The sequence below is a fragment of the Mustelus asterias genome, chromosome 9 (genome assembly GCF_964213995.1).
Source record: "Mustelus asterias chromosome 9, sMusAst1.hap1.1, whole genome shotgun sequence".
NCBI classification, from domain to species: Eukaryota; Metazoa; Chordata; class Chondrichthyes; order Carcharhiniformes; family Triakidae; genus Mustelus; species Mustelus asterias.
The window spans coordinates 45,109,061-45,212,942 of record NC_135809.1 but is presented as its reverse complement, the minus strand read 5'-3'; the positions used below and the strand labels follow the sequence as shown (position 1 = coordinate 45,212,942).

Sequence of the window (103,882 nt, the reverse complement as noted above, 5' to 3'; positions counted from 1 at the left end):
ACCAGAGCACCCGGAGGAAACCCACGCGGATACAGGGAGAACCATGCAAACTCCACACAGACAGTCACCCAAGGCTAGAATTGAACTTGGGTCCCTGGCGCTGTGAGGCAGCAGTGCTAACTACTGTGCCGCCCCACCTGAGGGGTGGTCCAAATTTAAAGGAAGTAATGTTGGTAACAGGAAGTAGTTGTGGGACTAGAAACCAGGAGAACAAAGCAATGATTCGGCATCAAATGCAAAATAATTTCGAAAAGACAAAGTTAAGGGCAATCTATCAAATGTGCATAGCATTTGTAACAAGTTAAGATAATCTAAAGGCACAAATAGTGGTAAATGGGTATGATATAATTACCATTTACGGAAACATGGCTGCATGGTGACCAAATCTGGGAACTGAATATTCAAAGATATTCAATATTTAGGAAGGACAGACAAGAAGGGAAAGGAGGTGGAGTTGCACTGATAATAAAGAGTGGGATCAGTGCATAATAAGAGAGGACCTTATATTGGAAGAAAATGTATGGAATCTATTTGGATGGAGCTAAGAAACATCAAAGAGCAATAGACATTGGTTGGAGTTGTTTATTGGCCATTTAATAGTCATGGTAATGTGGGCCATGTTATTACTCAGATGAGAGAAGCATGTAACATGGGCAATATAGTAATCATGGGTGACTTCAATCAGCACCTAGGCTGGTTACACCAATTAAGCACTAATGCTGTGGAAGACAAGTTTCTGAAATGTATTAGGGATGGGTTTCTGAGCAGTATGTTGAAGAACCAACTAGAGGACATGCTATTCTAGATGTAATATTAGGTAATGACAAAAGGCTAATTAATAGTCTTGTTGTAAAAGAGCCTTTAGGCTTGAGTGACCACAATATGATAGAATTTCACATTATGTTTGAAAGTGGGGAAGTTCAATCTGAAGGCAAGGTGTTAAAAATGACTAAAGGAAATTATGAAGGCATGAGGGACAAATTGGCTGTGATAGATTGGGAAAATACATTACAAGGTATGACTGTGCATTGGCAATGGATAGACTTCAAATAATCATTACATAGCTTATAGCATCTATACATTTCTTTAAGGTGCAAAAACCCCAAAAATAAGGCCGACCATGGCTGACAAAAGGAAGTTAAGGATTGTATAAGATTTTTTAAAAAAGGCATATAAAGTTGCCAGAAAAGTAGTAAGCCTCAGGATTGGGAGATTTTAAAAACGCAGCAAAGGAAGGCTAAGAAATTGATAAAGAAAGGAAGAACAGAATATGAATGCAATGTCACACAAAGACATAAAAACAGACTGTAAAAACTTCAATAGGTATGTAAAAATAAATCATTTGTCTAAGGCAAATGTGGGCCCATTACAGGCAGAGTCAGAAGAAATCATAATGGAAAATAGAGAAATGGCAGAGAAGCTAAATGATTACTTTGTGTCCGTTTTCACTAAGGAAGATACAGAAAATCTCCCAGATGTAGAGATGGTTCCTGAAGATTGGAAGGAAGCAAATGTCACCCCATTATTTAAGAAGGGGGAGGGAGATAGAAAACAGGAAACAGACCTTTAGTCTTATATACGTAGTAGGGAAACTGTTAGAATTTACTATAAAGGATGTGATAATGGACACTTGGACAATCATGATCTGATTGGGCATAGTCAGCATGGATTTACAGATAGGAAATCATACTTGACTAACATGTCGGAGTTTTCTGTGGATGTTAGGAACAAAATTGATAAAGGAGAGTCAATGGACATTGTATATTTGGATTTTCAGAAGGCTTTTGATAAAATACTCCATAGGAGGTTGATTAGTAAAATAAAAGCACATGGGATAGGAGGCAAAAACTGTTATGGATTAAGGATTGGCTAACAGGCAGAAAACAAGAGGGTAAGAATAAATGGGTCATTCTTGCACTGGCAGACTGTGACCAGTGGGCTACCACAAGGATCATTGCTTGGGCCCCAGCTGTTCACAATATGGCCAGAATTTTACCAACCCGCCCACCATGGGAATTGGAGTGGGCAAGGGCAGACCATGGAAAGGTCCGATGACCTCGGGTGGGATTTTACGATTTTTGGACGAGCGAGGCTGTAAAATCCCACCCTATGTATCAATGATTTGGATGTGGGGACCAAATGTAATATTTGCGAGTTCACAAATGATACAAAGCTAGGCGGGAATGTGTGTTATGAGGAAGATACATTTGGGGAGGCATGGTGGCACTGCTACCTCACAACTCCAGGGTCCCAGGTTCAATTCCAGCCTCGGGTCACTGTCTGCGTGGCGTTTGCACATTCTCCCCATGGCTGCGTGGGTTTCCTCTGGGTGCTCCAGTTTCCTCCCACAGTCCAAAGATGTGTGGGTTAGGTTGATTGACCCTAGTTTCAGGGGGATTAGCGGGGTGAATGCGTGAGGTTCAGGGAATAGGGCCTGGGTGGGATTGTGGTTGGTACAGACCCGTATGGCCTAATTCTGTTCCGTAGGGATTCTATGAAGATGTAAGATGGTTACAGAAGGATTTGGGCAGACTTAGTGAGTGGGCAAGAACATGGCAGATGGAATATAATGTTGAAAAATGTGAGGTAATGCACTTTGGTAGAAGGAACAGATGTGTAGAGTATTTCCTAAATGGAAATAAATTAGAAAGTGTAGATATAAACAGGGACCTGGGTGTCCTTGTCCTTAAGTTACTGAAGGCTAAAATGCAGGTGAAGCAACCTATTTGAAAGGCTAATGGAATGTTAGCCTTTATCGCAAGAGGAATTAAGTTCTGGGGTCGTGAAGTCTGACTTCAATTTTTTAAAACTTGGTCAGACCACACCTGGAGTACTGTGTGCAGTTTTGGTCCCCTTACCTCAGTAAGGATATTATTGCCATAGAGGGAGTACAGCAAAAGTTCACCAGACTTGTTCCGGGGATGGTGGGACTGTCTTGTGAAGAGAGATTGGGCAAACTGGGCTTATATTCTCTAGAGTTTCCAAGAATGAGAAGTGATCTCATTGAAACCCACAAAATACTTAAAGGAAATAATAGAGTAGGTGCTGGTACGTTGTTTCCCTTGGTTAGAGAGTCATAGAGGTTTACAGCATGGAAACAGGCCCTTTGGCCCAATTTGTCCATGCCGCCCTTTTTTTTAAACCCCTAAGCTAATCCCAATTGCCTGCATTTGGCCCATATCCCTCTATACCCATCTTATCCATGTAACTATCTAAATGCTTTTTAAAAGACAAAATTGTACCCGCCTCTACTACTACCTCTGGCAACTTGATCCAGACACTCACCACCCTCTGCATGAAAAAATTGCCCCTCTGGACACTTTTGTATCTCTCCCTTCTCGCCTTAAACCTATGCCCTTTAGTTTTAGTCTCCCTTACCTTTGGGAAACGATATTGACTATCTACCTTATCTATGCCCCTCATTATTTTATAGTCCTCTATAAGGTCACCCCTCAGCCTCCTACGCTCCAGAGAAAAAAGTCCCAGTCTATCCAGACTCTCCTTATAAATAGAGTCAATAAATGGTTGCGGAGTCTAGAACGAAGGGGCCCAATTTCAAAATAAGAGGGAAGCCCCTTAGGACTGAGATGAGGTGAAATTTCTTTACACAGAAGGGTGCGAATCTTTCAATTTCTCTACCCCAGTGGGCTGTGGAAACTCAGTCATTGAGTATGTTTGAGGTGGAGATTGATAGATTTCTGATTAACAATAACGTAGAGGGTCATGAGGATAGCATGTGCAAAAGGCATTGAAGTGTCTGATCGTATTGAATGGTGGAGCAATCTTGATGAGATGAATGGCCTACTCCAGTTCCTATGTCCCTCATAGTACTATGTGGAACAGAGTTCAATGGCTACACTTGCGAAACCATTAAACTCAAGATGGAGATAGAAAATTGAGAGGTATGTGGAATGGGTGGGGAAATGGGATAAATAGAACTTTCAGAAAGTCAGCACAGATTCAATGGGTGGAATTTTCCCATCCTGCTCACCACAGGAATCATAGCGGGCAGGATATGGACCATGAAAATGTCCGTGTCCCTAGTGTATGGTGTATGCAATGTGCCAGTCCAGTCCAGGTCCATTAATATAATTCTTTTGTTTTGTTTTCCTCACTTTGCTGTTGCCACAAACATTGTGCCTTACAGAATGCACTGGTGTTTCTATGTTGCTCTGTTTGCTCTTTTACGTGCATGCGAGTGCACACACAAAAATAGGACCAAAGGACTTTTCATTCCATCAGAAGTTGCCTGCTTTGAGTCCTGTGAATAAATCAGGGTGGCATAGTGGTTAGCACTGCTGCCTCACAGTGCCAGGGATCCAGGTTCGATTCCCAGCTTCGGTCATTGTCCGTGTGGAGGCTGCACATTCTCCCTGTGTCTGAGTGGGTTTCCTCCCAGAGTCCGAAAGATGTGCTGGTTAGGTGCATTGGCCATGCTAAATTCTCCCTCAGTGTACCCGAACAGGTGCCGGAGTGTGGCAACCAGCGGATTTTCACAGTAACTTCATTGCAGTGTTAATGTAAGCCTACCTGTGACTAATAGATAAACTTACTATGCGTCTGTCGTTTGAGACCACCTGTGATGGGTTTCTCTATTTTTCCTCCAGTAATTTTTCCATCAACATGGTGGGTACACTGCATTCAAAATACTTTTAAACAAAATAAACCTCATTATTATTAAAGTTCTATTTAACTGGATTAATTTATTTCTTGATTATTATTGACCTCAGGCGGGATTTTACGGTTTTGGGGCGAGCGAGGCCAGAAAATCCTGCCCAATGTGTCAAATGGCTGACTTTAGTGCTGTAAAATTTTATGATTCTGTGACTAAATAGCACAAGTATAACCTCCCCTCTATATGCACAGCTTACAAATCATTGATACAGAAATTTGGGAAATCATTAAAAAAAAGTTAAAATGTAATTCTACTAAATAACCTATGGTAATCTGTCTTTTCAAAATAAACTTGACCTATTTTACTACTTTCTTGTTGTCAAAACATGTGTTATTTTTTTCACCTCCCTCCATGGCCTCACCCCACCCTACCTCTTTAATTTTCTCCAGCCCCACAACTCTGGAGATGTCTGTGTGGAGTTTGCACGTTCTCCCCGTGTCTGCGTGAGTTTCCTCCAAGTGCTCCAGTTTCCTATCACACTCCAAAGATGCGCGGGTTAGGTTGAATGGCCATGCAAAATTGCCCCTTAGTGTCAGGGGGACTGGCAGGATAAATGCATGGGGTTACGGGGATAGGGCCTGAGTGGGATTATTGTCAGTGCAGGCTCAATAGGCCGAATGGTCTCCTTTGGCCCTGTAGGGATTCTATGATCTACATTCCTCTAAGTCTGGCCTTGTGCATCACAATTTTAATCTCCTCACCATCAATGGTCGCACTTTCAGTTGCTTAGGCCCTGGAATATCCTCCCTATACCTCCCCACCTCTCTATCTTTTTTTCTTCCTTTTTATGACATCCCTTAAAACCTACCCTTTGATCAAGGTTTTGGTCAACTGATCTAATATCTCCTTGTGTAGCTCAGCACCATACTTTGTTTTATAACATTCCTGTGAAGCACCTTGGGGCATTTTATTATGTTGAAGGCACTATGTAAATACAAGTTGTTGTTTTTCTGCACGTATGCAGAGTTAATTTTGTCTTAGCTCAGTTGGCAGCACTCACTCCTGAGGCAGAAAGTTGCAGGTTCAAGCTCCAGTCCAGAATTTCTGTGTATAATCTAGGCTGACATATTATCAGAGGTGCTGTAATTTACATAAAGAGTTAAACTCAGAGATAGGCTGTTTGCCTGATTTTCTTATCAACATTTATTCCTAAATCAACGTAACCAAACTGAATTAGCTGATTATTCATCTTATTCCTAATTGTCGGAACTTGCTGTTTTCAAATTTATTTTCCCTGCTTGCCTGCATAACACCAATTAGCAACTTCATTGTCTGTGAAGTGCTTTGGTTTCAAGGTCATAAATAAACACTATTTTTTGACCATTATGTGCGAGGCACTTTCTTACCGCATTGTAGATTCTTCAGCGCAAAGTCAAACAAATTTAGTGTCTATAACGGAAGCTGTCGGCTGCAACCTGTTCAGTTTCTTCATTAGGCAGTCAAGCACTGGGGGCATCCAGATTCTATTAATATTGGAAAACGGGATAGGGAGGAAGGGTGGTCTCGGGGTTTGTCAGCCATGTGGAGATTCCCAGTTTCTCGTAACACCAAGCAAGTAAGCATCTGGAGTTTTTGCACCATGGATGTGGAATAATGAGGTTTATCCGCGGAAAATATGCCTAATCTGTTTCTGGCCTAAGGTACCACTCTGGTTCATTCATAACCATTAAACTAAAATTCAGACTAAAATTAGCCTTCAGACAAAAACCAGATTTTAGTGTTGACAAATGCACCCTGCAGACTTCCCTCCCAGGCATGAATTATGTTCAGGAATAAGTAGGCACCTTGTGTTTGGGGAGATAGGTCTGATAAACAGATTGTACACGGAACATCTTAGATATAGCAACACTTGGCAGGTTTGGGGAAGGGTGCTGGAGGCGTGTTGGGTCTGTCAGCTGTAGGAGATTACCTGAGATATAGAAGCATTAGTGAGAAAGCAAGCTGAGAATCACTGCACTGATTCTCCTCCAGCATGTTGTCCTGCCTATAAAAGTAAAGTAAAAATGTTATTTATTAGTCACAAGTAAGGCTTACATCAATACTGCAATGAAGTTACTGTGAAATTCCCCTAGTCACCACAGTCCGGCGCTTGTTCAGGTCAATGCACCTGACCAGCACGTCTTTCAGAATGTGGGAGGAAACCGGAGCACCCGGAGAAAACCCATGCAGACACAGGGAGAATGTGCAAACTCCACACAGACAGTGACCCAATCCGGGAATCGAACTTGGGTCCCTGGCACTGTGAGGCAGCAGTGCTAACCACTGTGCCACCTTGCCTCCAGCCTCCATTCCTCCATGGGCTTCACCCACACCGCCAAACAATTGGGAAGTAACAACATTTCACAAAGTGGTTAAGGTGATCGTAAATGTACTAATTGGACCTGAATTCACTGGAGCCAACAACAGGACACTCCTACAGTTCTACGTAACCTGGGAAAGGAAATGGCAGCTACAAAACAAATGGGACAAATTAAGCCCAAGGAGTCTGACAGGGGTTGAGCCTCTGAATAAATTTTAAAGGATTTTCAATAGAAATTGAGCAACTCCATGTACACTGAAATATATATTCACAAATCTTTTTCTTGCCTCTTTCTTATAACATTCTATGTTTATATATAAATACAAACTGAGAGGAAACAAACTACATACACAAAAGGAATCTGCTGATGCTCACTGGGAAATGGTACAAATAGCAATACTCAGAAGTGGTTGAAAGGCTTTAATAAGGAAATGCTTCCACTGATTGGTGAGTTAGTAACCAGAGGCCATCAATTAGGAACAAAGCTAAAGGCTAGGAGAGGGTTTTTCTTTACCAGTAACAGTTGTTAGGAAATGGTATATTTTACCAGCAACAGTTGTGAAACCAAAAGCAGTATTATCTTTTAAAAGGAACATGTTAAAAAATGTAGAAAGCAGATGAGGACAAGTCAGGCAAATGAGACGAAGTGCACAAGTCTTTCAGAGAGCAGACGCTGTTGTGATTCTTTAACTGCCAATATACTAGGGAGAAAAATATTGAGTTAATCACTCAGCTTTACATAGGCTGAAACTTAAAAGTGAAACCTTTAATTAGAGTATTCAAAGACAAAAGACAATTCAATGTCTAAGGGAGTTGTTCAACATGAAGTGGATAACTTCAGTTCTTCCATCCATCCCTCATCCCCCTCACTATCGCCCCACCATCCATCCCTGCACTATCACCATTCCCCCCACAGCCCATCCCCCCACCATCACTATCCTTCCCATCATTCTCCCCACCCCCCACCATCCTTTCATCATCCTCCCACCATTCACTCCTTCTGCCCCATTTCTCCTTATCTCCCAGACCATCCATCCCACCATCCTCCCCATTCCCCCAATCACCGCACACCATCGCCCACCATCCCCCAACTTCTCTCCCCCTACTTCTCCCCGACCCACTTCCCCCCATACCCATGTCCCCCATACCCACTTCTCTCCCCCCACTTCTCTTCCCTCACTTCCCCCTCCCCCTACTTTTCTTCCCTCCACTTCTCTTCCCTCCCATTCTCCTCCCTCCACTTCTTCTCTCCCCCCCAGTCCTCCCCCCGACTTTCCCCTCCTCCAATTCCCACTGTCCCCATAGTTATCATCAAATGTAATCTTCAGATTTTCTTTTACTCTTGCATGGGATGTGAGCATTGCTAACTTCCCTTGAGAAAACAATATGGAGCTGGTCTCCTGAACCACTGCAGTCTATCCAGTCTAAGTATGCCACAGAATGGGTGTTTTAGTTTTTTTGACCCAGCGACAGTGAAGGAAAGATATAGTTTCAAGTAATTATGGCATATGGTTTAAAGGGGAACTGTAGGTTGTGTTCCCAGGTATCTGTTGCTCTTGTCCTTTTAGGTGGTAGAGATTGTGTATTTGGAAGGTACTGTCGAAGAAGGCTTGGCCAGTTGATGCATTGTACCTTTTATACATACAATGCCATTGTGCGTTGGTGGTGGAGGGTGTGAACATTTATGGTGGTGGGTGAAGTGCCAATCAAGCAGCCTGTTTTGTCCTGAATGGCATCGAACTTCTTGAGTGGTGTTGGAGCTGCACTCATCCAACAAGTGGCAAATATTTTGTCACATTCCTGAGTCATGCTTTGTGGATGCTGGGTATGCTCTGGGGAGTCAAGAGGCAAGTTACTCGCTTTCAGTTCCCTGCATCTCTTGTAGCCACAGTATTTATATGGGTAGTCCAGTTAAATTCCGGGTCAGTGGTAACCTTCCGGAAGTATATGGTTCCTATTGACTAGAAACTTAACTGGACCAGACATATATGAAGAATAAATTTGTATATCCACTTTTAAAATGGAAACTGCCTATGTAAACTCATCATTTTGTAATTGCACATTCTGATCACTGGGTTGTGCTATTACCCTTTGCTCATGAATTACTCAATGTTTTATGAAAGTTTTTCATTGCCTTATTTCCAATTGAAATATTACAAAGTTCACCTTAATAACATTTATTAATTAACTTGAAATTTTTATCTTGAATGCCTTCATTAAAGTTTTTACTTGATATTGTCAACCTTTCTTGAAAGATTGGGCTTGAATTTATTATTCTTGCCCAGAGCTGTGATCATTAAAATCATAGAAAATTTATGACATAGATGGAAGCCCTTTGGTCCATCTTGTCTTTGCCAACCGAAAAATGGTTATTCAACCTAATCAAACTTTCCAGCTCTTTGTATGTGGCTTTGCAAGTTGCAGCCCTTTAAGAGCACAGCCATTTTTTTTTAGAGGTAATGAGGATTTCTGCCACTACCACCCTTTCTGGCAGTGAGTTCTAGAACCCTACAATCCTCTAAGTAAAAAGATATCACTTCAATACAACTTTAATCCTCTACCATTTTAAACATATGACCCCTGGTTATTGACCACTCTGCCAACTGGAACAGGTCCTTCTTCTCTAATCTATATACATTCCTCATAATTTTTTATGCCCAAATAAATCGTCCCTCAGCCCCTCTGTCCGAAGGAAATTCCCAGCCTTTAACCTTTTCTCATAGCTAAAATGTCTTGATAACATTCTCATAAATCTCCTCTGTACCCGGTGACATGGTGGCAGAGTGTGTAGCACTGCTGCCCAGGGATCTGGGTTTGATTCCGACCTTGGGTGACTGACTGTGTGGAGTTTGTACATTCTCCCCGTGTCTGTGTGGGTTTCCTCCGATGCTCCAGTTTCCTCCCACAGTCCAACGATTTGCATGTTAGGTGAATTGGCAATGATCAATGCACAGGGTTACGGGGATAGGGTAGGGCAGTGGGCCCAGGTAGAATGCTCTTTCAGAGGGTCGGTGCAGACTTGATGGGCCGAATGGCCTCCTTCTGCACTGTAGGCATTCTATGGATTATATAACCACTCAAATGAGATCATATCCCTCCTGTAATGTGACGACCAGAACTGTACAAAGTACTCCAGCTGTGGCTTAACTAGTAGTTCTGACAATTCAAGCATAACCTTTTTTTGCCTCAAGCTAATAAAGGAAAGTATTCTGTAAACCATTTTAACAACCTTACCTACCTGTTCTGCAGCTTTGAGGGATTATTACATCAAATGTGTTGTGCCCATCGTCACCCCCAACCCTCCTTACATCCTCACAAAATTCAATCAGATTAGTTAGCTACAACCTTCCCTTGACAAATCTGTGCTGACTATCCTTGATTAATCCTTGCCCCTCTAAATAGTGATTCATACTATCTCTCAAAATGTTTTTGTAATCATTAGCCCACCATTGAGGTTAGGCTGGTTGACCTATTCCTTTTTCCCTGTTTAAACAAAGGGAATATTAGCATTCTTATTTAACCACACCTGTAACCAGAGAGGACTGAAGATGATGATCAGAACCTCTGCTACATCTTCCTTTGCTTCTCTTAGCAAACTGTGATATATTTTCTTTGGGCCTCGTGATTTATCTATTTTCAAAGATGCTAAATTTATTAATTTTTCCTCTTACATGATGCTTATCTCACTCAATATTTCACATACCTCCTCCTCAACTACAATGCCTGCATCATCCTCCTCTTTTGTGCAGCCAGGTGCAAAATATTCATGAGAACATCTATGCCCACGTCTTCTGCCTCAATACATGGGTTATCTTTTGGACTGTATAGGCTCTATTCTTTTCTTTGTTATCTTCCAGCTCTTTGCTCCTTGATTTTGCCTGCTAAGATTTTTTTCATATTTCCCCTTTGTTTTGCTAATTTCCTTTTTAATTTAACCCCTCATGTTGTGATCTGAATTTACTTTGTGCCGTCTGACCATGTGCAGTGTACCTAATTTCCATAGAATCCATACAGTGCAAAAGGAGGCCATTCGGCTCCTCAAATCTGCACCATTCTTCGAAAGAACATCCTAACCAGGCTCCATTCCACTCCCCCCAACCACCGCATCCCCCCCCCCCCCCCCCACCCAATCACCATAACCCTGTGCATTTACAATGGCTAATCCACCTAACCTACACAACTTTGTACTGTGGGAGGAAACCGGAGCACCTTGAGGAAACTCACACAGACACAGGGAGAATGTACAAACTCCACACCGACAGACACCCAAGGCTGGAATCAAACCCAAGTCCCAGGCGCTGTGAGGGAACAGTGCTAACCACTGTACCAGCGTGCTATGTCGTATCTAACTAACTTGATTGAATTTTGTGAGGAGATAAGGGGGTGGGTGTGATGATGAGTACAACACATTTGATGTAGTAATCATACATTTTAGCAATGCTTTTGACAAGGATATTTTAGTCCTGTTCAGCCAGCTGAATGGTGGAATATTTTTCTTTCGTTCGGTTTCTATTTTTCTTTGGTCAATTAGGACAATTCCTCCAGTGTCATCAAACAAAACTAAAGTGCCTCAATTTTAAAGGGACACAATGATAACCCCCAAATCAAATACAACAATGTAAATTTATCAAATTAAATATTATTTTCTATTTCTAGCAGTTTCTGCTTGGTTGTCTTTAAAAGTTATTTCAGAAAATGCAAGAGTATAATTTCAAAAGTTTTTTTCAGGTAAAGTTTGGAAGGCATATTCTTTGCCTAAATAGACTAGATTTTGTGTGAGAAATTGGAGAAATGACTATCTACTGATAACATATCTGTAACAATTATTGTTTGTGTTCGATAAATTTCAGAGTTCAGATGAGAAAGAAAGAGCATGTTTGGTTCCTATACAGATACTCTGCTCAATTTACATAATTCAGATGAGATTCGTCTATCTGCTTCAGTAATTCTGAGGCTAAGGGCAGAGATAACACTCAAACCAGCAATTAATGAATGCATAATGGATATTGAGGTGGATACAGTCTGTTTTGGGTCATTTCCAGTGTTGCTATCCACATGACATTAATTCTATTTAAGATTTAAAATTAGAAAGGAACCTTGACAAAAAAACTGTTTAAATTCCATTTTATTTGAAGAACATTCAGTGCCTCAATGAATTTGTCATTAGCTTTGTCTTTAATAATCCCAAAGAAATGACTGCTGCATTACTCAAAATGGCCATTTGTTGTGTCCACACAGATCAAAAGCAAAATTTTAATACATCTGTTAATTACATCTTAGTTCTCCAATTGCAGCATTTATAATGCAAACGTATTATTTGGATCGATTTGTATTAACCTAACGGGCAAAAATAAATGTGAATCTCACTGAGCTGGGCTGAAGGAAACTCATGAGAATTATATTTTTGTTTACTACAAGTCTCAGGGGTTTTTCTGTGTTTTTTTAATAAAGCTTGTGTGATATTGATAAAAGTGTGAGCTCAGTGCAATATGGGCTTTGCTACATTTTCAATAGTTCATTTATCTAGCAATATTAATAAAAAAGAATTGATCATAGGTGAACAGTCACTCATTATGCTGAACCAAATGTCTCTGAAAAACTCCTATTCAATATGTGACAAATCTACAGCATCAACAATTCAAAGCACCAGTTTGTTTTTGATTTCACCTGCACTGTAAAAGCAAGTTTTAAAGTGGATATTTATCATTTAGTGAGGTCAGCCATTGACTGCAGTGGAGCAGTTATTAGCAGTTGTTTATACTAAATTGGGCGACACGGTGGTACAGAGATTAGCACTGCTGCTTCACAGCGCTGAGGACCAGGGTTTGATTCCGGCCTTGGGTAACTGTCTGTGTGGAGTTCGCACATTCCCTCCATGTCTGCGTGGGTTTCCTCCGGGTGCTCCGGTTTCCTGCCACACTCCAAAGATGTGCAGGTTAGGTGGATTGGCCATGCTAAATTGCCCCTTAGTGTCCAAATATGTTTAAGTTAGGGGGATGGGGTAAGTACGTGGAGTTATGAGGATAGGTCCTCGGTAAGCTGCTCTGTCAGTGCAGGCTCAATGGGCTGAATGGCCTTCTTCGGCACTGTAGGGATTCTGTGATTCTAAATCATATTATCATGCTGCTTTTATTCAAAAATAGCAATAGGTTCTAATTTTTAAAAATCATTATATCTGCAAAGTTGCTAAACAAAGGGCAGAAATGTAGAAGCAGCAAACCCTCAATCTGATATACATGCTGTGTACAAATTAAATACATGTGAAGTTTTTCCTGACATAATATTGTTGATGTGCTATTGCATGGTCTAGGAGCACAATGTGAAACTTGTAATTGCATTATAATTGGGTCCAAGTCACTGCAGATAGTGTTAAATATTTGTTCAGCAATAAGTTTTGAAACATTTTGAGATTGCTAGTCAGTCTTCTTAAAAGAGAAATGGACTTTAAAAGAGGGGAGAATGAAGGAGAGAGAAAAGAAGGGCAGGGAGGTTGAAGTGGAGAGAAGGAGCAGGAAAGAAAATGGAGGAGAAGAGAGGAACTGCATAGGAAGGGAAAGGCCAGAGTGAGGTGGAATATGGAGGGAGAGAAGGTATAAGGACATAAAGAAAGAAGATTGAGGGGAGGGGAGGCAGGGAGACAGGGATGATAGATGGAAGGCAGAGACATACAGTAAACAAAAGGGAGCTGGCTTAGAATGGGAGTTAGAGGAAAGGGGAAAAGAGAAAATATTTACTCATAGAAGTTTTGAAGGAATAGAGACTGGCCCAAGAACATTTTTTTAAAAATGTGGGATAAAGATGTCACTTCCCTGGAAATAACCCAAAACAAAAAAGGTAGGACCAGGCTGGTGGCAATAGAGACACAGATCAGGAACACCACCTGAAATGATCATTTGTAGGGGCAAGGTTAGGCAGACAGCTGTTTTTTTCTGATAGCGGAGGGCTCAAACAATTAAAGAAAGGACAGGTGCTCAGAGAGCCAGCTTCTGGATTAAGGTAGTAGATGATGGGAATGATTGACTTCAGACCAGAAATAGGAAAGAAAAGCTTGACAGGATAAATACAGAAAAACAATCAAACAATCTGAGGGAAATACGACTTGTTGAGAGAAAAATAAATGATCAATTTATGAAGCGAAATGTAAGATTAAAGCTTAAAAAGAGTAAATAACTTATCTGCAAGATTATGCATTCTGGTAGTGATTTAGAGCAGAAAATAAGACACTACTACTCTAAAGTGGTTATCCAGTAAACAGGACGTGAAACTGCTGGGGTGCTCAAACCATGCTTTTTAATGAAGTATAAGCAATTTGCCTTTGACATAATGTTGTCAAACACTTTACATTAAGGCCTTATTGCAACACAATTTACCAGCATAACAGGTGCGACACAAAACATTTCAATCCACTCAATGGGGTTTTAATTTACAATGGATTATAATATTTGGCTTCCCTTCATTTTCAGTTTATCTTTGTTCACTTGCCCTTTTGTCTACCTAAGCCTGGTGCTGAGAAACAAAAGTTCTGAGTGACCCACCCTTGGAGTTTTGGTCTATCCTGTGGATAACTAGTTATGAATGCATGCATGCATAAAGCCAAACCACTAAACAGGCTCAGACATCGCTATCTGAAAACAAAATGAGAAAAGACAATGGAAAGGGAACATAAGAAAAGTCAAATGAAAATATAAATTTTAATCAGCATTGAATTATAGTAGTAAATGAATATGTATAAATCTGAAGTATTTTTGGAAACTTTCTGGCAATTTCTAAATTTATTTGATTTTCTGATTTTAGATGTAATTTTGACCATGGACCTTAAACTGGCCACAACTAACTTTTAAAACACCTGTTCCTATTTCCAAAGTTGACACTGGACAGTGGAAATGGCAAGCTTTTAAAATTTTACACGAATAAGGGAAAAGGTTAGAGAAATAACGACTTCCATTTATTTGATGCTATTCATGAGCATCGGATGTCTCAAAATGTTTACAACCACTTAAGCACATTTGAAGTGCCATCACTGTTGGAATGTCGGAATTGCAACAGCAAATTTGAGCATGGGAAACGTCCCCAAACAGCAATGTGATAATGACCAGATAATGTTTTTGTGATGTTAGTTGAGGGATAACTATTGGACAGAATGCAGGGAATAGCTTCCCCACTCTTCTTCAAGATAGCACATCCACCCAAGCAGTCAGATAGGAACTTGGTTTAAAGTCTCAAGCGAAAGACTGCACTGGTGTGCCAGCCTTGATGTTTGTGCTGAGACCCTGGAGTAGCCCCTGCAACATGCAAGTCTGTGACTCAGAGACAAAGGTGCGATCAAGCCACAGGCATTAGGAAAGAAACTATACAAGTTCAAAATCAACATATAGTGGAGTAAATTAAACTGATAATTAAAAAAAAGAAAATGAAAAGAAAATGGGGACAACATGCAAGCATAAACAGGTTCATATGTGTAACACCCTTTGTGATGAAAATATGTCCCAGTGTTCTTTACAGATGGAATAAATATAAATGGACACTGAGTTGGAAGAGAAGCAGCTGGATGAATTTAAGGGCTAGAACCAAAAATGGTTGAAAAGTCCTGAGTATGGCATCAGTGCAGAGTAACTGGGGTGTCGAGAACTAGGTCATGCCCCCTTTTTAGGGCCATAGTTGCCATAAAGGGAATGTTTAAAGGGACAAAGGAGTAGGTAAGTTTCACTGGTAAGTGGTTTACTGGGGAGGAGGAGACTCGGATTGGAGGGGAGATGAGGGTATCCCAGAATGGAGAGAGGGTCCGGGAATGGAGAGGGAGGGTGTTGCGGACTGGACTCAGAGGAGGGAGGAGTGTCCCAAACCAGAGCTGTGGGTGGGGGGACGGTGGTGTCCTGGAATTGGAGGGGAGGAGGGGGGGTGTCCCAGAGCTGGGGGTGGGGGGAGATGTCCCGGAGCCGGAGAGCTCTGACAGATCTGCTGAGATTTTCCAGAATTTTCTGTTGCTGTTGTTACAGAGAAATAACTCCTATCAGTAGCAATGCGGACCTTCCCATCCATGGAGAGCTTCAAGACACACCCCATTCCCACCCATACCAGTAGCACCTTGAAACATTGCCTGTCTGTGGCTGTGGAAACTTTGACCAAACCATGGGCACACAATAACATCTTTCTCCCAACTCAAGCTTGTGGGCAACATCTTAGAGTTACACTTGTTCTCCAGCAGGGCATTGGACTGGTTAGGAAATTTGACCTTGAAATTGTGACGACAGTTTCTGCTCCTAAGAAAGAAGAAGCTCAAGCCTGAATGTTGCCCAGGTCTTGCTACATATGGATACGGACTGCCTCAGCATCTGAGGAGTCATGAATGGTAATGAAAATCATGCATTTATCAGTGAACATCTCCACTTCTGACCTTACGTTAGAGGGAAGGTCATTGTTGAAGCATGGTCCTGTCCCGCCCGTTACGATTCTTGTGGCAGGCAGGATGTCAAAATTCTGCCCATAGTATTTACAGCATAAAAACAGGCTATGCAGTGCAACTGGTCCTTGCCAGTATTTATGTTAAACACCGACATCCTCCCATCCCACTTTATCAAAGCCCATCAGCAAATCCTTTTATTCCTTTCCTCCCCTGTGTGCTTATTTTAAATACATTGATGTTTATTGTCTCAACTACTCCCTATAGTAGAGAGTTCCACATTCTCACCACTCCCTGGGTAAGTTCCTTTGGATTTATTAGTGACTCATATTTATGAACCCCTAGTTCTGGTCTTGCCTACAAATGGAAACATTTTCTTTACGTTTAACTTAAATCCATTCATGATATTGAAGACTGCTTAATTGCCACCCTTTAGACTTCACTTCTCCAGAGGAAAGATCCCCAGATTGTTCAGTCTTTGCTAATTGTATAAACCTCTCAATTGCACTGTATTATTCTAATAAATCATTTCTGTACCTTCTCCAATGCCTCTATATCGTTTTTAAAATATGGAGACCAGGACTCTTCACAGTAACCCAAGTGTGGTCCTACCAAAATTCACATTTCATTCTGTTTCTTTCCCCGATTGGTTTCTGGCAACATTGCATGTACAAATAGAGAGTTCGCTCGGCCACTTTGGAGAGCAAAATAATATGTCATTCCCTTCTGATTCAATGCTACTTCGTAATGGACAATAGAGATAACAATGATAAGAGATCAAATGGCAAAGCATCTCTATGTATTGATTTCTTACCCATTTAATATATGTTTCAAAAGAATTCAAGAAATCATCACATTTATAAATAAATTTGAAATGAGCAGCAACATTTATAAATAAATTTGAAATGAGCAGCAAAGACCACAGAGCGAATGAGGTGGCACAGTAGTTAGCACTGCTGCCTCATAGCGTCATAGCGTCAGGGACCCGGGTTCAATTCCGGCCTTGAGTAACTGTGTGGAGTTTGCATGTTCTCCCCATGTCAGTGTGGGTTTCCTCTCGTTTCCTCCCACACTCCAAAGTTGTGCAGATTATGTGGATTGGCCATGCTAAATTCACCTTAGTGTCCAAAGATGTGTAGATTAGGTGGATTAGCCAAGGTGAAATGCACAGGTGTACGGGAATAGGACGGGGGTGAGTCTGGGGAAGATGCTCTTCAGAGAGTCAGTGCAGACTCGATGGGCCAAATTGTCTCCTTCTGCACTGTAGGGATTCTATTGGGAGAGCTACAGTTTTATTTTAAAGGGGAACGATGTGTTGGAAGCAATATCAACAAAGAAATTAACAATAAATCTATTAGCCCAAAACACAGCATCTTATAAGCAACTATAAGTACATGAGATTTTGTTAAGAAGCTAGTAAACGAAAAACAAATATTAAGGATGAGGGACATTTGCATTTATGCTGCTGTTTGTGCCCAAGACAGGATTTACACCTGCCGAACTGTCCATCATTGATCCACCTTGAGATGATATTCGCAGGTCAAACACATCAACTGCCTAAAGCCACATGGAAGATATTCCTGAAATGCCTACCTTAGCTTAATTGAAAGCCTTGTTACAGGAGAATCCTGCACAATCCAGGTCCTAGTATAAATTTTGTTTCATTCATATGTGCCACCCCTCATCATGTCCATTCATTAACTGTGCAAGAGGAAGAGCCCCACCTCCAATTGCCTCCCCCAAACTTGTGAGCCAAGTCTGAATCACAGGTTACTCTGGAAGTCCTCTTGTCCAGAATTGTCTGGCCACTCAATCATGTTCCTTTTCTGTTTGGCCACCACAAAAATTAATTTCCCCTTTAAGTTAATACAAAACCTTAGTTACCTGAGACATCACCCAATTTCCTGCCTCCTAATCAGCAAGTTCCTGCTTTGTGTTAGCTGCTCAATTACCATGGATTGTCAGCAGCTTTATTGGTCCTACCCCAGGAAATTTGGCTAGAGTTCCCACTCATTATGCATACTCAAACTTGGGAGTCTCCAAGTCTGTGAAAAACCGATTCAGCCTGATCTGGAAATTTGGCCTCAACAGGTACTTCAGACAGTACGCTAAAGATATTGGCTTTATCAAGCTGGACTGAATTACAAAAGGAGTAAGAGTGCATTCAAATGCAGTGTGAAATGGAAATGCAACCTGTGTTGAACAACTTTCTACTGTCTTCACCTGGAAGAGGCAAAGGTTTGTGATGCTCCATTCTTGAAAATAAAATTCAATTGTCCTTTGAAAAAATGCTAATGAGGGGAAACCAAGAAAATAGGAAACTGCACCCACTGATTTTGACAGTCATTCTTATTGCTTCAACTCCCCACCCTGCGAGATGGATAGGGATAAGACAAAATCAGTCACATTATGTAGAACACTCAATGTTTTATGATTAGCTTTGAAATGTTGTATTTATGGTTGTGAGGTACTGAATTAATTTGATTTTTCCATTGTAGATATTGTTTATAGATGGAACATGGGTGTCATAAAAGACGTATGAGAACATACGCTGGAAAGTTCTATGAAAGCCTTGTGTGGGGAAAATGTGACTTGGCTGGAGAAATTACTTCACTTTGGATATGATATATACAAGTAATATTCAATCTGGGACATTGAGATCAAATGATGGAGAGAGAGGTAATGAGGTGTAACACAGCAAATCAGGGCATTGGTGTGCAAATTGTAAAGAGCCAATAATAGAAATACAAAAACATTAAATAGATATCAAAAATATTCAAGAATTATCCCACACAAAGATACAGAGCCTACAGAAAAAGTATGTGATTCCCAGGTGAATATACATAAAACAAAATTTAAAATGATTACCCATGCACCAAGATAGAATCTATAACAAAAATATATGAATATCATCCCCCAAGAAATGGTGCATAAATACTGCCTCCTACACGATACAATTAGCCCACGTAATGATTTTAGAGAATAGTGTGTCTACAAAAACACAGAGAAATATGTAAACATTGTAAATGTTACCTGAGTAAATAAAATAGTATGAAAAGTGTAATTGACATGACCGGTGCAGGCATGTTGTATCCATAACTTCAAACAAGTTTATATGGAAGCTTCTGGAATTGTCTTTTATTTTTTAAAATGGATGCGCACAAAGTGGCAAAGATGGCTGCCAAGGGTCAGATGACATTTACGACTCCTAAGCAGACTATCATAAACTTCCAGAAAGTTCCTAATTGAATCACCTGGGATGGACATATTAAGATAAATATCACCTGCAGAATGTATACTCTGTGTAGTCTGGGCATTTACACCAAATCCAGACATCATGATTCCATATTGGCACCCTAACAATGAGTGCTGGGCAAAAACCAATTCATCATGCGTAAGAAGAACTCATCCATTATCTCCATTGTTTAGCTTTAAGCCATCCCAAGTAGGCAATAGCAGTTGGTCATGTGACTGTAACTGGCTGGAGATGACAGATTTTTTAAAATCTGAAAACACGGAAAGACCTGGGCCGTCTGCAGAAAATATCAAAAGAGACAGCAGCTGCAGAAGAAATGCTGTGTCATATTTCCCTATAAGAACCTGGAGGCTATTCACCTTAAAAGACCTTTGCAGTCTGATTCTAAAACTTCAAGTCCATTTGTAAAGAAATTGGACCTCCTGGTACAAAAAACACAAACAACTAACTTTGTAACTTGCTGATCATTCAACTCTTCGAGAGAATCATGCAATATTCCTGATATCTGACTTCAGCTATTTAAAGCATCTAACTTGTAATTAAAGAGTGGTAAAAGACTCCTTTCCTTATTGGGCCCACTGCAACAGTTCTTCTGCCACCAGCCGACTACATAAATTATGAACTACTCTTTGGTTTGCAACTTGTAAAAGTATACTATTCTTTTTAAGTGTATCTTGCTTGCAAGTGTGAGCGCAAGTGCTATTGCATTTAGACTTTCAAGGTGAGCACATAAATAAATAATCCTGTTTATTTAAACCCAAGAAAGCTTGCTGCTGTTAAATAAATTGACCACATACTCCAAGTACTAAGAGATACACACACATCTTCCTTTCCAAACACATGGATTATGGACAGTAAGGGAAAGGGTACAAGGGTTTCAGTTCTCTCCCACCTCTGACTGCAACATAATTATTTAATGTTTTGTAAAGAGAGATGTAGTGTCTGAGAGTGATGCACAGGTCAATAAGATGGGATTCATTATCTTTTTCATTGATCTTTCTCTACACCCTAGCCATGACTGTAACACTACATTCTGCACTCTCTCCTTTCCTTCTCTATGTATGGTATGCTTTGTCTGTATAGCGCGCAAGAAACAATACTCTTCACTGTATACCAAAACATGTGACAATAATAAATCAAATCAAATGAATCATGTGACATAAGCCATCTCAGGCAATGGAGGTGGCCCAAAATAATCTCATGAGAATAAACTCTACATCAGGCAAAGATGGGTGGGTGTTGAGAAGTGACTCAAAAGTGCTCTGAGAACCACTTCCAGTACAGGTGAGGGTATGTGGCTGTCAGGAATCAAGATTAGCTTAAAAAGAGCATCGTTTCTTTAGAGTTCTGAGTCCACTCACTATTTTTAACATATTACTAGTCAAGTCTACTGTGTTGTTACACTTTGTTCTTCAAGACCAAGTACAACTTTAAGATAGAGAATAGTTAATGGACAGGCAGAATAAGCTGAGGAGGGAATAAGGAAAGCAAGGAGGAAGAGAGGAAAATAAAGAATGTGGTTAAAGATAGACAAGGGATGAAGAGTGGAAAAGGATGACGTGAAAAGGAGGACATGGAAGGTGCAGGGTATGGGAATGATGGTAAGTGGGTTAGGGAGAGCAGAATAAATGGGGTAGAAAAATAGACCGAGGGAGAGAGGAAGCAGCTAGAAAACTTATTCAATGGGTAACAAGTAGATATGGGTGGATATTAGGGAAGGTCTGGTTTGGTTGGAGATGATGTGGAAATACTGGCATTGGACTGGGGTAAACACAGTAAAGAGTCTAACAACACCAGGTTAAAGTCCAACAGGTTTATTTGGTAGCAAACACCACTAGCTTTCGGAGTGCTGCTCCTTCATCAGATGGAGTGGAAATGCACTCTCAAACAGGGCACAGAGACACAAAATCAAGTTACAGAATACTGATTAGAATGCGAATTTCTACAGCCAACCAGGTCTTAAAGATACAGACAATGTGAGTGGAGGGAGCATTAAGCACAGGTTAAAGAGATGTGTATTGTCTCCAGACAGGACAGCCAGTGAGATTCTGCAAGTCCAGCAGGCAAGCTGTGGGGGTTACTGATAGTGTGACATAAACCCAACATCCCGGTTTAGGCCGTCCTCAAGTGTGCGGAACTTGGCTATCAGTTTCTGCTCAGTGACTCTGCGCTGTCGTGTGTCGTGAAGGCTGCCTAGTGGAGTGAATGCTCCCTCCACTCACATTGTCTGTATCTTTAAGACCTGGTTGGCTGTAGAAATTCGCATTCTAATCAGTATTCTGTAACTTAATTTTGTGTCTCTGTGCTCTGTTTGAGAGCAGATTTCCATTCCATCTGACGAAGGAGCAGCGCTCCGAAAGCTAGTGGTGTTTACTACCAAATAAACCTGTTGGACTTTAACCTGGTGTTATGAGACTTCTTACTTGGTTGGAGATGATGCAGCTCAGTATGGTGATGCAATGGAAAGACTGCTTTGTTAACTATTGTAACCAAATGACCAAAGTGTTGCTCAAGTCAGGGGGGGGGCAGGGGCTGGAAGTAGGGAAAGACCTGATCTGGGTTTTTAAAATTATGTTGTGGCTGGAGGGAGGGAGAAGAGGTTAACGGAAGCTTGGTCATTTTGATGGAACTGATGATCAACAAAGGTTTAAGTTGAACTCAATGGTTAAAATGTCCAGAATGAAGCCTGTCTCCACTCCCCTTCAAATCATCTGTTGCTGTAAGCCTAATTCATGTCTTTGTTACCCGCCGGACTGTGATGGAATCTGTGGTTTCAATTTTTTTTGAAGCAGACCCTCACTGAAGAGGGAAATTGAAAATTGATGACAGTTAACAGCATTAGCAGAAAAGTTGAAGTTAGAGTTCAAAGCAGGGACTAAAAAAGCAGATGTATTTGAGGCAACTGCACAACATTTGGGATTGGAAGAAGAAAAATCTGACTCAGTTTTAAAGTTTATTTATTCGTGTCACTGTGAAAATGTCCCCGTCGCCACACTCTGACGCCTGTTCGGATACACTGAGGGAGAATTTAGCATGGCCAATGCATCTAACCAGCACGTCTTTCGGACTGTGGGAGGAAACCGGAGCAGTCGGAGAAAACCCATGCAGACACAGGGAGAACGTGCAGACTCTGCACAGACAGTGACCCAAGCCGGGAATCAAACCCGGGTCCCTGGTCCTGTGAGGCAGCAGTGCTAACCACTGTGCCACCATGCCGCCTCAGTAGAATACAATTGCAGATGAAACAGCTTAAAATAGAAAAATAAATGAAGCTATTCAAATTGAAACAAAACAAAGAAAAGCAAGAACTCAATCTCAGAAAAGAAAAAGACATTTAAAAACTTGAACTTGAAAGAGAGGAAAAAGAAAGAGAAATGCGAAGTCTTGAAATTGAATTATAGAAAGTGAGGTGAGCAAGGGAAGATAAAGAGACAAAAAGCTTCAAAGAGAAAAATAAGTCGGAGAGTATGAACTAGCTAAAGAAGCCATGATGTAGAGATGCCAGCTTTGAACTAGGGTGGGCATATTAAGAAGCCTCATAACACAAGGTTAAAGTCCAACAGGTTTATTAGGAATCACAAGCTTTTGGAGTGTTGCTCCTTCATCAGGTGAGTGGAGATGTACATTTCATAATATATGCCGTGTTTGTGAAACGTACATCTCCACTCACCTGATGAAGGAGCAATGCTCCGAAAGCTCATGATTCCAAATAAACCTGTTGGACTTTAACCTGGTGTTGTGAGACTTCTTACTTCAGCTAAAGAAGAGCTTAGGTTACATTGTGAAGGGGGAACTAATAGTTTGGAAGAGTCAAGTCCCACTCTGAGATTTGATTTAACAAAAAATCTTCACCTAATGCTCAAATTCACTGAGAACAGAATTAAGAGACACTTTGTCTCATTTGAGAAAGTGGCTGCAATACTGGGGCGGCCAAAGGACAGATGGCCTCTTAATTTGCAAAGCGTCTTGATAAGAAAAGAAATGGATGTTTATTCAAGCCTTTTGGTAGAAAAATCCTCAAATTATGAGGCAGTTAAAACTACAGTCCTTAATGGTTATGAACTTTCCCCCCATGTGTATCAATTAAAATTTCAAACTTTGAAGAAGCCTGAATCAAAAATTTGTAGAACTTTTCAGGGAGCAAGGAATCATTTCACCGCTGGCTTTGATCAATTAAGTTAGAGGAGATGTTTGAAAATGTGAGGGAAGTAATAGAAAAATTTAACAGCATCATCACAACAACTATGAGGTCACACCGGAAATACTGTAAGATTTCTAAATTAAGGGAAGCTGTGGTTCTGGGCAGATTGGTATGATATATCACATGGACATCTAGGGTGCAGCAGTTCTTCATTTGTATGTTTTAATTGCTGTAAATAAAAGGAATATAAAAGTGAATTGTTGGAAGCTGCAAGTTAAATCAGTGATAATAATAGATTCTGACGGCTTCTTTGGACAAGGCTGTACCAGTAAAGACAACAGGTGATAAAACAGTAGCAATAGTAAAATTGTTCCCTCAAAACCTATTAGAGTGGTGCATATGGCTCAGGATAGTCAAGGGGATTCTTCCCTGGAAACCGATTAAATGTATCAGGTTATCGGAGGTTATAGAGGTTTTATCTCTAAGGAAGAATTATCCCCTTACTCCTCCAACAAAACAAGCAAACAAATTAATCTTTGGATACTCCAAAGTATCTCAGTCATTGATGATGGCTGATGATAAGATATGATTCCAGATAATGTGATGAAATAAAAAATATTGGATAAGAGGTTCTCACAGTAGTTATGAATCTGTTTCCTTATATATAGCTAATTTATGAAATGATTTAGAGTTGTTAATGTGGGAATTGGTCCTAGTTTACTGATTGAAGGGATAGATTTTATACTGGGTAATCCCCCAGAGTTTTGACAAATCTGGTTAAAGTGAGGGAAACTGAGATTTTGTGGGAGGAACATCCTTAATTGTTCCTAGGTTCTGTAGTAACTAGCACTCAGAATTGTAAGGTTAGACAGGGTGAAGTAGAACCAATTGGGAGGGAGGATAATTCAGTAGTTCAGCTGGATAGGATCTTTTTCAGGAATTTGGATTAAGTTAATATCCCTGAAATAGCGAGGCTGAATTATTTAGCCAAACCTCCTTGTTTGAAGCACAGCAGGCAAATCCTGGTTTGCAGGGATCGTTTCAGATGGTGGTGTACTCTGAGGGAGAATCAGAAAGTGCCCCGAGATTTGATTACCTAAAAACTTATATATCGAAGAAAAAATGGAGACCTCCTCAGAGACTAATGGATGAGGAGTGAACAGTAGTCTATCAAATTGTTGTCCCTCTTGTTTACCAGAGGGAAATTACCTAAAGTTCCATTGGCAGGTCATTTAGGAATAAGAAAGATTTAGGTTAAAATAATGAAACACTTTCATTGGCCACGATTTCATGGAGATGTGATTGAATTCTGAATGACATATAACACATGTCAACTGGCTGGGAACCCACAGCTCCACTGATCCCAAAATTCACTTTTAATGAACTATTTAGTCAGGTTCTAGTTGAATATGTGGGACCCCTACCTAAATTGGGTAACAATATCTTTTAACTATTATGGATTTGTCAAACTGATTCCCAGAGATAATGCCCTGAAGAAAAGTTACTGCAAAGGTGATAATCGAGGGGTTAATCCAGTGTTTCACCTGGGTTACGCAGGGAGATTCAGTCTGATTAGGGATCAAATTTAAAGTTACAAGTGTTCGAGGAGACAACATGTAGTTTAGGAGTAAAGCAGATTAAATCATTTGCATTCCACCTGCAATCTCAGCAGCCATTGGAAAGATGACATCAAACCTTAAAAACTATGATTAGAGGTTACGGCCTTGAATAGGCAGTGGACTGGGAAGGGCATTACATTTTTATTATTTACTGGAGATGCACGTGAAGGCGGGAATGGGTTAATGAACTTTGTAACACTTAAGCATTGACCCGAACTCTGTGATTTGGTGAGAAATACTGTAGAACTCATGTTTACGTTAGGGTGTTTTCATGTTCATGTATCCAAACCAGATAAGAGAGACACAGCTGTCTCTGCCAATTGTGCTCAGGAATGTGGCTAACTGAGCTAGCAGAATCAGCTAAGCTAGACTCCATTTTATATACACCATTATATTATGTGCCTTTGTTTAACATAGTGGAGCTTATATGCATGCCTTCTATGATCATATACTAATAGATTTATATATATTCATTATATACTATTCATCCTCACCGATATAAAGTGTTATATATGCCCCTGTGCGTCAGTTAACCTGTTTGTGCAAACTTATAATCTAAACAACCCACAGATATGCGTCACAATCGCAGCCTTGGGATAACGCGGACTACACGAAGGATGGAACCACTGAGAAAGCAGTAATCATGGGAAGATGAGGACGCAGCCAGGGGCGGAAAATTATGTATAAATGTTTAATCTTGACCTGTATTCAGTGAGTGGTCTGAGGCCGTGTTAGGCATTGGACCTCTCCCACAATTGTGAAAATAAACACTGCACTATGACCTACGACTAGTCTCAGAGGTATTTTTACCTACAACAATTGGTGCCGAAACCCGGGACTATTTACGGGTCCGGTCGAATGGCGACGACTGGGACAGCAGAATAGATTACCGAACTTTAAATAGAGTGGGTCAAACTGCAGTAGGTGATCATCTGTGATAAGAGGTATGATGTTCAGATGCGAGTGAGATAGAGACTGTCTGAGTGCTTGCCGGAATTTGAAAGAAAAGCCTTCATGTGAGTTAGAAGGAAAAGCCTTCTGAGGAAAAGCCGGCTTAAATAAATATATAGTATAAGCGGTGGTACGGAGGGATCTGATCACCCCTGACAGTTATCACCGGACTCCGATAAGAGCGATCTAGGAGAGGGAGAGCGAGAAAGGAGATTGAAGACCCCAGGGTGGTGAGTATAACCTTATCGATGTTATGGCGGGACAAGGACAGTGGGGCCAGGGGTCCCTGATAAATGAATATATGGCTAAGAGGGACAAACTCATTAAACAGATGAACAAAGGGGGAGGGGGGGGGATTTAGACCACCCACTAGACCAACAACGAAAATGGTTGGAAAAAGAAAAGAAAGACAGAACTAAGAAAATTGGAGTTCTCTTAGTTCACCAATTGGCCACTAGATCAAAAGGTACCTGTTATAATTGCGATAAACCAGGCCACTTCGCCCGAGATTGTAGGGCTCCAAAGGGGGGTAGTGAAGTCTGCGAAATGGCAGATAATGAAGTAATGAGGGGATCTGCAGGTTCTCTCATTAAAGTGTACATGTCAAAGAAAAAAGCATTAATAAAAAGGATGCAAAAGGATGGCTGGGATAGGTCTCAGACCTTAGAGCAGCAGAGAAAGTGGATAGATAAAGAAAAGAGAAACAAGACAAAGAAGATAGGAGTATTGCTAATACATCAGTTAGCTGGACTAATTGAGCAAGATAAAGAAAAATTAGAGAGTTAGAATCCAGAATAAGAGAATTGGAAAAACGAAACCAAGTGTTAGAAGAAAAACAATGGAGAGGGGAAACTGTTCCTCTACCTCCTAATGAGTCAAAACAACAGGGACCAACAGCTCCTCCAGAGGAGTGGGAAGCGCTAGAATACAATTTAGCGCCAGTAACCCGGAGGGGAACTGGTGCGCGGCCAAAAGCAAATTATAAACCCTTCACCCAGTTTAAAACAGAGATTCAGAGGGGAGATTCAGAGGGTATTAGGGAATGTTCCCACTTACTGGAGCAGAATTACCACAACAAAACAGTTAAGAGAGGGAAGAATGCACGTAGAAGAGGGATCAATATATGTGATAATGAGGGAAACCTTAAGACTTGGGTAAGGTTGAAGTGGGAATGTGAGAAGTATGAGAAGGACAAAAAAGATTAGAACAGTAAGCCGAACAAAGGAAAGATAAAAAACCGGAGGTATCTGGCTTGCCAAGGTTGATCCAAGATACCGATACAGGAGGATTGGTGGAATCAACCTTGTGTAGATAATCACCAGAAATCTAAGGTAGCCGTCATTGCCCCAATGAATATAACAGACACCAGCACCAGTGCCGCTGCAAAGAGAGAAGGGACTCAAATCAGGATAACTTGGTTAGTTTGACGCGTGATAGACCAAAGAGGGGAGTAAAGGGTTAAACACCAGCAGGTGTAAGTCTCTCTCTTGACAAAGGAAGAGAGAGAGAGAGAGAGGTGAAAGTTTGCGATCAAGAGCTTCATATGGTAGAACAGGGTATAGCAGATCAAAGTGAATTGTTTGCTCTGAGTGTGAGTTTAATAAATTACTTTCCCCAGTTGAAATTTTACGATAGTGCATCGGACAGAAATTTGGGGAATGTGGGAAAAATAGCATTACATTATATCTGAAGAGTCGTAAGGAGAGTTAACCATTTGGCACACAGTAGATTCGATCTTGTATCTGCCTGTGTTGGTTACAAAGGCAGAGCTGTAGAAATAATTAATTATGCACATTTTGAGCTTAAACCGGAGAGTCTGTAAGAAAGTGTAAATGTCTTAATTCAACAGGGATATTTAAAAGTGATAAAAACAAATGGATTATCTGGATCAGGCTTTTTGTTAAATTTGAAAATATATTCTTAAAAGAATTGACAATGAAAAGATAAATGGAAAGAATTATTCCTGCGTATTTGAAGTGATGATATTCATCTGAGTGAACTTACTCCTCCGCCCCTCTGCTGAAACAAGCAGAGAATTAGCCCATCCTGTCCTTGACAGGATGGATTTTTGTGTTATAAGACTTGCAGTAATTTTAAGACATAAAGTACTATAATACCAAATTGACAAATCAATGTAATTAGAAATGAGGGAAGTAATTCAGTGGAATAAATGAGATAAGAAAATGCTGAGGAAGTGTTAAAACTGTTAAATATTAAAGTGATAACCTTTCTTGAAATTACTTATGTTTTGAGTTTAATTACAGTTTGGAAGACAGAAGAATAAAAGCGACCATCTTAATTAACGTTCTGTATTATTTTTGAATGTTTTACTTTCTTTAATGTTTTGATGTTCTTCCACTAGTTGTGATTTTACAACAGTGGGTTTGATACAGAGTTCGGAAGGTAAATTGAAATTTCCAAAATCAAAGTATAAATTGAGGTTTGAAATAAGCAATTTGAATTTTGAATAAACCTATGTTCAGATTTTGTCAAGAAAGGAGTTAAACCTTGGAAGGACCATGTGCTCTTTCCTTTGAAGTAGAAATTATACGAGAATTAGTTGAGAAGTTAGGAGAAGAAAATAAGTAATTTTGTGGAGAAGTAGGAAAAGCAGGAACAAAAGAATGAGGTGAATATACTGTCTATGAGTCAGTTTAAAATATATCAAGTTAGTTAAATGAATCGTAGTTTTGATTACTCCAAGTTCCAGCAGGAGATTAATCAATTAAAACCTCAGTTGTCAAATGCAGATAAGAATGTTGTCATTAAGTATTTTTAATCTGCATTTGTTGCCAACCATTGAACACCATGAATTATTGGAACTTGTGTTGCCAGTTAGTTCTAAATAACATTTGGACCAATATGAAATTCAAGGCTTGTATGATGTTTCGATAACATGCAATAAATTACATCATCTAATATTGATGATAGGTCTGATTGTGTAGTATTCTGTAACTGGTTAAAATTATATACTGCTGTTGGAATTGCATGCGCCATCTATTGTTCAAGGTTTTCCAAATATAAAAACACTGCAAAACCTAGCCAGCGAGGAATCAAACCAAAACATTTCTAATCAAGTAACTATTGTTATTGTTATATGTATTGTGCTTGTTATTGTTCAAAAATGCAGAGATTTTGATCTGGAGCTCGGTTTAAAAATGGAAACGGCTTAAATTAAGAGGGTTTGGATATCACAATTATGATGTGTAAAGTGGCATGATACAACTGCCGCTCGATTATTATATAGTATAAGCATTATCCGTATAGACCCGAGAATAAAATCAAACCCTGAAAAGCCTTAACCAATTGTATATATATTGTGTATTGATAAAAACATAATTCTGTAGGAGAAAAGGCTATTTATTCCAAACATTTAACCATTCTTCGCCATAATTTGTAATAATTTGCACAATTAACATTAACATGACAGGAAGTGAAACCGGATTACTTGGGAGAGAGAGATAGAAAAACTTTGCAGTCAGACTCAAAAATCTTGCAGCATTCGACTGAACACAACAGATGGCTCATAATAACTTTTTGGTTATCTGTGTTTTGAAAGAACTGGGTACACACTGTGTCTGGCTGCATAAACAATTGGCATCTGTGACCACGAAACACTGCTACTTACCCTCGTGAGAAAATCTGTCTGTAGAAGGATCATTTCTGCTTAAACATCGCACTTTCAAATGTGGTCAAACAAATGATCAAATTAGATATATAAAAGTACATCATATAAAGATCAGAGTTGTGTGGCATGTGATTTTAAGGGGGAAAGCGATGCCTTTTGAAAGAATGTCCGGCTGCAGCCAGTACAAAGTGTTGTTTGATTCGCACTAAGCCAACTGAAGGGTCTGTTTATTTCTTCAGAATAAACTCGACTGATCTGAAGTAAATATGCCTTTCTTTAAGCATTGTTTTCGAAATAACAGTTATTTTAGAGAGAGAAGGAGAGAGGGAGAGCAGCCAAAAACCAACGCTGAGATCGAACTAACTTAACATTGATCTGTTTCTACAGTATAACTAAATTAGATATGATTACAAGCATCAACAACTTGCTTCTGTGGCCATGAGAAAGTTTTTGTTTACCTTACATTGTACTTTCAGAGAATGAAGCTAAGTTTCTAGGCTGGACTCAGAATTCCAAGCTGATGTGGCCAAATTAGCTTAAGTTAACTTAAAGCATAGCACAATTAATTATATTGGGCAAAAATACTTTAAATAAAGTCTTTGCACTGGCTAAAGCCATACAGACATCAGGAAAAATATGGACAAAGTTTCCATGATTGATGGTGCCAAGTATTTACATGTGAGAGGTCATGGTTATGGAAGTTGGATGAGGAACATCCCACTGGATTGCGGTTGGAGCTGGAAGCAACACTAAAGTAGCAGGTGAAGATTTTTTTATTAGTGGGACATGAGCATTGCTGGTAAGGGCTCATTCTGTGGGTATAAAGAACTTTTTAAAATTACCTTTTCCAAGATAATCATGTTCCAACAAATATACTGGTGCAAGACTACCTGGTTCTACATGTTAGAAATTGCTTTGATAGTCCAAGAAAAAGGCTTAACATCAGTGTTTTAAAAAATCATTTACAGGATGTGGGTGTCACTGGTCAGACCAGCATTTATTGCCCATCCCTAGTAACCCTTGAGAAGATGGTGGTGAGCTGCCTTCTTGAACTGCTGCATTGCTTGAGGTTTAGGTGCACCCACAGTGCTGTTGGTGAGGGAGTTCCAGGATTTTGATCCAGCTACAGTGAAGGAATGGCAATATATTTCCAAATCAGAATGGTCAGTGGTATGGAGGGAAACCTCCAGGTGGTGGTGTTCCTAGATATCTGCTGCTCTTGTCCTTCTAGATGGTAGTGGTCATGGGTTTGGAAGGTACTTCCTAATGCATTTTGTAGATGATACACACGGCTGCCACTGTTCGTTGGTGGTGGTGGGATTGAATGTTTGTGGAAAGGGTAGCAATCAAGCAGGCTGCTTTGTCCTGGATGGTGCCGAGCTTCTTCAGTGTTGTTGGAGCTGCACTCATCCAGGCAAGTGGAAGGTATTCCATTGTACTTCTAACTTGTGCCTCGCAGATGGTGAACAAGCTTTGGGGAGTCAGGAGGTGAGTTACTTGCTGCAGGATTCCTAGCCTTAATCCTGCTCTGGTGGCCACAGTATTTATATGGCTAGTCCAGTTCAGTTTCTGGTCAATGGTAACCTCCAGCATGTTGATAATGGAGGAATCACTGTTGGCAATGCCATTGAATGTCAAGGGGTGATGGTTAGTTCCTCTCTTGTTTGAGGTGGTCAATGCCTGGCACTTGCATGGCGCGAATGATACTTGTCACTTGTCAGCCCAAGCCTGGATATTGCTCAGGTCATGTTGCATTTTGACAAGAACTGCTTCAATATTTGAGGAGTCGCAAATGGTACTAACATTGTGCAGTCATCCACTTCTGACCTTACGATGGTATGAAGGTCATTGATGAAGCAGCTGAAAGTGGTTGAGCACAGGATACTACCCTGAGGAATTCCTGCAGTGATGATTAAGCTCAAATGATTGACCGCCAGCCACCACAACTATCTTCCTATGTGCCAGGTATGACTCCAACCAGCGGAGTGTTTTCCCCCTGATTCCCATTGACTCCAGTTTTGCTAGGGTTCCTTGATAGCATACTTGGTCAACTGCTGCCTTGATGTCAAGGGCAGTCACTCTCACCTCACCTCTGGTGTTCAACTCTTTTGTTCATGTTTGAACCAATCTTATAATGAGATCAGCGGCTGAGTGACCCTGGTGGAATCCAAACTGAGTATCTGTGAGCAGGTTATTGATGAGTAAGTTCTGTTTGATAGCACTTCATAGAATAGAATCATAGAATCCCTACAGTGCAAAAGGATGCCATTTGGCCGATCAAGTCTATACCGACTGCAATCCCACCCAGGCCCTATTCTCATAACCCCACACATTTACCCTGCTAATCCCCATGACACTAGGGTCAATTTAGCCTGGCCAATCAACCAAATCCACATATTTTTGGACTGTGAGAGGAAACCGGAGCACCCGGAGGAAACCCACGCAGACACGGGGAGAATGTGCAAACTCCACATGGACAGTGACCGAGGCTGAAATTGAACCCAGGTCCCTGGCCCTGTGAGGCAACTGTGCTAACCACTGTGTAACTACATTTGTTCTTTCGATGATCCCTTCCATCACTTTACTGATTTTTTAAAAATTCATTTGTGAGACGTGGGCCTTGCTGGCTGGCCAGCATTTATTGCCCATCCCTAGTTGCCCTTGGAGGGCAGTTGAGAGTCAACCACATTGCTGTGGCTCTGGAGTCACATGTAGGCCAGACCGGGTAAGGATGGCAGATTTCCTTCCCTAAAGGACATTAGTGAACCAGATGGGCTTTTCAGACAATCGAAAATGGTTTCATGATCATCAGTAGATTCTTAATTCCAGATATTTTTTATTGAACTCAAATTCCACCACCTATCGTGGCGGGATTCGAACCTGGGTCCCCAGAACATTAGCTGAGCTTCTGGGTTAATAGTCTAGTGATTAGACCACGAGGCCATCGCCTTCCCATGATCAAGAGTAGACTGATGGGGTGGTAATTGGCTGAATTAGATTGCCTTGTTTCTTGTGTACAGGACATACCTGGGCAATTTTCCATATTGCTGGGTAGATGCCAGTGTTGTAGCTATACATTTTCTTGGTGGTCGCATGTTAGGTAGAATCAAGTTCTACTTAACCAGTTAGATAACATGACATGATGTTCACTGTGCGACTATAGCACATTACTGTCAGAATTTACATTTGTCCTTAGAAAAGAAAATCACGGGAGATGAATTTCTCTGGGAAAGTTGATTTCTTCACCTTGTTCCATTGACTTGATTCTAAACATGTTACATATCATCAGCCCCACTGCAGTATAAATCAAAATGCTCTCTCCAAATAGATTCAGTCTGATGCAGTGGTCTGCGACCTGCAGCTCCAGAGCCACATCAGTTTACTCTCCTAATCTTATTGAGTTGTGATGTGGAGGTGCCGGTGTTGGACTGGGGTGGGCACAGTAAGAAGTCCAACAGGTTTATTTGGAAGCTTTTGGAGCACTGCTCCTTCTGACTCATCTGATGAAGGAGCAGCCTTTAAAAAATTAAGTCAAATAAAGTAAGAGCTGTATTTTTATTGTGGGGATAAAAGGCTATGTTATGCCCTTATGGTGCCAAATGATTATTTTTGATGAAAAATATCATTGTGCTCGAAATAAACCTGTTTGCGAGCTATAGATACACCATGGTTATAGATAATAACTTTAGTTTGATGAACAGGTTTTCTGGTTGTGACGTTATTGCTTCAAACGTTTGCTAGGTGATGCTATTCTGAATGTGCTATTAGAACATTTTTGCAATTACAATCAATGGCTGAGACAATTGTCTCAATTTTACACATCTTAAGTTAGAGTTTGTTTTACAGATGACTTTACTGACAACCTTATAGTTGTTGCAAAATGTGATAATTCAGAATTGGGTCTATTTAAATTTTGTTTCTTTTTATTGACACAAATGCGCTACATGTAATTTCTTTATTCGAGGTGATATGATGGCATGGTGGTTAGCACTGCTGCCTCACAGCACCAGGGACCCAGGTTCAATTCCGGCCTCAGGTGACTATGTGGAGTTTGCTCCGGGTGCTCTGGTTTCGTCCCACAGTCCAAAGAGGTGTAGGGTAGTTGGATTGGCGATGCTAAATTGCCCCTTAGCATCAGGGGGAGTAGTGAGGTAAATATGTAGGGTAAAGCAAAATACTGCGGATGCTGGAATCGGAAACCAAAACAGGAAATGCTGGAAAATCTCAGCAGACTGACAGCGGCTCAACTCTTAGAGAAGGGTTAGCCAGACTCAAAACATTGGCTCTATTCTCTCTCCACCGGTGCTGTCAGACCTGCTGAGATTTTCCAGCATTTTCTGTTTAAATACCTAGGGTTATGGGGATAGGGCTTGGGTGGGATTGTTTTTGGTGCAGACTCGAATGGCCTCTTCTGCACTGTAGGGTTCCATATGATTCAGGTGCAAATTATCCATTCCACCAGAGGCACTTGACAATTTGCGGGAGTATTTGGTTTAGAGATGTTGAATTTCTGTCTTGTGGCTTTTATTTGAGGTTTTTATTTAAATTGCAGGTGCAGTGGTTTGCACAGTTGAACATTCCCCTTGCTCACTCACCAGCAGTGCTCTCAGGAGGGACGCTGGAGAGACAGCAGCAACAGCACAGATGTCCTGAGCCCTGCTGCGGCTGGCCCAGCGGACCGAGCATGCGCACGGCGCGGCCCGCCTTCCGGCACAAAATGGCGGAACTGGAGCATCGCTGAAGCTGTGAGAGGTGAACTGAGGGAAGGAGCGTGGAGCAATATTCACAGCCTCAACAGGGGCGGGGGTTCATAAAATCAACATTATCACCTTACCGGGGAGGGCTGAGCGCCTGACTTATCGATAAAGACGGAATCAGCGTGCCGCAGGTGAGCAGAGCTTTTCCTATCTTACCCTGTGCTCGCAGCGAGAATTCCCAGATTCAAATGGAAACCGTTGGTGTGCGCCGCTCCGACATAACATTCCTGAGACGGGCGGCGATGTCGGTCGAAGTACACTTATTTAAGGGACGGGAGCAGGTTTGCATTCGATATCTGACTTTTTTACGGATGCAGATGTTGCCCGGGAGGAGTAATATTTAAAATAAAAAGGGCCAACAGCATTTCACTGAGGCCTGGGCTCTGAGGAACTGATCGGCTGCACGCCTCCCTGATCAGATTCATTTTCCCTCCCTCTCTCCTCCCCAGCACTTGGCTTTTTTCTCCCCCTCTCGAGCAATGTAAAACGGAGTAAGCCGCTGAATGGTGTGAAACCATCGCGCTGACAGTATTTCCTAACCGGCTGGGTGCTGGCTTAAAACGCACATTCATCTTGTGGCACGGACGCGTCCAGCAAACATGCTGCTCCTGGGCCCGCCCCCAGTGCGGGCCGGCGGCTCCCGGCCGCTTTCTGATTGGTCAGCCCCCTTGTCAATCATAGCCGGTGGCTGGCACCAGGTTAGGTTGCGCACCTCGCGCTGGTGACACGCGCCAGTTAAGAGGGCTGAGAGGTGTTAGGTTTATTTATTAGTGTCACAAGTAGGCTTACATTAACACTGCAGTGTAGATACTGTGAAAAATCCCCTCGTTGCCACACTCCGGCGCCTGTTCGGGTATACCGAGGGAGAATTTAGCATGGCCAATGCACCGAACCTGCACGTCTTTTGGACTGTGGGAGGAGCACCCGAGGAAACCCACACAGACACGGGAGAAACGTGTACACTCTGCACAGACGGTGACCCAAGCTAATTGAATCTGGGTCCCTGGTGCTGTGAGGCAGCAGTGCTAACCAGTGTCACTGTACTGCCCCTGTCCCCTGGGATGCACTGTCACAGTCAAGAAAGACCATCATTATTAATTATTTTAATTAGGAGAGGCTTTATATGTTTTTAAAACCAGGTTAAAATTCATCTAGCTGGTAAAGGAAATGATTTCCTGTGTCAAGGTATGCTCTAGTAAAGTAACCAGGTTAAAAGTGTGGAGTGGTTGGAGGAGGGGAAATTCATTGCCTCTCCCCCAACTGCCGCACAATGTGTACCATGGTAAGTTTAGATCAAACCATAGGAACTTCCAATGACTCTTTCCTAATGCATCATGGAGTTTATAGATTAGAGTACTGCAAAGCATGAAGTTTGCAGGTTTGCTCTCTGATCTGTGGTGAATTCTCAATCTTGGAGCAGTATCCTGAACACAGTGCGGCAACATTGTAGAGATGATGTGACTTCCATGCTGTGCACTTGTCCTACGTTATTTGTTCTTGTTCCCATTTCCATGTATAATTTAAATGCTTGTGAAGTGGTTTGATTAGTTATTTCTGTGGGGGGAGGGGGGTGTTATTTCCGTTTCTGTTTCATTCTTTAATGAGATTTCAGCATCCCAGTGCTTCTTGGGTGGGAGTCGCAGGATTTTGACCCAGCAACAATGAAGGAACTATGGCATGGATCCAAGTCAGGATGCTGTGTAGCTTGCGGTGGGGGCGGGGGAGAAGAACGGGATGACTTTCAGGTGGGGTTCCCATTCATCCATTGCCCTCACTCTTCTAGGTAGCAGAGGTGCTGTAGAAGGAGGTTGGGTGAGTTCCTGCAGTGCATCTTGTCCATAGTGCACATTGCTGTCACTGAGACAGAACTGGAGCAAGTGTTTAAGTTGGTAGATGGAGTGCTAATCAAGGAAGCTGGTTTTTCATGCATAGTGCAGAGCTTCTTGAGTATTGTTCTTAGAATCCCTACAGCACAGAAAGAGGCTATTCGGCCCATCGAGTCTGCACCGACCACAATCCCACTCAGGCCCTACCCCCCATATCCCTACACATTTACCCACTAATCCCTCTAACCTACGCATCCCAGGACACTAAGGGCAATTTTAGCATAGCCAATCAACCTAACCCGCACATCTTTGGACTGTGGGAGGAAACCGGAGCACCCGGAGGAAACCCACGCAGACACGAGGAGAATGTGCAAACTCCACACAGACAGTGACCCAAGCCGGGAATCGAACCCAGGTCCCTGGAGCTGTGAAGCAGCAGTGCTAACCACTGTGCTGCCGTGCCGCCCGTTGGAGCCATACTTAGGCAGACAACTCGAGAGTGTTCCATCACACTCCTGACTTGTCTTGTAGATAGTGGAAAGGCTTTAGGGAGTCAAGAGGTGTGTTACTATCTGCAGAATTCCCATCCTCTGACCTGTTTTTACCAGTATTTTTATGGCTGGTCCAGTTCAGTTTCTGATCAGTGGTAACCCTCAGGATGTTAGTGGGACATTCAGTGATGGGAATGCCTTTGAATGTCAAGGGGAGATAGTTAGATTCTCTCTTGTTGGAGATGGTCATTGTCTGGCACTTGTGGGGTACAAATGTTATGTGCAATTTATTAGCCAAGCCTGAATGCTGGCCAGGTTTTGCTGCTTATGAACACAAACTGCTTCAGTATCTCACCGAAAATGCTGTACAATCATGAGCAAACAACTGAAGATAGTTGGGCTGAAGAAACTACGCTGTTGATTTCCTGCAGTGAGGTCCTGGAACTGAGGTGATTGGTGCCAAGAACCTTGGCGATCTTTCTGCTAAGTATGAATCTACCCAGTGGCGAGTTTCCCCTTGAATTCCATTGGCTTCAGTTTTGCTGGGGCTCCTTGATGTCCCACACGATCAAATGCTGTATTGTTGTCAAGGGCAGCCATTCTGTCATGTCTTAGCTGTAACAAGGTCTGGAGTTGAGTGATGGTAATTGATTGGATTCCTCCCTTTTCTGGGTAAGACAAGTATGGGCAATTTTCCACATTGTCAGGTAGATGCCAGCGTTGCAGCTGACAATAATGGTGTTTTTCTGAAACTGTTCACATGTGCTTGTGCGCAACATTGGAGGCACAAAACATTTGTGCCACCCATTGCAGGAGAGAAAACAATGGTTAGCACTGCTGCTGCATTACTGCCTCACAGCCGGTCTTAGGGGTTTGCATGTTCTCCCTGTGTGGGTTTCCTCTGGGTGTTCCGGTTTCCTCCCACAGTCCAAAGATGTGTAGGTTAAGTGGATTAACCATGGTAAATATGCAGGATTATAGGGATAGGGCAGAGGTGTGATCCTGGGTAAGATGTTGTTTTGGAGAGTTGATGCAGACTGGATGGGCTGAATGGTCTCTTTTTGCACTGTAAGGATTCTGTAGGATTCTATTCTATGGACTGCTTGTTTCACATATTGTGGGATACAATAGCAACATCATGGTCAACTGCTTTGTTGAGCAGTATAGCTTACTCTTTGTTGCAGTGTGGGCCACTCCAGTTCAACATAGACCATAACTCTGGGTGTTCATGTAGTCATTGAAGATGAAACACGTTGCATGCCTTTGACCTATTTCCACTTTGCTTACAAGATGGGCTTGTCCGAGTCCCAGACTGGTGCTGCATTATCCAGTTTGGGATGTACCAAAACCTTGTATGCAGCAGCATTGATTCTGTTATATTGCAACTGTTTAGATTTCTCCTTACAAATCCAATAACTTTGTTTGCATCATTTACAGCACATGGCTTATGAGCTGTGATATCATTTGATAGGAGACACCTGCTTGATGGATGTAAGGTTTACTCACTTCTATCAAGCTGAATGTGTGGATGTCCTGGTTTGTCTGTATTTTACATGTGCAGTGTGGTATTTTGATCAATTGTATGTAATTTTCCACCAACGGAACCATTCTCTCAGTACAACCAAGTCATTCTGTAGTTCTACTTGGTCTCCCTGCCAACAAATGGGTTTGTACATCAGGCAGTCAGCTGGAAATGGAATCCGTCCCAATACCAGAGATCAGACTATCTCTGATGTAATTTATGTACAGCAGGAACATCAGAGGACCAAGGGCAGTCCCTGACTGAATTTGACTTTTCCTCCATCAGCAACAACATGTTGACGACTCTTTTATTTAACCAAGTTTCTATCCACTGTTTGGGTTTACTTTTTATCCCATAATGTTACTTTTAGGTGGGATTCTGACTTGGAGGCGTTCAGTCATAATCCCACAGATGGTAGGTTCGTACCCTGGCTTCTCAGCCAAGCACATACACCAAATGTCTGAACCTGCGGTTCCTCTCGTACTGAGCAGGATAACTATTGCAACAACATTTTTTATCATCAGTAGGGTAAGACCAATTAGTTGGTCTTAGCTAGGGTAAAAGATTGTGAGTCCTTAGGAATTCCTTACATGGACCAGTTTGGGATTAGCATGGTTTTCATTCCTTGATTCCTGCTGGAACTGTGTTCAGTGAAGGAAAGAATTGCAGTCAATTAGCCGTTTGATAAATTCCTGTGGTTCATGTGCAGAATGCTTCTATTCATGTCATTTTAATTTGGGCTTTTTAATGCATGAACGGTAAAGGCATGTTTTTGTTGCAACTGATTGTAGTTAAGGTTTTGTAAGAGGTATCCAAATGGCTCTCTATTTGGAAAAAATAACAAAAGCTGTGTTGCTTGAGTCAGTTATTCCCCTTCTTAAAATTTGCATTTTCATGGCTTGCTTTTCAAAGTGAAGGAAGGTATATAGGAATGTTAGCCAGGGGTCAGTATGAGCACCATTGCCTTTCTTAATGTATATTAATGATTTAAACCTGAGTGTACTGCGCACAATTTTCAAAGACTTGGAAGTACTGTGAGCAGGGAGAAGGGTAGCGATAGACTTCAAGAGTACATAAACTGGTGGAATGGGTGGACTGGTGGCAGATGAAATTGATTGCAGAGTAATATGAAGTGATACATTTTTGTGGGAAGAATACAAAGAGACAATATAAAATCAAAGTTCTAAAGAGGGTGCAGGAGCAAAGGTATTCTGGCCAATCAAATAAGTAGGGTAGGAGAGAGGGCGAGGGATCAAGTTTAGGAAGATGTGATAAATTAAATAGAGAAGACGAGAGCAAGGTCTGATAAAGTAAATGATTAGCATGTGGCAGAAATGAACAGAGTGTGCAAACATAAGTGTGCACCAGCAGATGAGGCTAGAGATTACAAAAGTAGTAAAAAGTCAACTAGACCCCATCTGAATACATCTAGCATTTGTAACAAAACAGATGAATTGACAGCGCAAATAAAAATAAATATATATGAACTGAAGGCCATTACAGAGACATAATGTAACATTACCAAGACTAGGACTTGAATGTTTAAGGGTATATAGCGTTTAAGGAGAAAAAAACTAGGAAAAGATGGTGTGTAGCCCTGTTAATTAAGGATGACATTTGTACCATAAAGAGAGATGACCGTAGTTCTGGAGATGAGGATGTAGAATCAACTTGGGTAGACATGAGAAATAGTAAAGGTAAGAAGTCACTTGGAGTTGAGAGAGTTGGCTTACGAGGAGAGACTGAGTAGATTGGAACAATACTCATTGGAATTTAGAAGAATGGGGGGGGGGTGGTGGGAATAGAAGTAGGGAGGTTATTTCCACTGGCGGGTGAAACCAGGGGGCATAGCCTCAAAATAAGGGGGAGCAGATTTAGAACTGAGTTGAGGAGGAACTTCTTCACCCAAAGAGTAGTGAATCTGTGGAATTCCCTGCCGTTGAGGCTACCTCGTTGAATGTTTTTAAGGCAAAGATAGATAGACTTTTGAACAGTAAAGGAATGAAGGATTATGATGAATGGGTGGGTAAGTGGAGCTGAGTCCACGAAAAGATCAGCCATGATCTTATTGAATGGTTGAGCAGGCTCAAGGTGCCAAATGGCCTACTCCTGCACCTAGTTCTTATGGTTTATAGGCCCCACAGTGTAAGATGGGGTGTACAGGAATAAATGCTGCAAGCTTGTGAGAAAGGTGCAGTGATAATCATAGGTGATTTCAATCTAGATTGTACAAATTAGGTTAGCAAAGGTAGCCTGGAAGATTAGTTCTCAAGTGTTTTCCAGAGTTTCTTAGAGCAGCAGGTTCCAGAGCCAATAAAAGTGCAGGCTATACTAAATCAGGTAATGTGTAATGAGATCCTATAAATTAATGACCTCATTGAAGGTGTACCTATGTAGCAGTGATCATAATACGTTTGTGGATCTAAGGCTAGTGTTTTAAACTTTAAATAAGGGCAATTATGAGAGCATGAAGACCAAGCTGGTTAAAGTGAACTTGAAAATTTGGTAAGGGATAGGTTAGTAGCGATGCAGTGATAGACATTTTAAGCAGATATTTCAGTATACTCAATAAAGTTAATTGCAGTGAGAGACACTCTGGAGGAAGGATGCACCATCTGTGGCTAACTAAGGAAGTTAAAGATTGACTCTAATTGAAAGAAGCCTATAGTTCCACAAGGTGACTGGTCAGAAGATTGGATAGATTATAAAGAACAGCGAAGAGTGACTAAAAGATTAATAAGAAAGCGGAAATTTGAGTAGGAGAGAAAGCTAGCTAGAAATATAAAACCAGACAGCAATAGTTTCTACTGGTATTTACTACTTTTTTAATGTGAACGTTGGTCCTCTAGAGAGTAGAATGAGGAATTAATAATGGAAAATAAAGAAATGGCAGGTGAACTGAATGGATATTTTGCATCAGTCTTCACTGTAGACAAAGCAAATAACATCCCATTAATGTGTTAATTATGAGGTGAAAGGGAGGCAGCGACTTATATCTTTCCCTGTTAATTGTAACAGAAAATTATTAGAACGAAAAGCTGACAAGTCCTCAGTTCCTAATGGACTTCATCCAAGAGTCTTACAAGAAGTGGCTGCAGAAATAATAGATGCATTGGTTTTAATTTTCCAAACTTCCCTAGATTCTAGAAAGGTCCCATCAGATTGAAAAATAGTGAATTCAACTCCTGTGTTCAAGAAAGGAGGGAATCTATTTTTAACGAGGATAGAGCAGAAAGGACATTTGGAAAATCTCAGTGTAATCAGGCAGAGTCAATGTGGTTTTGTCAATGGGAAATCGTAACTAATTAATTGTTTGTTACTTCCTCAAAAACCTCCAATGTGGAAAAGGGGAACCTGTGGATGTGTTGTACTTAAATTTTCAAAAAGTATTTGACAAGGTGCCACATCAAACGTTACTGAGCAAAATCAGAGCTCCTGGTGTAGAGGGGAACATACTAGCATGGATAGAGGATTGGTTAACTAAATCATATGATTTTCAGATTGGTAAGATGTAATGAGTGCCGAAGGGATCAGTGTTGAGGCCTCAACTAATTACAATTTATATCAATGACTTGATGAAGGAACTGAATATGTGGTTGCTAAATTTGCTGAGGGGGGGGGGAAATAGGTATGAAATTAAGTTGTGAAGTGGACTTGAGTCTGCAAAGTGATATAGGTAGGTTGAAGTGAGTGGGCGAAAATGTGAATTTGTCCACTTTGCCAGAAAGTCTAGAAGAGCAGCACAGTATTTAAATAGAGAGAGATTGTGGAACTTTGAGACACAGAGGGTACAAAAAGCAAGTGGAGTATTGTGTCCAATTTTTCGCACCACACTTTCAGAGGGATGATGGAAGCTTTTGAGAGGGTGCAGAAAAGATTTACAAGAATGGTGCGTAAGGGTAAGGGACTTAACTTATTGGCAAAGCAGGCATTGGTCTCCTTTTAAGAAGAGAAGATTGAGAGGTGATTTGATAGTGTTCAAAATTGAGGGTTCTGGACAGAGTATTTGATTTATTATTGTCACATGTATTAACATAGTGAAAAGTATTGTTTCTTGCGTGCTATATAGACAAAGCGTACCGTTCATAGAGAAGGAAACGAGAGAGTGCAGAATGTAGTGTTACAGTCATAGCTAAGGTGTAGAGAAAGATCAACTTAATGCAAGGTAAGTCCATTCAAAAGTCTGACAGCAGCAGGGAAGAAGCTGTTCTTGAGTCAGTTGGTATGTGACCTCAGACTTTTGTAAGTTTTTTCCGATGGAAGAAGGTGGAAGAGAGAATGTCCAAGGTGCGTGGGGTCCTTAATTATGCTGGCTGTTTTGCCGAGGCAGTGGGAAGTATACACTGAGTCAATGCATGGGAGGCTGGTTTGCGCGATGGATTGGGCCACATTCACGACCTTTTGTAGTTCCTTGCAGTCCTGGGCGCAGCAGGAGCCATACCAAGCTGTGATATAACCAGAAAGAATGTTTTCTATGGTGCATCTGTAAAAGTTGGTGAGAGTCATAGCTGACGTGCCAAATTTCCTTAGTCTTCTGAGAAAGTAGAGGCATTGGTGGGCTTTCTTAACTGTAATGTCGGCGTGGGGGGACCAGGACAGGTTGTTGGTGATCAGGACACCTAAAAACTTGAAGCTCTCGACCCTTTCTACTTCATCCCCGTTGCTGTTGACAGGGGCATGTTCTCCACTACGCTTCCTGAAGCCGATGACAATCTGCTTTGTTTTGTTGACATTGAGGGAGAGATTATTGTTGCTGCACCAGTTCACCAGATTAGATAGACGAGAGCAGATAGAAATTGTTCCTTTTGGTAGTGGCGCTGAGAATCAGAGGGCACAAATTTGAGGTGATTGAAAAAAGGCAACCTGAGGGGGAAAAAATAATGCATTGACTGATCAGGATCTGCAATGCACTGCCTGAGAGGGTGGTGGTGGAAGCAGATTCAATTGGGATTTTCAAAAGGAAACTGAATGAGTATTTGAAAATGATCCAACATTAAAGGTTACAGGGAAAGGATGGGTGAATGAAGCTAGCTATATTGCTCTTGCAGAGAGAAGGCAAAGACTTGATGGGCTGAATGGTCACCTTTTGTACTGCAGCTACTCTGATTCTCGGTTGTAAATTTTGTTCTTTCCTGCACAATAGATGGAAGAAGCAAAGAGAATGCCAAATAGATTAAACAACATTAGGGCCTCCTGTCTTGAATGACTGCCTGACATCGTAAATACATTCATGCAGCATGTTTAGCAAATTGATTTACGTTGAGGGGGTTAGATAGCTAGCATGAATGTAAAAGCTTTGTTTCTGTTTATAGAGGGGTCAATAACCAGGGACGTTAGATTTTGAAGAATTTGGGGATCTGGAGACCAGTGCTTGGAAGGGTTCATTGGATATAAAAAGTACTAGAGGTACATGGCTAAGGACCAAGAGCTGGAAAGTGAGATTAGATTGGATTAGTTCTTCTCAGCTGTCACAGATACAATGAGCTGGATTGGTTATCTTCCATACAGAGTTTTCTGTTTTATTATTTCACTTTGTATTGAGCATAAGTTTAAATATAATGCTTCTCAAACTTTTTTCTCTGGGTGGCATTTGTGATGCAACTTTGGGTAAGTAGTTAAAGTGAAACAAATTTAAGCAGTCGATTCAGATGCATTTTAACTAAAACACATAGAGCAATGGTTTGTAAGGCAGCACCAAATTGGAGGTAGCAGATGGTGTCAGGCTACATGCAAGCAAAGCTAGTAGCTTACCAGCAGTTCCTGATGCTGATTAATTTATTGTTTAAAAGCAAATAGTGGCATTATTTGTGGTTTTTAAACAAAATGTGCAGAGGTCCGTTACCTGAATTTATGCAAATTATTTTACAGAGTTACTCTAGTACAGAAGGAGGCCATTCCGCTCATCGAGTCTGTACTACTGACCACAGTCCCACCCAGGCTATATTCCCGTAACCCCACGCATTTACCCTGCTAATTCCCCTGGTACTAGGATGAATTTACCATGGCCAATCAACCTAATCTGCACATCTTTGGACTGTGGGTGGAAAGTGGAGCTCCCAGAGGAAACCCATGCAGACACGGGGAGAAAGTGCAAACTCCACACAGATAGTGACCAAGTCCGGAATTGAACCTGGTGCCTGGCGCCATGCCACCCCTGAATTATTGCAGAAAAATGTGTCTAGAGAATAATGCTTATCAAATGATTATGAGGCAACAATCTAAGGATGTGAGTGATGTCATAAACTGCAAGAGCAAAGCTTGAGTGATTATAAAGTTACGTGAACTCAAATTTAACCGATACCAACCGTTGGTAACTTATTGCTTATGATCCCCCTCCAAGCTGGTGCAAGGGACCAATTCCCACATAAATGGTAAGCATTTGGGCAACTTCCATAATGTATATTCCTGGGCAGTCTCTGGGCGGAAGATGAGAACTTCACTGATGGAGTTGGAACCCTATTTGAGAGGAGGTAATTACCAAAATGAAGATTATTTAATTGACATTAAATTTAATTCTTATAGTTCTTTATTTCTGATACACACGTATCTGAAGGCCCACCTGGAATATGGGGAATTAGCCAAGGTAAGTGATATTATTTCTCCTTTTGTCCTTTAGATTGGGTCCTCCACATTAGAAACCATAGAAACCCTACAGTGCAGAAGGAGGCCATTCGGCCCATCGAGTCTGCACCGACCGCAATCCCACCCAGGCCCTACCCCCACATATTTACCCGCTTATCCCTCTAACCTACGCATCTCAGGACTCTAAGGGGCAATTTTTAACCTGGCCAATCAACCTAACCCGCACATCTTTGGACTGTGGGAGGAAACCGGAGCACCTGGAGGAAACCCACGCAGACACGAGGAGAATGTGCAAACTCCACACAGACAGTGACCCAAGCCGGGAATTGAACCCAGGTCCCTGGAGCTGTGAAGCAGCAGTGCTAACCACTGTGCTACCGTGCCGGTAACTTGTGTGGGATTTATAACTTCCTGACTTCCTGACTGAAATATGGTGGGCCTTTTTTCTAATATGGAGTTTGTGGTAAGTAATTTCTCATTAGGTCAAACTAACGTGTGGAATACAGATGGCATTTATGCTTCCACAGTCGTCCTTTTGGAGGAATTGGTTGGCACAATGTTTAGATTACTTTGTATTTGGGATCAGAATTAAAATCCAAACAACATTGGGGGGATGAAAATCTCCTATAATGTAAGCATCATATGTCAAATCTCTTTGGGCAGTCTTGTCTTTTGGTAACGTTTCTCCTTTTCACACAAGTGTTCAGGAATTACGCCAGTTATCCTTAAGTACCTTGTTCAGGTGAAACGCCAATAGCTACTTGTTTTTATATAGCATCTTCAAAGTAATTTTTCAAAGTATTTTATTGAACAAAATTTGAAGTTGAGCCAATAATGGACACAAAGGAGCCTCAAAGGAGAGGAAAGAGAGATGGCGAGGTGCAAAGGGAATTCCAGAGCTCGAGACAAGCTGGAAAGATTAATATCAATGATGCTCAGTGCCAGAATTGGAGGAGATCGGATATCTTGGAAGGTTGTGGGACTGTTGGTGAGATCATGGTAGGATTTGAGAACAAAGCATGGGAATTTTGAAATCAAGGCATTGCTTAACTGGTACAAAAGGTCGTGAATGGAGCCCAATCCATCACGCAAACCAGCCTCCCATCCATTGACTCTGTCTACACTTCCCGCTGCCTTGGCAAAGCAGCCAGCATAATTAAGGACCCCAAGCACCCCGGACATTCTCTCTCCCACCACCTTCCGTCAAGAAAAAGATACAAAAGTCTGAGGTCACATACCAACTGACTCGAACAGCTTCTTCCCTGCTGCCGTCAGACTTTTGAATGGACCTACCTTGCATTAGTTGATCTTTCTCTACACCCTAGCTATGACTGTAACACGACATTCTGCACTCTCTTGTTTCCTTCTCTATGAATGGTATGCTTTGTCTGTATAGCGCGCAAGAAACAATATTTTTCACAGTATGCTAATAGATGTGACCAATCAAATAACTGATAAATTTAAGTTATCGAACAAAGTGTGATGGGTGAATGGAGCAAGGTGTGAGTTAAAAGATGGGCAGCACAGTTTTGAATGGACTCTATTTCATTATTCATTTTGGAGTCTGGATTGTTTGCACTAATGGAGTGAAGACTAATTCTGCTTAAATGTTGCCTCCTCTGTCTCACAACTTTGTTTAGTTGATAATGCTATTCACTTCAGAGTCTGCATGTTTTAGGTTGAAGTCCCACTTTGGATTTGAGTTTAGAATCATTGCTTGCATTTGTAAAATAGAACAAGTATTGTCTTATGCAGAAGGCGATTCTCCTAAAAAAAAATCTAGGTGTCAAATTTGTGTGAAAACTGGAGTAAACCACGCTTTTTTTCAGCAGGAGTTTAAAAATGAATTTTCCACACTGTACTGCAGAGAGCACGAGCGTGATTCACTCCAGAAATCAGAGGGCAGGGCCTATTCCCGCTGGAGAGGCCAGCAGCATAGTGCTGAGCAGGGCACTGTGCATGCACAGAGGTGGGCGCATGCGCAGTGGCCCCTGTTTGCTAGATTCCCGATTGCTGGCCAGCCCACGGCCCACCTGGCAGGGACGGGGAACAGCAAGTGAGCCCAGAAATTTCTGTCCCGGGCCTGCTAATTATATTTAAATTGCATTACAATCACTGTTTGAATATATAATGTAGCTCTGCGCCAATTTCTGGCATGGAGCTGGCCACCGGAAATCCGGTGCTGGGAAACGCGTGGAGGTCCGGATGCCCAGCTAGGATCATGCACACCGGCCGACGCGAGAGGCTTCTTGCCCACTGCGCTAAAAAAGCAGCGCAGCGGGATGGGAGAATCGCCCTGCTATCTTTAGGATGCTCAGTCAATTTGTCCAGTTTGTCTGCTTGGAAATGTAAAAAATTTGTCGACACTACTAGAAGAACAGTGTGTTCTGCCAGTGTCCTGGTCAACATTTCTACACCAACCAACACCACTGTAAACTGACTGTCTAATCATTCGTTACTTGTCTTGTATGGGATCTTGCTATTTGCAAATTAGCTGCTGTTTTCTTACATAAGCAACTGTAGTTCAAAAGTAATGTATTTGTTACATAGTATTTTTGTGCACAAGAGGCACTCCTTTCCCTATTCTTCCCTTTTCCTGATGCCCCGATGCACTTGGCCTCTCTTGCTGCTTTTGTCCTGTGGCACATTCCATCAATGCAATCTTTAATGGCTCTGTGCCATTTAACATAGCATGTTAAATTTTAAATCCTTAAGTATAATTCTGTTATGTAGGTGAACATGGCAATCAATTTGCACAGCGAGGCTCCAGAAACAAAACTTAAATCCATAGAATCCCTGCAATGCAAAAGGAGACCATTCGGCAAATCTGATCTGCACAGACTCTCCAAAAGAGCATCTTACCCAGGCCCTGCACTATTCCTGCGCACTTAACGTGGCTAATCCAACTAACCGATACATCTTTGGACACGAGGGACAATTTACCATTTTCAGTCCTCCTAGTTTGCACTGTGGGAGCACACGGAGGAAACCCACGCAGACATGGAGAACGTGCCAACTCCACACCGTCACCCAAGGCTGCAATCGAACCTGGGTCCCTGGAGCTGTTAGCCAGCAGTGTTACTTGATGATCAACATGGTGGCACAGTGGTTAGCACTGCTAACTCACAGCGCCAGGGACCCAAGTTCGATTCCTGATTTGGGTCACTGTCTGTGTGGAGTCTGCACGTTCTTCCCATGCCTGTGTGGGTTTCCTCCGAGTGCTCCAGTTTACTTGCACAGTCTGAAAGAAGTGCTGGTTAGGTGCATTGGCCATGCTAAATTCTCCTTCAGTGTACCTGAACAGGCACCGGATTGTGGCGACTGAGGGTTTTCTCAGTAACTTCATTGCAGTGTTAATGTAAGCCTACCTGTGACACTAATAAACTTTAAAATTTAACTACTGTGCCATCCTAAATGAGAACTTTTCTTGGTTATTTTAGTTGCGGGATGATTATTGACCAGGGAATCACCCCTGTTCTTTGAATAGTATCAGTGTAATTTTAATGCTCCTGTGAGATGGAAGATCGGGTTTCGGCTTGATGTCTCACCTGAAACGCCTTGGGTGGGATGTTCCGGCTACGCTCGCCCCAAAACCGGAAAATCTCGTCCGAGGTTAATGCATGGTCTGCCCCTCCACTCGCTACAATTACCATGGCGGGCGGGACGGGAAAATGCCCCCCTTTTTTCTATCAGTATCGTACTTCCTCAGAACTGTGCTAAAGGGATAGTAGATAATGTGCATGAACTTTGCATCCTTCTGACATCAAATCAAAGTGAATTTCTAACAAAGTTACAGTTGATGGAAATTATATTTCAATTGACCAAACTTTAGACTCTTCTCTTTTTGCTCTTGACATTCATAGAACATAGAACAGTACAGCACAGAACAGGCCCTTCGGCCCACGATGTTGTGCCGAGCTTTATCTGAAACCAAGATCAAGCTATCCCACTCCCTATCATCCTGGTGTGCTCCATGTGCCTATCCAATAACCGCTTAAATGTTCCTAAAGTGTCTGACTCCACTATCACTGCAGGCAGTCCATTCCACACCCCAACCACTCTCTGCGTAAAGAACCTACCTCAGACACCCTGCCTATATCTCCCACCATGAACCCTATAGTTATGCCCCCTTGTAATAGCTCCATCCATCCGAGGAAATAGTCTTTGAACGTTCACTTTATCTATCCCCTTCATCATTTTATAAACCTCTATTAAGTCTCCCCTCAGCCTCCTCCGCTCCAGAGAGAACAGCCCTAGCTCCCTCGACCTTTCCTCATAAGACCTACCCTCCAAACCAGGCAGCATCCTGGTAAATCTCCTCTGCACTCTTTCCAGCGCTTCCACATCCTTCTTATAGTGAGGTGACCAGAACTGCACACAATATTCCAAATGTGGTCTCACCAAGGTCCTGTACAAAGAACAATACAGCACAGGAACAGGCCCTTCGGCCCTCCAAGCCCGCGCTGCTCCCTGGTCCAAACTAGACCATTCTTTTGTATCCCTCCATTCCCACTCCGTTCATATGGCTGTCTAGATAAGTCTTAAACGTTCCCAGTGTGTCCGCCTCCACCACCTTGCCTGGCAGCACATTCCAGGCCCCCACCACCCTCTGTGTAAAATATGTCCTTCTGATATCTGTGTTAAACCTCCCCCCCCCTTTCACTTTGAACCTATGACCCCTCGTGAACGTCACCACCGACCTGGGGAAAAGCTTCCCACCGTTCACCCTATCTATGCCTTTCATAATTTTATACACCTCTATTAAGTCTCCCCTCATCCTCCGTCTTTCCAGGGAGAACAACCCCAGTTTACCCAATCTCTCCTCATAACTAAGCCCCTCCATACCAGGTAACATCCTGGTAAACCTCCTCTGTACTCTCTCCAAAGCCTCCACGTCCTTCTGGTAGTGTGGCGACCAGAACTGGACGCAGTATTCCAGATGCGGCCGAACCAACGTTCTATACATCTGCAACATCAGACCCCAACTTTTATACTCTATGCCCCGTCCTATAAAGGCAAGCATGCCATATGCCTTCTTCACCACCTTCTCCACCTGTGACGTCACTTTCAAGGATCTGTGGACTTGCACACCCAGGTCCCTCTGCGTATCTACACCCTTTATGGTTCTGCCATTTATCATATAGCTCCTCCCTACATTATTTCTACCAAAATGCATCATACAGTTGCAGCATAACCCCACGGCTCTTAAACTCCAACCCCCTGTTAATAAAAGCTAACACACTATAGGCCGCCTTCACAGCTCTATCCACTTGAGTGGCAACCTTTAGAGATCTGTGGATATGGACCCCAAGATCTCTCTGTTCCTCCACAGTCTTCAGAACCCTACCTTTGACCCTGTAATCCACATTTAAATTAGTCCCACCAAAATGAATCACCTCATATTTATCAGGGTTAAACTCCATTTGCCATTTTTCAGCCCAGCTTTGCATCCTATCTATGTCTCTTTGCAGCCTACAACAGCCCTCCACCTCATCCACTACTCCACCAATCTTGGTGTCATCAGCAAATTTACTGATCCACCCTTCAGCCCCCTCCTCTAAGTCATTAATAAAAATCACAAAGAGCAGAGGACCAAGCACCGATCCCTGTGGCACTCCGCTAGCAACCTGCCTCCAATCCGAAAATTTTCCATCCACCACCACCCTCTGTCTTCGATCAGGCAGCCAGTTACCTATCCAATCGGCCAACTTTCCCTCTATCCCACACCTCCTCACTTTCATCATAAGCCGACCATGGGGGACCTTATCAAACGCCTTACTAAAATCCATGTATATGACATCAACTGCCCTACCTTCATCAACACACTTAGTTACCTCCTCAAAAAATTCTATCAAATTTGTGAGGCACGACTTGCCCTTCACGAATCCGTGCTGACTATCCCGGATTAATCCGCATCTTTCTAAATGGTCGTAAATCCCATCTCTAAGGACCTTTTCCATCAATTTATCAACCACCGAAGTAAGACTAACCGGTCTATAATTACCAGGGTCATTTCTATTCCCTTTCTTAAACAGAGGAACAACATTCGCCATTCTCCAGTCCTCTGGCACCATCCCCGTGGACAGCGAGGACCCAAAGATCAAAGCCAAAGGCTCTGCAATCTCATCCCTTGCCTCCCAAAGAATCCTAGGATACATTTCATCAGGCCCAGGGGACTTATCGACCTTCAGTTTATTCAAAACTGCCAGGACATCCTCCCTCCGAACATCTATTAGCCTGTAACACCTCCTCTTCCTCAAAAACATGGCCCCTCTCCTTGGTGAACACTGAAGAAAAGTATTCATTCATCACCTCGCCTATCTCTACTGACTCCATACACAAGTTCCCACTACTGTCCTTGACCGGCCCTAACCTCACCCTGGTCATTCTTTTATTCCTCACATAAGAGTAAAAAGCCTTGGGGTTTTCCTTGATCCGACCCGCCAAGGACTTCTCGTGTCCCCTCCTAGCTCTCCTAAGCCCCTTTTTCAGCTCATTCCTTGCTAACTTGAAACCCTCAATCGAGCCATCTGAACTTTGTTTCCTCATCCCTACATAGGCTTCCCTCTTCCTTTTCACAAGACATTCCACCTCTTTCGTGAACCATGGTTCCCTCACACGGCCATTTCCTCCCTGCCTGACAGGGACATACCTATCAAGGACACCCAGTATTTGTTCCTTTAAAAAGTTCCACTTTTCATTAGTTCCTTTCTCTGACAGTTTCTGTTCCCAACTTATGCCCCCTAATTCTTGCCTAATCGCATCATAATTACCTCTCCCCCAATTGTAAACCTTGCCCTGCCGTACGGCCCTATCCCTCTCCATTGCAATAACAAAAGACACCGAATTGTGGTCACTATCTCCAAAGTGCTCTCCCACAACCAAATCTAACACTTGGCCCGGTTCATTTCCCAGTACCAAATCCAATGTGGCCTCACCTCGGCCTATCCACATATTGTGTCAGGAAACCCTCCTGCACACACTGCACAAAAACTGCCCCATCCGAACTATTTGACCTACAAAGGTTCCAATCAATATTTTGAAAGTTAAAGTCCCTCATGACAACTACCCTGTGACCCCCACACATATCCATAATCTGCTTAGCAATTTCTTCCTCCACATCGCTATTACTATTTGGGGGCCTATAGTAAACTCCTAACAACGTGACCGCTCCTTTCCTATTTCTAACCTCAGCCCATATTACCTCAGTGTGCAGATCCCCCTCGAAGTGCCTTTCCGCAGCCGTTAAACTATCCTTGATTAACAATGCCACTCCTCCACCTCTTTTACCAGCTTCCCTACACTTAGTGAAACATCTATACCCCGGAACGTCCAACAACCATTCCTGTCCTTGTTCTACCCACGTAGAATGCATAACATAATATATTTTTGTTTAATCAATGCATAACATAATATATTTTTGTTTATTTTGATTTTAAACCAATCATTCAGTAATAACAAAATAATAATCTTGCTAATTTTGTTTCAGTAACAACATAATGGCAAAGAGGACTGCAGACAAGGAACTAACTGACCGGAATTGGGATCAGGAAGAAGAATCTGAAGAGGTGTGTACAGAGTTTGAGTCAGAGGTGAATGCTGTCAAATTACCATATTAAAGTGCAAGAGTTTGATAGTGGTGGTAGTTGATATAGACTTGGGAGTAAACAACAGTTATCTGTACTATACCATGTTAAATGGCAAGGGATGGGAAAAGTTTTAGAGTTTGAAATTTATTTATTAGTGTCACAAGTAAGCTTACATTAACACTGCAGTGAAGTTACTGTGAAAATCCCCTAGTCGCCACACTCCACTGCCTGTTCGGGAACACTGAGGGAGAATTTAACATGGCCAATGCACCTAACCAGCACGTCTTTCAGACTGTGGGAGGAAATAGGAGCACCCGGTGGAAACCCACGCAAACACAAGGAGAACATGCAATCTCTGCACAGACTGTGATCCAAGCCAGGAATTGAACCTGGGTCCCTGGCGCTCATGAGGCAGCAGTGCTAATCACTGTGCCAACTTGGAGGTGTGCTGTTGTGGAGGGAGAGGTTGAACGGAACCAGAGTCCACATGCCAAATTTGGTGGTCCTGCGTTGATGACTGGTAAAGAGTGAAGCAACATTCCAAAAATGTTTAAGGCACTTTTGGATCTGCTGATTGTGGATTGAAAGTCTATCCAATTTGATTGGTTTAGGGAAAACATTAGCTGTCAGTGCATTAGAACTTCTTAATTCTGCAGTGAACACGATGCATTTTTCATACTACGCACTCAAATGCCACAACAGATCTGTCCTTTATCGCTTTAGTTTAAATGAATCTTTTATTTCCTCACTGCTTTTGGGAAAAAGCAGTCAAAAACCTATTCAGTGGAGTGCTGCAAGTACCTCATGAAATCTAAAAATGAGCATAGCACAGATTGAATGGTATGGTACTGTTGTGGTGTGTCTAAGTGGCGGGAGATATCACAAAAATGGCAATGCTTGAAGGGCGGCACGGTAGCACAGTGGTTAGCACTGCTGCTTCACAGCTCCAGGGTCCCGGGTTCGATTCCCGGCTCGGGTCACTGTCTGTGTGGAGTTTGCACATTCTCCTCGTGTCTGCGTGGGTTTCCTCCGGGTGCTCCGGTTTCCTCCCACAGTCCAAAGATGTGCGGGTTAGGTTGATTGGCCAGGTTAAAAATTGCCCCTTAGAGTCCTGAGATGCGTGGATTAGCGGGTAAATATGTGGGGGTAGGGCCTGGGTGGGATTGTGGTCGGTGCAGACTCGATGGGCCGAATGGCCTCCTTCTGCACTGTAGGGTTTCTGAGTTCTATGAGAAGGTTACAGCTGTGTGTAATGGGGATTAAATCAGTTGAAATTCTGTGACATTGAGGAGCGTTTACTACTGTTGCCTTTTCTACACTTTTATCATGATTTGTTAGGCTCAAAGATAGTCAGGTTTCCTGTAACACATCTGCATACCATAAGTTGAATAGTTAATACTGCAAGTTGACTATATCTGTAATGTGAAAACAGATGTTCTAATTTTGAAGCTTCAAACAGCCAATGTAGTAGTTCTTCTGTTTCCTATTCTTAGATTGCACATAGACAAGTTAAGAACATTGCAGCTTCCTTATGCAGTGTTTCCAGTCCAACGTAAGCTTGCAATTAGGTCGTTATTTCATCGAGCCTGGTAGTAGAACAGAGGTAGATTGAAATTTATATTTGATATTTATGAAGAATATTATTGAGTCACAGAGAAAGAGTTTAAAGGTCCCAAAACCACTGAGAAGTTACTGAGATGACGTGGGGAAATTGTCTCCTTTGTCCAAACATCCGATGCAATTATTGCGTACTCAGTGCATCGGAACTTCTGAATAGTCCTGTAGTGCATCACAAGGAGGGTACCTCTAGAGTATGAGCATCTGAATTCAGAGGCTCTGAGCCAATGGGCCAGGAGTGGCAGTCAGCGTTTGATTGCCACTCCATGCACATTTACCTGTGCGAGGCCAGACAAGATCTAGGCAGTGCATCTCTGGGTTCAGCATCCAAGTTTAAAAGAATTGGAGCGAAGGAGGACATGTCCCCTTTTTACCTTTTTTATGGACGGAGTGCGGTGATGTGGGAGTCAGATATTAGGGGATGCATCATGGGTTGGTGGGGAGAGAGAAATGTCTAGCAAAGCTATGTTTTGGGCAGACTGGGGGAGTCTGGTTTTGTGGGTTGGAATGGGGTCGGAGGCATTGGGGAGCCAGGAAGTTGTGATGCATTATATTTCCTGAATGTGGAGATGTGTGTTTTATGGTGTAACCACAGCATCCCTGATGAGGGTATTAGAAGATTGAAACTAAGTAATATGAGAATCTGTATGTGCTACCTTTTATAATTGTTGTGAATCAGTGATTAGTTAGTAGATTTGATTTTTTTTTAATCCAGTAAAAGTATAAAAAGTGTGTGATTCTGCAGTTGTGTAACCTCCATATACATCTTTGCATGCTACTAATACCCTTTGGAACTCAGTTCCTGAAAAGGTGGTGGAAGCAGAGGTTTTTGAATATCTTTTTAAGGCAGAAGTGGATAGATTTTTGGTAAGCAAAGGGGTGATGGGTTATGAGGGGTAGGCGGAATGCTGATTTGAGGTGCAATCTGATCAGCCATGATATTAAATGGCAGAGCAGGTTCAAGGGTCTGAATGGCCTACTCCTGATCATTATTAAAGGCAATGCTCGCTTGAAGCCACCCCCATTACCCTTGTTCATCCAACCCCATCAATGTCTCCAAATCCTGTGACAGTTGTAATTATGTGTCATCATTTCATTCCCTCAGCCATATTTCAAAAGGAAATTCCACAAAGTCAACCATGGTAATTGACCAAAAAAAAAACACATTAATGCCAACCAGGCCATTCCCTGCAGAGTATCCAAACTTTAGCTAGGTCCAGCAAAGCTCCAAATGCACATTCAGTTTCATCAGTAGCAAGAAGAAATAATCCAGAAACAAACACCTATAAGTAGTCCATGGTCCCTTTTAGATGTTGGGGGAGGAACTCTGATGCTGATCTCTCTTTGTTTTGTTTATGTTGTGTTCCATTTTCTGTTCTTGTGTGGATGTATCATGGCAAAAAGGTGCTGCGTGGCCCAGTTTAACCCCCCTTGTGGGTGGGATTGTACGGCCTCGCTCATCCTGAACCAATAAAATCCCGCCCGAGGTCAATGGACCTTCCCGTTGTCTACTCCTCGCCCGCTCCAATTCCCATTGCGGGCGAGACGGTAAAATTCCAGCCAGTGTCTTTCACAACCTCAAGTACTTCAGTCAGCGAAGAACTTGAAATGTGATCTGTTACAATGCAGCAAGATCCTACAAACAGCCATGTGATAATGACATCTGTTATGATGATTTGAGAAATAAATAGGACAGGATAAAGGGACAGTGGGAGAAGAAATTGGTTAAAAGAAAGGAAACAGAGCAGTGATTGACTGTATTTGGAATGGAGAAAGTTATACAGTGGGGTTTCCCAGGGTTGCTACTAGGACCACTGATTTACGTGATAATGATTTAAATTTTGCCATGAACATCTAAATCTTAAGTTTGCAGATAACACACAACCTGGAAGCATTATGGACAGTGAAAGATTTCAAGAGGCCATCGACAGGGTGGTAGAAAATGCAATCCTGTAGCAGAGGAAATTTTAATGCAGAGCATTTTGGTAGGAAGGATGAGGAGAGGCAATGTAAACTGAATGGTACAATGCTGAAGGTGGTGCAGGAACAGGGAAACCTGGGTGTACATGTGCACAAATTGTTGAAGGTGGCAGGGCAGGTTGAGGAAGTAGTGCAAAAGCATATGGGATTCTGGGCTTTATAAAGTGAGGAAAAGTGCAGAATCAAGGAAGTTATGATTAACCTTTGTCAAACACTCTCAACTGGAAGTTTTTAATTTCTTGGGATGCCAGCATTTGTTGCCCAACCCCAATTGTCATTGAAAAGGTACAGGTGAACTGCTGTCTTGAGCCACTGCAGTCCATCTCGTGTAGCTACACACACTTTTTAGGAAACGAGTTCCAGGTTTTTGATATAGCAGCAGGGAAGGAACAGCAATATAGTTCCAAGTCAGGATGGTGTGTGGTTTGGAGGGAAACATGCAGGGAGTGGTGTTCCCTTTTACCTCCTGTCCTTGCCGCCCTTGGAGATAGGGGTCACAGGTTTGGACATGCTATCAAAGGAAGTTTGGTGAGTTGTTGTGGTGCAACTGGCGTGCACTGCTAGTACTTTGTGCCAGTGGTGGAGGGTGTGAATGTTTAAGGTGGTGGATGGGGATGCCGATCAAGCGGGCTACTTTGTCCTGGACTCTTCCAATTGGAGAATATTCCATTGGACCAAGTATGAGGGACTTCCGAGTAGAGAAGTTTGAGGGGAGATTTAATAGAGGTACTTAAAATCATGAGTAGATAGAATTAAACTGTTCTCATTGGTAGAAAGATAAAGAACCAAAGGCACTTCTGAAGCTTATTGACTGTTATTGTGGAAATGCAGTGGCCAATTAGAATGTAGCAATGTCCCACAATGGTAAATGAGATGAATTCCCAGCTTTGGCATTGTTGCTTTCAGAAGATATGTTGGCAGAAGCACACAGAGAAATCCCTATTCTTTGCCTATGGGGTCTAATATCCTCCTGAACTACTGGAACGCACAACCTCCATATTCCAGGTGAGAATATAGCTGAACCACACAGATATTTTATTGCATCTTAAAAACTTAATCTTTTAGTCTGGATAACCGGATGTGAGATTATTGGTTGACATCTTTATGACGGATGTCTTTTTTGCTTTCTAGGCAGGAACCTTCTCGGTTGCAAGTGAAGATGTGTTGAAAAATAGAGCTATCAAAAAAGCAAAACGTAGAAACATCCTCACTGAGGTATGTCACATTTTAATGTATTATCAATTCCAGATATTTATTTAATGTCATTGAAATACTCCAAGCTAGACTCAATTTTTCTCTGAATCCTGGTTAGAAGAGAGAATGTTGAAATAACAGTTAATTAAGTTTACTATTAGATTATTTTTCAGGGCAGTCTATTTTATTAGATGACCATCTGAAACATAATTTTAGAAAAGAGGAACTGTTATATCTACAATTAGCTTCAATTTCTACACAACTGTAAGATTTTGTATTAATTTAACTTAAGGTTTATATTTTTATGTTATATTGTAAATTCTGCTCATCTTAAGGAAATATTTGCTCGATTCAATTTGCTCATTTGTCTGTTAGTTTATAGCATTTTTGAGCAAAATAATTTGAATCTTTAATTACCTATTCTGCCCAGAAATGTGTGACCCTTAATTCATTGGTTTTATTTAGGTACTGAACTGCTAGAAGTAAGTTAGGAACTGGAGTGGCTCAGTGAATCTTGTTGGCTACGAAAGGACCCATTCACTGATGCAGGCAAGACAGTGTATCAGTGCCTCCGGACCAGGGAGGGTTAGTGGCAGATACGGCATTCAGCTGTAAGACCAACCCTCAAATCCAAAAAAAATGGTTGATATGACGGTGATCAACCAGCATTTTCATTACCCTACATAACGTGGGAAAAACAAGAACTAACTAAGTTAACAAAACATCATATGATTTTATGAAGGTCACAGAAGAGCCTGTAAGGATAATCTAGTACTTTTCACAGCTGTTTTGCATTGCAATTCAATGGATTGCCAAGAAAATATGCTCAAGACTGTCTTTGGATTGCCCCTAATCTGGGGTGCCTAACTGACTAAACAACAGTCGAAAAGATAGCAGGGCCACAAAGACTCCTTTCTGCCTTATGCTGTAGAAGTGGGTCATGTCCTGCCAATTAGAAGAAATATTGAGAATTTTGGAGCAACCTCGTATTGTGGATTTCTGCCCATTCCAATTTTCCATGACCTTTGTCTCCCTTTTGTATTACCCAGTGTTCATTGTAAGGAAAGTATGACACTTAGTCACAAAACATATTGTGTATTTGAGAGTTCAGCAATAGGAACATGAAATCAAAGAATTTGGGCATCAAATAACAAGAGAATGGTAGTGTTGGAAGGCCAAAAGTTTGTTAATAACAAACATTTTTAAGATCTTAGCTACAGGATGTATTTGCCAGCCATTGAAAATTCAATGAAGTGTTTCTTTTATCAATCACTGGCACCACAGAAAATTAGTTGTGCAAAACAGTAGATGGTGATTATTGAATGGTTTTGTTTTAAAACACATGGACATATCTTCCCCAGGGTTTAATTTTTTTATAGAACTAAGTTATTGAACTTTGAAACAATTCGTCTTTTTTAACATCAACATGACATTGTAGTTGCCTTAGGAAAAATCTTAATATCTCACATCAATACCTGTGCAATTTAATCCATCCTTTGTAATTGTCTTGGGTTTTCACAAGTAACATCAAAATGTCTCATCACTTGCTGTGCAGCTTGGGATGCTTTATGATACTCAGTGTCTCATTTCCAATTTGTTGTGAACCTACCTCTTGTTCACACTTGCCCTTAAAAAATAATGATTTTGCATGCTGGGCTGAAGCTTAATATTCGTATTCTTATGATTTGAGCACTACAGCCTATTCTGAAAAAAACATATTCTATCTTGGGTTACATTTTTATCCACTCTGAATCTATTAGGGACAGAATAACTAATTCTTAAAGTTTTTTAATTTATGGCACATTTATAACCTGTTAGGAAGTAGGAGGTATTTTGTCTAAAAGGTATTGAAATTTGAGTTGATTCAATGCTGAAAGATGCCACCAATATCTATAATGTTTCAAAGTATACTGACTGAGTTGTGATGTAGTATTTTGCTAGAATTGCTGTTGCAAGGAAAACTTCTCTGGCATGCAACAGTCTAACTTTTTGTAGGTCACAGATGTAGCAATTTAACCCAGATTATTTCAGATGCCTCTTATTTTTGAATTTAGTTCTAATTCTTTGCACAACAGTTGCTCTTGTGCATTAACTCTGTCTCTGATATGCTGTGGTAACTGCCGCTGCCTTGTGGTAACTGCCATTTCTGCAGACTTGATGTTCCTGAATTCCACATGTAAAACAATTTTGATTCCCCTAAGGCTTTTTCAGTTTACTTTTGTTGATTCATTATTTCACCATTTTTTTTTGTTGAATGTTCCTCATCTGCAAGTCCAGTTTTACTGTTTGGTGATCAATTTTACTTTGCGTGCTATTTTGCACATCCTTATTTGGTTTAGACTAGTAGGCCTTAAATTTCCCATATACGTAGATTGTACTTTTCTCAAACTGGGTCTGCTGAATAATCTGTAACAGCAAGATGGTCAATAGTGTGCTTACAGTCTTAAGTTTGCTGTGATGTGCAAACCACATTGTTTCTGCAGTGCTCAAGATCAACTTCATTTTGAGCTCTTAAATGTCTTGGCTATACTCTTGTGCTTTTTAAAAAAAACTTTAATTTAAAAACATTTCAAAAACTATCTGTTCCCCCTCAAAACACAAACCTGGCATTTATTCCAAGGGGAGTGCAATTGTTTTGTAGAAATTCCCCATGCCAGTAAAAATGCAGCTGTCTCATTCTCAATCTGCTACTAACTATTGAACATATACAGATACACAGGACCCCAATTAAACACGGTCCTTACCCCTCTGTTCAAGCACCCTCATGCAATCCAAGTTTATTGTGACATGCAAACCACACTGTTTCTACTCCGCACTGCTTAGTTAGTTCCTGTTATGCCAGCATCATTCAGTGGTAGTACTGAAAATCATGAGAAGCTAAAGACTTGACCTCAGGGTGATGCTTCATTGCACTATCGGAGGTACTTTTTTCATTGAGACATTAAAGTGAGGCCCATCTAACTTGCCAGGTGGATGTAAAGGATGCCTGATGATATTTGCAGATCTACAGAGGAAATCAAAATAGTGCCCTCGCAACCATTTATACCTCAATATAAATATATTATCTGGTCATTTATCTCTGTTCTTTGTGAGATCTTGCTGTTTATAATTTAGTTATTTTGTTTGCCTACATCACACTTCAAAAATGGGTCATGAGCTGTAAAATACTTTGGGATGTCCTGAGGCTGAGAGAGGTACTACATATAAACAAGTTCTTTCATTTGTGTATTGATAGCACAGTTTTTCTTAAATCAGTGAGGCAGCTTGAAATGGGAGGACAGCCTCTACAAAATGTAAATAGCAAGTCCAGTGCCACAGTATAGAGAATGTTACATGTATTCAATTTATATGCATCAGAAAATGTAAAAAATACTGTGCAAGTTCATGTATGCCTACCATGATCGATCTTTGAACTTCGATCGCTACCTTCCAGAATGGTAACAACAGTACAACATTGAATGATGTGCAATTTGATTTGTATTTTAGAGGCAGCAAAACACAAATCAAATGCAGTATTAACGCTACTTAATTTGACAAAATCTATGATAATACAAGGAGCACCATCAAAATATGATGTTGGTGATTGAAAGTGAGCAGTGGTTTACTTTAATGACAAGCAACAGCATCCAAGCACAAATCCTCACTTTATGTTTTCCATTATCTCAGTATTAACTGAGTTTCATTTAAGATCAGAGTGCAAATTTAGCAATGTTATGCTGAAGTCTATTTTTCAGTGCACCCTTATTAGGTTGCCTGTTTACAGTTCTTAAAATCATATAATGTCTTCTCCTGGGCTAACTGGTTTCTCGCAGTTCTACCTTTCTCTGACTCACCACACAGAGGTGAAACTATAGTTGTTGTCTTATCTTAATTTGGGATACCATTGTTAAGGTCCCATCTGCTCTGTTATGTTGGTGTGAAGGATCCCATGGCACTACTTTGAAGCAGAGCAGGCGAGTTACCCCTGGTGTCCTGGCTAATATTTATACCTCAATAAATGCCGGCCAGCCAGCAATACCCATATCCCACAAATGAATTTTTTAAAAAAAAATTAAGATCGTAATCTGCCTTAAGCTAAGAACAAGATAGGTATTCCGTAGTCGAGATGTCTAAATGGTACTGATATGTTTGAGGGAATTGGGTACCCTCCAACAACTATGGCTGCACTTCTCCTGCTGATGGAGTGTGCTGGAGGGATGTCTGGCAAGTTTTACATAGTAAGGAGTCTAACAACAGGTTAAAGTCTAACAGGTTTATTTGGTAGCAAACGCCACTAGCTTTCGGAGCGCTGCTCCTTCGTCAGGTGAGTGGGAGATCTGTTCACAAACAGGGCATATAAAGAGACAAACTCAATTTACTGAATAATGATTGGAATGAGAGTCTTTACAGCTAATCAAGTCTTAAAGGTACAGACAATGTGAGTGGAGAGAGCATTAGCACAGGTTAAAGAGATGTGTGTTGTCTCCAGACAGGACAGCCAGTGAGACTTTGCAAGTTGTGGGAGTTACAGATAGTGTGACACGAACCCAAGATCCCGGTTGAGGCCGTCCTCGTGTGCGGAACCTGGCTATCAGTCTCTGCTCAGCGACTCTGTGCTGTCGTGTGTTGTGATCCTCCTCATCCGAGCAGATCCTGTGTATACAGAGGGCTTGTCCGTAGGGGATGGCTTCTTTAACATGTTTAGGGTGGAAGCTGGAGAAGTGGAGCATCGTGAGGTTATCCATGGGCTTGCGGTACAATGAGGTGCTGAGATGACCGTCCATGGACTACTCAGACTCACCATGGACTACTCTCCGGAATCGGTTGCATTCTTGGACACACGCATCTCCATTAAGGATGGTCACCTCAGCACCTCACTGTACCGCAAGCCCACGGATAACCTCACGATGCTCCACTTCTCCAGCTTCCACCCTAAACACGTTAAAGAAGCCATCCCCTACGGACAAGCCCTCCGTATACACAGGATCAGCCCGGATGAGGAGGATCGCAACAGACACCTCCAGACGCTGAAAGATGCCCTCATAAGAACAGGATATGGCACTCGACTCGTCAATCGACAGTTCCAACGCACCACAGCGAAAAACCGCATCAACCTCCTCAGAAGACAAACGCGGGACACGGCGGACAGAGTACCCTTCATCGTCCAGTACTTCGCCGGAGCGGAGAAGCTACGGCATCTCCTCTGGAGCCTTCAACATGTCATTGATGAAGACGAACATCTCGCCAAGGCCATCCCCACACCCCCACCTCTTGCCTTCAAACAACCTCCCGGCTCGGTCACTGTCTGTGTGGAGTTTGCACATTCTCCTCGTGTCTGCGTGGGTTTCCTCCGGGTGCTCCGGTTTCCTCCCACAGTCCAAAGATGTGCGGGTTAGGTTGATTGGCCAGGTTAAAAATTGCCCCTTAGAGTCCTGGGATGCGTAGGTTAGAGGGATTAGCGGGTAAATATGTGGGGGTAGGGCCTGGGTGGGATTGTGGTCGGTGCAGACTCGATGGGCCGAATGGCCTCCTTCTGCACTGTAGGGTTTCTATGAAAGGGTTTCTATGAACCTCAAACAGACCATTGTCCGCAGCAAACTACCCAGCCTTCAGGAGAACAGTGACCACGACACCACACAACCCTGCCACAGCAACCGCTGCAAGAAGTGCCAGATCATCGACACCGATGCCACCATCTCATGTGAGAACACCATCCACCAGGTACACGGTACATACTCTTGCAACTCGGCCAACATTGTCTACCTGATGCGCTGCAGAAAAGGCTGTCCCGAGGCATGGTACATTGGGGAAACCATGCAGATGCAACGACAACGGATGAATGAGCACCGCTCGACAATGACCAGGCAAGACTGTTCTCTTCCTGTTGGGGAGCACTTTAGCGGTCACAGGCATTTGGCCTCTGATATTCGGGTAAGCATTCTCCAAGGCGGCCTTCACAACACACAACAGCGCAGAGTCGCTGAGCAGAGACTGATAGCCAGGTTCCGCACACATGAGGACGGCCTCAACCGGGATCTTGGGTTCATGTCACACTGTCTGTAACTCCCACAACTTGCCTGGACTTGCAAAGTCTCACTGGCTGTCCTGTCTGGAGGCAATACACACCTCTTTAACCTGTGCTAATGCTCTCTCCACTCACATTGTCTGTACCTGTAAGACTTGATTAGCTGTAAAGACTCTCATTCCAATCATTATTCATTATTCTGTAAATTGAGTTTGTGTCTTTATATGCCCTATTTGTGAACAGAACTCCCACTCACCTGACGAAGGAGCAGCGCTCCGAAAGCTAATGGTGTTTGCTACCAAATAAACCTGTTGGACTTTAACCTGGTGTTGTTAGACTCCTTACTGTGTTTACCCCAGTCCAACGCCAGCATCTCCACATCAAGTTTTACATCGGCAGTTTCAACTGTAAGTGAGTCCATAACGTCATTAAAAAAATGACTAGAAGGAACATTCAGATGCAAGAAATTTTTATATCACTAATTCATCTCCTGTGACATTCATTGCCTTTAAGTTGGAAGATGTATTGCCACTTTTGTGTCCTTAAAAATTTAAAGAAGCTGTCAGTGTTATTGTCGCCTGCTCCACTTTCTTACGCCAATCCTGTTGTTCAGAGCTGCATGGGTGACTGTGGTCCCACAATCTTGAAAAGACTAAAGTAATTAAGAACACTGGAAATAATGCAAGATTTACCAAACGTGAATGAGTAGATTACTTAAAAGTGGAAATAATTCATGAAATTTTATAGTGACATTAAGAAATGATCAGTTATATAGTTTAAGATTTAAAATTCAGTCTTTATTGAGCTAATCACAACCCATTAATTTATGCAATGAATATTTATGAATTAAAATTTTTATGTAGCTATATATGTATCTGAAATTGCTCAGTCAGGATTACTGGAGTGTTTATGCCATTGTTAGTGAAACTGAATAATTCAAATGCTTTTTTAAATTAATTTATTATGGGATTTATACTGGTGCTTTGAAGATTGAGCTTCGCAACTGTATTATTCTGTGGGACAATAAATGAACAGCCTTTATTATACCTATTAGTTGATCTCCTATGAGACAGCAAACCCCAAGTTGAAGAAAATGACCATCTGCCTAGTCCTATGTTGGTGATTCTCTCTGGTTTGTCTGCTTGTCTGCCCTTAACACTTTGCATCTGTTCTCTATTTGTTTTTCTTTAAACTTTACTGTTGACTGAGCGGTGGAAGAAAAATCAGGCTCCATTCAGGGTGGTGATTGTGTTAAGAATATGACACACAATTTGCTTTCTAGCCACTTCCTTGCTCTTATCCTTTTCCTTTCTACTATCCATTCCATTTCCTCTTGCCCATTTAACATTGCCTAGTCCTTTCCTTTTGAAAGACCAACTCAACTCTCATATTCTCCTTTGCTCCAGTGTCACTTGCATCAGCGTTAAAAAACACTTCCATTTATACATTGCCTTTGCTATAGTCCAAAGCCCTTAAAAAGAACCAAAATTGGACAATATTTGTCAATGAACTAAATAAAAATCTGATAGGTGAGAGAGAACGGGAAACAACAGACCTGCTAACCTTACATCAGTAGTATGAAAAATATTACAATCTTTTTTAAAGGATGTGATAATGGACACTTGGATAGTCATGATCTGATTAGGCATAGTCAGCATGGATTTATGACTGGCAAATCATGTTTGCCAAACTTGTTGGAGTTTTCTGTGGATGTCACTAACAAAATTTATAAAGGAGAGTTGATGGACTTAAATATGGATTTTCAGCAGGCTTTTGATATTTTGCTAATCAACCTCACAGGAGGTTGATTAGCAAAATAAAAGTACATGGGCACGTGAGATAGGAGGCAATATACTGCATGGATAAAGGATTGTCTAACAGGCAAACAAATAAGAGCAGGAATAAACAGGTCATTCTCATGTTGCTATACATACATATAATATATATATTGCTCACAATATATATCAATGATTTGGACGGGGGCCAAATGTAATATTTCCAAGTTCACAGCTGATACAAAGCTAGGCGGGAATGTGTGTTAAAATACTTTACAAGAGGATTTGGGCAGGCTTAGTGCGTGAGCAAGATCATGGCAGAATATAATGTGGAAAAATGTGAGGTCATCCACTTTGGTAGAAGGAATAGATGTGCAGAGCATTTCCTAAATGGTAATAAATTAGAAAGTGTAGATGTACAAAGGGACCTGGATTGTCCTTGTCTATAAGTCATGGAAGGCCAACATGCAGGTACAGCAACCTTATAGGAAGGCTAATGAAATAATAATAGTTTTTATCCTAAGAGGATTTGAGTTCATAGGAAGTGAAGTCTGGATCATTTATATAGAAGCTTGGTTAGACCACACCCAGAGTGTGCAGTTTTGGTCCCCTCACCTCAAAGGATATTATTGCAACAGAGGAATGATTTCCAACTACTGTGCCGCGACACACCAATGTGCCACAAGATTTATGCAAGTGTGCCGTAACTGCGGGACAGACTCTGAGTATCAACTATTTTCTCTTTCATGGAATTGTTTATCTCATTGAAGTGTTCCTTGTTGCTGGAAAGGTTGGGAACCACTGACGTAGAGGGAATGTAACAAAGGTTCACTAGACTGATTCCAGGGGTGATGGGCCTCTCAAGAGAAGTTAGGCAAACTAGGCTTGTATTCGCTAGATTTACGAAAAATGAGAGGTGATCACATTGAAATCTACAAAATACTTAACAGGGTAGATGTAGGTAAGTTTTTCTTTCCCTTAGTTGGGAAGTCTAGAATCAGGGGGCACAATTTCATAAGGGTGAAGCCATTTGGGACCGAGGTGAGAAGCTTCTTTATGCAAGAGTTGTGAATCTTTGCAATTCCTTATTCCAGAGTGCCGTGGAAGCTCAGTCATTGAATATGTTTAATGTAGAGATAGATAAATTTCTGATTAACAATAATGTAAAGGATCATGGGGATAGTGTGGGTAAAAGGCATTGAAGTCTCTGATCAGCCATGCTCATACTGAATGGTGGGGCCAGGCTCAGTGGGCTGAATGACCGACTCCTGTTCCTATATTCCAAGGAAAAAGAAGTGCTGATATGGAATGTTACATCATCACAGCAAATACAGTGGAAATTGAGAGACTGAATGGAATAGAGTCTGATAAGTGGGATGAGAGGAATTATAGTCCAGGTAGCTGTGGGTGTCTACTTTATAGTTTATATTGGTCTCCAGAAATGGAGGCAGAAAAGTCTTGGAAGGGAAGAGTTGGAAATTGATTTTGGAATGAAAGGGTGAAAATTCAAAATAAAGTTAATGAATCTTTTTCCAATTCCGTGCAAGAGCAGGAAGTATCAGTGCTACTAACATCAATTTACGGGCAAGGGCCAGAGGGCCTGAGTAGGACTGAACAAATTATTTGACAAACCCATAAAAAAGAAGGCATAGTTAAGAACCAAGTGGATTTCAATCTGGGAACATTGTAGCCTGGAAGAGGAGGGTAGCAGTGGATATAAACTGGTTGGGCTTCTGATCAGAAAGATTATAATCAACACTCAAGTTCAGCAATTCCTATTCATAACCTGCCGTCATTTTCTTTTTGAACAGTAGCAGCTGGTGTTGATTGTGTTCTAGTTTACACCTCCGAAACCCATCTTATTTGTCAAATTATCTCATTTTACCTTGCACCATCGTTGCTTTTATCATCTAATCATTCTTGAAATACTAAAATTGGCCAAGTTTTGTCAGTGCTGATGGTTATTCAGTGTCCCTGAAGGTCTGCCTCAGCACACCTTGTATTGGTGCACTTCTGATGCACCGTATGATTGGGTAATCTATTCAACTTGTGAATAGTAACCTTAATAGGAATATCAACAGATTAAGCAGAATGGAGAAATTAACAGAGCGCAAAAGTTACAAAAAGGACAGCTTGCACAAAAGCATGTGGTGAAATTATTATCTGAAATTTATTTTTAAAAATGCCTTGTGAATAAGCCTCTTGACATCCATAACTTTACCTTTCTGTTCATTTAAGTTTGGTGACTTTTTCTAGCTCCGCACCTGCCACATCCCCTCCCCATCAGCATCAAACACATTGATTCAAGGCACCATACAGCTGTATGCTCAACCATGTTTCCTACACAAACTGTTACTGCAGTAATAGTTATTTCAGATCCCAGTTTTGGCAATAGCCATGCCTTTTTGTCTTTTTCTTCATTCAAGGATTTTGTCCTTTTCATTATTCTTACCGCCCCTTTTAAAATGACTTGTAATTTACTGCTTTCAAAATCTAATTTTCTAAAAGTTCATTTATTCACCTTTGCACCAAAAAATGCTCTTATTTTGTTGTTCAAACGTTGTCTTCATTTCCCCTCAGCCTCACCCTTGCATGTTAGCTCCCTTGGCCATCCTAAAATAACCCACCTTACTTTAAAGATGGATTATTGGTACTGGTGATTTTTTCAACTTTGCAACTTAACTCATGTCCCTTGAGCCTCAACATACTTTGTATTCCTCCCTCCCGTAACGGTGGCGGAATCTCCGATCACGATATTCTTTCTTAAACTCTCCCTTAATTACTCTACCATGTCTTTTGAAAGTCTCCTGAAAATTTAATCATTATGTTTTTGGGTTATCTCTAACTTTTCTGCTGCTATTTGACAACTGTTCTCCTACGAGCCCCTCGAGACACTTTACATTGAAGCTCTTAATGAAAATTTTGTTGGTGACTAGGCACCTGTTGTGTATGTCACCCCTGTCCATTTTGACAGGAATAAATCTGGGTTTTTTTAGAACTAATTGGTCGCACAGTGGTTAGCACTGCTGCCTCACCGCCAGGGTTCGATCCCCAGCTTGGGTCACTGTCTGTGTGGAGTTTGCACGTTCTTCTTGTGTCCGCGTGAGCTTCCTCTGGGTGTTCCGGTTTCCTCCCACAGTCCAAAGATGTGTGGGTTAGGTGGATTGGCCATGATAAATTGCCCCTTAGTGTCAGGGGTCTCGCTAGGGTAAATGCATGGGGTTCTGGGGATGGGGCATAGGTGGGATTGTGGTCGATGCAGACTCGATGGGCTGAATAGCCTCCTTCTGCACTGTAGGATTCTATGGCTGCGCACTTCAAAAGTCTAACTGTTCAAAAAAAAAAGCTTTGGTGCATATAACTGAAAAAAATTCAAAACGTTCTGTGGTTCACTGCAGGATTTTGATATTGACTTTAATACCAGCGGGTGGGTGGCTTTTTCAGTGTTTCTGCACATGAAACTCAAAGAAATACTGCTTTTTTTTGTAAAGAAGTTATTGATAAATCTTGTTATAAATGGCATGCTAACCTTTTTTTTTGCTTTTTAAAATGTACCAGTCGGATGGTGGTGGAGTTTTCAAAGGATTCTCTGGTTTGTCGTCTTCAACGGGAAATACTGGCTTTGGAGGATTTGGAAACGGTTCAGGTTTCAAACCTTTGCAGGGGTTATCCAATGGAAGCAGTGCATCATCCTTGTCTTCGACATCTGCCCTTAGTTGTGCTACTGATGTAAATGATACAGTAGGTAAGTAGAGTCAAATACCAACTGCTGAGTCTATTTCTTTTTAAGATGTATTCCAGGTGTATTACTCTCCCGCTTTGCTCAGGTAGAGATCTTTAGGCCCAAGGTAATATTGAACAATATATGATGTATTGCATCATTTGCATTTATAATTTTTTATATTTAATCTAAACCAATGCAAATTGAACAAATTACTTTCTGACTTTCTATGTAATCTATACATCCATGGAATAATATGGGAACTGGCCATTTGGTGCAATCAGTCTTTGTCGGCAGGTACCCTCCATACAAGCAAATGGTTCCTATAGCCATCCTGTTCCTGTATCCTTTTGAAGAGCCTTCCCTTCACCTACTTATCCAATCTAATTTTGAATGTTGACATAGTTTCTGTCTCAATTACTAACCCTGGAAATGAATACTCCATCCTTGCAACTGTGTCAAGGATTCCCTCTTTTAAATCTCTCGCTATGTTAAATTTATCTATTCCTCCTCTATCTAGGGCTTTTTAATTACTGCTTACATCTACTGTCCAATGCTTTCATAATTTAAAACAATTCAATGAAATCAAAGTCATCTGTGAAAAGCATAATTTTAAAGCTTTTTTTCATATTTGTATTTCCCTATTTATATCAGGCTGCATCCTAGTGAATGTGCACCCTTTCTAAAATATCTATTCTTCCTGTAGTGTAGAGCCCAATATGTCACGTAGTTCTCTGAGGTCTTATTCAGATTTTATATAGGCCCATCAGTGCCTCTTGGATTTTATTTCTATACAGTTGAGGGAAAACCTAGAATTCAATTAGTCTATTTTGAAACCGACTCAGCAACCTGAGGTGCTACTTTTTTAATGTGATAACTTCCAAGTCCTTCTGTTCATCCACAGGATCAAGCCTATTTCCATTCTGCATTTAATTGCTGCTGTTTAATTTTACTGAATGCATCACTTCACATATTGACACTTAATTCAATCTTTCACTTTTTAGCTATTTGCCACCTTTCCCACACCTCCACCCCCCTCCCCGCACACATGCCTTTGTCTTTATCTTTAATCTTAAGCTTCCTATTTTGCTATCATACAAATTTTGACATTTCTTTAAGCTGGCATAATTAATATAAGTAGTACACCAAAGTGATCTCAGCAGCAAAAGGTGCCCCCTTTTGGCTTGGCTTCCCTTTTTTAAATGATTAAATTCTTTGTAGGTTGTCACTTGAGGCACTTATTTGTTTGTGTGCAATAAAACTATGCATGTTAATGTATGCTGAAACGTTTCACTGTTAGATGTCATGTGTTTTGAAGAGTGGGGAATCCAAATGCATTTAATAGATCTGACATTTGAGAGGAAATTTCTACTTATCTCTACAAGTAGTGTGTAACTATATTTTGCACATAATGGATGTTATGTGCCTTCAATATTCTTAAATGGGCTCCTGTTGTAAGTGAAAGTCCTGATCTATGAAGACTGCTGGAGAACTCAACAATTTAATAGATCTTATTTCACAATCTATTTCAATATTTAATTCTATTTCATAGGTTCTTTTCTGTCTAATGGTCCTCCATCAAACCCCCTGGCGAAAGGTGAAATAGGTACTAAAACAAATGGTGTTAATCAAATTAACTCTCGGAGTAAAATGGGCTGCAGTGAATACAACAAACAACTAGCAGCACTGAATTGTTCGGTCCGAGACTGGATCACCAAGCATGTCAATGAGAATCCGCTTTGTGATTTGACCCCAATCTTCAGGGACTACGAGAAGCATTTGACAAGCATTGAGCAGAAATATGGTAGCAGCTCTGACAGTGGTTCAGAGAGTGAGACAAGCAGCAAGAGGCCAGAAAAGCAATCTGTTAACACATTTGGTGTTTCCAAAACGTCACAGGGGACAACCCCACCATCTTTATTCTCATCTGTCAAAAGCAACGATATTATTCCGCTCACTTCAGAAATAAAGCCTGTAACTACAGTGGGAAATAGTGGAAACACCAGCTTCCTCTTTGGGAAAACAGTGGAAAAGCCTCCTTTATCCGGCTTTTCTTTCAATAGTGGTACATCAGGCTCATTATTTGGAAAAGATTTGAACCGAGAAAAGACTGGTGCTCCAACATTTTCCTTCACAGCATCCGAAGAATTGAGAGGCAGTGAACATAAAGGTATGGATACTGTAAAACTTTTTTTCATAAATCATGTTTATATTTATAAATTTAATGGTCCAAAAGTTGAGGTATAATAGCACAGTGGAATCTCTGCTATTAGCCTATAGTTCTTCCCCTGGTCTTCCATCAATATGGGAAAATTATGGATTTGGAGTTTGATCTTAAATATATGTTACAGCAATGCAATAAGCGTAGAAATGAAAACAAGTACGAAATTAAACTTAATCTTAATGGGCATTTGAGAATGATGCATGGAGATGGGGCTTTATTGCTGCTGCCCAAAATGGGTTTAGTCCTGACCTAGCTTCACATGGTTTTTGATTGTATTCTGAGCTGCTTGGCAAATTAGTTCAAATAGCAGGCTACCATCTCTGAATCACAATTGTTACAGCACAGAAGGAGGCTATTCGGCCCATTGCGTCTGTATCAGCTCTCTGAAAGAGCAATTAATCCAGTGCCACACCCCTGCTTTCTCCCTACAGCACTAATCGTTCTTCATTTTCAAATGTCAATCTAATTCTCTCCTGAATGCCTCAATTGAACTTATCGCCACTACACCTTCTTGTAGTGTATTCCAGATATTAACCACTCATTACATGGAAAAGTTCATCATTTGCTCAAATTGCCATTGATCTTTTGCCAATTACTTGAAATCTGTGCCCTTTGTTCACAATATTTCCATCAATGAGAACAGTTTTTCCCCCTCCATCTGTCCAGATCCATCATGATCTTGAACACCTCTTATCAAATCTGCTCTTAGTCTTCTCCAAGAAAAACAGTCCCACATTCTCCAGTATATCTAAATAACTGAAAGTCCTCATCCCTGGAATTATTCTCGTGAATCTTTTCTGCACTTTCTCAAATGCCTTCACTTTTTTTTCCTGAAGTGTGGTGCCCAAAACTAGGCACAATAGTCCAGTTGAGAGTGAATAAGTTTTATCCAAGTTTAATGTAACTTCTTTTGTATTCCATGGCCCTAACAATAAAGCCACCTTCAATGACTTATGCACATATACACCCAGGTCACTTTGCTCATGCACTCCGTACAGAATTTACTTTGGTCTGTGTTTTTCCTACCATAGTGAATTACTTCACACTTCTCTTCTTTAAACTTCATCTGCAATTGTCCATCCATTCCACTCGCTGTCCTTTGAAGTTCTCCACTATCCTCCTCCCAGTTCACAGTGCTTTCAAGTTTCGTATCAACTGTAAATTTTGAAATTGTGCGTTGTACACCAAGGTCTAAATTGTTTGTATGTTTCAGGAAAAGCAAGGGTCTTAACAGTGATTCCTGGGGAGCTCCACCACAAATCCTCTTCCATGTTTCTTGCCACTAAGCCAATTTTGGATCCATGTTACTCCTGTACCTTTTATTTGATGAGCTGTAACTTTGCTTGCAAGTCTGTTGTGAGGCCTTTTATCAAATACCTTTTGGCATTAGGCTTATTAACCATCTTTTACCTCTTCAAAAAAACAAACTCATGCAGATTGGTTAAACACGACATACCCATAACACATCCTTGCTGGCTTTCTTTAAATAACTCAATATGCCCAAGGGACCATTCATGTCCCAAATTATAGTTTCTAAAAGCTTCCCCACCATCGAGCTTGCCTGACAAACCTATAATTGCTGGACTAATTTTTACGCACTTGTTTCAAAAAGGTTGTGACATTTGAAGTTTTCCAGTCCTCTAGCTCCACCCGAGTTGAGGGAAGACTAGAAAATTATGGTCAGTGCCTCCATGCTTTCCCCTCTCACTTGCTTTATCCTTGGATGCATCTCATCCAGTCCTGCTCCTTTATCAACTTTATGTACGGACAGCCTATCCTTTCCTGATCAGTTTTAAACCCTTCAAGTGTCTGACCTACCTCTCCTTTAACCATGACCCGCACAACAGCATCTTCCATGTTAAGACAAGTGGAAAGTATTTATTTAATAGCTCAGCTATGTCCCCTGCCTCCATGCATAAATCCCCTTTTTGGTTCAGAATTTGCCCTACATTTTACCACCCTTTTATTATCTATATGCCTAGGATTCCCTTTTATATTAGCTGCCAGTCTCCTCTTATGCGCTCTGTCAGCTCTTAGTTGCTCTTTCACTTCCCTTCTATATTCAGCCTGGTTCTCTGTTATATTAGCCACCTGAAATCTGTCATAAGCATGCTTTTTCTTCTCTCAATCTCTATCTCTTTTGTCATCCAGGGAGCTCTGGATTTGTTTTCCGTACCTTTCCCCCTTGTGAGAATTAGCCTTGACTGTGCCTGAACCATTTCCTCTAAAGCGACCATTTGTTCAGTTACCGTTTTGCCTGATTACCTTTGAATCCAATTTTTCCGGGTCAGATCTATTCTTGCATAATTGAAGTTGGCTTTCCCCTAGTTAACTATTCCTATTCTCGACTGTTCCTTGTCTTTTTTTCATAGCCAACCTAAACCTTATGGTACAATGATGTCCCCGAAATGTTCTACTGACATTTGATCCACTTGGCCCACCTTATTCCCATCATCTGTGGGTATGGTATCAAACTGAGCATCAAAATGTTGATGAATAGTATGAATACTTTGAGATGTTGTATGGAAAGAGAAGCATGCTTGGGAAGAAAGGGTGACTGGACCTATGGTTACCAAAACCCACCAACAACTAAAGTTTTCCTTATCTCATTTCCAGATCTGCTGTAGACTGATTTGTTTGGTTAATTATCAAATCCATTATCACTGTTTCATGCAAATTGCAAGAAAGTAGAATGTAAACTAGATTAGTCATTTTTTTTGTCTGACTGTTGCCATGGAAGACATGTTGAATTTTCTTCTCAGCTGCTAGAAAAGCATTTTTAGGTGCAGCTATTTCCTTGTACTACTTGAGATTTTTTTTGGTATTGAGATAACTTGTTCATGTTTCGAGGTATGAATTTTGGTTTTGTACTGACAAAAATTGCTGAATTCTGAACGTTATAGGCACTAAAATGTTTTTAACCTTGTCCAAGAAAAGTATCTTAGAATCCCTACAGCACAGAAAGAGGCCATTCGGCCCATCGAGTCTGCACCGACCACAATCTCACCTAGGCCCTACCCCCATATCCCTACATATTTACCCATTAATCCCTCTAACCTACGCATCCCAGGACACTAAGGGCAATTTTAGCATGGCCAATCAACCTAACCCGCACATCTTTGGACTGTGGGAGGAAACCGGAGCACCCGGAGAAAACCCACGCAGACACGAGGAGAATGTGCAAACTCCACGCAGACAGTGACCCAAGCCGGGAATCGAACCCAGGTCCCTGGAGCTGTGAAGCAGCAGTGCTAACCACTGTGCTATCATGCCGCCCTAGGATCCACTATTTATCATTGAAGTTAAACCAGGTCCTGATCGATGCTGTTGATAAATTAATTGTGAGCATTGCCACTTGGTGATTATTATGGTTATCATTGTCTGATGTCCCTGTGCAATTTAGATGAAATGTGTGGTGAAGTAGCAGTTTTTTGCTCCCCATCACAATAGTATTTTCTCCTTGGTAGATCCACTGTGTTGTTACTTCCCCTTTCATGAAAGTATTTTATTTCTCTGAACTAATCTTTTTTTAATTATTTGAATTTTTAACAATTTAAATTTTACTGTTAGGGAAGGTTTTACTAATGTATTTATACCAGATGTCACTAGTGAAACAGTTGCTACTGGGTCATTGCAACAACATCTATTTGCAGCTAGATCAGGCATTTGAATCACTTCATTAACATAGTTGTGGTTTATAGCTTCTATCAAACAAAAAGTAACCTGTCACATTTGTCTGGCATGCACCAAATTTTACAGGACAATTTTCTTTGTGCATTCCCTTGCAGTCGTAATTGCTGTTGTGCCCTACACTAGGTTACTACCATGTCTTTAATATTTGTCTTCTAACCCACTTGGAAAGGAAAGGTAATTGTTAGCACTCTTGCTAATCTGGCAGAGGCAGTTGAGCATTGCTGATTTACTAGCACAAGAATGTGGAATTGGACTTGTGATATACTTCAGTCAGTACCCTGATGACGATGGAAAACAATTAACAAAGCTCTCTCCGTTAATCTCTATTCTTTCCTTCGGGAATAACCCCTATGCTGATATCATAGAATCCCACTCATTGCTGGTTCACACCTCAAATTGATGATGCAGTATTTTCTATGTCTTGGTCTTTTTCCTTTTGATCTCCTTAGGGAGTCTACTTTCTTGCATGAAGGCTCAACACTCTTTGGGCCAAACGGCCTATTTCCATGTTGTAACCCCAATGTATAAGTGCTGTTCAAGATTTCTCACAATTTAGCAATAGCACACGAGTTATATTTCTGAATGGGGATCTTCCTATTCATTGGACAGATCTGTGCAGTAGCAACATTAGCTGTTTCATGGCTTCATTTGGGAAAGCCAGTTCATGTTCCAGTTCTATGCAGTTCTTGACACAATGTAAATGGGGCCCATGTGTAGTCCTGCCCATGCACCATCACTTAATTTATTGGTCATGCTGTAGTTGCACACTTGCCCAGAGTTAAAAGGCTGTGGGATCAAGCCCCTTTCACAAACTTGAAATTTACGATGGTGTTTTGTTGCGGGGAAATCACAGCCAAAGAGACCAGTGAATTCATGGGGGGTTCTGCTGAAGCTTAACTTTCTCAGCTGATGTTGATAATGTTGCTTTCATATTCAAGTGGGGTCTCTATTTGGAGAAGAAAAGTTCATGAACTCGTGAATTAGAGTGGAGTTCGCCATGCATACTAACTTTGGACATAGAGTCATAGAGGTTTACAGCATGGAAACAGGCCCTTCGGCCCAACTTGTCCATGCCGCCCTTTTTTGTAAAACCCCTAAGCTAATCCCAATTGCCTCCATTTGGCCCATATCCCTCTATACCCATCATACCCATGTAACTATCTAAATGCTTTTTAAAATACAAAATTGTACCCGCCTCTACTACTACCTCTGGCAGCTTGTTCCAGACACCCATCACCCTCTGTGTGAAATAATTGCCCCTCTGACACTTTTGTATCTCTCCCCTCTCACCTTAAACCTACGCCCTCTAGTTTTAGACTCCCCTTCCTTTGGGAAAAGGTATTGACTATCTACCTTGTCTACGCCCCTCATTATTTTATAGACCTCTATAAGATCACCCCTCAGCCTCCAACGCTCCAGAGAAAAAATGTTGAAACTATCTTGTGCAAGGCAAGACATTGTGCTTTTTGGAGCCACAACAGAGCAGCTGTATAACACACACATTTTTGGACAGTCTCCTCCCCATTTTTCTTTTTTCCACCTACCACCCATTTTTCAGGAATCAATGGTGCTAGATTATTGGTATACATATTTGGCACAGCAGCTGACTGCGATCTGAATCGTCCTTAGTCACTTGGCAATTCACTGATGCAAAGATACTTTACATGTCTAAACTTCGTAGATGCCATCAGATAATCATCAGCTTCCACACTTCAGCTGAATTACTGTGTAGGGATCAGGATAGGGATGAGCCTTTCTCACATTCACTTGGAGAGATTTTTATTTTTCCTGATCTCCAGCATTACAAAAATCAGGATGGAAGGATCAAAGTTGATTCTGATAAACTCCTGCTAACCTTGAAAGTGATAGTCTTGGGCATTTAACTATGTCTGCCCAATTGTGTCAGCTTGTGCCTCTTGCCTCTTAGTCGGAAGGTTGTGGGTGCAGGTTCCATTGCAGGCCTTTAACATAAAAATGATGGTTGACACTCCAGTGTGGTATTGTGGGATGGTGTACTGTCAGAGATGTTGTCTTTTTGATGAAATATTAGACCACCATTCCCGTCTTCCCTCTTAGGTGAACTTGAAAGATCCCTTGGCACTATTTTGAAGAATGGAGAGTTATCCCCACTCCTAGCCAATATTTATCCCCCAGTATCTGGTCATAATCACATTGTTCAGAGCAAGCTTCCATAAACTGAAATTGGCTGCCATATTTTCCGCATCACAACAGTGACTGCACTTTGAAGGGCTTAATTGTCTATAAGACACTTTGGGATGTCCTGTGTTTGTGAAAGACATTATATAAATGCAAGTCTTTTTCTTTTTGTCAATTTCACTACTCCAAAGTAGAGTCCTTCTCTCCCATTATTATGGTCTCTACGGGCAGAATTATTTGCCACTTGCCCAAGTGAGAGAATAATTAGGCTAATATTCACCACTGTTTTCCATGTATAATCTGCTAGTCATTGTTTGTCATTTGCTGATTGCAAAATGGAAGAAAGACATTAGACCTGTTTATATGGGAATGCATTCTGGTTTAAAAATTTTTTTTGACCTATCTTATTCAACAGCATAAATCTAGTTCCATCTATGTCCATTAGGTAGCGGTCACGTAGCATCTCTCCCTCTTGAGAGAGGACAATTAATATTTCAGGCTATTTTCTTTGGTTCATGTTTGTAGAACATATATTTGGTGAAGATGTAATGGAATTTGCTTTCTAGTTGACATCTTGTCTGAAATTGGGACTTGACTCTAACCTCCACCAGCTGCTGTGTTTGTTTTTGGAACTTCACAGAAATTATAGAATCATAGAATAGAAACCCTACAGTGCAGAAAGAGGCCATTCGGCCCATCGAGTCTGCACTGACCACAATCCCATCCAGGCCCTACCCCAATATCCCTACATATTTACCCGCTAATCCCTCTAACCTAGGCATCTCAGGACACTAAGGGGCAATTTTAGCATGGCCAATCAACCTAACCTAACCTAAATTGTGATTTAAAACTCCTATTCTGGCTTTTTCAATGAATGCACTCTTAGTTTCAAATCTCAAGATCGAAGTCAAGGCACTAGTAATTAATCATCTCTCTTTGTTCTTGCATTTTGTCCAGTTTGGTAGACATAGATAACTGTCTTTGGTACATTCATCTGGCAACTGGGATCTCTGCTCTTCTGCAAAGATCACCCTCCTTGTCAAACAAACTTACTGCATTAATCTCTTGTGTTTGGGAAATGCAGGTAAGAAAGGATGCCTGTCTTTATGGTGCAATCTTCATATTTTTTTTAAAATGCATTCTCCGAACATTGGCCCTCTCTTTACTGTGTTGGGTAAAATCGAACTGTTCCATTAAATATTTAGTTATATGTTGACAGATGATCACTGTCATATGGTGTGGTGCTATCTGATGTTAGGCCCAGAGATATTAAAGGGGGTGGCCAACTGTTTCACCAGAATGTTAATCAGATTCTGGCTTAATTCCAGTGATGTCTAGAGGATGCATCCTTCAAGAATGACAATTTCTCTATAGATTTTTTTTAAATCGAGGATAATACTTTGAAGGTTCTGAAATCAAAGTCTATGCAAAGCACAAAAAGCCTATTGTTTCCTGCTACTTTCAAACAACATCCAAATCAAAGTGTTTTGAGGAATTTGGTGACCCATAACCTGATTTTCTCATTATTCTTTTGCTTCCATCTTGCCTCTCTTCCCCCCCCCCCCCCCCCCGATCATGGATAACAATTGGGAGCAATAGAGCCCCCACCATTTTCTTTTCTTTTCCTAGCTTTGGGTGTGGAATCCTTACCTTGCGGATCTACTTGTTTTTCTCCCATCACATTTCTGGATTCTGGGAGTTTCCCCCTGCCAGATTTTGTATGCTTCCCTTCTACTCGCTTGTTGTAACTTTTTTCACATCCTCTGACCCATCTTTTGTCTCTGTAGTTTTCTCATTATTATTTTGCCTTGCACGATTGTCACTTGAATTTTACTCTGCCCTATGTTCCATCACAGAATTCTTTTCTCCCATTAGTCTGCACCGTTCCACCGCCTGTATGCCATTTTTCTTGGCTCTGCACTTTTAAAAGTAGCATACGTAACATGGGTGCTCCACATAAATGCCAAACAATGATCTCCATTAAGAGAAAATTCAACCATTGTTTAAGAAGGGCAGCAGGGATAATCCAGGAAATTATAGGGTGAGCCTTGCATCAGTGGTAGGTAAATTATTGGAAAAGATTCTTCGGGACAGGATTTACTCACATTTGGAAACAAATGGATTTATTAGTGGTAGCATGGTTTTGTGAAGGGGAGGTTGTGCCTCACTAACTTGATCAAGTTTTTTGAATAAGTAATGATAGATGAGGGAAAGGCAGTGGATGTTGTATACATGGACTTCAGTAAAGCCTTTAACAAGGTACCTCATGGTAAACGGGTACAAAAGTTGAAGTCACACGGGATCAGAGGACTGCTGGCAAGATGGATACAGAACTGGCTTGGGCATAGAAGACAGAAGGTAGCAATAGAAGGGTGCTTTTCTGAATGGAAGGCTATGATTAGTGGTGTTCCACAGGGATCAGTTCTGGGACCTTTGTTGTTCATGATGTATAAAAATGATATGGAGGAAAATGTAGCTGGTCTGATTAGTAAGTTTGCAGACAATACAAAAATTGGTGGAGTAGCAGATAGTGAAGAGGATTGTCAGAGGATACAGCAAGATATAGACCGGTTGGAGACTTGGGCGGAGAAATGGCAGATGGAGTTTAATCCAGACAAATGTGAAGTAATGCATTTTGGAAAGTCCAATGCACACAAGAATTATACAGTAAATGGTACAACCCTTGGGAGTATTGACAGGCAGAGATATCTGGGTGTACATGTGCACTGATCACTAAGTGCTATTGTACATGGATAAGGTGGTCAAGAAGGCATACTGCATGCTTGCCTTCATTGGTTGGGGCATTGAATACAAAAATTGGCAGGCCATGCTGCAGCTGTACAGAACCTTTAGTTAGGCCTCATTTGGAATATTGTGCACAATTTTGGTCACCACAATACTTGAATGCTTTGGAGAGGGTACAGAGGAGGTTTACCAGGATGTTGCCTGGTCTGGGGGGTATTAGTTATGTGGAAAGGTTGGATAAACTCAGTTCGTTCTCACTGGAACGATGGAGGTTGAGGGGCGACCTGATAGAGATCTACAAGATTGAGTGGCATGGACAGGGTGCATTGTCAGATGCTCTTTCCTAGGGTAGTGGAAGTCAAGTACTAGGGGATATATGTTTAAGGTGCGTGGGAAACGTCTAGAGGAGATGTGCGAGGCAAGTTTTTTACACAGAGGGTGGTGAATGTCTGGAACGCTCTGCACGGGGAGGTGGTGGGAGCAGGTACGATAGCAGCATTTAAGGAGTATCTAGACAAATATATGAATAGGATGGAAATGGAAGGTAATGAACTCTAAGTGCATACGGTTTTAATTTAGGCAGGCATCATGATCGGCGCAGGCTTGGAGGGCCGAAGGGCCTGTTCCTGTGCTGTACTGTGCTTTGTTCATCTCATAACATTCAAAGGCATTACCATCGCTGAATGTTCTACTATCAACAGGCTGGGGGTTGCCATTGACCAGAAACTGAACTGGACCAGCCATATAGATATCATGGCTACAAAAGTAGGGAATTCTGAAGCAAGTAACTCACTGTCCACCAGCTACAAGATATACATCAGGAGTGTGATGGAACACTCTCCACTTGCCGGATGAATGAGGCTCCATCATTGCTCAAGCGTTTAACACCATTCAGACAAAGCAGTACACTTGGTTGACACAACATCCACCACCTTAAAAGTTCACTCTCTCCACCACTGATGCACAGTGGCAGTAGTGTACCCGATATAAAAAATGCACTGCAGCAATTCCCTAATGCCTCTTCAACAACACCTCTCAAATCCACAACCTCTGTCAACTAGAAGAAGAATGGCAACAAGTCCATGAGAACACCACCACCTGGAAATTCTTCTCTGAGCCACATACCATTCTGGCATATTGCTATTCCTTCATTGATCAAAATTCTGGAACTTGCAGCACTGTAAATATATCTACCAGATGGATTGCAGTGGTTCAAGAAGCGGGCCACCATTTGAAGATGTGCATTATCTGAGTGACTCAACCTATAACGAAAGATTGAACAGTCTTGATTTCTTTCCTCTAGAAGTAGAGTAAGGGTGATGTCATGCCTTTAAAATCATCGAAGGATTTGATAGGGTAGTTATAGCGATAATGACCCAGAATCTCTGGATGGTCATACCCTGGATATGAAACGGGCCCCCCTCCCGCAAATCCTTCAGAAGTCCCCACACACTTACAACATGGGAATTGCCTGACAAGTTTGGACTTAATGGCATCTGAAACCCTTTAAAACTGAGTGAGTTGAAGTTGGAGACTTTGAATTGTTGCCAGGATAGTTACCCAAGAAAATTTAGGATTAAAACTATTTCTACTACTACTCTCCCCCATCCCCCTCCAGACCAGTAGACCACCTGACTATACAGGACCCCCCCACCCCTGACCTGACTACCATCTTTCTCCCTCCCCAATCTTCTCACGTCCCAGCCCCTTCACCCTACTTTACTGACTTACCTTATGCATTTGTCATCTCTCCATAGCTTCTCAAAATAGCTTTGGGTCCTTTAAACTTACCAGAATATGGCAGTTACTGCTGTAAAACAAGGGCATGGCATGACTTGGCTTCCCCCAACACTTGTGTTCTAATGAAGGAAGGACTTCCAGGTACACTCTGCATTTCTGAGGAGGCCTAGTTTAGAACTCTAGGCGAGAAATATGGAGCTCCAGTATAAAGTGAGTGAATAGGAAATTCCACAGAGATTGCCATTCGTCTGAAGATTCAGCCCATGTTTCCACTTGTGGAGAGACCAGAGCTAAGGTCCATAAATATAGTCACGAATAAATCCAGCAGGGAATTGAATTGTGAGAATGTGGAATGTGTTACCACAGGAATTGTTGAAATGAATGGTACAGATAAATTTTGAGGGGCAATTAGATGGGTATGAAGATGTTCTCTACAAGTGTCTACCACAAGCCTACCTTCACTGGTTAGTATATTCATTGGAATTCCTATAGTTCCATGTGCTATAAGATTGGCCTTATTGGCAACCTTATCCTGCAGGATAATGGCTACACTGATCCTTCCTTGCTGTATAAACTCAAGAATGGGCCTCAGACTGCCACTTTTACTCGTGAAAAATGCCCAGTCCTCCGATTACCCTGGAAAGCCAAGGTGCCTCAAAACTCTGAACAACTAGCTGTTTAATGCTGTTACTATGCGATAGCAACATAAGTGGTATTCTCCATAAACAGGATGCTGCCTACAAACCAAAAAGACATCTTGCCTATTAGACAAATGAGTAAGGTGGTATGTGAATTTCAATGCTGGTGTGATGCCACGTATGTAAGCTACATATATTTACACGAAAGATCCTGCCCTTTACAGATAGAAGGAGCATATCTACATGCTTTTTTTTTTAAAGGAAAGACGGGAGAGGGTGGGGGCAGACATTCTCTAGCGCATTTCCCATGACAATGCCTTGACCAATCAGAGTTGACCTGCCTAATGTGAACAAAAGCTTGGCAGTTAACTATTGCCTGCTGCATACCCCATGGCAACACCTCTACCAATCAACATTCTCTTCTGATCTAGTATAGGTTGTTGTTCCTTTACGTTCTTGAGAACTGTCCTGATGAGTGCAAGATAAAAAGCTTCAACAGAATATTTCTTTTACTCTGCAATACTAAAGATGATGATGGATTTTAGATGTAAAAGTAGAAACATGATGATGGATTTTAGGTGAAGAATGGGAGGAGGCCCATGTAAAAGTAGAAACATTGGCATGTACCTGTCGGGCCAAATGGCCTAATTCTATGGTGTACATACTGTGAGGCTCTGGAGCATTTGGAAATACCAGCATCAAAAGAACTAGGCTTTGCTGCTTTATATTTCTGCAGGAAAGACCCATGTTGGGGCAATTATACTATTGCAGCTGTGGTATTGTGATACTATCCAGAGAGTAGAACATTTCCTAAAGTACCTGTGAAACTGCAATGAGTCTTGGCAAATTATAAATTGGGGATGTAATTTAATTCTGAAATATTTCCTGCAGATCACACAGTTGTCAACTATTTGTCAGCCCTTTTAATTGTCTTGCTTTTTAAAAAAGGTTGCTCAAGAGTGAACATCGAATTTGAATGTAGTGGAGTTTATTTTTAGTCCAGTGACATTGTATTTTGCAACCCTTATTAATATACAAACTGTTGATCAGATCTTCTAATTAGCAACAAAATAGAAAGAGGGTTAGACTGTTTTGTTCAAATGTGCATTCAGGGATCTGTAACTTCGGAAACAACAGACAGTCCTGAGAAAACATTTGAAATTACTAAAGCTCTGAAATGTTGCAGGACATCTTTGCACTTCAATGAAGTTTGTACTACTCATTTCCACCCCATTATGATAAGTGATTTCACAGGTGTCCTGAATGACTTCTGACCAATCAATTATACCAATATGAATCATGAAATTAATGATTTTGGTATTTGATTGCTATGATTTACTGTAATTTCTATAGATTTACACAAAATCTAATAAAATAAATCTCCGTGGGCCATTATAAAGCTTTGCATTTTACTGTCAATTATGACTTGCATTATTAACTCATTGTATTCATGTTGGCCTGTTTTGACCAATCTTGCTCATCATTTGAAAAATGGGGCAAGACTGGTGAAGTTTGTTGTAGCTATGCAGTCTAAGGACTTAAGCTCTACTGCAGTTGATTTGTATTTTATTTATTTGTAACATTTATTCTTGTGAAATCATTTTTGTCACCTAGTCTGTTTTTTCTGAAGTGGAAGCAGTAGTTGTCTATGCAAAATGTTTATATGAATAACTGTTTTCAATTAAGAGATGAATGTACTCTTTATGAAATGTGAGGTAACTTAAGAATTAACCTCTGTGTTCTGCTGGCTCTAACTCTCAGCCCCACTGCCTCATTTAAAATGATCATCCTCTTGTATAAATCCCTTCCTGGTTCACACCTCCCAGTCTCTATAATCTCCTCTAACGTAATGGCCCCCCACATCCAAGTAATACCTGTTTGGCTCTGGCCTGGCGCACCCTCCACAAGATTTTGGTCAAGGAATCAGAATAGTGGTTTAAAGTAGTTTATTAAGAAGTGACTGTTTAGATATGATACATTAGTCAAATAGGAAAGACATATGATGTGTAACAGATGAAATGAGTTATCAAACAAAAGGACAGGTGAAGTGGGGTGTCTTTTCTATTCTGTTTCCTTGAGCTAACTTGAGTAATAAACTGAAGCCAGCATGGATGCAATTTGGAAAGCTTTCCTCTGTCCAAAGTGATTTTTTTCTTGTTTTATGAAGAGTCATATTGGACTCTACATTAATTCTGTTCCTCTCTTCTCGGATGCTGCCAGACGTGAGTTTTTCCAGCATTTTCTGTTTTTATTTGTTTTAATTCTCTTGGGCGAGTGAATGCCTTATGTCAATCACTCGATTCAGTCATGTCTTCCTGTTCAATTGTCCAATCAAAAGGGATGGATACCCAATGTAGACACCTTTCCCAGCCTCCTGTTATGCCTGGGATTTTTTTTGGCTTATCTTTTCTAAGAACATCCCATTCATTTAATTGGCATAAGGATTAATTTTGACAGGCATGTCTATGAAGCCTATGTGATCCATGTAGTAATCTCTTGAGAACAATGGACAGTTGACAGTGTTGTGTCTTTGTCCGGAGTTTAGGAAATAAGAGAAAATCTTAATTAAAAAAAAAAACAGTCTCAGCATTTCTATTAACTATTTCTAGTGTTTTCTCTATTTTCAAAATGACTATTGTAACTATTATTAAAACTACAATTTTCCTATCACTCTGTTTTACTCACTGCTGACCATGTTTTTATCCATCCAAGTTTTACTCTGGAATTCCATTCCTGAATCTTTGCTTTCAGGCACTCTTAAAAATCAACACCTTTGACACAGCTTTTAATCAACCGATGCTAATAACATCGCATCTTGGTAGTGAAATGCAGAAGGGGGTCATTCAGCCCTTCAAATCTGCACCAGTTTTTAAAAAATAATTTTGTCCCACTCTCTGGCCGTTTCCCCATATTTCAGTCTTTTTTTTCTTGCACATATATCTAATTCTCTTTAGAAGGCAAGTGATTGAATCAGTTTTCACCACCCTGTTAGGCAGTGCATTCCAAAACTTGCCAATTGTGTAAAACTATTTTTCTATGTGTCATCTCTGGGTTTTTTTTTTGCCAATCATAAATCTGTCCCCTAGTTTTCGATCCTTCAGCTATTGAGCAGTTCGGTTTTTTTTACTCCCTCAAACTGTCATGATTCTAAACACCCCTCCTAAATCTCATCTGCTGCTCTTTCTGAGGAGAACAGCCCCAGCTTCTCCAGTCGTAATCCCCCATCCCTAGAACTATTTCAGTCAAATCCAAGTGTCCGCTTTCCAAAACCCCTCATCCTTCCTACTGTGCGGTGGCCAGATTTGGATGCAGTTCTCAGCTAGGACTGAACCAGTGTTTGTTAAAGGTTTAGCAGAACTTCCTGATTTGTGTGCTCCATGCCTCTGTTTATAAAGCGTAGCATCCCATGGACTTTCTTAACAGCTTTGTTAATCTGTCATGTACTTTGAAAGATTTATGCAAAAATAATGTCAAGTTGCTCTGTTCTCCTGCACCATTTTAAAGTTACACCATTTACCTTGTATTGTCTCTCCATTATTGCCACCGTCATGAAAATATCTAATTTTGTGATTCATGTGTTTTACGAGTAAAACTTTTAGGTTGGAATTGAAGTTTTTTAAAAAAGCTAATGGAAGCATCTGGTGTGGGAAACTGATAAACAGCCCTGAAATAAGTGCAATTCAAACAAAACTTGGTAATTACAAATCAAAAAGGGACATTTTATTATGTTACTGGGATGGTGATAAAAGATATTCACACCTAGGATTATAATAGCTACTTTAGATCCATCTGGAGGTCTCAAGACATCTCAGAAATGTTTTAAAGTTGGAGTGTAAACCGGGGAAGTTTCAAATTATTCACGAAGGTTCCCCAGATCAAAGACGCTAAAAGCAAATTGTAAACACTGGGTTTCTTGATGGACATGATGTGGAGATGCCAGCGTTGGACTGGGGTGAACACAGTAAGAGTTTTAACCTGGTGTTGTTAAAACTCTTACTTTCTTGATGGAACCAGAGGGCTGTTATTTGCATTAGAAATTCAAATTATTCAGGTGGATCCTAGAATCAAAGGATTGAGTTGAAGGTAAAATAATTTGTTTAAATTTCTGTTTGGAACATCTCAGGTATGCCATAGAGAGAGGCTATGAAGTATGGGGTTTATCCCACAGAAACAGAGTCAGCTTGGTAGGATGTGGATAGGCAATTGGTTATCTGCCTGCAGCCAGAACAATGAGCATAGAGACCATTAGTAATCAGGGGTGTTCCTGATCTAGAGTCACTAAGCAGGAATTGTGAGCGAGGCCTGTGTTTGGAATGCAGAGTCCAAGTGCATGAGGAATTAAAATTGTCAGATCTGCTGGTAAAGCTAGTGCAAGAGATTGACAATGAAATCCTCACAGAAGTCATTGAGTGCCAGACTGAGAAATGGAGGAGACTCTATTTGCATTCCGCAGAGCTGTTATACACTCTTGTTTTGGATTCAGAAAAACCGAAGGAACCCTTAAGATCCTGTAATGAATTGAGGAACTCTTGAATGGAAAGAAAAAATAGAACAGGGGGTGTCCTGCTTCGATTTTCAGGCTTAAATAATGGTTTGCAAAATATAGTGTTTAAATTGGTATTTGTTTTGTTTAATTCTTGTGCAGTGTAAGTTTTTGTTTAAAACATAATCTTGTGGTGTAATTTCTTTCAGTTAAATCTTAATGGTTTCCTTGGAGATCATAACACTACCAAAACCTATTACTTCACAAGATATCTGCATTGAATTTCATGTGATTGTCCATTTCACCAGCCTCTCTCCTTGCTTGCTTCAGCATCTGTGAAGTACCTTGGATTTTTTTTTGCATTCAAAAGGATGAATAGATGTCAGTTGTTGATATAGTGATCTTTTAGATTGTTATTAAAAATAAGAGACTTGAGTGTTAGATGTTGTTTGTTCACAGTAAAATCCAGTCAGATGTTGTTAGAGATGGACAATAAATGTTGTCCTTGCTATTGACACATCTTGTAAATGAATTTTTTAAATTGCCATTTTATAAAAGTCTTAATTAGCAGAGAACGCCACAGCTTGCACAAAGCCATATGTGGAACACATTATTTCTGCCATTGGTGATTCAAGCCATTTTAAATGTTTACTTTTTAGTTATGTTCTTCATACTAAAAGATGGAGAGAATGCATTTAGACTTCTGATCACACCAATTATTTATTGTGCGGCAAAACTAAATTCTGCAATCATTAATAGTATGGCATAACAGCCCAATTATTGCAAATTTATGCTGTTACACAGAAGCATACTGTTGCATCTGTCATGCCAGTATGAGTCTACTTGATCAAATTATTCTACTTTTCACAACTGTTATTGTCTTGCCATTCTAAGCTCTTGCTTTTACCAATTGTAGATGGAAAAGATGAAGAAAATGAAGAACCTCCTAAACCAATTGTGAATGAAATCAAAGAGGATGATGCAATCTTTTCCAAGAAGTATGTAATTTTATTCTGAAATATTGTTAAAGCCGAGTTCTACAGATATTTAACTGTTTTTGTCACTGCTACCTACTTCATTCACCTTTCATACCTAGTAATGAGTGTTTTGTATTTTGATAATCTTCCGAAGCTTCTCTTTTTTCCCTATTGATTCATGATCCAAATGTGCAAGTCAAAATTGCCTTCGTTCCACAGAGAAAAAAAACAAGATATGAATTCTCCTTTCAAATCCATTTGAACCCTGCACAATCGAGCAATATCTCATTCTGCTGTATATAATACTGCTTTAATTTTCTTCCTATACATAGAAATGCATAGACGTTACAGGATGAAAATGGACCTTTTGGCCTAATTAGTCAGTCTCTGCATTTATCTTCCACGTAAGCATTTATCTATGATGTTTCCATATCACTTCAACTCTTTTCCTTTCACCCACCTGCCTAATCTTTAATGTCAACAGTTTCTGCCTTCGTTACCCTGGAAATGAGTTCCACGTTCTCACATCCAACCTTCTGTGTAAAGAAGTGTCTCCTCTCCCCTTTTATTGTAAATCTTAAATTAAATATTATATCTACAGCCCCTCATCTGGACCTGTCGGCTGCAAGAAACAGTCTGCTTCCATCTGCTATGTTTAATTCTTACAAATGTTTAAATTTATGGATCATATCACCGTGTTATGTGTACTTTTCTCATGAAAAATACCTTCTTTTCATGTATTTTTACTTCATATCAGACAGCATCCTAGTGAATCTATGTTGTATCCTTAGAGTGTCATTCCAAATATTTCATGCTACTCTGAGATCTTACTAATGTTATGTATAGGCTTAGTATTAACTCTTGGCTTTTATATTCTATACTACCTGATGATGGAAAACCAATAATTCTGTTGGCTTTTATTACAGTTTTAGCAACCTGACTTGCTGCTCCCAGTTAATCTGTACCCTATCTCTTCCATGTCACCAAACCCACTTCCATTCAGAGCACTTTTAAACAAAATTTGTTACCTACCTCAGATTTACAGACATTGAACACACATCTACCAGTTTTTAAGCCCATTCTCTCATCACCTTTGCACTATTGCTTTGGTCACGTAAAGAATTAACTATATTGACTGCAAATTATGCCACCACTATCAGTTTATAATAAAATCGTTGTGCACAGTTAATAGAAGGATCTGACCCTTTTGGGCATGTCTACCTATTTCCAACCACTCTCTAAAAACAGTCTTTAACTCTGTCCTAATGAATTTTCAACATACTGTCTTACCTTCCCCTAATTTCATGCACCTTAATCTTCTATAATGGTACCATGCAAAAGTTTTCTGAAATTTGTCTACATCGACTTCATTTTCCCCATCTATCGTGTGTTATTACCACCTCAGAATTCTATGACATTTGAAATCTGTGTGGACTAATTTTACTTTTATTTTTACCAAGATACATGTGGTCATTTCATGGTATGGATGGATACCAAAGCATGGTGGTTATATTATTGGACTGATGATGCAAACTCGTGGTCTAATGATCTGGAGACATGAGTTCAAATCTCACCCCACACAATTAATTAAATAAATAATGGTGGCCACAAAACTACCAGATCTGGTTCATTAATGTCCTTCTGCTGTCCTTCCCTTGCCTAGCCTCTGTGATTCTACACCCACAGAAATGTAATGGACTTTTAACGTGCCTCTGAAATGCCCTAGAAAGCCATTAATTTGTATTACACTGCCAAGACAGAGTGTAGGATTAAAACTGGAAGGGCAATGGGGCACAATAAAGACACACCCAGCCCAGTAAAACCTAGAAAATTCTTCTAACGTTCTGGGGATATGCCAAAGTTGGGAGAGCTATCTCAGTCTCGTCTTTTCAGTCTGCTATCACCATAGAATCATTCTTTTAGCCAATAACCCCCACTGCTCCACCCTGAAGTCTGTCCATTGGCAAAGATTGTGTTACAATGGTATATAGTCAGGAGAGAATGACCTTGGGAGATTAAAACATTGACTCTTGATTCCAGATCCCATGAAGTCTGAAAACAGCAGGTAATTCATGGTCAAAGATGTGTAGGTTAGGTTGATTGGCCATGCTAAATTGCCCCTTAGTGTCAGGGAGACTAGCATGGTAAATACATGGGATTACGGGGATAGGGTCTGGGTGGGATTGTTGTCAGTGCAGACTCGATGGACTGAATGCTTCTGTAGAGATTCTATGACCACAATCTGCTATACTCCCTCAGTCAGTTGTCCAGTTCGGGCATTGAATGTTTTGAGTGGGGACTTCATTGTCAGTCACTAAGCATGGCTTGTTAGCACCACTATTGGCTGAGTATTAAAAGGCATAGTTACCAGATTTTGCTTGCAGTAGCAGTGAAAATATCAACACAGAAAATTTGTCGTCAACCTCCAATCTACCGACACGGATGCAAATATCCATGGCGAATTATTAATGACCACTACACAGTCTTTGTGGAGATGAAGCCCTGATTTCATACTGAGGATGCCATCCACTGTGTTGTGTAGTACTACCATTGTGCTAAATGGAATATATCCAGAACTGATTTAGCAACTTATAAACGAATAAACAGGCATCCATCAAGCACTGTGTGTCATCAGCAGCAGCAGAATTGTATTCAACCACAATCTGTAACCCCCATGGCCCAGCATATCCCTCACTATCATTACCAACAAGCCATAGGGGAGGTGGTGGCATGTTGGTATTGTCACTGGAATGGTAATCCAGAAACCCAGGGCAATACACTGGGGACCCAGGTTCAGATCCCGCCACAGTAAAATTTGAATTCAAGAAAAAGTCTGGAATTAAAATCTAATGATGACCATGGAACCATGTTGATTGTTGTAAAAAACCCATCTGGTTTACTAATGTCTTATAGAGAAGGAAATCTGCCAGTCTGGCCTACTTGTGACTCCAAATCCACAGCAATGTGCTTGGTGCTTAACTGCACCCCTCCACGCACCCAGGGCAATGGACAATAAATGCTGGTCCAGCGACGCCCATGTCCAATGAACAAATAAAGAAAGCTAAGGGATAGATTGAACAAAGTGCAGGATGGCATGAAAGCAGCAGGAGGCACATCTAAAAGTAAGGACTCACCATGGGGGAAGCTACAAATGTAGGGCTACATGCATTTGAAGCAGCATGTCAGAGCTAAGCAATCCCACCAGCCAATGGATCTGACCAAAGCTCTACATTCCTGCCACACCTTGTCATGAATATTGGCTGCAAGAACTTCCTCATCTTCAATGATAGCCAAGCCCAACACACATGTACAAAAGAAGTGTTTAAGACCATCTTCAGCCAGAAGTGAGTGTGGATGATCCAACTCTGAGTTCCCCATTTTCGCAGTATCAGTCTTCAAATTCAGAGACGTGTTTCAGCACTTGAAACACCATAACAAATAGGGCTATGGACCTAGTGCTGGAAATTGGGATTGGAATTGATAGATGCTGATGGCTGGAATAGACACGATGGGCCAAAAGGCCTCTCTCTGTGCTGTTTAGTCTATGATTCTAGTCTTGTTTCTACCTAAGCTGTAACATTGACAAGTTGACAGTGAAAAATTGCCCTGGCCATAAAAGCAAGGCAAATCCAATCCTGCCAATTATTACCCACCAGTTTACTCTCAACGTGGATGTTAAGCGAATAGGCCTGTGAATTCTTGGATTAGCTCTTTTTTTAAGAAGTGGTACAACATTGTGCACTCTCCAGTCCGTTGGCATGCATTAACAATGATGCCTGGCGATAGATCTAGAACCTCTGCAATTTCCTATGTCATTTCTCTTCAGCTCCTTGAATGCATCTTGTCAAGCCCTTAGTCTCTCAGCTAACATCTTTTAAAAAAAATAGTCAATGTAACTCAACTCACTGTTAAGCACTTGAGTCTGGAAAATTTAACAATCTGCTTTTTTATAATGGTTAACAAAAGAAACCACACTCGTGTACTGTTCATAGGTGTTTTCAGTTTGTAAATTTAAATAAATGTGATACTTGAAGTTTAAGACATTTGGAAAAGCAAAAAACCCCTCAAATCCTTAAATGATTAGATAACACTCTTCTACCTCTCAGCTCCTTTTAGTGCACACATTGCCAGAAAGGGCATTTTATAAAATGCAATACTCACCACATACACCAGTTGAAAGCTCAAGCTCCTTGGGGAAAATATGTCCAGTTACAACCCAGACCTTTTGAGACAAACTAAAGCCTCGAAACTGAAAATTTAAGGACATCAAAATGGAGTTGTGTGGGTAAATTTAATCGTCATTATTTGTAAATTGCTATTTTTAAATTTCAATTAGAGTTTTAAAAAAATATCAATTTTTGCAAAAACCATTGAGAAATTTATTTTGAAGCCTGGACCAGTTGAACCCCCTTCATTTTGAAATCTGGAAATAAAAGTTATCAGTTTTTTAAAAAAAAACATGAAGTTGCAGGATTGCCATAAAAACGCAAAAGTTCACTAATATTCGAAGGAAATCTGCACATGCTATCTGGTCCCACACCTATTTGGTCAATCCTTAATTGTCTCCTTAAGCGACCTAGTCACTCAGTTATACCAAACTGCAACCAGCAGCCAAAGAATCATTATGGAACATAGAGGCCATTCAACTCATAGAATCCATGCCAGTGCTCTGTAGAGCAATTGGTCAGCATGATTTCCCCCACTCTATCCCTGTAGCATTGCAACGTTATTTACCTCAAGTTCCCATCCAATTTATTTTTATTTATGGAAAAGGACAAGGGGCAAACCGAAATAAGAATTAATAATTGAAGAACAACCAACTTCAGTGGATTGAGAATAGATCTGGCCCAAATAAATTGGAAGCAAAGATTGGCCGATCAATCTGTAACTGATTAATGGTTTGTCTTTTAAAGAACAACTTTTGGATACTGTCAGGGTATATTTTCAGAATCGGGAAAGGTAGGCAAACAAATTCAAAACTCCCTGGATGACGGAAGTAAAGAGCAAGCTGAAGCAGCAAAAGGTTTCCAAGGACAGATGTCAGGTGGATAATACAACTGACCAGGCTGAATATAGAAGGTTCAGAAGGGAAGTGAAAAAATAAACAAATAAGAGAACAGAGACAAGCAGCAAACATAAAAGGGAATCCAAAAGTCTTCTATTGGTATATAAATAATAAAAGGGTGGGTAAAAGGAGCAGTGGGACCGATTAGGGACCATAAAGGGCATTTACACATGGAAGCAGGGACATAACTGAGGTAAATGAATATTTGGCATCAGTCTTTACCAAGGAAGAAGGCCCTACCCAGGTCATGGTGAAAGAGAAAGTAGCTCAGGCGCTTGTTTGGTTTAAGGAGAAGATATTGGACTCACTATTGCTGACTACCCAAATTTGGTAAGGTACCAGGGCCAGGTAAGATGGATCCCTGGATATTGAGGAAGTGAGCATGGAAATTGCAGAGCCACTGGTCATAATTATCGAATTCTCCTTTAGATGCAGGAGCGCGCTAGAGAACTGGAGAATTATAGATGTTACTCCCTCGTTCAAGAAAGGTTGTAAGGATAATCCTGTCAGCTACAAACCAATTAGATTAACCTCTGGGGAAGCATTTTGGGACAAAATGAATGGCCTCTTGGGCAAATGTGGGTTAATTAAGGAAAGGCAGCATGAATTAGCTAAGGGCTTGAGATTTTTTGAAGAGGTCACACATGGTTGATAAGGGTAATACTGTTGATGTGATGTATATGGACATCCAAAAACATTTGATAAAGTATTGCACAACAAATTTGTGAGCAAAGTTGGAGCCCGTGGAACAAAGGGACAGTAGCAGCCTGGATACAAAGTTGGCTGAGTGACAGGAGACAGGGTAATGGTGAATAGTTGTTTCAACAGAGGGCTTATGAGGCTAATAGCATTGATCTGGTGTACAAGGACTTCCAAAAGGCACTTGATGAAGTGCCACATACCAGGCTTGTTCACAGAATAAAACATAAGAGTAGCAATATGGATACAAAGTTGGCTAAGTGACAGGAAATGAGATTGATGGTGAGTGGTTGTTTTTCAAACTGGAGTAAAGTATATAGTGGAGTTCCCGCAAGGTTGGTGCTCAGACCTCTTGTTCCTGATCTACATGAATGACCTAGACTTTGGTGTATGGGGAGCAATTTCAAACGTTGCAGGTGATACAACGTTTGGTAGTATTTTGATCTGTGAGGAGGCTGGTGTTAAACTTCAAAAGGACAGAAAACGGTTGATGGAATGGGTAAAGCAGCAGGTGAAATTCAATGCAAAAACAAGCATGAAGTGACTTATTTTGGTAGGAAGACCATGAAACAACAATACCAAATAAAAGGTAAGCGTGGTGCCGGAGCAAAGGGACGTGGGGCATATGTGCACAAATCATTGAGAGCGCAGCTAGTAAAGCATCTGGGATCTGAGGCTTTTATAAATAAGGGCATAAGAGTTCAAAAGCAAGGAAGTTATACTAAACCTTTATATAAAACACTGGTTCAGCCTCAGCTGGAGTAGCTGACCATCCGAGCTCTGGGCACCACAGTTCAGGAAGGATGTGAAGATGTTGGAGGGTGTAGAAAAGATTCATAGAGTAGTTCCATGGATAAGAAACTTCAGTCAAGTAGATAGATTGATGAAGCTGGGACTATTCTCCTTGGAGAAGATTGAGAGGAGATTTGATAAGAGGTATTAAAAATCATGGTTCAAGACAGAGTAGTTAGTGTGAAAATGTCCCTTTACTTGAAGGTGGATCAAGAAACAGGGCAGAGATTTAAGGTAATTGGCAAAAGAAGTATTGACAACATGAGGAAAACCTTTTTTTCATAGTGAGTGGTTAAGATCTGGAAAGCATTGCCTGAGTATGGTGGAGGTAGAGTCGACCATAGTACTCAAAGAAATTGGATTATTATCTGAAGAGGAAATATTTTCAGAGGTACAGGGAAAAGATAGTGTCACAAGGTGCATTGCTCTTGCCGAGCACCAATATGGACATGATTGGCCGAAGGACCACCCTCTATACTATAATGTTTCAATGATTTAGCTCCTTCCCTGCTGCTGATGCCACTTCAGGTGGAATTTATTTTTTAACCTCACTTCCACTTGTGCTCTGATACCTCAAAGCTCTCTGATTGAAATATACTGTCAAGGATTAAAGTCGGGGATAGTGCAGCTTTTGAAACTTCATCCCCTCAGACTCGCTCTCACTAATTCTGCCATTTTTACCAGGTTGTCCTCTTGTACTGTTTTCCCCAAGCTCTCCACACACACCTTGAGATTACATTTAAAAATATATTTGTTTATAAAGGGAAGTTCTTTCGCAAGTTAATAAATGGGGAATTTGTGTTAAATATCAAAATATGACAAGTGACATTTGTGGGATTCTGCACATTTTTTAGTTTAGGCTTGCGAGTTGCAATTTTGTTTTTGTTTATGCAGGTGTAAATTGTTCTACAAGAAAGATGGGGATTTCAAAGAGAAGGGAATTGGTACAATCCATTTGAAACCTGTGGCAGATCAGAAGATCCAACTGTTAGTGCGAGCAGACACTAATCTAGGTGAGTTGATTAACATTTATTTTCCAGATATCTTTGATTTGATTTATTTTTGTCACATGTATTAGTATACACTGAAAAGTATTGTTTCTTGCGCGCAATACAGACATCATGATACAGACAAGAGTACATGGGGAAGGAAAAAGGAGTGCAGAGTGTAGTGTTACAGTCACAGCTCGGGTGTAGAGAAAGATCAACTTAATGTGAGGTAGGTCCATTCAAAAGTTTGGCAGCAGGGAAGAAGCTGTTCTTGAGTCGGTTGGTATGTATCCTCAGACTTTTGTATCTTTTTCCTGACGGAAGAAGGTGGAAGAGAGCATGTCTGGGGTGCGTGGGGTCCCTAATTATTCTGGCTGCTTTTCCAAGGTAGCGTGAAATGTAGACAGAGTCAGTGGGTGGGAGGCTGGTTTGAGTGATGGACTGGGCTTTGTTCACGACCCTTTGTAGTTTCTTGCGGTCTTGGACAGAGCAACAGCTGTGATGCAACCAGAAAGAATGCTTTCAATGGTTGTATTTTATGCCAAATACTGGTAACTGGTTTAAAAATGGTGAGAATTGGTTGTTTAATATTCAAGGATATGAAGTGTTCAGAAAAAATGGGGAAGCAAAATGGGAGATACTGTAGTTTTGAAAAGAGAGGATGCCTTTGACAGGGAAAGGACAGATTCTATTTAGTTAGAGTTGAAATACAAGTGAGATATGATCATGCTGTTGGGAGGGTATTATATCGGCCTCCAAATAGGGAAAGATAGGGGAGAAAATCTGCAGGGAAATCAGATGTGCAAGACCAATGCAATGGTGATGGTGGAGATCTTTAATTACCTAAATATAGGTTGGGATAATGTGAGAGTGAAGGGAAAGGAGGGAGAGGAATTCCCAAAATGTGTTCACGAGTTGACTACTATGTCCTTAGTCCAACTAGGAAGGAGACATTGTAGGCCTGGTGCCAGGGAATGAAATGAGCTCAATGGATCACTTGCCTTTGAGGGAACTTTTGGTTAAGAATGATCATCGTATCAAAAGGTTTAGTCCAGTAACTGAAAAGAGCAAGGAACAATCTCAACTAGAACTTCTAAATTTGGAGAATGTTGACTTTAATGGGATCGTGTATCCAGCTAAAGTAAAAAGACTTGAAGAAAAACTATTACAGAACAGTGAATGATCTATTAAGGAGCAGATGTTTCAGTCCAGCCTAGATGCACTCAAGCAAGGTTAATAAGTATGGGAAACAAAGCCTGTGCTCTTTGGATAACTAAGGGGATAGAGAATATGATGAAACAAAAAAACGGCTTTATGATGCGTGACAGATTAATTATTTTATCCCTCATTCAATATATGTTCATTACGACATTGTTGTTTGTGGGAGTTTGCTGCGAGTTTATTGGTTACTGTTTTCATACATTACAACAGTGATGACACTTCAAAAAGTACTTCATTGGCTGTAATGTGGTTTGAGACAGCTCTTCATGGAAAACACTAAATACAAGTCATTTTTTACAAATGAGAACCAGGCCAAATGCAGTAAGTTGAGAGGGAAAGTGATGAGTAAAATAAGACTGACAATGAATATGAAAATATAATGTAAGCTAACATTACACGGAACCCAAAAATCTTCTAATGACATGGAAAGAATGAACAGGTAGTAAGAGGTGAGGTGGATTCAATTCCTATCGGGGACAAAGAGGGTGATTTATGATTAGAGGTGCAGGGTAAGGTTAGACTACTTTGAGCTCTTTTGTGTTTGTCCAGGAAGAGGATGCTGGTAATTTATCAGTTGAGATGATATTGGATGAAAATTGATGGATAGGATGTTCTGAAAATACTGACTCTCTTATTGAAAAAGTCACTGATGGCTGATGGGGGGCTTGTCAGGGTAGATGCTGAGGTTTTGTCTTGTGGGAGAGTCTAGGACCAGAAGCCATAATTTCAAAGTAAGGGGTTGCCCACATAAGACAGATGAGGAGGAATGTCTTCTCTCTAAAGGTAATGAATCTGTGAATTTCTTTAATGCAGGGGGCTGTAGAAGTTGGGTCTTTATGTATGTTCAAAGTTGAAATAGACAGATTTTTAATCCAGTAAAGGAACTGAGGGTATAGCGATGAGCAGAAGTGTTGAGAATTATCACATCAGTCATGATCTCATTAAATGGCAAAGCAGATTTGATGGGCCGAATGGCTTCTACTCCTATGTCTTATGGTCACCTGGATTCCTTACATCCCAGGTTGCTAAAGGAAGTGGGGGTGGAGATAGCTGAAGCGCTTGCCATAATCTTCCAATCAACCTTAGAACATTCAACATAGCAAATAGGAGTAGGCCATTCAGTCCTTCAAGGCCTGCTCTGCCATTCATTGAGAGCATGGCTGATTATCCAACTCATTAGCCTGGTCTTCTCCCCTCATAGGCCTCGGCACATACTTAGATTATGACCCCTGGTTATATCCTTTCTGCATCCCTGTCTAATCCTGTCAGAAATTTATAAGTTTCTCTGAGAATCCCTGCTCATTGTTCTGAACACCAGCAATTATAATCCTAACCAGCTCCACCTCTCCTCATAAGTCAGTCTGGTAAACCTTCACTGTGTTTTGAGTTTGGCAGCAAGGGCTGATTGTGTACTGTCAGTATTTTGCCTGTTGTGAACAGACAAAGGGATATGCTGTTCGATACATCCTGCCAATCATTGGAATGTATGCCCTATATATCTGGCATCAACCAGCACTGAAATTCATATGCCTAGAAACGTGAAGCACTCGATCATTTCCATTTTATCCCCATTGATGTAGACAGCGGCATGATCTCCACTATGCTTCCCAAGTCAATTACTATCTCCTTCATTTTACTGACATTGAGGGAGAGATTATTTTTGTCGCACCAATTCACAGATTCTCTCTCTTTCCTGTACTCTGTCTCATCATTGTTTGAGATCTGACCCACTACGGTGGTAATCAGCAAACCTTGAAAATCAAGTTGATGGGGAATTTGGCCAGACAATCATAGGTGTATAAGAAGTATAATAAGGGGCTGAGGACGCAGCCTTGTGGGGCACTGGTGTTGAGGATAATCATGGAGGTGGTGGTATTGCCGATCCTTATTGATTGTGGTCTGTGGGTTAGGAAGTATAGAATTCTACAGTGCAAAAGGAGTCCATTTGGCCCATCAAGTCTGCACCAGCCACAATCCCACCCAGGTCCTATCCCCATAACCCCATGCGTTTACCTTAGCTCGTCCCCCTGACACTAAGGATCAATTTAGCACGCCCAATCCACCTAACCTGCACATCTTTGGAGTCTAGGATCCAGTCATGGAGGGAGAAGCCAAGCCCTAGGAGATGAATTTTCGTAGGAATAGTGATGTTGAAGGCTGAGCTGTACTAAATAAATAGGAGTCTGACATAAATGTCTTTGTTATCCAGGTGTTCCAGGGTTGAGTGTAGACCACATCCCACGCGTCAATCAACCAGCACTCTCTTCACAAATAGTATAAATTGTTGTGCCTTTCTTGTGAGCTATCCTGATGGCAAAGATTTGAGAGCATGTCTCCTTCAGCAATAAATGTTTTTTTTGACACCGTTGCCAAAATTAAACTGTTAGACTTATTAATTGGAAATTGACAATCCAAAGTGTGTTGTCCATTAGAAAATTGAACTGTTCAAGGGATTAAAGGCCTTCAAAGAAAATTATGGGCAGTGGATCAATAATAAACCTGATGACCAATGGTGGCTTTTGATTGAAGTATAATTGGTCAGTTTTACTCTGCCTAGAAAAATTTAGACAATTTTTGCATTAAGAAATATAAAAGATAATTTTTTAATGCTTGCATTTGGGGCTGGGGGAGCAATTTCCATTAACCAGTAGGTCATTAATCAGTGACGTAAATTTAAGATTCTGATACCAAGAGGCTGTTGAGCCATCAAATGGCCCATTGAAATTTGAGGCAGAATCTGTAATTGCCTTTCAAGGGGAAGTAGAGATCTATTTGAAAAATAAAATTTCATTGTGCAGGGGGAATGGGATTATAGGTAATGGCTTGTATGGTTCTATAATTTAATGGCTTTGACTTACTTTCTTCTGTTGATCAGGAAATATTTTACTGAACATTATGCTTCATCCATCACTGCCTTGCACAAGGACAGGAAAGAACAACATCCTCATTGTTTGCATTCCCAACCCTCCCATTGATGAGAAGAATCCTGACACTGCTATTCCAATTCTGATCCGTGTGAAAACCACTGAAGATGCAGATGAGCTCCACAAAATTATAACCGAGAAAAAGGCTGCTCATCAAGTGTAATTCCTGCTCACTTTAGTGGCGTGAAGAGTTTTTGCCAAGTTGCTGCTAGGGTCTTTATTTCTCTTTTTTAAAAGTTAATATTTGAGGGAAATATGTTGGTTAGGTGGATTGAATGTCAATGCATTCATCCTAATTTGGACATTCTTGGGTATTGTCCTTTTTTATTTGGAGTGAAATTGCTTTCTGCACACAATTGTGACCTAACCTGATTTTTTTTTGAAAGCAGCATTGATAACTCATTTTATACCTTAAGTTTCATTTAATGGGGCCAGCATATTCCGTAACCCTGCAATTCTTGACCAGGAAGAATTTAGGGGATTGGAGATTTTAATTCTTACCTCTGCTATTATTCAGTCTTGCTAAACCAGTTTTTTTGGGTTCTTGGATGAACTCCAAGCTGCAGCAATATTTGAAGCTGCTCTAATAATTGGACTATAGGTAAACGATTACTATTCTACCCCCCCCCCCCCCCCCCCTCCAATGCACCCCATTCCATCCTGAAAAAGCCAATTAAGTAGCTCTGTCCACAAAAGTTAAAATGTATAAGGTTCATACCTGATGTGGTAAAATAAGATGAAGTAATGAGCCTAGGAGAACTTGGAAACTAAAATGAGCAAGAAAGGCAGACAAACCAAACCAGAATCAAAAAAATGATTGAAAAGACTACAAGGACAAGGAAGGAAATGACAGGTGAACAACATTGAACATAACCAGGTGATAAAAGAAATTTAGATTTTTGTCATTTCCACCAAAATCACTTGCAGCCGTCCATTTCAACTGCTTGTAAGCTACATGATTTTCATTTCATGTCACAAAATTGTAATAAAAAATTACATTGAATCTGTTGATTTGTTGAGCTTGATTCTTGTACATTGTATCTTATAAGTAGTTTCACTGTACAAAAATAGTTCCATATCATGCAAATCTATCTAAAATTAACATTGTAACCTAAATTGACCTTTTCTGTTGAAGCGGTCATAATTTAATGCCATGGAATCTCCCTTGAAAATAACCTACTGGTGGCATAAGTTCATCTGTTCAATATTGCTTACTCATCTATATACAAAAATTCAAAGTTTCTTAAATTACGGCCTTCGGATCATTAGAATTGGCTAATATTATGCAATTGTATAGTTTTTTTTCACTTAATACATGATACTTTCATTACATGTCCTACAATGTAGTTCTGGAGGTTTCCTTAAAGTTGCCATATTTAAAGATCTTTTAAATTGCATAATTTTGATCTGAATTTTAAAATATGAATATGGCCTATGCATCTGGATTGGTGAACCTTGGAGACAAAATGGAATGTTGGCATTTATTGCATGGTGAATGGAATCTAAAAGTAGGGAAGTTGTACAATAGTTGTATAGAGACCGCATCTGGAATACCGTGTTACAGTTGTGGTCTCCTTATTTGAAAAAGAATACAGTTGGTTAGAAGTGATCTAGAGAAGATTCATTCTGCTCATTCCTAGGATGAGGGGCTTCTCCTGTGAAGAAAGGTTGACCAGGTTGGACCTGTACCCATTGAGGTTTAGAAGAATGAATGGTGATCGTATTGAAACGTATAAGATCCTGAGAGGACTTCATAGGCTGGATACTGAGAGGATATTTCCATTTGTGGGGGAGACTAGAACTAGGGGACACAGTTTAAGAAAAAGAGGTTGCAAGACTTGATGAGAAGTTTTATTCTCTGAGGGAGGTTAGACTGGAATTCACTTCCCCAGGGAGCAATGGAGGCTGTGTCATTTGATCGATATGGAAGCCTAGGGCAATGGAAGGGGCAAACAGGAAAGTGGAGTTGAGGCCACAATCAGATCAGCCATGATCTAATTGAATACTGGAGCAGGCCGAAAGGGCCGAATTGCTTATCCTAAGTACTATGTTTGTGTTTGAATGCCAAAGATAAGCAAATGTAGATTAGATATAATCAATAGAACCAATATTGGCCTTTCCGTATTCAGCCTTCAACAGTATATGAATATGCAATATATAACTTAAAAACAGCGCTGTGTATCTTAAATCTTGAGCATCAAATCTTTGAACTGGGCTTTGAGCAACAATATGGGAGACGTTATTTTAGCAATGTGGGATTAAGCAACTGCCTTAGATTTAAGTATCCCTGGAAATTATCAAACTTGACAACTTTGTCATAGTCTTGGTGTGTTTTAAATGATCATAGGATCAGAGAATGGTTTCAGCACAGGAGGTAATTTGAACCGTCACCTCATGTCACCTCTGGTTCTCTTGACACTCATCTTAAATCTGTCCCCTCTGGTGTTCAACCCCGCCACCAAAGGGAACAATTTCTCTTTTAACTACTTCCAGACCCCTCCTGATTTTGAACACCTCTGTCAAGCCTGTTTTCACCTTCCCTTTAAGAAGAGCTGTCCCGGTTTCCCCAGTCTGTACTGTAACTGAAATCCCTCATCCCAGAAAGTAATCTGACTTTTCTACACCCTCTTTAATGCCTTCATGTCCTTCCTAAAGTTTGGTGCCCAAAATTGGACATAACGTAGTTGAGACTGAATTGCTGTTTTATACAGGTTTGTTTAAATCATTAAAAACCTTGCTTGCCCTGATTCTGGCAAAGATTAATCATCTACAAGTCACAGTTTTGTTGTCTATCGATGTACTGGACTGTCCTGCTGACATGACTTGTGAATCTGACCACAGATGTATTAAATGTTGCTAGATCTTGTCACTAATCCATAATTATATCCATATATATCCATATAAATTTGCATATTTGAATCCCTCATTAATTCTTGACATTAAATTGCCATTTTGTACAGTTTTTATGTTCAAAATCCAACTAACAATTGAGAAATAGGAATAACGATCTTTGACTGAAATTGATCTGTAAAAACGCCTGTTTTAAATACAGCAAAAACCTTTTTTTCAAGGCTGAAGTTCATGCCAAAATCAGTTACACCCAACCAGAAATCCAGAATGAATGACTCTAAATTTTAATCTAAAAATAGATTGATGCTGCAAGTGTGGGATGGAACTTTTTGATAGAATAAGGACATTGCATGCTGATTTGGATAATTAATCTAAACTGTGGGAAAGAGGCAAAGGGATCTAGCAGTACTGATACCTCTAAAAGAAGCTATGCTGGTTAATACGACCTTTCAAGAGCAAACCAAATCCTAGGATTCATTTATAATGGGATGGAATTGAAAAGTAGCGCTACGTTAAACTTGTATAGAACCTTGCTTAAACCAACTTAAATCTAGCACTGTGCACCCTTCTGGATGCAGGGATACTGGAAAATGAATGCACAAAATCTCTCAAAGTTGCTACCAGAATTGAAGATACATTTCTCAGGAAATGCTAACAGTTTGAGGTTCTTTTGTCTAGAAAAATGAAGGCGGAGTGATTTGTAAAAGGGTTTGATGGGATAGATGTGGAGCAATCTCCACTTGAGGGAATCCAGAACTAATGGTCATAAGTATAAGATAGTCACAGATCAGCAGGAAATGTAGGAAAAACCTAAGACTATGGAATGTGCTACCTTAAGGTGTAATGAGGTGAATAACATAGATGAATTCAAGGGAATGTTGATATACATGAGGGAGAAAGAAATGGAAGGATATGCTAACAAATGACTAGGATGAGAGCAATCTTGTGTGGAGCCTAAACATCAGCATGGTCTATTTAGGCCTGTTTTTGTTTTACAAACTTTATATAATTCAATGTAACCCAATTGATTGGCATGATTTAATATGGGTCTGAAATATGATTCTTGGTGGAGTTACTTATTTTAGTAACTTCTGTTGGCTGAAAGAAATGCTGCCATGCAGTTATATTTTAAAAATAATTCCCCAAAGTGCAGAAGTATCAAGTATTAAACGTCCATTTATATGGTCTTAAAGTTCTACATTTTCTTTTTACAATTTACTCCATTCATTTCAGAATCACACCCTGCTTTCTGTTTTTTAATGATTGTAGTTTCTTTGCAGAACAATCTTTGTTTTCTAGACATGCTTTTAAGCATTGCAATTTTATTTGGTGACTGGTTGCTCAGTGTACCAAACTGTCACAGGAAATCTGTAACGCTTAAGTAATGCCCAAGCCAATTTTCTTCAAGTTGCTTGGTGTCCTGTGATCCCTTTTTCACAAAATATGGTCCAGAATGCAGGCAAAATGCATAACCTTAAGGCCTTTCACATGAAGAACCATGCCATCTAGTTGCGTCTTCTCTCATTTTATTTTTAAAAACTTGAATTAAAACTGATTCTAATCTGTAATTTCTGAATTTTCTTCTGAGTCTGCAAGACTACTTATGGCTGAAAACAGGTTGTTGCAACCTTGTCCTCAAACATAAACCATTTGAAGCC

General features: G+C 40.9%; 1 protein-coding gene across 2 annotated transcripts; it reads left to right on the top strand.

Moving 5' to 3' along the window:
- The first annotated feature begins 34,653 nt into the window (after window positions 1-34,653).
- Window positions 34,654-100,381, top strand: nup50 (nucleoporin 50). Of its 2 annotated transcripts, none has more exons than XM_078220115.1 (8): window positions 34,654-34,857; window positions 52,637-52,739; window positions 57,465-57,548; window positions 68,865-69,051; window positions 70,580-71,197; window positions 87,624-87,705; window positions 95,135-95,253; window positions 99,326-100,381. In XM_078220115.1, the coding sequence occupies exons 2-8, from the start codon at window positions 52,647-52,649 to the stop codon at window positions 99,535-99,537; spliced, it is 1,395 nt and encodes a 464-aa protein (XP_078076241.1). In that variant the 5' UTR covers window positions 34,654-34,857; window positions 52,637-52,646; the 3' UTR covers window positions 99,538-100,381. The 2 variants fall into 2 exon arrangements, with proteins under 2 accessions (XP_078076241.1, XP_078076242.1); XM_078220116.1 differs by having other exon boundaries at window positions 34,677-34,857; window positions 52,637-52,715.
- Window positions 100,382-103,882: the final 3,501 nt, after the last annotated feature.

Excerpts from the sequence above, each read along its gene's own strand:
- nup50 (XM_078220115.1), top strand. The coding sequence starts at position 52,647 with ATGGCAAAGAGGACTGCAGACAAGGAACTAACTGACCGGAATTGGGAT. Across the intron at positions 69,052-70,579 it reads TGATGTAAATGATACAGTAG|GTTCTTTTCTGTCTAATGGT; the intron begins GTAAGTAGAGTC and ends TCTATTTCATAG. Across the intron at positions 71,198-87,623 it reads GAGAGGCAGTGAACATAAAG|ATGGAAAAGATGAAGAAAAT; the intron begins GTATGGATACTG and ends TACCAATTGTAG.